The 132810-nt window shown below is 49.5% G+C and overlaps 3 protein-coding genes and 3 long non-coding RNA genes across 10 annotated transcripts; all 6 read left to right on the top strand.

Annotated features, from left to right (window-relative positions):
• The first annotated feature begins 6565 nt into the window (after positions 1 to 6565).
• LOC124504825 (uncharacterized) lies at positions 6566 to 9698 on the top strand. The gene is made up of 2 exons (XR_006960522.1): positions 6566 to 7553; positions 7924 to 9698. It is a non-coding gene; the product is annotated as an uncharacterized LOC124504825 (long non-coding RNA).
• A 120-nt stretch (positions 9699 to 9818) lies between these two features.
• LOC124504826 (uncharacterized) lies at positions 9819 to 11932 on the top strand. The gene is made up of 2 exons (XR_006960523.1): positions 9819 to 11438; positions 11526 to 11932. It is a non-coding gene; the product is annotated as an uncharacterized LOC124504826 (long non-coding RNA).
• A 9215-nt stretch (positions 11933 to 21147) lies between these two features.
• LOC124504824 (uncharacterized) lies at positions 21148 to 25017 on the top strand. Its single transcript, XR_006960521.1, has 3 exons — positions 21148 to 21287; positions 24651 to 24773; positions 24997 to 25017. It is a non-coding gene; the product is annotated as an uncharacterized LOC124504824 (long non-coding RNA).
• Positions 25018 to 25100: 83 nt separating this feature from the next.
• On the top strand, positions 25101 to 39500 carry SPDYC (speedy/RINGO cell cycle regulator family member C). 4 transcript variants are annotated; one of them, XM_047070971.1, is made up of 9 exons: positions 25101 to 25330; positions 26757 to 26888; positions 31605 to 31892; positions 32737 to 32922; positions 33186 to 33244; positions 33713 to 33798; positions 33901 to 34072; positions 34155 to 34497; positions 39219 to 39500. In XM_047070971.1, the coding sequence occupies exons 4-9, from the start codon at positions 32781 to 32783 to the stop codon at positions 39257 to 39259; spliced, it is 843 nt and encodes a 280-aa protein (XP_046926927.1). In that variant the 5' UTR covers positions 25101 to 25330; positions 26757 to 26888; positions 31605 to 31892; positions 32737 to 32780; the 3' UTR covers positions 39260 to 39500. The 4 variants fall into 4 exon arrangements, with proteins under 4 accessions (XP_046926927.1, XP_046926929.1, XP_046926930.1 ...); XM_047070973.1 differs by lacking the exon at positions 39219 to 39500 and adding an exon at positions 34690 to 34928; XM_047070974.1 differs by lacking the exon at positions 39219 to 39500 and adding an exon at positions 34666 to 34747.
• Positions 39501 to 43133: 3633 nt separating this feature from the next.
• Positions 43134 to 70357, top strand: CAPN1 (calpain 1). 2 transcript variants are annotated; one of them, XM_047070359.1, is made up of 22 exons: positions 43134 to 43277; positions 44100 to 44367; positions 44529 to 44598; positions 44873 to 44991; positions 46728 to 46861; positions 46952 to 47120; positions 47975 to 48058; positions 48412 to 48497; positions 48846 to 48920; positions 49058 to 49218; positions 63655 to 63836; positions 64579 to 64590; positions 65394 to 65605; positions 65702 to 65741; positions 66313 to 66378; positions 66470 to 66527; positions 67287 to 67351; positions 67765 to 67833; positions 68072 to 68150; positions 68745 to 68861; positions 69181 to 69239; positions 69572 to 70357. In XM_047070359.1, exons 2-22 carry the CDS (start codon positions 44101 to 44103, stop codon positions 69596 to 69598), a joined length of 2151 nt encoding a protein of 716 aa, XP_046926315.1. In that variant the 5' UTR covers positions 43134 to 43277; position 44100; the 3' UTR covers positions 69599 to 70357. The 2 variants fall into 2 exon arrangements, with proteins under 2 accessions (XP_046926315.1, XP_046926313.1); XM_047070357.1 differs by lacking the exon at positions 43134 to 43277 and adding an exon at positions 43377 to 43478.
• Positions 70358 to 72017: 1660 nt separating this feature from the next.
• LOC124506390 (solute carrier family 22 member 20) lies at positions 72018 to 95073 on the top strand. The gene is made up of 10 exons (XM_047072441.1): positions 72018 to 72456; positions 72532 to 72635; positions 74001 to 74155; positions 76522 to 76690; positions 77193 to 77316; positions 78405 to 78520; positions 85350 to 85564; positions 85752 to 85860; positions 86058 to 86261; positions 94519 to 95073. The coding sequence occupies exons 1-10, from the start codon at positions 72082 to 72084 to the stop codon at positions 94613 to 94615; spliced, it is 1668 nt and encodes a 555-aa protein (XP_046928397.1). The 5' UTR covers positions 72018 to 72081; the 3' UTR covers positions 94616 to 95073.
• Positions 95074 to 132810: the final 37737 nt, after the last annotated feature.

Below are 132810 nucleotides of genomic sequence, written 5' to 3' on the forward strand. Positions count from 1 at the left end.
CCAATAGTTCATTTTTGCTTTTGTTTCCCTTGCCTCCAGAGATGTTTTGAGTAAGAAGTTGCTGCGGCCAAGGTCAAAGAGGGTGTTGCCTGCTTTTTCCTCGAGGATTTTGATGGCTTCCTGTCTTATGTGTAGATCTTTCATCCATTTTGAGTTTTTTGTGTGTGTCTGGTGTAAGAAAGGGGTCCAGGTTCATTTTTCTGCATGTCGCTGTCCAGTTTTCCTAATACCACTTGCTGAAGAGACTGTCTTTATTCCATTGGATATTCTTTCCTTCTTTTCAAAGATTAGTTGGCCATATGTTTGTGGGTCCATTTCTGGGTTCTCTATTCTGTTCTATTGATCTGAGTGTCTGTTTTGTGCCAAGCTCCGGCTGACATCTTGATTGCAAACCTCACGAGAGATGGTGAGTCAGGACTTTTAGCTCTGTTGCTCCTGAAGTCCTAACCCACGGAACAGAGAGGGAGTAAATTGCTTTTTGATCGAAACCACAAAGCTCTGGGATAATTTTTCTACAACAACAGGTAACTAATACACCAAGTGTCTTTGATAGAGGGGCCATCGGAGGGCAGGCTCCCATCTGTTTATACAAGAACCCAGGCTCCTTCCACTTTGTGGCTCTGCCATCCCCTGGGGGCCCACGGAGTGCCCTGGAGACCCTCTGCATTTGGCTGGAAGTCAGGGATATAGAAAGTGAGGGAGATTGTTAGGGAGCTATTTAAATGCCACACCTCGTAGTGAATAATAAAATACAACGAAACATGGGATGAGGAAGTGACATTTAAAATGGAAGCGAAAAGGGGCGCCTGGGTGGCTCAGTCGGTTGAGCGTCCGACTTCGGCTCAGGTCATGATCTCATGGTCCGTGAGTTCCAGTCCCGCGTCGGGCTCTGAGCTGATGGCTCAGAGCCTGGAGCCTGTTTCCGATTCTGTGTCTCCCTCTCTCTCTGCCCCTCCCCCGTTCATGCTCTGTCTCTCTCTGTCTCAAAAATAAATAAACGTTAAAAAAAAATTAAAAAAAAAAAAATGGAAGCGAAAGAGGGGCGCCCAGGTGGCTCAGTCAGTTAAGCCTCCGACTTCGGCTCAGGGCATGATTTCACAGTTTGTAAGTTCGAGCCCCGCGTCAGGCTCTGTCCTGACAGTGCGGAGGCTGGAGCCCAGAGCCGGCTTTGAGTTCTGTGTCTCCCTCTCTCTCTGCCTCTCCCCCGCTCAAGCTCCGTCTCTGTCTCTTTCTCAGAAATAAATCAACATTAAAAAAATTAAAATTGTGAAATACTTGATATGTACAAAATAGTTGTCAAATGTACATAAACCATGGAGTGAGATAATAAACACCAAATTTGAAAAACAAAACATTGGCAACATTTCTGTTTCTCCATTGCCTCCTCCCAACACATCTCCCTGACTTCCACACCCCTACTTTTTATTATTGTATTTTTTATTTTTTTATTATTTATTATTTTTAAAACATTTTTAATGTTTATTTATTTTTGAGAGAGAGAGAGAGAGACAGAGGGTGGGCAGGGGAGGGAGAAGGGCGGAGAGAGAGGGAGACACAGAACTCGAGGAGGGCTCCAGGCTCCGCACTGTCAGCACAGAGCCTGACGTGGGGCTTGAACTCACGAACGTGAGATCATGACCTGAGCCAAAGTTGGACGCTTAACCCACTGAGCCACCCAGGTGCCTCATGTTATTTTATTTTTTAAAGTTTATTTCTTTGAGAGAGACAGAGAGAAAGCGCACACACGTGGCAGGAGAGGGGGCAGAAAGAGAGAGGGAGAGAGAGAATTCCAAGCAGGCTCTGAGCTGTCAGCGCAGAGCCCAACATAGGGCTCGATCCCACCCACTGTGAGATCATTACCTGAGCAGAAAACAAGAGGGGGAGGCTCAACCGACTGAGCCACCCAAGCGCCCCTCCATTTCCCATTTTCAGTGACACATTGAGCAGATTCCACATTTTTTAGTGCCTAGCATGGGACTTGATAAATGATACTTAGTTATAATAAATGGTAACTGTCTCTGACCTTCCTTTGCTTGGACGCATTCTCTCTCTCTCTCTGTCAAAATAAAAAATAAATACTTTTTAAAAAAATAATAAAAAAATAATTATTCTGAATCAATCTTGCCAGAGGTTTGTCGATTTTCTTGGTATTATCAAAGAACCCAATTTTGACTTTAAAATTCCTTTTCTATTTTATTCATTTCTGCTCTTGTATTTGTTAAGTTTATTCCTTCTACTTTCATTAGGAATATTTTTCTCTTCTTTTTTTAAAGCTATTGATTTTGAAATCATTTTAGGCTTGCAAGAAATTGCAAAAACGGTGCAGAGAGTTCCTGTATACCCTTCACCAAACTTTTCTTAATGCTAACATCTTACACAACCACAGGACTGTTATTGAAACCAGGAAATTAACAGAGCCATAATACTATTAGCTAAACTATAGACCTTGTTTTATCTGTGTCAATGGTCCCACTAATGTCTTTTTCCTGGTCCAGGAATTCCAGGATTCCAGGATTCCAAATTGCATATCACTGCTGTATTATTTATTGTTATGTGACAATTACCCTAACACCTAGTAGCTTAAAACAACAAATATATATATATAATATATAATATATATTATATATATATATATATAGCTTAAAACAACAAATATATATATTATATATTATATATATATAAAAATATATATATATATATTTTTTTTTATCTCATAGTTTCTGTGGGTCAGGAATTTGGGAGCTGCTTAGTTGGGTAGTTCTGGGTCAGGGTCTCGGAGAATGTTGCGTTCATGATGTCAGCCTGGACCGTGGTCATCTGACGTCTTGATTAGGACTGGGGGATCCGCTTTCAAGGCGGCCTATTCACGTAACTGCAGGAGGCTCTAGTTCACGACCACGTGGGGCTCTCCAGGGTGCTGCTCGAGTGGCCTCTGGCTTCACCCAGAGAAAGGACAGCTGGAGTTGCAAAGTCCTTGATGACCTAGCTTCAGAAATCACGCTGTGTGGTTTTCACAATATCCTGTTGGTACACAGGTCAGCCGTGTTCCATGAATAGCAGCCTCTCTCAGGCCGTTTTGGAGGCTGGTTACCACCCTTGTCATGCCTCCCTGGTCTCCTCCAATCTGGAACAATGTCTCAGCCTTATCTTTCTTCCATGAACCTGACCCTTTTTTTGTTTTTTTAAAGCGTACTGGCCAGCTATTTTCTAGAATATCCCTCAATTTGGATTTCTCTGATGTTTTGTCATGTGTACTTTGAGATGATTCGCTTTGGGTAAGAATACTCCAGAAGTGAAGTCCTCTTGTAACTCCTGCATCTTAGATGGTCCGTGATGTTGGTACGTCTTATAACTGGACACGTACGCTTTGACCACTTGGTTAAGGTGGTGCCTTCCAGGTTTTTCTCTTCGTGATTAGCAAACATCTCTGGGGAGATACTTTGGATTGATGTAAATATCTTGTTTCTCATCATACTTTACTTACTAATTTTAACATCCATGAGTGATTCATGCAACAGTTATTACTGTGGGGTTTGCCTAATGATGATTTTCTACTTCTTTTCATTTTTTAAATGCTTATTTATTTTGAGACACAGAGAGAGAGAGAGAGAGAGAGAGAGAGAGAGAGCTCGCGCATGTACAAAAGAACAGGGGAAGGGCAGAAAGAGAGGGAGAGAGAGAGTCCCAAGCCTGTTCCTGGCTGTCAGCGCAGAACCTGACGCGGGGCTCGAACTCACAAACCATGAGATGCTGACCTGAACCGAAATCAAGAATCAGACGCTTAACCGACTAGGCCACCCAGGTGCCTCCTGATTTTCTGTTTCTATCATTCCTTCCGCATTTATTTATTAGAATCCTACTTAAAGAAGAGCTGTTTCTTCTACCCCATTTATTTATATGAGTATAGGCTCATGCATATTGATGTTATTTTCCAGTAATAATCGATTACTCTCTGCAATGGTTCCTTTTATGTGTCGACTTGACTGGATCACGAAGTGCCCAGATATTTGGCTAAGTATTTGGGGGTGTGTCTGGAGTGTGTTTCAGGACGGAATGAACGTATGAATCAGTGAATTCAGGGAAGCAGTTAGTCCTTCCCAAGGGGGGTGGGCACCATCCAGTCCAGTGAGGGCCTGAAGAGAACAAAAGGTGGGGGAAGGAAGCATTTGGCCCTTGCTGGACTGCTTGAGCTGGACATCGTCGTCTGCTCTCGATGCTTCTTCTTCCTCTTCTTTTTTTTTTTTTTTATTTTTAAATATTTATTTATTTTTGGGAGAGACAGAGTGCAAGTGGGGAAGGGGCAGAGAGAGAGGGAGACACAGAATCCAAAGCAGGCTCCAGGCCCTGAGCTTGATCAGCACAGAGCCCGACCTGCGGCTCAAACTCACGAACTGCGAGGTCATGACCTGAGCCGAAGTCGGACGCCCAACCGACTGAGCCACCCAGGCGCCCCGATGATAAGTTTATATTAAAAAAAAATTTTTTTAATGTTTTTATTTATTTTTGAAGGAGAGAGAGAGAGAGAGAGAGAGAGAGACAGAGCATGAGCAGGGGAGGAGCAGAGAGAGAGGGAGACACGAAATTCGAAGCAGGCTCCAGGCTCTGAGCTGTCAGCACAGAGCCCAACGCGGGGCTCGAACTCATGAATGGTGAGATCGTGACCTGAGCCGAAGTCGGCCGCTTAACCGACTGAGCCACGCAGGCGCCCCCATAAGTTTATATTTAATGTCTTTGATTCCAATCCAACACTACCCTTTTCCTTATTTGTAACTTCTTTTTTTTTTTTAATTTTTTTTTTTCAATGTTTTTTTTATTTATTTTTGGGACAGAGAGAGACAGAGCATGAACGGGGAAGGGGCAGAGAGAGAGGGAGACACAGAATCGGAAGCAGGCTCCAGGCCCCGAGCCATCAGCCCAGAGCCCGACGCGGGGCTCGAACCCACGGACCGCGAGATCGTGACCTGGCTGAAGTCGGACGCTTAACCGACTGCGCCACCCAGGCGCCCCTTCCTTATTTGTAACTTCTTATTTCAACAGTGACAAATCTGGTTCTCTTCATCCACAATGTATTACTTACCTGCTCAATACAAGTATATACATATTAGATAGTTTCAGAATTTCTAACCCATACCGCTCTGAAAAACAAATATTGTAATTGAAGTGCAACCTTTGTCTTTTGCTTTACTGTATGTAATCAAAATACTGCCAGGCGACCTTCAGTATGGTTATGTTCCTCGTTTTTAATGCAGCTAAGTTCATGTCTTACTGTTTATTTTCCTTATTAGGTACCCCCCCCCCACATTCTGGTTGACTTTATTTATTTCTTGTTTTGGGGAGCAGGAGGACCTAAGAGTCAGCACTATACAAAAATTGTACTCAGATTCTTCCCTTACCCCTTCTATGCCAGTTTCATTCCTGAATTCTTTCTCTTTCTTTTTTTTTTATTTATTTTTTTTTAATTTTTTTATTTTTTTTATTTTTTATTTTTTAAAAAAAATTTTTTTTCAACGTTTATTTATTTTTGGGACAGAGAGAGGCAGAGCATGAACGGGCGAGGGGCAGAGAGAGAGGGAGACACAGAATCGGAAACAGGCTCCAGGCTCTGAGCCATCAGCCCAGAGCCCGACGCGGGGCTCGAACTCACCGACCGCGAGATCGTGACCTGGCTGAAGTCGGACACTTAACCGACTGCGCCACCCAGGCGCCCCTCTCTTTCTTTCTTTTCTTTAATGTTTATTTATTTTGAGAGAGAGAGAGTGAGAGAGAGAGAGTGGGCGAGGGGCAGAGAGGGAGAGGGAGAGAGAGAATCCCAAGCAGGCTCTGCACTGCCAGCACAGAGCCCGACGTGGGGCTCGAACCCACGAACCGTGAGATCATGACCTGAGCTGAAATCAAGGGTCAGAGGCTCAACCAACGGAGCCACCCAGGCGCCCCCTGGATTCTTTCTAACCCGTTTCCCACCTACTCCATAAAAGTAATAAATGTCATTCGTTCTGGTTTATCTCTCTTGTCTTTCTTTTTGCGCAAAGGAACAGATGTATGTCTATTTTCTTAAAATCTCTTCCCTCGTACGGGTAGCACCCTATCTGCTGCTGGAAATTACTCCCTCGTGGTTCATAGAGATTTTTCTCATTTTTTTTTTTTTATAGCTGCATTGTCTGTATGTACCAGATCTATTCACCCACCTCCCACATGTGGTATAGTATGCAAAGTTTGTTTCAATTATTTGCAATGACAGACAAAGCTGCAGTAAATAATCTGCATGTATGGGGCGCCTGGGTGGCGCAGTCGGTTAAGCGTCCGACTTCAGCCAGGTCACGATCTCGCGGTCTGTGAGTTCGAGCCCCGCGTCGGGCTCTGTGCTGACAGCTCAGAGTTTGGAGCCTGTTTCAGATTCTGTGTCTCCCTCTCTCTCTGCCCCTCCCCCGTTCATGCTCTGTCTCTCTCTGTCTCAAAAATAAATAAATGTTAAAAAAAAATTAAAAAAAATAATCTGCATGTATGCTTTCGTATTGTTGGAGATGTATTCTCAGGGGAATTTCCTAGAAGTGGCATTGCTGGGCCAAAAAGTAAGTCCATATGTAGCTTTGCTAGAAGTTGCCAAATTTCCCTGGGGAAGGGTTGTTATACCAGTTCCCGTTTCCCCTGGTGACATATGAGGTCTATTTCCCCACAGCCTCACCAACAAAATATGTTGGTATTGTTTACTTTTTTACCAATCTGATGGTTGTTTCGGTGTTGATTTAATTTGATTTACTTAAGTGAGTTTGAACATGTTTTCGTGCGTTTGAAAAAGATTCTTACTTTTTGTTTTCAAATTTATTTTTATTTTAGAGAGAGAGAGCAATGTTGAAGAATAAAACATAGTTAACATCCCAGTGTCCAAGAATAAACTATATGTGAACCTAAGAGGACCTTAGGACCTGGGATACCTAGCCAATGTTTACGTTGGGCTTCGACAGAAATAAAATATCGTCGCTAAAATGCTGCGTTCCTATTCCCTGAATATTAGTTCTGCTTAAATCCACATTGCTGAGTTACTGACAATTAAAGCTTCCTCTTAACGGCTTGCTTGGCTTCCGTAAACTGCTTGGCGTAATCATACTTCCCCATACTCGGTCACCCCATCCTGCTCTAACTAGATTAAAAACTAACATTACGAACAACATGATTCAGCGTTCAACTAGCTGGAGTCAGCAAGTTATGTTTCAAATAACTCTAAGGCAATGTGACTGGGGCCCGCCTATTTCAACTACCACCTTTCGTAACCTGATTGGTTTGTGCAGCCTTTGTAAGAAATCTTCAAACCTAGTTCGGGGCCAGACTTTTGGGAACTGTTACTCCCCGTCTGGCCCGGCCGTCATAAACGTGGGTTTGTGCGATCGCTCTTGCTGTTTTGGAGTTCGTACGCGACCATAACCTATAACATTTGGAGGTTCCACCAAGATCGTTTTATTTCGCGAACTCCAAAATGTTTCGTCAGCATCTGAACGGAATCGCTAGGGGGGAGCTCCCGAGAGACGGTCCTCGGCCCCGGCTTTCCTTGGCTGCAGGTAGGCTAGGAACCACACTTGGCTTCTCCTTTTGGTTGCTGTTTCTGGACAGATATGTTGCTGGAGAGGAAGGCTGGATGCAGCTCAAGTTCCCCTAGCGGGTGCTTAGAGGAGACGTCCCTAAGTCGCCGCCGGGACTCGCTAATCGTCATCTGATTCTTAATTTGTTTTGACGATTCTTGGGTCACCTGCACCTGGTTCTGGTTCTTGGTGGGGCTGATCACCCCTACACCACTGTCCATCTCTTAGTCATCTTTAGAGTGTCGTTTATCTGTTGTGACCCACTGTTTAACTTCGTTATAGGTCTATCTTCCTCTTCCGAGCCTTGATCCCCCCTCCAATGTACGTTAAATAACTTTTCTGGTTTCAGGAAAAGAGGAAAAAACTATGGCTTTAACCTAAAGCCATCCTGGGTGTGGACATGTCGCCACCTGGACTGGCCGACATTCTCTGGGGTTGACTGGCCCCCAGAGGGCTCCTCTGCTTATGCCGTCTGCAGGATCTGTCGTGATGTTCATCCCAACCGGGAGCCATATGCCATCACCTGGGTAGATCTTCTAGAAGACCCCCCCGTCCTGGTTAAAATATTGTAAAGGCCAAGGGAAGCACCCCGCTGGTCCTCCTTCTGCCCCTGCGCTCCCGACATCCTCTAAAGCCCTTCTACCTGTTACCCAACCGTCAAAGAGGCTCTATCCTGTATTGCAGGAAAACCCAGAGGGAGGGGATTTCACTTCTGGAGAGCAACGGCCGCCCCCTTACCCCTCAGCTCCCCCCTCCGCTGTTAATGCTCAAGATAAGATGGCTAGCCCGCCCCATACCAGGGCAGGGACATCTTATGGGACTAGACCCCAATCCCCCGAACTCCCAGCCCCCATTCTCCCCCTTCGGCAGACCGCCCCAATTCCTGGCCCAGACGGGCCTCAACCTAGGTCTACTCTAGTTTTATACCCCTTTCTCTACCACTGACCTTTACAACTGGAAGACCCCAAATCCCCCTTTGTCTGAAAACCCCCAGGGCCTGATTGACCTCTTGAGCTCCATTTTCACCACTCACTTACCTACTTGGGAAGATTGTCACCAACTCTTGCAGGTCTTACTGGCTTCGGAGGAAAGGGCCCGAATGCTCCGGGAAGCCACGAGAGCAGTCCTCGGCCCAGGTGGAATGCCTACCACAGACCTTCACCCAGTTGAGCACGTTTTCCCTCCCGCGCCGCCCCAGTGCGACCCTAACACGGATAACGGTAGGGAGCGTCTACTCCAGTATCGCCAGATTCTGTTACAGGGGCTTCGCTCAGCGGCACGAAAGCCCACCGATCTGACAAAAATTCATGACACCGTCCAGGGACCGAATGAATGTCCTAGAAAGGCTTTACCAGGCTTACCGCTTATACTCTCCTATTGACCCCGAGGCAACAGAGAACCGGAAAACCATTAACATGGCTTTCGTTTCTCAGTGGGCCCCAGACATCCGTAGAAAGCTCCAAGAATTAGAGGGATTCGAAGGAAAGGTGATCTCTAAGCTGGTAGAGATAGTTCAATGAGTTTTCCAGAGTGGAGATGATCCAGCCGTTATACAAGGAAAGGAAATGGCAAAGGTGCTTGTGGCGGCATGGGGAAGGCCTCCCAACCACAATAAGGGGATGGGGAAACCTCAACCCCAGCAGAAGAGACCCCGCTCGACTTTAGGGAAAAATCAATGTGCATATTGCAAACAAGAGGGACACTGGAAAGATGAGTGCCCCAAGAAAAAGCCAAAACCTCCCAGCCCGCCTACCGTTTTGGTCGCCCAGGAACAATGACGTCCCCACAGCTCCCCTCTTTCCCTGAGTCCCCAGGAGTCAGTGGTTACCCTCAACGTAGAAGGGAAAGAAACCAGATTCCTGGTTGACACTGGGTCTTAAAGAACCCTTGGGACCCGTGACTAAAGAAAAGGTATATATTCAGGAAGCCACAGGACAAACACAAGGCTACCCGCGGACTCATGTCCGAATTACTGACCTAGCTCAAGGGACTATTACTCATTCCTTTGTGCTCATACCTGATTGCCCATATTCCCTTCTGGGGAGAGATCTATTTCACAAGCTTAAGGCCCAAATTTCCTTTTTTTTTTTTTTTTATTTTTTTTTTAACGTTTTATTTATTTTTGAGACAGAGAGAGACAGAGCATGCACGGGGGAGGGGCAGAGAGAGAGGGAGACACAGAATCGGAAACAGGCTCCAGGCTCTGAGCCATCAGCCCAGAGCCCGACGCGGGGCTCGAACTCACGGACCGCGAGATCGTGACCTGAGCTGAAGTCGGACGCTTAACCGACCGAGCCACCCAGGCGCCCCAAGGCCCAAACTTCCTTTACTGGAAATCCTATAGACTTAAGCCTACCGCCACCTGCCACTCTAGTTACCTGTCCTATATCAGAAGAATATCTGCTCCTAGAAAAACCAGAACCGAAGCCCTCTCCATTAATAGAAAAATGGAAGGAGATAATTCCTACAGTTTGGGCTGAAACTAACCCCCCTGGACTAGCCATTCGACAAGCGCCGCTAGTGATGCAGCTAAGCTAGCTGCCACCGCCACCCCAGTCCGGGTGAGACAATATCCCATCAGCCGGCAAGCGAGGGAGGGACTTGCCAAACACATCAATCGCTTACGAGAAGCTGGGATCCTAATGCCCTGTCATTCCCCCCGGAATACTCCCTTGCGTCCTGTCCCCAAACCTGGGACCTCAGAATATAGGCCAGTACAGGACCTCGGAGAAGTTAACAAAAGGGTGGAGACAATTCATCCTACAGTCCCCAACCCTTATACCCTCCTAAGTGAACTCTCACCTAATCACTGTCTATATTCTGCCTTGGACTTAAGAGATGCATTCTTTGCTTTACCGATAGTCAAAGTTAGCCAGCCCATTTTTGCCTTTGAATGGACTAACCCAGATGGAACTTTCAATGGGCAATTAACCTGGACTCCACTGCCCCAGGGATTTAAAAACTCCCCCACTCTTTTTGGTGAGGCTCTCCGAAGGGATTTGGTCCCCTACCGGGAGAGCCACCCAGATGTTACACTGTTACAATACGTAGATGACTTGCTCCTGGCCGCTGACTCCTTAGAAAATTGTACAAAGGCTACAGAGGACCTGCTAAGGGAATTAGATGTCCTGGGATATAAAGTTTCCGCAAAGAAGGCGCAAATTTGCCTGGACTCTGTCATATACTCGGGCCTGCATGCAGGCAAGCGATCGCTGGGGCCGGAGAGAATCCAAGCTATCCTCAACATTCCTAAACCCACAACTAAAAGGGAGATCAGGGAGTTCCTAGGGGCCGCTGGGTATTGCCGCCTCTGGATAGCGGGTTTCGCTGAAATGGCAAAACCCCTGTACTCTGCCACTGGGGGTGAAGGAACTGAGATGGTCCGGGGAGAACAAGAAGATAGGGCTTTTAGCAAATCAAGAGCGCTCTTACCCAGGCTCCAGCCCTAGCCTTACCGGACCTTACCAAGCCTTTCCAACTGTTTGTACACGAGGCCCGGGGAATTGCGAAGGGAGTCCTCACCCAGACTTTGGGCCTCTGAAAACAACCCGTAGCCTGTTTATCTAAGTGGCTAGATTCAGTCGCCACTGGATGGCCCAGCTGCCTTAGAGCGGTTGCTGCAACTGCCATAGTGGTTAAAGAGGCCTCCAAATTGACACTTGGGCAAGACCTCCAGATTATAGGACCTCATGCAGCGGCTGCCTTGGTACACCCCCCGCTGGACGGGTGGATTTCCAACTCACAAATCGTCCAGTATCAGGTGCTGCTCCACAAATCACCTTCCCGAAGACGGAGGCCTTGAACCCAGCTACGTCGTTGCCTGATAGTGAAGCGGGGACCCCGCTCCATGATTGCCTAGAAGCAGTGAGTACCCTTATGGGACTGAGGGCACACTTAAAGGATCTGGTTAGCAGATGTGAAGCTTGTGCTGAAACTAATCCTTCTCCTAAGTTTGATTTGGCAGGACAGAGACTCCGCGGACAGATGCCTGGAGAAACATGGGAACTTGACTTCACTGAGATGAAACACGGACTCTGTGGCTGTCATTATCGCCTTGTACTTGTAGACACTTTCTCTGGGTGGGTAGAGGTTTTCCCCACTAGAACAGAGTCAGGCCAGGTAGCGGCTGAGAAATTACTCGATGAATTGGTTCCCCGATTTGGCATCCCTGTTGGTCTGGGGTCGGATAATGGCCCGGCTTTCATCGCCCAGATATCTAAGATGTTGGCCAAAAGCTGACAAATAAATTGGAAATTGCATTGTGCTCACCACCCCCAGAGTTCAGGGCCGGTAGAAAGAATGAATAGAACTCTAAAAGAAACCTTGACTAAATTAATTACAGAAACTGGCGAAAACTGGGTAGGCCTCCTTCCTTTTGCTCTACTCAGAGTATACGTTGCACTTATGTCAAGGGGGTCACCCCTTTTGAGATTCTGTTCGGGAGACCGCCTCCTTTACTCCCCACATCAGGAGACGAACATTGGGCTGAAATTTCCGTCCACCATCTCCTTAAGCCTTTACAGGCCCTGCAAATTATGCTGCCAGCTATCCATAACCTGATAAAGGAGAGCCGGAAGGAACCCCCCCCCCCCACCAAAACTGAACCATTAGCTATCAGATTGGTTGCTGTCACACCCACGGATTGGACAACCTTTGAAAAAGGGCTATTCGTGTTCGCTTTTTTATCAGGGATAGAATGTTTTATAAGTATCGGATGCTTTTTGTAATTTCTATAACTAGACAGGCACTCTGTAAACACGCCCCAATCCGATGTCAACGGACTGGTCTTAGCCAACTCCACTTCTTATGTCTCCCCTTTGCTCATTTTTTACCCTTGTAGCCATTTCCTAAGTTGGACAAACCCTGTTCTTTTCAAACAAGGAGGAAAACCCATAGTATCACCCACTGGAGCCAAATGGGCTTCATTGGAGCCAGCCCCCATCCCAAGGGACCAGAATGTCAACACCTTAAAAAGGTGCAGCTTTATGCTTGCCCCTCGGATGGGCCTCCAGATTGTCAAGGCCATGGGCAATTCCATTGTGCCTTTTGGGACTGTGAGACAGTTGCAGACCGGACTCATAAAGACCCATTTCTATCCTCTATAACTACATTTTCTAATTCTAAAACCCAACACCTGATATCCCTAAAAATTAAAGATGGATTAGACCCCTGATGGAACTCAGGAAAAACTTGGGGACTCAGACTGTATGTGATTGGAAGTGATCCAGGTGTTAAAATCACCATACAGAGATTCAAGGTCCAGGTTACCCCCAGGGCCCCCATCGGACCAAACCCCATTATTAACCCTCTACCCGATCCTGAAAGATCACCCACCTTGGCTGCCACGAAGGCAACCTTGCTGACAAACACTTCCCCGACAAACAAAGAGACACATGGTGAGGAGACGGACACCTTTAAGGCCTTATGTTATACTTTTAATTTTTTAAAAAATTTTTTTTAACGTTTTATTTATTTTTAAGACAGGGAGAGACAGAGCATGAACAGGGGAGGGTCAGAGAGAGGGAGACACAGAATCTGAAACAGGCTCCAGGCTCTGAGCTGTCAGCACAGAGCCCGACGCGGGGCTCGAACTCACGGACCGTGAGATCATGACCTGAGCCAAAGTCGGCCGCTTAACCGACTGAGCCACCCAGGCGCCCCTATACTTTTAAGTTTTTAAACTCTACTCACCCTAACATCACCCGAGACTGTTGGTTATGCCTGGATCCTAGAACCACCCCCCCCCCACCCTATCATATTGGAATAGGAACACCAGTACCCCTGGGAACAGGAGATAATCATATCCAGTATATGAGCCACAATCAATTACAAAATAAGGGCCAACGGGGACAACACCCCAGTCTTACCTTAGGTGATCTAAAAGGTCAGGGAACCTGTTTCTGTGCAGGAAATTATCAAGTTAATCAATCCCGATATTTAAGCTATTGTAATAGCACCACTCCCATTCCTAAGACCCCTCACCTTGGAGACACCCTCTGCTTCTCAGTACCCCCCACCGGGACTTGGTTTGCATACTCCTCAGGATTAACCCCATGTTTAAACTTACATCACATGAAAAAAACGCTCTGATTTTTGTATCCTAGTTCATCTACTTCCCCAGGTTTTTTATTTCTCCGGGGAAGGTGGCCGGGAACACTCAGGCTTCATTCCACAGTCTAGGTGGGTAAGAAAACCCATCTCTACCATTCTGCTGCCCTTATTGTAGGATTAGGAGTTGCAGGGTCCCTAGGGGTAAGCACTGCTCCTTTCATTACAGGGGGCCAAAATTTCAAACTGCTTAGCAAACAAATTCACCAAGACCTTTCGGATTTAAAAAATATATATGGATAAATGAACAAAATCTATAGACTCACGAGCAGAGGTAATAGTTCAAAATCGCAGAGGCCTAGACCTCCTGTTTTTACAACAAGGAGGGCTCTGTTTAGCCTTAGGGGAACAGTGTCACTTCTCTGTGACCAACTCAGGTATTTTTAAACAAAGCCTGGCCCACATCAGGCAGAGATTAGAAAAAAGGGAAAAACAAAGGCAAGTTAATCAAAATTGGTATGAGTCTCTCTTCTCTTGGTCTCCCTGGTTAACTACCTTACTTTAGTGCCTTGGCCGGGCCACTAATCTTGGTTGTTCTTACTCTCCTTATTGGGCCCTGCCCGGTAAGAGTACTCCTACAATTCATAAATCAAAGACCCGGATCCATTAAACTCATGGTACTCCGAGGGCATTATGTACTCTTGACGCCCCAGGACAGCAACTGATGCCCAAGGAATCGGGTATAAGCCAAAAGAAGTGGGGAATGTTGAAGAATAAAACATAGTTAACATCCCAGCGTCCAAGAATAAACCATATGTGAACCTAAGAGGACCTTAGGACCTGGGATACCTAGCCAATATTTACGTTGGGCTTCGACAGAAATAAGATATCGTCGCTAAAATGCTGCGTTCCTATTCCCTGAATATTAGTTCTGCTTAAATCCACATTGCTGAGTTACTGACAATTAAAGCTTCCTCTTAACGGCTTGTTTGGCTTCCGTAAACTGCTTGGCGTAATCATACTTCCCCATACTCGGTCACCCCATCCTGCTCTAAGTAGATTAAAAACTAACATTACGAACAACATGATTCAGCGTTCAACTAGCTGGAGTCAGCAAGTTATGTTTCAAATAATTCTAAGGCAATGTGATTGGGGCCCGCCTATTTCTTTTTATTTAAAAAAAAATTTTTTTTTAACGTTTATTCATTTTTGAGACAGAGAGAGACAGAGCATGAACAGGGGAGGAACAGAGAGAGAGGGAGACACAGAATCTGGAACAGGCTCCAGGCTCTGAGCTGTCAGCACAGAGCCCGACGTGGGGCTCGAACTCACGGACCGTGAGATCATGACCCGAGCCGAAGTCGGACGCTTAACCGACCAAGCCACCCAGGTGCCCCGGGGCCCGCCTATTTCAACTACCACCTTTCGTAACCTGATTGGTTTGTGCAGCCTTTATAAGAAATCTTCAAACCTAGTTCGGGGCCAGACTTTTGGGAACTGTTACTCCCCGTTTGGCCCGGCCGTCATAAACTTGGGTTTGTGCGATTGCTCTTGCTGTTTTGGAGTTCGTACGCGACCATAACCTGTAACGGCAAGAATGGGGGAGAGGGGCAGGGAGAGAGAGAGAGAGAGAGAGAGAGAGAGAGAGAGAGAGAGAATCTCAAGCAGCCTCCACGCTCAGCACAGAGGCCAGGGCTTGATCCCACGACCCTGGGGTCGTGACCTGAGCCAACATCAAGAGTGAGACACTCAACCGACTGAGTCACCCAGGTGCCCCTGAAAAAGATTTTTATGTCTTTTATTCTGTGAATTTTCCGTTCAGATCTTTTTTCCTTTTTAAAAATCAGGGTTAAAAAAAATTTTTTTTTATAAAAAAATAAAATCAGGGTTTTGGTCTTTTTGTCTCTCAAGTTGTAATAGTTCTTTCTATGTTAAGGATACAGGTCGACAAATTTTGTCTTCATTTGTCCGGTGTCTTTGGAAACTGTGAGAGGCTTTTGTTTTCTGTTGTTTTTTTAAAATTTTTTTTTTCAACGTTTATTTATTTTTTGGGACAGAGAGAGACAGAGCATGAACGGGGGAGGGGCAGAGAGAGAGGGAGACACAGAATCGGAAACAGGCTCCAGGCTCTGAGCCATCAGCCCAGAGCCTGACGCGGGGCTCGAACTCCCGGACCGCGAGATCGTGACCTGGCTGAAGTCGGACGCTTAACCGACTGCGCCACCCAGGCGCCCCTGTTTTCTGTTTTATATACAATGTTTCTATGGCTGGAATGTTTTATGGGGATCAAGTGTTAACACGAGATAATTTCAACAGCAAGTAAAAGGCAAGTAAAAAGGCTTTAAAATAAAGGACATTTATTATTTCATATAACAAGAAGTCCGAGTAGGTGGTACATTCCTCTGATAATTAAGTGGCTCGATGATGTCATCAGAGATCTAGCATTTTCTTATGTTTCTACTCTGACATCCTCAGGGTAATGATTTTTGTCTCCTGATGTGCCCTCTGGTGGTCCTACGATGGCGGTCACAGCTTGTTTATGGCATTTTTAATAATGTTTCATTTATTTTTTAGAGAGAAAGAGCAAGAGCGTGCAAGTGGGGGAGGGGCAGAGAGCAAGGGAGACAGAGGATCTGGTGTGGGCTCTGCGCTGACAGCCCAGAGCCCGACTCGGGGCTCAAACTCACGAACTGTGAGATCATGACCTGAGCTGAAGTCGGAAGCTTAACCGACTGAGCCACCCAGGCGCCCCTTGTTTATGGCATTTTTGCTGTGCAAAGATCTTCGTGTGAGGTAGTCAAACTTATTAATCTTCTCTTTTATTCTCTCTGGATTTTGAATCAGAATTAGAAAGCCCTTTTCTACTCAGAGGTTAAAGAGAAATGCACCCATATTTTCTTCTAGTGCTTTTGTGGTTTTGTGTTTTACGTTCAGATTCCTGAGCCGACGACTCATGTATAGGGTAAGGAATGGGTCTATTTTTTGTCTTTGTCCAAATGGTTAGTCAGTTGCCCCACACCATTTATTATAAAGGCCATCTTTTCTCTAGTGAGTTGAGATGCCTTTGTGCCTCCTTTCCTATACCAAATTTCCACGGTACTCTGTTCCATTGGTTTGTCTATCCATCTAGCACTGCTATGCTGTGTTCATTACAGAGGCTTTATAGTATGTTTTAGAGCCTGTTAGTCCTCTGTATAGCGATCTGTCGTGTGATAGCTCTCGATCTACTGTGTTTTAGCAGCTTCTGGGTGTGCCAGGAATCTGGGAACAGTGTAGGGCTGAGGACTCTGGCTAATCTAGCTGTTAGGCAAGTGCACAGTCAACTCAAGGCTCCACGGAGGCTGAAGCCTGCAGAGTCACCTTCTAAGCTCACCCATGTGGTTGTGGGTTGGCCTCAGTTCCTCCCTATCTGGAGACCTCAGTTCCTTCCGGCATGAGCCTCTCCATGGGACTGCTCACAGCATGGTTTCCCTCAGAATAACTGATCCAAGAGGGAGAAAGGAAGAGAGGCCCAATATGGAAACCTCGGTTTTTATAACCTAGTCTCAGAACTGACATATTATCACCTCTGTTGCATTTTATTGGTTCAACCCAGGAACAGTGTAGGAAGGGATTACAAAAGGAAGTGACGTCACTGGGGGACACCTTGGAGGACGGCTCCCAAATCTTTCTTCCTAGTTGTTGTTGTTCCCAGTATTTTCCTGACTACTTTTTCAGCATGAACTTTAGCATCAAGTTGTCTAAGTTGCTGGCTATTTCTATTGGGGTTGCATTAAAATAATAAATTAACTTGGGGCGCCTGGGTGGCTTAGTCAGTTGAGCGTCTGACTCTTGGTTGTGGCTCAGGTCGAGATCCTGGAGTTGTGGGATCGAGCCCCAAGCTGTACTCTGCGCTGAGTGTGGAGCCTGCTTGGGATTCTCTCTTCCTCTGCCCCTCTCCCCCACTTGCATTTTCTCTCTCTCAAATAAAAAAAAAAATTAACTTAAGAGTAACTGACATCTTTATAAAGTTGATGGGACCCCCATTCCAAGAACAAAGATGTTTTCCCATTTGTTCACACCTACTGTTGTGTCTTCAGCAATATTTTACTTTTATTTTTATTTTTTTTAGCAATATTTTAAAGTTTTCCTCATTTAGGCTTTACAGATCTCTTGTTAAGTTTCTTCCTAGGGAATCAATCTTCTTTGTTGCTGTTGTAAATAAATTTCTCTGCCATTACATCTTCTGATTATTGTTTATTGTATATAAAGACTACTGCTTTCTGTGTGTTAATTTTCTATCCAGTCAACTTATTAGAAATATTTTATAGTCTGAGTTAGTTTTATCATCGATTTCCTTGGGTTTTATAGGTATACTGTCATTATCTCCAAAAAGGCACACTTTTATGTCCTTCTTTATCATTTTTTATGCTTCTAAATTATTTTTCTTATCTCCCACAAATGGCTAATACCTGTAGTAAAATGTTGAGTAGCAGAGAAAGTGGGCATTCCTGTCTTTGTTCCTGAACTTCGTGAAATGTTTCTAGTGTTTTCACTTTTAGTTAGATACTGGCATCAGAATTAAGATATATAATATTAGTGGAGTGCCCGGATGGCTCAGTTAGTTAAGCATCTAACTCTTGATTTTGGCTCGGGTCATTGAGGTTCGTGAGATCGAGCCTCACTTGGACTCCGCACTGACAGCAAGAAGCCTGCTTGGGATTCTCTCCCTCCCTCTCTCTCTGCCCCTACCCTGTTCACACACATGCTCTGTCTCTCTCTGTCTCTCTGTCTCTCTCTCTCTCTCTCAAAATAAATAAATAAATAAGGCATGTAATATTAATATATCATATTTTAGGATTATACAATTGCTGTTATACTTAATATGTGACATTACGTACATATCATACATCTATACATGCATATATTGACGTATACACATATATACTATATATATGCATATATAAAATATCTTTCAATTTCTATGTTCTTCAATGTTTTTGTGAAAACAGGGTGTTGGATTTTGTGGAAGGTTTTTTTTCATCATTAAGAATAAAATCATACGGGGCGTCTGGGTGGCTCAGTCAGTTGGGCGTCCGACTCTGGCTCTCACAGTTGGTGAGTTCGAGCCCCGCGTCGGGCTCTGTGCTGCCAGCTCAGAGCCTGGAGCCGGCTTTGGATTCTGTTTCTCCCTCGCTCTCTGCCCCTCCCCCACTCACACTCTGTCTCTCTCTCTCTCAAAAATAAATAAACATTAACATATTTTTTTAAGAATATAATCATACAAATTTTCCCTTAAATCTATTAATATGCTGTGTAATATTAATGGACCTCTTACCATTGAGCCCATCTTGAATTTCTGGAACAAAGCCCACTTGGTCGTGTGTTGGAGGAGGTCATCCAGAGGACGTGACGGCCAGTCGCCCCGCCAGCTGGACCCAGGCAACTGGGGGCTCCTCACCCTCTCCCCCATCCTCGGAATGTGTGTCCTGCTTGCCTTCCCAGCCCGAGAAGCTGTCCAGGAACACAGCCTGGTGATAGTAAAGTCATTTTAAATCGGTTTGTTTTCTTATTGTTGAGTTTTGAGGGTTCTTTGTATATTTTGGACTACAGTCCCCTACCCGATGTGTCTTGTGTAAATACTTTCTCCCTGTCCTTGGCTTGTCTTCTCATTCTCTTGACATTATCTTTTTTTTTTTTTCTTGACATTATCTTTTGCAGAACAGAAGTTTTTTATTTTAAGGAAGTCCAGCTTATCATTTCTTTCTCTCATGAATCGTGCCTTTGGTGTCGTATCTTAAAAGTCATGATCTTACACCTTCAATGTCATGTTCTATGTCAATTATACCTCAAAAGGACTGGGGGCAGGGGAGTCATGGCCAGACCCAAGGTCGGCTAGATTTTCTCCAATGTTATATTCTAGGAGTTTTATAGTTTTATATTTCACATTGAGGCGTATGATCCGTGTTTAGTGAATTCTTGTGAAGGGTGTAATGTCTGTGTCTAGATTCGTTTTTTTGCGCGTACATATCCAGTTGTTCCGGACCAATGTTGAAAAGACTGTATTTTCTCCACTGTATTGCTTTGTTCCTTTGTCGAAAATCAGTTGTTTATATTTATGTGGCTCTATTCCTGGGCTCTCTATTCTGTTCCATCGATCTATATGTCTACTCCCCCCCCCCCCCCGCCCCCCACACCACACTGTCTTGATAACTGTAACTTTTCAGTAAGTCTTGAAATCAGGTAGTGTAGTCCTTCTGCCCTTCGATATTGAGTTGGCTCTTCCGGTCTTCTGCCTCGCCAGGTAAACTTTAGAATCCGTTTGTTGATATCCACAAAATTACTTGCTGGAATTTTTGTTAGGATTGCACTGGATCTATACATCAAGTTGGGAAGAATCGATATCTTGGCAACGTTGAGCCTTCCTAGCTATGAATATGGAATATCGTTCCATTTATTTAGTCTTTCTTTGATCTCTTTCATCCGAGTTTTACAGTTTTCCTCATATAGATTTTGTATACGTTGTGGTAGATTTATACCTCAGTATTTCATTTTTGGGGGATGCTAATGGAAACAGTTTTGTGTTTTTAATTTCAAATTCGACTTGTCCGTTGCTTGTGTATAGGGAAGAGATGGACTTTTTTTATTTTTAAGATTTTTTTTTTTTAAGTAATCTCTACACCTAACGTGGGGCTCGAACTCACAACCCTGAGATCAACAGTCACATGCTCCAATTGAGCCAGCCAGGCACCCCAGAAAGCAATGGACTTTTGTATATTAGCCTTGTATTCTGCAAACTCGCTATAATCACTTATTCGTTCTAGGAATTTATTGTTGATCCTTTCAGATTTTCTACATCGATGATCATATCGTCTACGAACAAGAATCAGGTTTATTTCTTCCTTCCCAATCTGTACCCCTTTTATTTCCTTTTCTTGTCTGATTGCATTAGCTAATACTTCCAGTGCAATGTTGAAAAACAGTGATGACAGGGCACATCCTTGCCTTGTTCCTGATCTTATTTGCACAGCTTTGAGTTTCTCACCGTTAAGTGTGATGTTATCCGTGGGGTTTTTGTCGATACTCTTTATGAAATTAGGGAAGTTTCTCACTACGCCTAGTTTACTGAGAGTTTTTATCACGAATGGGTGTTGGATGTTGTTGAATGCTTTTTCCGTATCTACATGTGATTTTATTTTATTATCTTTTTAATTTTTAATGTTTATTTTATTTTTTGAGGGAGAGGGAGAGAGAGAGAGAGACAGAGTGGGAGCAGGGGAGGGGCAGGGAGAGGGAGAGGCAGAATCCGAAGCAGGCTCCAGGCTCCGAGCTGTCAGCGCAGAGCCCGACGAGGGGCTCGAACCCATGAACCGTGAGATCATGACCTGAGCTGAAGTCAGACGCTGAACCAACTTAGCCACTCAGGCGTCCCCTATTTTATTTTTTATTTTAGAGAGAGAAATAGCAAATGGAGGAGAGGCACAGAGAGAGAGAGAGAGAGAGAGAGAGAATCTTAAGCAGTCTCCACACTCAGCACAGAGCCCCACCCAGGGCTCGATCCCACGACCTTGAGCCGAAATCAAGAGTCTGAAGCTCAACCAACTGAGCCACCCATGCACCCCTGGAGCTCTTCACCCTCACGGCCTGCCTTTCCGCCTGGGCAGAACCTCTGCCCCACACTGCTAGGTAGTATTTTCATTATCGGTACTTTTTAGAACTTTGTATTCCGGTTTGTTTTCCCCAAATTACTTTTGGTTTTGTGTTTATGAATAATTTCTCATTTTATTGCGTCGTGCTCAGAGAATGCTGTTGGCATTCCTACTTTATCGAACTTACTGATGATTTCTTTGCGACTGAAGCGTGATTAGGGTTTGTTTGTTGTTGTTTTGAGTATTTTGTTTCTTTGGATTCATGGTTGTTTTTTCTTGGGGGGGGGGAGTTTCCTCAGTTGATGTGTTTCATTTTCTGATTTGGGGTTCTTTTAATTAATGAATTAAAAAGTTTATTTATTTTGAGAGAGAGAGAGAGAGAGTGTGAATGAGCGGGGGAGGGGCAGAGAGAGAGGGAGGTGGGTATGGAGGATCAGAAGCGGGCTCTGCGATGACAGCAGCGAGCCCGATGTGGGGCTTGAACTCATGAACAGTGAGATCATGACTGAGCAGAAGTCCACCGCTTAACCAACTGAGCCACCTAGGTGCCCCTATTTAAGTAGGCTCTGCGCCCAATGTGGGGCTTGAACTCGTGACCCTGAGATCAAGAGTCCCGTGCTCTCCCGAGTCGGCCAGGTGCCCCCCACCTTGTTTTGGTTTTTAATAATAGCTCCATACAGATCTGTTAATGATCTTCCTTTTCATTTTTGTGGTATTGTTTTACAAGATTCCTAGTTCAACAGCACTCTCTCCTGCCAATATAGCAAAGTCCACAGTTGAGTGGATTTTCATTTGTTTGGTGGGGGGAGGGGCTTGTGGCCTCCAACTTTTCCCTTTTTGCATTGTAAGACCCTGAATTTTCCCCTTTTGTTTTTTACCCCCTCCACCTCCCAGTTGCTCAAGGACACCCCTTGCTCATTTTCGCCTTTTTTTCCTTCTCCCAGAACCTATTTTATTTTATTTTATTTTATTTTATTTATTTTTGAGAGAGAGACAGAGACAGAGCGTGAGTGGGGGTGGGGCAGAGAAAGAGGGAGACACAGAATCCGAAGCAGGCTCCGGGCTCCAAGCTGTCGGCGCAGACCGGTCGTGGGGCCCGAACTCCCAACGGGGAGATCATGACCTGAGCTGAAGTGGGAGGCTTACCCGACTGAGCCAGCCAGGCGCCCCCTTTTTCATTTTTTTAAGTAAGTTTTATGCTCAACGTGGCGCTTGAGCTGATGACCCACAGATAGGGTCCGGTTCCATCAACTGAGCCAGTGGGGCGCCCCAGAACCTATGCGTTTTAAAGACTGACCGCCCCCCCCCCCAATCCCACCCACTTTTAAATTCCTTCCCGGTAGTGTAAGCTCTGACCTCCCAGGACATTCTCCCAGCATTTTCAGACTGTGGCAGAACATCTTAGCGGCGGAGTTTCTGGATCAACCTTGGGCCCTGTTGCCAACCCCTTGTCCCTGGTTTCTCTGCGCGCGCGAAGCCTGGTGGCCGGCGGGGTGGGGTCCGCGCTGTGATTGGGCGGGCTTTCTTATTATTTACAGTTATTTTCAAGTTTGGACACTCTCTACTTTCAAGTTATGCTGAGGCTGTGGTTTCAGCAGAGTTTTAATCCCCATTCTTGTTATTCTGATTTGTTTGGGGAGGAAACACCGAGAAATGGGGATCCAGGCAGCTGCCGTGGTCCTCAGCTACCCCGAATCCCCCCCCCCTTTTGTTTTGTGACTTTTTAAGACAGAGTTTTGTTCATTAGCTTTCACCTTTTCTTACGTTCCAATATTTGCATTTGAGGTCATAACTTCCTCTCTGAGAATTATTAGCTGTGTCGCCCAACTTTGATATGTGATATTTTCATTATGATTGCAGTCTAGAACAACACAAATCTATTACCTATTTTCTAACTTTTGCTGTGTGTGTGTGTTTTTCCCTTAGCCCGGAAATGTCATGAAACGTTTCTTCGTGTCCAATTTTTTTTTTCTATTTATCTGTTTATTGGTGATGTTTAACTTAATGGCACTGTGGCCAAAAACCACAATGATTTGAGTACTTTGAAATTAGTTGAGGTGCATTCTGGTCTAGAATTTAATCAATTAATTTATTGGAAAATGTTCTGCGTATGCTTTTCTGCATTTAGGTGCACCGCTCCCTATTTGTCCACTAGGTCAAATTCATTAACCACTTTCTTCATATCTCTTATAGCTTTGCTAAATTTTTTGCCTGCACACGCCATCAAATCTACAACTGTGATTTGTCTGTTTTTCCTTGTGGCTCTATCCATTTATATATATATATATATATATATATATATATATATATATATATTATGTGTATATGTTATATATATAAATTTACATACTTTTATTGCTTTATTGCTATTTGTTTTCCCTTGTGGTTCTATCTACTATGTATATACTTACATATCTTTATGGCTTGTGGACTTTATTTTTAAGAGTAAATACACTTAAAATTGCTATATATTTTGAAAATCATGATGCAAGCACCCTCTTTGTGTCAAGTAATGCTTTTAACCTGAAATTTATTTTTTTTCTGATACTAATGTAGCTACTCTAGCTTTCTTTTAGCATTTGCTTGATTTTTCCCCTATCCTTGTGCTTCCAAACCCTTTATATCCTTCTGTTTTATGTGTATCTTGTATAAATAGCATGCAGTGCTGATATACTATTTTATAAATAGTAGATTAGTTAGCATAGTGTAAATTACGCTGTGATAAGTGCGGTAGGCAGAATAATGCCCTCTCAAAGATGTCCACATCCCAATTCCTGGCAACTGTGACCATTTTCCTTACGTGACAAAAGGTACTTTGCAGGGGCGCCTGGGTGGTTAAGCGTCTGACTTTGGCTCAGGTCATGATCTCACAGTTTGAGTTTGAAGCCCAGAGTCAGGCTCTGTGCTAACAGCGTGCAGAGCCTGCTTGGGGTTCTCTCTCCCTCTCTCTCTGCTTCTCCCCTACTTTCTCTCTCTCTCCAAATAAATAAACATTTTATTACTTCTTAAAATTTTTTAAAATTTTTATTTTTGAGAGAGAGAGAGTGCGTGTGCAAGCTGGGGAGGGGCAGAGAGAGAGAGAGAGAGAGAGAGAGGTGGAAGGTCCGAAGCAGGCTCTGTGCTGACAGCAGACAGCTCGATGCAGGGCTTGAACTCACGAACCGCAAGATCATGGCCTGAGCCAAAGTCAGATGCTTAACCCACGGAGCCACCCCGGCGCCCCATAAGTAAAAACTTAGAAAAAAAAAAAAAGGCACTTTGCAGATGGGATTAAGTCTAGGATCTTGAGCTGGAGAGACTATTCTGGATTAACCAGGTGGGCCCGATGTAATCATAAGGGCCCTTCAAAGTGGAAGTGGAGTCAGAGTTAGAGACGTTCTCTCTGCTGCTGTCTTTGAAGGTGGAAGAGGGAGGCTGAGCATCAGGGAACGCCGGCCACCTGCACAAGGCATGGGACCTTCCTGACACCTTGACTTTAGCACAGCGAGACGCACTTTGGACTTCTGACCTCCAGAACTGTAAGGTAATAGATTTGTATTGCTTTAAGCCGCTAAGTTTGTGGCAGTTCGTCACAGCCGCAAAGAGAGATCCAATGCGATAAAAAGCAGCTCCAAAAATCTCGGTGGCTTTCAAAAACAAAAGTTTATCTCTTGCGTAAATTGCATGCCCTTTGTGAGTTTGACTTTGGATCCATTTCGTGTCTTCTTAATTTTTTTTTTTTTAACGTTTATTTATTTTTGAGACAGAGAGAGACAGAGCATGAACGGGGGAGGGTCAGAGAGACGGAGACACAGAATCTGAAACAGGCTCCAGGCTCTGAGATGTCAGCACAGAGCCCGACGTGGGGCTCGAACTCACAGACCGCGAGATCATGACCTGAGCCGAAGTCGGCCGCCCAACCGACTGAGCCACCCAGGCGCCCCTCGTGTCTTCTTTATTCCCGACTCTGGGCTGGAGAGGCTGCCCAGTGCAGATGGAAGAGAGCAAGGGCAGAATCATCCTGGGGCTCTTACAGCTTCTGCTCAGATGTGGCACAAACCATCTCTGCTCAAATTCCATTAGTTGAAGCAAGCAACCTGGGTAAGTATCAGATGGGGTAGGGAGTAGAATTGTCCCAGAGGAAGGACGCCTGTCTTATTGGGAGGGACTAGCATGTATAAAGGCCCTGGGGCAAGCAGTGGAGGGACAGAGTTGACCGAAGAATTGACAGAAGCTGGTCTCCCTGGAGGGCGCTTGGAGGGGCAGGGCCAGGGATTGGTTGGAGAGAGGAGCAAGGCCAGACGTGCAGGGTGGCAGGGCCTGGTAAGCCATCTATTCATCCAGTGAATATGAACAGAGTGCTTACACAGTAGGCTCTGAGTCAGAGCTGGAAGTCTGGGGACAGACGAGGCCGACAGGGTCCCTGATCTGAAGGCACTGACCTAGTGAGAAGTAACAAGGAAGCGAGATGATTGCAGACAGTGATCCTCTAAGTACCACAGTTAAAGAGTTTGTATTTTGTTAAAAGGACTATTTTCTTTTCAATTTTTTAAATGTTTATTTTTGAGAGAGAGAGAGAGAGAGAGAGAGAGAGAGAGAGAGACATAATGTGAGAGGGGGAGGGGCAGAGAGAGAGGGAGACACAGAATCCGAAGCAGGCTCCAGGCTCCGAGCCGTCAGCACAGAGCCCAGTGAGGGGCTCAAACCACAAACTGTGAGATCATGACCTGAGCTGAAGTCAGACGCCTGACTGACTGAGCCACCCCACCCAGGCGCCCCAAAAGGACTATTTTTAAAAGATCATTGCAGCTGTAGAGAGGGTCCAAAGCACAGGACGTCAGAGACTGTCCAGCGGACCACTGGGGTAGTCATGCCGGAGCTGATGCCCAGGGAGGCAGTGGGGAGGAGAGGTGGGCGTGAATTAGGGAGAGATTTTTGAGCTAGAATCCATAAGATACAGTGATGAAGTGGATGTTGGGGGTGAGAAAGAAAGTAGAAGTCCTTCCAAATTCTCACCCGAGAGAACACTGCCCGGCAAGGGGAATGAAGAAGCAGCTTGTGTGGGGGGGTGTCCTTACCCCAAAGTAGACCTACTGTGTGCTTCCCATTTACATAAAGTTAAAAGCAGGCGAGACTAAAAACTAACCTACGAGGATAGACTCCAGAATGGTGATTCGTCCTGGGGGAAACAGAGAGGGAGGCGACACCAGAGACCGAGCAGGGCACGTGGGGCCGCTGGCTACACAGACGTGTTCTGAAAATTCATCCAGCTACTCATTTCTGTTCTGTGCACTTTTCTATGTGGCTGCTGTGCTGCAATAAAATATTACATAAATAAATAGAACAAAGAGAGCATAAAAAAGTGAAAAGCAATGACCTCCAGTTTTTTGCTGTTGCTCTGTTAATTGAATTTAATTTTAAAGTTTATTTATTTATTTTGAGGGAGAGGGAGAGAGAGAGCACGCACAAGCGAGGGAGGGGCGGAGAGAAGGAGAGACAGAATCCCAAGCAGGCTCCTCACCATCAGGGCTGAGCCCAGTGTGGGGCTTGAATTCACAAAGTGTGAAATCACGACGTGAGTGGACAGCAAGAGTCAGGTGCTTTGCCAACGGAGCCACCCCAACGCCCCTGTTGCTATGTTAATTTTAAACAACTATTGGTAAGTAGATGGGGAAACGGAGGAAGGGACAGGTTCATGGGGGCAGATGAGGAGAAAACAAGCAGAGATGTCCGAGAGGCAGCCAGGGGTACAAGTGTGGATTTGGAGGAGTGTCAGGGCCGGGAAGAATCTTTGGAGCCTCTGGAAGGATTTACAGCCGGTGGGAAAAATAAAGCAATTCAGGGAGCAAATCGGGAAGCAGGTGCCAAGGCAAGGGGCCCGGAACCAGGCCTGGAAGTTTGGCTGTCCTCTGCCTCTTGGATCCACGGTAACCCTCTGGGCATGCGCACTCGGGGCTCATGTCCAGCTCCCCCCCTCCTCCTATCCCTGCCCGCCCCTGCCCCCCAGGCCTGTGTCTCCATCCATGCCAGCCCCCTACCTCTGGCTCTTTCTTCTCCAGGGGTCTCCCCTTGGCTGCCTCTCCTCTTTGGCTTTTTTTTTTTGTCTCTCTCTGGGGCTTCTTGAGGCCCTTGAATGGGAGAATCCCTACCTTTGAAATCCCACAATCTATTTTTAAAAAATCGATAACTGAACATCATCACAATGAAAAATTTCCTCTGTGAAAGATAATGTCCAGAGAGGGGAAAAGATGAGCTATAGTTTGGGAGAGAATATTTCCAAATCGTATATCTGACCAAAGCTTGGATCTAGAATATGTAAAGAACTCTCTAAACTCGACAGTAAGAGGGGCGCCTGGGTGGCTCAGTTGGTTAAGCGTCCAGCTCTTGACTTTGGCTCAGGTCACGATCTCATGGGTTCATGAGTTCAAGCCCCGTGTTGGGATCTACGTGACAGCGTGGATCCTGTTTGGGATTCTCTCTCTCCTTCCCTCCCTGCCTCTCCTACACTCGTGCACCCCCCCCATCAATAAATAAACATTAAATAAAAATAAACTCGACAGTAAGAAAACAAACCATCCAATTAACAAACAGGCAACAGACTGGAACAGACACTTCGCCCGAGAAGACGCATGGATGCAAAAGTGTCCCGGGGCTGCCGTGTGACCAAGTACCCACAACCCGGGGGGCTTCGAAGATACATCTCATCTCTCACAGTGCTGGAGGCTAGAAGCCCAAAGTCAAGGTGTTGAGGGGCCATGCTGCCTCTCTGGTGGGTGCAGGCCATCTCTGGTGTTCTCTGGCCTGCCACCACAGCAATCTCGGCCCCTGTTGTGACCTGGCTGTCTGCCCTCTGAGTGTCGGTCTTCACCTGATGTGCTCCCTCTGTGTGCCCGTCTGTGTCTCTTCTCTTCTTCTAAGGACACCAGTCATACTGGACTAGGACATACCCTAATCACCTATGACCTCATCTTAACTTGATTACATCTGCTGAGACCCTATTTCCAAATTACATCCCATTCACAGGAAACGGTGGTGGCGGGGAGGGGGGTGACCTCAACACATCTTTCGGGGTCAGCAGTTCAGTCCACGACAGAAAATAAGCGCACGAAAAGATGTTCAATATCATCAGCCATCAGGGAAATGCGCATCACAACCACGCAACTAAGGAAACCGAATAAGAAAGACGCAGAAGTATGTAACACATTATACAAAGAGTTCCAGTGAAGACTGTTTAATTAAAATTTGTCGCCTCGAAACCCAACGATCAAAAGTTTATATGTGGATGACGTCCGAGTACTAAAAAAAATGGTGAAGAAGGTGCATGTTCATTTACAGGTGGAAATAACTAGAAGGGTAGAAGGGGTGCCAAAAACAACAACAACAACAACAACAACAACAACATAGGACTAAAAAAGAAGATTGGTAATTCCAAAACTGTCTCTGAAAAACGGCCACTCTGAAAAACAGCTTGGCAGTCTCTGATAAAGTTAAACATACATTTAGCACAGGACTCCTCCTAGGTGGTTACCCTACAGAAATAAAAACCTGTGTCCGTGTAAAATCCCATACATAAATCCCTATCGATGTTCATAGCAGCTTCATTTGTAATGGCCCATACTGGAGATCACCCATTCCATACAGTGGAATACTAGATGGTAATAGAAACGTTTGGGAATAAAAAGGAAGGAACCGTTGATACGTGCAACAACCTGGATGGGTCTCAAGCACCAAAAAAATAAATAAATAAAAATAAAAAAGGGAGCGTTTGTACAAACTGATGAAATCCGAATAATATGTAGAGTTTTGTTGTGCCAACGTCAGTTTCCTGGTTCTAACTGCTCTGTGGTTATGCAAGATGTTGTTACCCTTGGGGGAAGCTGGGTGAAGGGGGCACAAACACGAATGAAAGAGGAGAGATCACAACCAACACAGCAGAAATAAAAACAATAATAAGAGAACATTAGGAGCAATAAAATGGGAAATCTGGAAGAAATGGACAGATGCCTAGAAACGTATAAACTACCAAAACTGAAACAGGAAGAGATAGGAAAATTGAACAGACCCATAACCAGTAAAGAAATTGAACCACTAATCAAAAGTCTCCCAACAGGGGCACCTGGGTGGCTCAGTCGGTTGAGCGTCCGACTTCGGCTCAGGTCAGGATCTCACAGTTTGTGAGTTCGAGCCCCGTGTCGGGCTGTGTGCTGACAGCTCAGAGCCTGGAGCCTGTTTCAGATTCTGTGTCTCCCTCTCTCTGCTCCTTCCCCACTCATGCTCTGTCTCTCTCTGTCTCTCAAAAACGAATGAACGTTAAACAAATTAAAAAAAAAAAAAAAAAAGTCTCCCAACAAACAAGAGTCCAGGACCGGATGGCCTTCCAGGGGAAACCTACCAAACATTTGAAGAAGAGTTAACACCCATTCTTTTGAAGCTCTTCCAAAAAATAGAAATGGAAGGAAGACTTCCAAACTCATTGTCTGAGGCCAGCATTACCTTGATTCCAACACCAGACAAAGACGCCACTTTCCTTGCCTCTTAAGCAACATCTGTGCGAGTCTAAATTCTTTCAACATAAAAAGTGAAAAAAAAAAAATTCTCCCCAGTGTGGAGTGTCAGATGCCCAAGGCTGTCACCGAGGGGATGGGCCTGAAGCACACCCGCAAGCTTTTTTCTACCAACCTACCGAGGGGGAGGGGTCAAAACTACAGCTGGCCTGGGGGAGTCATTCATTCATTGATTCATTCATTCATTCTGAACACCTCCTCCATGTCAGGCTCTAGACCAGACAGCCAGGCTCCCTGCCTTATGCTTCAATGTGGGGCCTGAGGCCAAGAGACCCCAAAACATCCAGATACCCAGAAACTCGGAGAGATTGAGAGACAGCAGAGAGATCAAGAGATTAAGCGACTCAGAAACCAACAGAGCCTGGGGGACACAGAGCAGGAGGGGCAGTCCCTAGGAATGAAAATTCACACTGGCAGCCGGGGCCGAAGCCTGAGCCTGGGAGCAAAAGCAGAGACGACTGCTGGGTGTCCAACCAGTGACGAGCAGCTGGGTCACAGGAAGGAGCCTGCATCTGGGGTCCCGGGACCTGAGCTCCAAACCTGGTCCAGTACTCACCACCCATGCGGCCCAGCCACATTCCCTTCATCTTTCATTTAAATGTCAGAGGTCGAGGCCCTGAGCCTCAGTTTACCATCTGAGAAATGGCAACGGGAACCACAAGACCTACTTCCCAGGGGCAGGTGTGTTGGTCCCGTGACTTGAGCCCACTTGGGACTTGGAGCATAAATGATTCAGCTTCTTTCTGGCCTCCGTTTCTGTCAAAATATGTATTTTATTTTTTATTCTATTTTTTTAGGTTTATTTGTTTATTTTGAGAGGGGGAGAAGCAGAGGAGGGGCAGAAAGAGAGGGAGAGAGAGAATCCCAAGTAGGCTACGTGCTGTCAGCACAGAGCTTGAGGCGAGCCTTGATCCATCGATGGATAAAGGGATAAGCAAACTGTGGTCTATACACAGAATGGAATATTATTCAGCCGTAAAAAGGAAGGACATCCTGACACATGGTAGGGCGTGGATGAACCTTGCAGACATGCTAAGTGAAGTAAGGGCATCACAAAAAAAGCCAACCCCTGTGTGATTCCACCTGCATGAGGTCCCTAGAGTAGTTGACTTCACAGACACAGAAGTAAAATGGTGGTTGCCATGGACCATGGAAGGGAAACAGGGAGTTACTGTTTAACAGGTAAAGGCGTCCAGTTTTGCAAACGGATGGTGGTGATGGTTGCACACTAGGAATGTACTTAAAACTACTGAACTTAAGGGGCGCTGGGGCGGCTCAGTCGGTTGAGCGTCCGACTTCCGCTCAGGTCATGATCTCGCAGTTGGTGAGTTTGAGCCCCGCGTCGGGCTCTGTGCTGACAGCTTGGAGCCTGGAGCCTGCTTCGGATTCTGTGTCTCCCTCTCTCTCTGCCCCTCCCCCGCTTGTGCTCTGTCTCTCCCTCTCTCTCAAAAATAAATAAAGATTAAAAAAAATTTTTTTTAACTACTGAACTTAAGCATGGCTAAGGAGGCAATTTTCATTATGTATATTTTACCACAATAAAAAAAAAATTGGGAAACAAAGCGTCATCCGTCAAATGTGGAAAGTAATGCAGGTGCTGACTGTCCCATAGGGTTGGAGAGGGAGTAAATGAAGCGGTGAAGACGAAAATCTTAAGGGCAGCTAGGGGCGAGGAGAGGGCTTGACTGTCTTTGGCAAAGGCCTCCTCTCCAGGCTTGGAGCCACAGGCCCGGCTCCCCCAGCCGCTAAAGGATCTTGGGAAGGGGATGTGGACTCCGGGAATTCTCGTGCCAGGACACTCTCTTCTCTAGCTCCGAGGTTTTTGAGATTCCTGGATCTGAAACAAACACAGACACAGCCAGCGACCCTGCCCCAGCAAGGCGCAATCAGTGAACGGGGCCCAGGCCTCATTTCCGGGCCCTGCACCTTGGCTCCACCTTTGTAAAGAGGTGGGGAGGGGGCCGTGTCGCCATGCAGGCCCTGGGGTCCCGCCGGCCTGCCTTTACCCCTCTTGAAGGTGGTGCAGCTTTGGAGAAGCCCTTACCCGGGGAGCCGCAGCTGGGAGGCGAATGTGGAGACCGAGCTGACTCCAGGCAGAGGTGAGCGGTGATGCCCCGAAGTCCCGCCCCCTCCCCAGGAAGGGGCCTGATTGGCGGAGGGCTGCGAGGGCGGGGCAGCGCCGGGGCTCTATAAATACAGCCGCTCTGCGCCGGGAGTTATGCTGTAGGTAATGCCCTAGCTCAGGTAAGGCTTTTTGGAGGAGGCTGGGCTGCTTGTGGGAGCCTAGGTGGAGGCCCCCAGGTTGGCCACGGGGTGCCGGGCCGCACCTTCTGAACCCCGTAGTTGGCGTCTCTCCCCGTAGCTTGAAACGTTTGAGGTGCCCCCCGCTCAACTTGCTCTAAAGGCACCCCCCCCACCCCCCACTCCCGGGCCTCAGTTTCCTCTCCACGAAGAAAGGGGTTGGTGGTCCTTCCAGGTATGCCACTTTGGTGTGGGGTGAAGGGGTAGTTGGGAGTTGGGGAGCAATTAAACTCTTCGGCTTTGGGGGGGTCAGACAGGCCCCACAGTTAAGTAGCCGCGAGTCTTGCCCGCTTCGGCTCCTGTGTTTGCAAAAGGGGTATTGGGGTGTACCCATCTTCTGGGGTTTAGCGCTCAGCGGCGCCAGAGGTGCCTGTCGCTCCCATTCTTGCTCTCCGGCCTGGCCTGGGGGGTGGGGTGGGGGGGCTGGGACGCGGTGCGAGAGCTGCAGCAAATCGGCTGCGTTTCTGGCCACCCCAGCCCACGCGTACCCCACTTTCTGCCTGCCCCGAGCGCCGCCCCCACCCCCATCTCCACGCCCGACTCTCCATCTTCTGGAGGCCCCCTGTCTGGCCACCCTCGACCCCCTCGACGGGTGGGGGGCAAGGGGGTCGGGGCCGAGTCCCGAGGCTACTTTCTCCACAGGCCATCCTGCCCCACCGCGCCCTACCCGCCCCCACCCCCATGAAATGAGCGACACTCAAGACTTTGCCACTTTCCCCGTGGTTGCCACCCAGGTGAAGCTGGGGGGCTGGAGCCGTCAGGGTGGGGGCAGCGTGTCTCTCCGCCCGCGCCCGCACCAGGAGCTCCAGGCCTTCCTCAGCCTTCTGGGTGAGTTCCCCGGGGTGGGAGTGCCGGGGCGGGGTGCTGGGGGACTTGGGGGTACCCAGTGTGAGCCAGTGTGAGAGGTGGGACCTGCCCAGGGCAGGCATCTGAAATCTCTGTCCCTTCCCTTCCCAGGTGACCCCAGGGAGAAGGTGGGGGGGGGGCATGTCAGCAAGTGGGTTGGGTGGAGGCTTGGGCTCTGGGGTGCCACTCTTGGCTTGTGTGGGGGTGTGGTAACCCCAGTCCATCATTTCTCTTCTCTACTCCAGAGCACAGTTTCCTGCAGGAATTCCTTTCCAGAGATCCCTGTTTCCAGATTTCAGATAAGGTGAGGTGACACGGAGTAGAAGCCCAGTCACAAGAGGCTTGAATGCTGCTATTTCATTGAGTCTCCCGGTCTGATGGAGGGAGCACCTCCTTTTAGATCCTTGTTTTGTTTTGTTTTTTAAATTATTTTTAAGTCTATTTATTTTTGAAAGAGACAGAGACAGCATGAGCAGGGCAGGGGCAGAGAGAGAGAGGGAGAGAGAGAATCCCAAGCAGGCTCCGCACTGTCAGCCCAGAGCCTGACGCGGGGCTTGAACCCAGGAGACCGTGAGATCGTGACCTGAGCTGAAATCAAGAGTCAGATGCTTAACCGGCGGAGCCCCCCGGGCGCCCCTAAATCCTTGTTTTCACCCCACTACTTCCCCTGGGTTCTCTAACCTGCACCACGGCTTCCTTGGGTGCAAATGGCCCCTCACGGCCCCCTCTCCGGGTGCCTAACTGTCACCTCTGCCCCCCTCTGTGTCTGCAGTATCTCCTGGCCATGGTGCTGGTCTACTTCCGGCGTGCCAACCTGAAGCTCAGCGAGTACACGCACAGCAACTTGTTCTTGGCGCTGTGAGTGCCCAGGGCAGGAGGGGGGGGACCCTTGCTAGGAGTTGTGGGAGGGGGCAGGGCAGATGCTTACTTCTGCTTTCCGCCCCCTGCCTCCGAGGCCAGGTTTCTTGCAAATGACATGGAGGAGGATCTGGAGGACCCTAAATGTGTGATTTTTCTGTGGGCCCTGGGAAAAGATTGGCGTCGTCAGGTGGCAGACTTCCTGCACCAGAGGGATAAGCTGTGGGCCCGGATGGGCTTCCGGGCCATGGTGAGCCGCCAGTGCTGTGAGGAGGTGAGGCCCCGCCGCCATCCTGGGGTGGGGGAACAAGGCCGGACTTCCCACCCCCATTGACTACCCGCTCTCCTCATGCCAGGTCATGGCCAAGGAGCCGTCCCATTGGGCCTGGACTCGAGAGCGGCGTCCCCACCACGGTGGAGCTCAGAGGGGCTGCCCAAAGGCCCGGGTGCCCCTGCCTGGAGGCCCCGGCCTCTCGCCTCCTCACTGTTCCCTCTGTGGCTTGCCCCCTGCCCACGGCCTCTGCAGCCACCAGCCCCGCCCCTTGCCTGTCTTATCCAAGTGCCCTTCCCCAAACCCTGAGTGCCATTGCCCTCCCTCCCAAGCTTGTCTCTCAGTGGCCGAAGACCCCTTGGTGGGGGGCTTCCTCATCATCCTGCCCCCCCAACTGCAGCTGGAGCCGGGCACCTACACTCTCCACAGTGAGTTGGGGACAGGAGCGGGGGGCGGGCTTGGGAGCTTGGGAGGCAGATGTGGGGCCCAACAGAATGGGAAGTAGGGGCACAGGGCCTGGGGTCCAGCAGGCCTGGGCGCACGTCCCAGCTCTGCCACCTCCTAACCGTGGGCGCTTGGTGGGTTTCCTCTCTCAGCCTCTCCCTGACCTTTCTCCCCAGTCCTCCCGAAGCCTCCACCGTGCCCTAGGCGCTGATATTTGCAGGGTGAAGAACAGCCCGCCTGCTTGTCTGCTGACCCAAGTCCTACCGGCTGTGGGCCCCCCGCCCCGCCCCGGCCTTCTGTCTTATTGGCCACAGGCTGGCAGTGCTGCCCAGGCCCCCCAGTCCCCTCCTCCCAACTGTACCCACTCTGACCCTGGCCCCTCTAATAAACTCGTGTCTACAGGACACCGACTGTGCTTAGGCCCTGGCCTGGCTCCTTGACCCAGGGTAGGGGTAGGGAGGGAATTGGGGGGGACGTCTGCCAGCTTTAGGTATCAGTGATTGAGACTCACGAGCAGAGGCTCTGTAATAGCAGTTTTCCTTTCCATTGATGACCGGTCATCCTGAGCCTCAGTTTCCCCTCTGTAACATCACCTATGCATGATGAACCGTACACACAGCGTAGCTGGGGTTGAATGAGATGAAAATACACGCAGTCCTTACAAGGCCCTGGAACCTGTAGGACAAAAGAAAGCTTAAATGGAGAAGTACTCTGTGGTTAGCTCAGACAGGGCTGCAGGGCCTGGTCTGTTTAGGAATGACACTTGGTGACTGCCCTGGGCTGCAGTCACATATAAGGTAATTCTTATAATACATCTACCCCCCATCCCCAAAAGTCAACCTGTTAATGAGGGAGCAGAGAAGGCTTTCCAGAGAAGGTGGCGTTTGAACTGGGCCTTGAACAATGTCAAGTGTGCCCATGAAGGGACAGAGATTGGGAGGTAGGATATTCTTGGATAGTCTAGAGTCGAGACGAGCACTTGGTCTCTGATGTCAGACAGCTTAAATCCAAATCCCAGGTTCCTGTGTGACCTTGGCATGTTAGTTTCCATTGCCTCCTCCGCAAAATGGGTATTACTCTGGGATGGGTGTTGTGTGAGGTTTGAATTGCATTAATCCCAGAAGGTTTCAAGCTGTCTCGGGAACAGAGCTCAGGGGTGCCTGGGTGGCTCAGTCCGTTAAGCGGCCAGACTCCATCTTGGCTCAGGTCTTGATCCCAGAGTCTCTCAGGATTGTGAGTTCAAACCTGAGTTGGGCTTCATGCTGGGCCAGAAGCCTACTCAAAAAAAAAAAAAAAAAAAAAAAAAAAAGGAACAGAGCTCAGATGGAAGCCCCAGGTGTTACTAGTAGAGGGAATGCCTAAGGAAAGTCTGGAGGGGAGGGTGTGTTTGGGGAATGGCTGGAAGTGAAGCTGGAAAAGTCCACATGGTCAAACAGGGGAGTCTGGGCACCATTACCTTGCATGCTCTACAAGTGGCTCCCAAAAAGTGTAGAAGTAAGAAAGCCTGGAGGTTGAGCCCATTAGAAGCCAAGATGAGGGCTACAAAGTATTTTTAATTTGGTTTTCAAATAAGTAATATATTCACCTGTACCTTTTAAATTCTTAACCAAGAGTCACCTCCTACCCCTGGCTCCTCTCCCTGGAAGCTATAAAACTTGTCGTTTGTGTCCTTCCACAGAAAGAGTATAAACATACATAACCAAATGTGGTGTAATAAAAATATGTATATATATTTGGTCTTAGTCCCTGGTTCCCGGTACAGAGTTACTAAAACCCTTACAATGTTCTGAGTCATAGGAGTGACTTCTGTTATTCACAGTGAGCCCCTTTGGGCCACACCTGAATTTGTGTTAATGAGGCAACTCAGGGTGGGGCCCCCACTTATCTTCAGAGTGGGGGCTGGTCATCCGAAAGACCAGTCAAGAGTGGGAAATGGAGGAGAGGAGAGGACTGGACATTGGAACATTTCTGGGTTGATGAACAGAGACTGTACCCGGGGGGGGGGGGCATGGGGGGTGGGGAGGTGCCGCCTAGAAAGGCCAAGGAAGCTCTTTCCCCCTCTCCACCATACCTTGCCCTACACACCTCTTCTATCTGGCTGCTTCAGGGTTGTATCCTTTATTTTTTTTAATTTTCTAATGTTTATTTTAGTTTTGAGAGAGACAGACAGACAGACACAGTGTGAACGGGGGAGGGGCAGAGAAAGAGGGAGACAGAATCCGAAGCAGGTTTCCAGGCTCTGAGTTGTCAGCACGGAGCCTGATGCGGGGCTCGAACCCACAAGCTGTGAGATCATGACCTGAGCTGAAGCCGGATGCTTAACTGACTGAGCCACCCAGGCACCCCTAGAGTTGTATCCTTTAAACAACTCGTACACAAAGCATTTTGTTGAGGTCTGTGAGTGTTCTACCAAATCAGCAAAGCTGAGGAGGGGGTGGTGGGCACCCCAGATTTGTAGTAAGCCAGACAGGTGTGTGGGTCACCTGGGCATCCCATTTGTGGCTGGCATCTTGTGGGACTGAACCCTTAACCTACAGGATCTGTACTAACTGGGAATTTATGTCAGAACTGAACTGAACTGTAGGTACCTAGTTGGCATTGGGGAGTTGGAGAATTGGTGTGGAAAAGTCACATGTATTTGGTATCTGGGAAGAAACACATTTGATGTGAGAAGTGGTGTCAGAAGAACGACGCCACACCAAGTGTATATATATATATATATATATATATGCCCCCCTCCCTTTTAAAAACTCAAAGGGAAGAATTCCATGCATCCTGGTGTGTGCTTATCCACATATTTTGAAGACGGTTCCTTATCCGTGTTCCTTTTGACAGCTCTATAGTATTCCTCTTCATGGATGGACCAAAATGTAACTTGTTCCTTATTAATTGACATTTAAGTTGTTTCCAGAGTTCTGCTATTCCCAACAGTACTACAGAGTCACTAAGACTGGGTAAGGATATCATTATTCAAAAGTGAAAAGATATCTGTACTCTGGATTCCTAGAATTGCTCGAAGGCTACATCAAAATAGTCATTACAATTTTTGCCAGAGGTCCCTCTATAGAGGCTGTACCCATATCGATCCCCACTTCCAGCAGTACATGTGAACGCTCTTTTCCAGAATATTCATGAGTCAGTAACCTACCAGATCTTTTTATCTTTGGGAAATGATCTCTTGGTGAAGTTCAAATTTGCATTTATTTTTCTTTTGAGTGAATTCAGAGTCATACCTTTAAGAACTGTTTATCTCCTGGGGCGCCTGGGTGGCTTGGTCGGTTAAGCGGCTGACTTCAGCTCAGGTCATGATCTCACAGTTCGTGAGTTCAAGCCCCGTGTCGGGCTCTGTGCTGATGTCTTGGAGCCTGGATCCTGCTTCGGATTCTGTGTCTCCCTCTCTCTCTGCCCTCACCCACCCCTGCCCTGCTTGTGCTCTGCCTGTCTCTTTCTCAAAAATAAATAAACAGGGGCGCCTGGGTGGCGCAGTCGGTTAAGCGTCCGACTTCAGCCAGGTCACGATCTCGCGGTCCACGAGTTCGAGCCCTGCGTCAGGCTCTGGGCTGATGGCTCAGAGCCTGGAGCCTGTTTCCGATTCTGTGTCTCCCTCTCTCTCTGCCCCTCCCCCGTTCATGCTCTGTCTCTCTCTGTCCCAAAAATAAATAAACGTTGAAAAAAAATAATAAATAAACATAAAAAAATGTTTTTAATTAAAAAATAAAAATTTAAAAATCTTAAAAAAAAGAGCGATTTGTCTTTTTTTCTGTGAACTACCCTGTTCTTTGCCCATTTCTCCTGTTTTCGGTTTCTGATTGACATAAAAGGGTTTGCAGGAAAAATAGCCCTTCAAGATGTAAATTGTAAGTATTTTCTTCAGTTCATTACTGACTTTGCTGTGCAGATTTTTTAATGTAGTAAAATAAGTTTTTGGGGGCTTTTGGGGTTTGTGTCATGGTTGAAAAGACCTTTTCCACACTGACATGACTAAAGAATCTTCTCCCTTAGCTCTTGGCTACATTTTTGTTTTCATTTTTTCCTTTTAAATCTTGGGTTCATCTGGAATTTATCATATACAAAATTCCTTCCTATATTCCTCATGCCTTTTATTAAAAAACTCAACTTTTCTCAACAGATTTGAAATGTTACTTTTATTATATACTAAATTCCTGTGTGCATTTGGATCTATTTCTAGATTTTTCTATCTTCCAATGATCTATGCGTGTCAATACCCCTCTTTAATTATTACATTAAATTATTATGGATTTGTTGTGTTTTAATATCTGGCAGAGTTAGTCTCCCCTGATTTTTCTTTGTTTTCGGAAATCTCCTGGTTATTCTTATTTAATTTCCCTATGAACTTTATTTTTTTAAGGCTTTTAAATTTATTTTTGAGGTGGGGAGGGGCAGAGAGAGAGAGGGAGAGAGAGAATCCCGAGCAGGCTCTGTGCCAGCAGCGCAAAGCCCAACGCAGGGCTCGAACCCGTGAACTAGGAGATCATGACCTGAGCCGAAATCAAGAGTCTGAAGCTTAACCAGCTGAGCCACCTAGGTGCCCCTCCCTGTGACCTTCAAATCAGCTTTTCTAACCACCCCCCAATCAGAATATTAATTGTGATAAATCTGTAGATGACTTTAAGGAGAACTGACATCTTTGTGAAGTATCTTGGTATCCAGAATAAAGCGTCTGTCCCCTGACTTCTGCTTTCAGATGGCACCAGTGGCCAGTGGCTCCCCAATTTGTACTTCTGAGAGCTGTTCCCTCCTCAAGCATCTCTGCTTGGAGGGATTGTTCCCAAAGGTCTTCCACTGTCTCCTCAGCTTGGTGAGTCCCCCTGCCTCATTAATCCACTTAAGTGGTCAAGCCACATCAAAGGTTCAGTGTTATCTTTGATCCCTCCCGGTGTTCCAAGATCTAATCAGTAATTAGGTCCTATTGGTGTGTGTGTGTGTGTGTTTTTAAGACTAATTTTTTTAAAGATTTTTATTTTCTGAGTAATCTCTACACCCAACGTGGGGTTCAAACTTATAACCCCAAGGTCAAGAGTCACATCCACGGGGCGCCGGGGTGGCGCAGTCGGTTAAGCGTCCGACTTCAGCCAGGTCACGATCTCGCGGTCCTGGAGTTCGAGCCCCACGTCGGGCTCTGGGCTGACGGCTCGGAGCCTGGAGCCTGTTTCCGATTCTGTGTCTCCCTCTGCCCCTCCCCTGTTCATGCTCTGTCTCTCTCTGTCCCAAAAATAAATAAAAACGTTGAAAAAAAAAAAATTAAAAAAAAAAAAGAAAAAAAAAAAAGAGTCACATCCTCTACGAACTGAGCCAGCCAGGCACTCCAAGTCCTGGTGGTGTTTTTTTGTTTTTTTTTTTAATTTTTTTTTCAACGTTTATTTATTTTTGGGACAGAGAGAGACAGAGCATGAACGGGGGAGGGGCAGAGAGAGAGGGAGACACAGAATCGAAAACAGGCTCCAGGCTCCGAGCCATCAGCCCAGAGCCCGATGCGGGGCTCGAACTCACGGACCGCGAGATCGTGACCTGGCTGAAGTCGGACGCTTAACCGACTGCGCCACCCAGGTGCCCCAATGGTGGTGTTTTTAACAGCTTATTGAGGTCCAGTTGACATACAATAAACCACGTATACTTAAAATGTACATTTTGTTTTGACATGTATACACCCATATTGCCATAATCGAGATAGTGAACATAACCATCACCCCCAAAAGTTTCCTCGAACCCCTTGTCCATCCTTCCCTCGCACCCTTTCCTACCTGCCGGCCCCCACTCTCGCCTCCAGGTAACCACTGATCTGCTTTCTGGCACTCAATTGGCATCCTTTCTCTGGAATTTTCATATAAGTGGAATTACATAGGATGAACTCCTGCCTGGCTTCTTACATTTCTTGTAATTCTGAGATTCACCTCTTGTTCGTCTTTACTGCTGGGTAGTATCCTGTTGTACACGCATACCACAATTTGCTTATGCATTCACAATGCGTGGATGAACATTTGATTGGTTCTAGTTTGGGCTGCCACAATTACAATTTCTGTGAATAGCTTTCAGCTCTCTTGCTCTGAGGAGGCCCCAGTGCAACTTTTGTCGCCAGTCCCGAAATCATCCGGCACTAGCCACCTCCACCACGCTGCTTACATTCGAGCCCCAGGAGATCAAAACTGTATACCTAAAGTGCACTGGCAGGGAGGCCGGTGCCGTGTCTGCCTGGGCCCCCAAGATGGGCCCCTTAGGGTCTGTCCCTCAAGAAGATTGGTAACGACATCGCCAAAAGAAACTGGTGATGGCAAGGGCTGGGGATGACAGTGAACAGATAGGACGCCATACGGGCGGTGCCTTCTGCCTCTGCCCCGATCATCAACCCCCTCAAGAAACCACCCAGAGACAGAAGCAGGAAAACATGAAGCACGGTGGGAACATCACTTTGGATAATATTGTCAAGTTACTGGACAGATACCGCACCCACCTTTAACTAGAGCACTTGGAACCCACTAAAGAGATCACGGGGATTGCCCCATCTGTGGGATGCAGTGTGGATGGCTGTCACCCTCACGACACCATAGATGTCAGCAGTGGTGCAGTGGGATGCCCAGCTACAAAGGAAAAGATCTCAAGGAAAGATCGTTTGATGACCGTCCCTACCAAAGCTATGAATATTCATACACAAGTCTTTGGACATGCGCTTTTATTTGGGTAAAAGCCTAGGAGTGGAATAATGGGTCATATATGGTAGGTGTATGTTTTAACTTTTTTCTTTTTTTTAAGATGGACTATTTTTTAGAGCCGTTTTTGGTTTACAGAAAAACGGCTCCTTAAATACCGAGCATTGGGCACATACCCCCCTCTTTCTCCCTTACATTGTTTCTCTTGTTGTTAATATCCTACATTTGTGTGGTATAATGTCATGTAACTATCATTGTAGTATCATACAGAAGTTTCAGGCCCTCAAGAAGCCCCCAGTTTCATCTGTTATCCCTCCCCACCTCCACCAAACTCTTGGCAACCACTGATCTTTTTTTAACTATCTCTAGTTCTGTCTTTTACAGAATGTTACATAGTTGGAATCCTACACTACGTAGTTTTTTAATGGCTTCTTTTTTTTACACGTTTATTTATTTTTTAGGGGAGGGCAGAGAGAGAGAATCCCAAGCAGGCTCTGCCCTGTCAGCACAGAGCCCCATGTGGGGCTCAGATTCAGGAACCCATGAGATTAAGAGTCAGACGCTCAGCTGACTAAGCCACCCTGATGCCCTGTTCTTTTACTGAGCAATAGGCATTTCTTTAAAGTTTATTTATTCCTTTTGAGAGAGGGGGAGGGGGAGAGAGAGAGAGAGATGGAAGCAGGTGCATTTGAATGGGGGAGGGGCAGAGAGAGAGAGAGACAGAGAGATGGGAGCAGGTGCACTTGAATGAGGGAGGGAGGGAGAGAGAGAGAGAGAGAGAGAGAGAGAGAGAGAGAGAGAGAGAGAATATCCCCATCAGGCTCTGTGCTATCAGCGCAGAGCCCCAGGTGGGCCTCCTTCCCCCAAACTGTGAGATCATGACCTGAGCAGAGATCAGGGTTGGAGGAGGCAAGAGAGGAAACGGCGCGTGCAGATTAAAACAAAACAAAACAAAACAACAAAACAAAACACACCAGGGGGCCGGTGGCTGGAACTAGGGAATGAATCGTAGGTTCAGGAGAGAAGTAGACGGATCTGATAACTATTTAGGATACATCATATCAAAGTCTAAATCAGCCCGGATTATACACCTAAATATAAACCCTAAAACTATAGATAAGCCTAGTGTGTTGCTTGAGCAGAGCGTTAGGGCAGGGCTAGGTGAACCATGGGCGTTTCCATTACACTCCACTTGGGGTGGAAGACTGCTCAGATCTGTACAAAAGAAGGAGGCTGCAAGGGAGTGGGACGGAGGGGGCAAGAGAGGTCAGTGCGAAGCCCGGGGCTGGGGGAACGCCGCTAGTCCTCCTCCCTCCCTCGGTCTTCTGGCTTCTCCAACTTCTCCCGGCGCAGCTCTGCGGGCGGGAGGCGGGATCTCCCGGCCTTGGGTGGGCCTGGCGACCGGCTCGCAGCCTCTGCCGCCCCCTCCTGGGGGAGGCGGCACAAGGGCGCTCCCAGGTGGGTGGGCCGAGGGCCTGGGGGGCGAGGGCAGGGCCGCCCACCCCTCGCAGGGTCCGGGCTCCAGAGACCCCAGAGCGCGCGAGAGAGACGGGTGCCCGCTGCGGCTCACCTCCGTGCCCTTCGCGGCGCAAACGGGAAACCGAGGCCAAGAGGGGCAAGGACTCGCCCAGGGTCGCGCGGCGGGGGTGGGGTGGGGGCGGGGAGCCGGGGTGGGGGGGGGCCCTGCCGCTGCCGGCCGAGCGTCCCCCCGCAGGCGAGCGCCCTGCCCGGCCCCTCCTTGGAGCGGCTGCTGCCGCCGCCGGGGGTAATCTCGGCTGGGCGCTGGGGGCCGGGGGCCGGGGCGGGGGCGGAGGCGGCCCGGGGAGGCCCGAGGGGCAGGGAATGCCCTCCGGGGGCGCCGCGTGGGGTGGGGCCGCCCGGCCCTGCAACTCGAGCCGCTGCCCCGGGTTAAAAATACCCCCGGCCCTGCCCTCCCCGCACCCCTCCCCCTCCCCCGCAGTGCCCTTCCGTCTGGGCGCCGGCGGCCCCTCCCGGGGGACAACTCCGCCTTTTACTAATTTGTCCTCTCGCGGAGCTGGCCGCCGAGGGAGGGGCGGGGAGACACCGCTAGAGAGATAGTCGCAGAAGGTGGCGGAGAGGTAAGGGAGAGCGGAGAGGAAGCGGGGGTCGGAGCCCGGGAGGGGAGGGAGAAGGAGGAGGAGGGAGGGGGAGAGGAGGGCGGAGGAGCAGCGGGAGGAGGGCGGGGAGGAGCGCTCTTCCTGGTTGGGCCCTGCCCTGAGCCGCCACCCGGGAAGGCAGCCGCGGGGACCGCTGCGATCCCCCAAACACTGCTCCCCCAGGTAAGGAGCTGCATGGCCGGGCCGGGATTCCCCGACCCTTGGCCACTGCGGCCGGCCGAGGGGCTGCCCCTACCCCGGGGCCTTCTGCGTGCCTGGGACAGGGGCGGGGGCTGGGGAAAGCCGCACAGCCCGGGCCACCGGCCCAGCCTGCGCTCATCACTGTCTCCAGGGTCTGAGCTGGGGGAAGGCCAGAGGGGAAGGGGTCCAGCAGCCCTGAGCACCCAGCCTGCCTCAGGGGTCTGAGGACGGGGTCCCTGGCTGCCCGAGGTTCTCAGCCTCCAAGCCAGGGAAAGGGGCCAGCGCCTAGGAGCTTGGCTGTTTGGGGAGGGGGTTACCGTGTTATTATCTCCAGGCTCTGCCCTGCCCCACCTGGCTGGCTGGCCACAGCACTGCAGGCCCAGGACAATGGGAGTCTGGGAAGGGAGAGGTGGTAGCCTTGTGGGGGGGGGGGGGGTAGGGAGGTGGTGGCCAGCACACCTAGGGGCAGAGAAGCCCCTCTCCTGGATGCTGGGAGCATAGAGAGGTGGGGAAACCCCAGGTTTGGAAAGGAAGGGTGGGCAGCGGGCCACAGTTCTAGCCCCGGGAAGGCCTGGGTTCTGAGCAGGGTGGTCTGTCCTGCAGGATGGCCGAGGAAATCATCACCCCGGTGTACTGCACGGGGGTGTCTGCACAAGTGCAGAAGCAGCGGGCCAAGGAGCTGGGCCTTGGCCGCCATGAAAATGCCATCAAGTACATGGGCCAGGATTATGAGCAGCTGCGGGCTCACTGTCTGCAGAGCGGGGTCCTCTTTCGTGATGAGGCCTTCCCCCCGGTGCCCCAGAGCCTGGGCTACAAGGACCTGGGCCCCAACTCCTCCAAAACCTATGGCATCAAGTGGAAGCGTCCCACGGTGAGAGGGACCACCACCCTGGGTGGGACTCAGTTTACCCCCATCCTGGGTGAGGAGTGGGAACAGGACTCCACGTCCTTGGTGGGGAGTGGGGTCTGGGGTGGCTGGGTTCCAGTGTCTAGGAGGGCTGGCCCAGAGACAGGACTCTGGGTCTCTTGCAGGAGCTGCTCTCAAACCCCCAGTTCATTGTGGATGGAGCCACACGCACAGACATCTGCCAGGGAGCACTGGGTAGGCCCTGGGGGGGGGGGTGGGTTCTGGGTGTTTTTTCCATAATAGTTCCCCATGCCCGCTCCTTCCGGCTCTGCCCTAACCCCTCCCTCCTGCAAGCTCAGACAGGCTCTGGCTATCAGTGCTGGGCTGGTTTGCCTAGATTCCTGGGTCTCTTCTGTAAGTCGAGGGACCCGGCACCCAGGGAATCCCAGTTTCTCCCCAGCATGGGCCCTCGTGCATCACTGGGAGCAGATTGGCAGAGCAGGTCTGATGTGGGTCCCTCCCATCCCAGGGGACTGTTGGCTCCTGGCTGCCATTGCCTCCCTCACCCTTAATGACACGCTTCTGCATCGAGTGGTTCCACATGGCCAAAGCTTCCAGAATGGCTATGCCGGCATCTTTCATTTCCAGGTGAGGAGCCCCGAATCCACGGGGGACCAGGGCGTGGGGGAAGGAGGGGTAGCAGGCACCGGAGGAGGTGAGGACCGGTGACGCACAGCAGCCTGCAGTTAGGTGGCTTAAGTCCACACCCTGTGGGGGCCAGTCCTTCCTCTAGAAAGAATTTGACCTCCTGATACTATCTCAGATCTGTCACGTGTGAAACGATTGGGCAGGGCAGGTATTTCAGCTGGCAGTTTCCCTGTGCGTCTCACGGAGAAAGCGCTTGGAGGGATAGAGAGATCTCCGTGTTATATCCTGTGGGACAAATCCTTTTCCTCCACAGGGCCTCAGTTTCCCCATCTGAAAAATAAATAACGTTCCACGGGGAGAAACGGAACAGCACATGGGGCCGTTCCACCCAAGACGTAAATGTCTGCACCCACCCACCCCCACCTCCTCTTGTGACTTTAGCAGTCTCCAGCCTCTGACAGAGCCCTGCAGAAAAGAAAGACAGGATTTAAGTCTGTTTAAACCAGTTATTCCTTTCTTGCACACAGGACCCATTTCTCAAGTGACACTAAGGAATTCTCAGTCAGCTGACGGTGGGAGACACACACCTCCGGGAATCCTGGATGGCCCTAGTGGCCCCAGCCCTGCCCTCAGGACTCCCGGGGGCCCTCTCCTTACACCTAGTCAGGGAGTCCCTTACCCTATTCCGAGCAGACCAGCCTACAGGACCCACGGTGCCATCTACTTAGGCCAAGTGCTGCACCTGCTCCCCGAGCTGGTATGCAGGGGTGTGGCCTCGCTGCCCCTTCCTCCGCCCCCTTCCCTCTCTCCTCTAATCGGCTCCTCCTCAACCTCTTGATTGGCCCGTTCAACACTCCCCCTACAACCCTCACTACTGGGGTCCACCTCCTCCCTTTGTCCCATTGTTCTGCCCTCCTTCCCGCCTCCCTAGCCCTTGGCCGCTTCTGCCCCAGGGTCCTGACTCCTCTGGGCCCTGGGAAACCCGTCTCTCTGGCCATCCCTGAAGCAAACTCATGATTGCGGGGAACGTCACCCATCTTGTGGTCTAGATGCCACATTTTTGATCTACACTTAATTTACACGTTCACCCCCGCCCCCCATACACACACACACACACACACACACACACACACACACACACACACGTCCGGACCTAGCTTGGGGAGAGGAGAGATAGGGGGCTGGTTCCATGGAAGCCAGGTCCCCAGGGCTTTCCAACCTCTCCATACCTGACAAAGCACCTTGGTCTGTTTCGAAAATATCAGTAGTGCTGCCCTAAAAGCTTTACCTTTGTGATCGCGTTAGTGTTCCCTTGAGGACGGCCCTGCTGTTCCCTTTAAAAAAAAATTTTTTTTTTAGTGTTTATTTATTTTTGACAGAGAGAGAGAGACAGAGCATGAGCGGGGAGGGGCAAAGAGAGAGGGAGACACAGAATCCAAAGCAGGCTCCAGGCTCCCAGCTGTCAGCACAGAGCCCGACGCGGGGTCGAACTCACAGACCGGGAGATCATGACCAGAGCCCAAGTCGGACCCTCAATGCTCAACCGACGGAGCCACCCAGGCGCCCCCCTGCTGTTCCCTTTTATGGATAGGGAAACTGAGGCTCAGAGAGGATAACTTGTTCAGGATCCTGTATCTAGAGGCAGTCACGTCTCTAGTAAATGGCAGAGTTGAGACTTGAGCCGCGGCCTGGGAGATCCCAAAGCAGGTGTTCACTGTGCTCTCCCCCCCCTCCAGCTGTGGCAGTTTGGGGAATGGGTAGATGTGGTCGTGGATGACCTGCTGCCCATCAAGGACGGGAAGCTGGTGTTTGTGCACTCCGCCCAAGGCAATGAGTTCTGGAGCGCCCTGCTCGAGAAGGCCTATGCCAAGTGAGTGGGGGCCCGGGGCAGGGCTCCAGGCACCCCTGGGGTCTAGGGTCTCGTTTGATGTCAGAGTGCTGACCTGGGGCTGCCCTGCAGGGTGAATGGCAGCTATGAGGCCCTCTCCGGGGGCAGCACTTCGGAGGGCTTTGAGGACTTCACAGGCGGAGTCACCGAGTGGTATGAGCTGCGCAAGGCACCCAGCGACCTCTACCAGATCATCCTCAAGGCGCTCGAGCGAGGTTCCCTCCTGGGCTGCTCCATCGACGTGAGTGCACCCAGCCCTGCCCCCCGCGCCCCGACCTGTGACCAGTCTCCTCTTGCAGCCTGGCCTCATCCCTTGTCCCGGGCTTGGCTCCAGACCCTGTCCTTCACCCCACACCGTCTCTGGACGCTCCCCCGGCCTTATCCGTCCCTCCGGTCCCATCTGCCTCCGTTGTGTCTGGCGTCATCCCTGCCCCCCAAACCTCAGACCTCAGCTTGCCTTCCCGCCCTCCCGCCGCTTGTTCCTGTCATCTAGTGCTGTGCCCATCCGCCGTCCAGCTCACCAGCCTCCGACTTCAGCTCTTTCCTAGCCTCCGCTCCCGCCCGGCCTCCTTCACCCTCTTTGCTGCTGTTCTGTTCCCACGACTCACCCTTGATCTCAGCCTCCTCCCCCTACATCACTGCATCCTCGACTCTAACCCCGTTCCCACCTTCCACCTTTCCCCAGTCCTGGCCACCTCTAGCCTGTCCTCACCCCCTCCTCCACCTCACTGCATCCCTCCTGCAAGGGCCTTGGGGCTCTGGGGGAGCTACATGCGACTGTACGTGTGTGGACGTGCGTGTTTGCACGGAGTCCGGTCAGCTCTGGTCAAAGCAGTGTCAGTGGGCTGCCCAGGTCCCCTACCGGCGGTAATGTGGACGGAGTGCCCAGATGGCCCCTCTTCTAGGGGCACCGTGTGAGGGGCTATTAGGCGGAGTCAGGGTCCCTGCCTGCCACTCCCAATAGCTGTCGTATGTGCGTGGGGAACGTTCAAGACCCGTGAGTGTTTGGCACTCACCTCCTGACTGGGGATGGGGACGCCAGCCTGGTCCCCGGAACCTGGACCCTGACCACACACAGCACGTGTGTCTCTACAGATCTCCAGTGTCCTGGACATGGAGGCCATCACCTTCAAGAAGCTGGTGAAGGGCCACGCCTACTCTGTGACGGGGGCCAAGCAGGTACCACCGCACGTGGGAGCTGTCCCTGCAGGGTGGTTCCTGCCCCCTTGCTTGCCTTTGCCTGTCTGGCCTGTGACCAGGGCTGTGGGAGGGGCTAGCACTTCCTCTGACCTCCTGCAGCATCTTATTTGTCTCTTGGGGCCACTGGTCCCGAGATGTTTATCTTACCCTGCCCTGATTTTCTGTAGTCTTGTGCGTAGCTGCCTCCCTCCATGGTAAGTTCCTAGAGAAAGGGCTGTACTTCCCCTGGCGTGGTGCTGGGTACCGAGCGGGGCTCCTGAGGGTGAGGTGGCGGGCAGGGGTGTTTAAGGTGCGTGCCAGAAGCAGGCGCTGACGGGAGCTCTGGGGCACAGGTGAACTACCAGGGCCAGATGGTGAGCCTGATCCGGATGCGGAATCCCTGGGGCGAGGTGGAGTGGACGGGAGCCTGGAGCGACGGGTGAGGGGCAGAGGACGCTGGCCGGGGAGGCTGGGGAAGGCTGGTCAGTGCCACTGGCATTTCTGCTGGGGCTCTGCTCAAGATTGAACGGGGGTGGGGGGGGGGAGGGGTGGCATCTCCATGTTACCGGGTCTGGGGGGCTGTCCCGACAAAGCTCAGGCCCAACCGGCCTCCGCACCCAGCCTGTGAGCATCCTCAGAGCTGGCCATGACGAGGCAACCCCTGGGATGGAATCTCGGGCTTGACCATGGGGAGGTCTTCTGACCTGGGCTGAGAGCACAGGCCCCAGGAACAGAGGCCGGCGGGTCAGTTCCCACCAGCCCCCGGCAGCACCCTTCTCCCCGCCAGCTCCTCGGAGTGGAACAACGTGGACCCTTACGAGCGGGAGCAGCTCCGGATCAAGATGGAGGATGGAGAGTTCTGGTGAGCGCCCCCCCTCCTTAGTCAGGTCCCTCTCGGGGCCTGGCGCCCCAGCTCCCAAGCTGCACAAAGCCCGCATGTGCCTCCTCCCTGGGTGCCCTGGCTGGGGACCATGGCTCATCCCTGCACCGTGACCCCAGGATGTCCTTCCGAGACTTCTTGCGTGAGTTCTCCCGCCTGGAGATCTGCAACCTGACGCCCGACGCGCTCAAGAGCCGGTCCATCCGCAAATGGAACACCACGCTCTACGAGGGCACCTGGCGGCGGGGGAGCACCGCGGGGGGCTGCCGGAACTACCCAGGTGATCTGACCTCGCGGCCAGCAGGGCGCACAGGGGCAGGGAGCACGGGGTGGCAGTCGGGCCCTGCTGCCTCCCGGCTCGAGGGCCTCGCCCACCGCAGGTCCCCTGGCTGGGCCTCAGTTTCCTCGTTTGTAAGATAGCATGAGATAGATTGCGCTGAGCTCTGGGATTTGCTTTGAGACCCACAGTGTTGAATGTACTTGTAAATTCTGAAGAGCCATGCTGGATTCACCATCCTAGGGCCTGAGCCCAGGGAGTTAACAAGTGGAGAAGCCTCTGTTGCCATCCAGCCACTTTTCTGTCACTCCTCATTCTGGAACCTTCTCTCCTGGCCCACTGTCTTCCTCCCTGGGCCTCCATCACCTTTGCCTGGGCTTCTGAATCTATGTGGGTGACTTGGTCCACGGCCTGGCCTCTCTATTCTTCCCCGTCTTGAGCTGCAGTGGCCTTTTTTTCTTCCACCTTAGTTCAGCCACCCCCTGAGACACCCGGGAGCCCAGCCACACCTTCCGGTCTGACCTCTGCCTTCACCCGTTCAGCTCCCTTATCCTGCAGCCCTCAGCGGCGTTTCGTTATCTGGTCCGTTAAAGCCACTGTTGTGGTGTCCTTTGTCTCCCGTCTTGTCTTCTCATCAGGTTAGCGTCGTCGTTGTAATCTTGTCCCTGCAAACACTCTGCCTCCTGCCTTGTGGCTCCCTCTGCTCCTCCCCCGCCTCCCCCGGCACAACCAGAGTCCTAACTGAGCCCCCTTCATCAGCTTCAGGACCACCGAGTGTGGCTGCAGAGAAAATCACACACCCGGGGCTGCACCTGCCCTGTGAATTCACGGCCACAAATCCCAGATGACCACCTTTCGTGGTCCCCAACAAGTCCACTGCTGATGAGTAACGTTCCCATGCCCTCACACTGGCCTCCGTGGTTCCTCCCATCTGTGGACTCGGCCTTGTGCTTCACTGGAAGATAGCTGTCTTCACGCAGGGCACCTCCTGGATTCGCCCCGCCTGTCTCAGCCTGTCATTACTGCCTTCCCGACTGTGACAGTGGCAGAACTGTCCGTGCTCATGGGGACCACGCCCAGCCCTGCTCTTGCTCGTGTTCTCCCATGTGTCTGGAAGCCTTTGGTTCCTTCATCCTTCACTTCTTGCTCCTGGGTCATTATGGAGAATCTCCTGGCTTAGAGCAATCCTCTTTTTGACCCCACGTTCCTACCCATTTCTGGGCTCCCCTTCGAGGCAACAATGTCCAGCTTGCCACCCTCCTGCGTTTCCTTTCCCACTCCCAGCTCACGTTGTAACCCACGCCCGTCCAGCTTCCGTCCTCACCACGCTACTGTCACTGCTGGTTTGAAGGCCACACCGGAGCCTTTGTCTTTGCCAAACCCACCTCCGCTCTGTTCTCACGTCCTGCGTTCTCCACCTTCCCAGCATGGCTCACAGCCCCGTTTTGGTCTTCTTCTCCCTCATGGGGATCCAATTTGAGCTTTTCCTCAACTAGAAGACCACTGTTCCCTGCATCATTTAGTGCGAAATCTGTCCTTTCCTCGCTGTCCTGGAGTGACAGCTGTGTCCTGTAGCTCCCGTGTATGTGTGGCTCTGTTTCCGGGCTCACCATTCCATCCCTCGGTCTGTCCCTCCAGCTGATAGCACGTTGGTTTCATTGCTACAGATTTATAGCTTTTGGGCAGGGTGAATGCCTTCAAGAGTCTCTTAGCTATCCTCGCCCTTTGTTTCCCTGCGTGAATTTTAGAATCAGCTACCAGGTCGTACAAAGAATCCTTTTTGAGGCTTTAATTTGAATTGCACTGAATCTATAGATCGATTTGGGGAGAAAGGACATCTTTTTGGTTTTGAGTCTTCTTACCTAAGAATGTGGTATATCTCTTTCTTTATTTTGGTCTTCAGTGTCTCTCAATAACGTTTTATAATTTCTATTTAAAGGTTTTGAGATTTATTACTAGATACTGTATCATTTTGTTGCTATTATATTAAGAACATTAAAAAATGTAATGTTTATTTTTTGAGAGAGAGAGAGAGAGTGGAGGAGGGGCAGAGAAAGCGGGAGACACAGAATCCGAAGCAGGCTCCAGGCTCCCACCTGTCAGCACAGAGTTTGACACGGGGCTTGAACCCACGAACCGTGAGATCATGAACTGAAGTCAGACACTTAACCAGCTGAGCCACCCAGGCACCCCAGTGTTTATTTATTTTTGAGAGAGAGAGAGAGAGAGCACAAGCAGGTGAGGGGCAGAGCGAGAGGGAGACACAGAATCCAAAGCAGGCTCCAGGCTCTGAGCTGTCAGCACAGAGCCCAACGTGGGGCTCGAACCTATGAGCTGTGAGATCATGACCTGAGCTGAAGTTGGATGCTTAACCTTAAGACTGAGTCACCTAGGCGCCCCAGTATCTCTTTTTAAAATTACATCTCCCATGTAATAGTGGCTGATAAACAGTAACATGCAGTTGACCTTTTAAATGTATTTTATATCCAGCAAACTTGTTACACTATAATTAATTTTACTGATTTATCTATAGATCCTTTTTGATTTTCTAATTGCAAATAATGGTAAATTTGTTCGTTTCCAATTCTTATAACTCGCACACTCCACCCATTTTACTGAGCCAGCCAGGCGCCCCCTCCCCCCACCCCCACCCCCACCCCTTAGCCCTTTCATAAAGGACAACTTTTTACTACTGGATGTTTACTACAGATTTTATCCCTAAAGTTTCTTCTGTTCTAGTTTTTTTGTAGATGCCTTTATCATATTAATGAGGTTTAATGTCATTAAATGCTTTTAGGTGTATTTATTACTATAATATGCTGCTTATCTCTTAAAACGGTAAATTACGTTAATCACTTTTCTAATATTAAATCAACCTTACATTCCCGAGTGAAAAAACAACAACACGGTCATGACATAGTTTTTTCAACTGTAGTTTTACATCCAAGTTCACAAATGAGATTTGCCCGTAATTTTCCTTTCTCATACTGACCTTGTCTAGTTTTGGTACGGGTACTATATTTGGCTCAGAAGGTGAACTGGGAAGTGTTCTTCTTCTATTTTCTGGAAGAGTTGCATAAGATGGGATGATTTGTTGCTTAAATGTTTGGTAGACTTGATCTTTAAAGCTATTAGCCCTGCTCTGTTCTTGGTGTGAAAATTAACATTTTGATACTGATCTTTAATGGTTATAGGATTATTCAGGGTCCTTTATTTCTTCTTGAACCTATTTTGACCAAGTTGTGTTTTCTAGGAGTTTATTTATCCTTTGCCTCTGTTTTCAAAATTATTAGCAGAAAGGTATTAATATATTCCGATACCTCTTCTGTAATGATGTCCTCTCTTATTTATTGTATTATTTATTTGCCCTTCCCTTTTTTTTTTAATATATTTTTTTAACGTTTATTTTTGAGAGAGGCAGAGAGACAGAATGCAAGCAGGGTAGGGGACAGAGAGAGAAGGAGAGACAGAATCTGAAGCAGGCACCAGGCTCTGAGCTGTCAGCACAGAGTCTGATGGGGGGCTTGAACTCACGGACTGCGAGATCATGACCTGAGCCTAAGTCGGTTGCTTAACCGACTGAGCCACCCAGGCGCCCCTGCACTTTCTTTCATCTTTATTAATTCTGTGAGAGGTTTGTTGGTATTATGCTTAAAGAAATGACTTTTGACTGTTGGTCTTTGTATAGTATTATTTTCTTTTTTTTATGTTTGTTTATTTTGGTGGGGGGTGATTGCGATCAGGGAAGGGGCAGAGAGCGAGGGAGAGAGAGAATCCCAAGCAGGCTCTGCCCTGTCAGCATAGAGCCTGATGCGCGGCTAGAACTCAGGAACCTGTGAGATCAGGACCTGAGCTGAAATCAAGAGTCAAACACTTAATGGGCTGAGCTACCCAGGTGCCCCTATAGTATTATTTTCATATGACTGATCTTTGCTTTTCTATTCACTATTTCATTCCTTTGCTTTCTTTAGATTTATTTTTAGACCTTATTTTATGACTTCTTAAATTAGTGGCTTATTTCACTAATTTCGATTATTTTTTTCTTTGTAAACACCTGAGGTGATACATTTCCTTTCCAAGTGCATCTTTGAGTTACACAATTTTGATAATGTTTTGAATAACTGGTATAATATGCTATAAAACTCCCACTTTTAATGTATACAATTCAGTGGTTTTTGGTATACTGGTAGTGTTGTGCAATTATCATCGCTAAGGCCAGAACATTCTCACTACTCCCAAGAGAAACCCTGTATCCATGAGCAGTCACTCCCTGTCTTCCAATCTCCCCCTAAACCCCTGGCAAACACGAATCTGCATTTTTTTTTTTATCTCTAGATTTGCCTCTTCTAGACTTTTCTTATAAATGGGATCACACAACATGTGTGGCCTTTTGTGCTTCTTTGTTTATTGTGATGTTTTCAAAATCTGTCCATCTTGTAATGTGTGTCAGGACTTGATTTCAATTTTAGGGCTGAATAATATTCCACGAGTTGGAGATACCACATTTTGCTTATTCATTCATCAGTTGACGGACATTTAGATTGTTTCTAGTTTTGGGGTATTATGAGTAGGAATGCTATGAACATTCATATACTTGTATTTGTGTGAGCAAAAGTTCTCTTGGGTCTCTAAGTAGGAGCAAAATTGTTGGGATCCATGGTAACTCCCGTGTTTAACTTTCTGAGGAACTGCCAGCTGTTTTCCAAAGTGACAGCACCATTTTACGTTCCCGCTAGCAATGTGTGAGTTCCAACTTCTCCGCATCCTTGTCAACACTTGCTGTTGTCCATGGTTTTTCGCCATCCTGGTGGGTATGAAATGGTATCTCATTGATGATGTGCATTTCCCTAATGACGAATGATGTTGATAAGAATATCTTTTTATGTAATTATTGGGCACTTACATATATATTTCAGAGTTTCTATTCCAGTAGTTTGCCCATTTTTAGATTGGGTTGTCTTTTTTTTTTTTTTTTTTTTTTTAATTCATTTTGAGAGAGAAAAAGAGAGCAAGAAAGAGAGATTACGGGGTAGGGGCAGAGAGACAGGGAGAGAGAGAGGATCCCAAGCAGGCTCTGTGCTGTCAAGGCAGAAGTCTACATGGGGTTCCATCCCACGAACTTAGAGATCGTGACCTGAGCTGAAACGAAGAATTGGACACTTAACCGACTGAGCCACCAGGCACACCGAGTTGTGTTTTTTTATACATTCTGGATATGACTTTGAGATTGATGATTTGCATATAATTTCTTCCATTCTGTGGATGTCTTCATTTTCTTGATAATGTCCTTTGAAGCATGGAAATTTTTAATGGTGATGATGCCCAATTTTCAATTTTTTCTTTTGTTGCTCATGGTTTTGGTGTCATATCTGAGAATCTATTGTCAAACCCAAGACCATGAAGATTTATCCTTGTGTTTTCTTCTGAGAGTGTTACAGTGTTAACTCTCATATTTAGATTGTTCATCCATTTCAAGTTAATTTTTGTATAGGCATACCTCAGAGATAAATACTGTGGGTTCATTTCCTGACCACCACAGTAAAGTAAATACCACAATAAAGTGAGTTAAGTGAATATTTTGGTTTCCCAGTGCCTATATTATGTGTATGCTATACTGTATTCTATTAAGTGTGCAATAGCATTATAACGTCTTAAAAAAATTGTGTACATCCTTGATTTAAAAATACTTTATTGGTGGGGTGCCGATGCAGAGCTCAAACCCACAAAGCCATGAGATCATGATCTGAGCTGAAACTAAGAGTTGGACGCTTAACTGACTGAGCCACCCAGGCACCCCTAAATCACAAATGTTCTTAATGGCATCTAGAATGGCGAATCCTTTCCAGAAGGTTTTCAATTAATTTTGCCAGGATCCATTGGAGGAATCATCTTCCTCACAAGATGTATTTGTTTTTTTCTTTTTTCTTTTTAAAATTTTTTTTAATGTTTATTATTGAGAGACAGAGAGACACAGAGCGTGAGCAGGGGAGGGGTAGAGAGAGGGGGAGACATAGAATCTGAAGTAGGCTCCAGGCTCTGAGCTGTCAGCACAGAGCCTGACGCGGGGCTCGAACTCACAAACTGCGAGGTCATGACCTGGGCTGAAGTCGGTCACTTAACCAACTGAGCCATCCAGGCGCCCCAAGATGTATTTCTTAAGTGGTAAGACTTGAAAGTTGCAAGTACTCCTTGATCCAGGGGATGCAGGGCGGGTGCTATGTTAACAGGCATGAAAACAACATTAATCTTGTTCTGTCTCTATTGGAGCTCTTGGGTTACCAGGTGCATTGTCAGCGAGCAGGTCATATTTTGAAAGGAATCTTTTTCTAAGCAGTGGGTCTCAACAGTGGTCTTAAAATGCCCAGTAAACCATGTGGTAAACAGGTGTGCTGTCGTGTAGGCTTTGTTGTTCCCTAAAGAGCACAGGCAGAGTAGATATGGCAAAATTCTAAATAGCCCTAGGATTTTTGGAATGGTAAATGAGCATCGCCTTCAACCTAAAGTTACCAGCTACACTAGCCCCTGATTAGAGAGAGTCAGCCTGTCCTTTGAAGCTTTGAAACCAGGCATTGGGTTCTCTCTAGCGATGAAAGTTCTGGACGGCATCTTCTGATACAAGGCTGCTTTGTCTACATTGAAACTCTGTTGTTTAGGGCAGCCGCCTTCGCTAATTACCTTAGCGAGCTCTTTTGGTAATTTGCTGCAGCTTCTGCACGGCACTTGCTGCTTCCCCCTGCACTTTCATGTTACGGAGTTGGCTTCTTTCCTTAAACTTCACAAACCGGCCTCTGCTACCTTCACACATTAATTCTGCAGCTTCCTCACCTCACGCGGCCTTCATGGAATTGGAGACAATGAGGGCTTTGCACTGGATTAGGCTTTTGCTTCGGGAACGTTGGGGCTGGTGTGATCTTTCATCCAGACCACTAAAACTTTTCCGTATCAGCAGTAAAGCTATCTCACTTTCTTACCATGTGTGTTCACTGGAGTAACGTTTTTAGTTTCCTTCAAGATTTTTTTCCCCTGCACTCACAGCTTGCAGTTTGATGCGAGAGGCCTAGGCTTCTGCTTGACTTTTGATAAGCCTCATCATTTCTAGCTTTTGATTTGAAAGTGAAAGACAGGACTCTTTCATTGGAACACTCAGAGACCTTTGTAGGGTTATTAATTGGCCTCGTTCCAAGATTTTTGTATCTCCAGGAATAGGGAGGCTCCAGAAGAAGGAGGAAGATGGGGGAATGGCTGGCTGGTGGGTGGAACAGTCAGAATGCACACAGCAGTTTTCTAAGTTCGCTGTCTTACGTGGGTGTGATTTTTGGTGCCCCCAGACAAGCACAGTAGCGATGTAAAAGATCACTGGTGTGAGATAGGTGCCCAACTTCATTCTTTTGCATGTGGAAATTCATTGTTTCAGTATCATCAGTTGCAAAGACTATTCTTTCCCCATCGAATGGTCTTGGCACCCATGTCAAAAATCAGTTGGCCATTGATGTCTGGGTTTATTTTTGGACTCTCAGTTCTTTTAGTCTGTATGTCTATTTTTATGCGAGTACCACACTGTTGTAATTACTGTAGCTTTGCAGTAAGGTTTGAAATCAGAAAGTGCGAGTCTTCCAACTTTTGGGTTTTTTGCATAATCTTTTGGCTTCCGGGACCCTTATAATTCCATATGAATCTGAAGATATGCTTTCCACCTCTGTGAAAAGGCTGCTGGAATTTTAAGAAAGATGGCATTGAATCTGCAGATCACTTCAGGTAATGTTGACCTCATAATACTACTAAGTTTTCCGATCCATGAACATGGGATGTCTTTTTATTTTTTCATGTCTTTAATTTCTTTCAGCAACGTTTTGCAGTTTTCAGTGTTCAGTCTTTCAACTCCTTTATTAAATTTATACCTAGATATTTTATTTTTTTGGATACTATTGTAAAGGAATTGTTTCCGTAATTTACTTTTTCAGTTGTTCATTGCTGGTATATGGAAAAACAACTGATTTTTGTGTCTTGGTCTTGTAACCTGCAACATTGCTGTATTTGTTATTAGTTCTAGCAACTTTTTTGTGGACTCTATGTTTTTCTACCTACAGGATCATGTCGTTTGCAGTTAGAGATAGTTTTCTTTTTCCTTTCCAACTTGAATACCTTTTTTCTTTTCCTTGACTAATTCATCTAGCTAGAACTTCCCATACAGTGGTTGTGTAGCAACGATGTAAGCAAGCATCTTGTTCCTGATCTTAGGGTGAAAGCTTCAGTCTTTCGCCACTGAGTATGATGTTAGCTGGTTTTTCCGTAAACACTCTTTGTCATATTGAGGACATTCCCTTTTATTCTTAGTTTCCTGAATGTTTTTATCATGAACATGTGTTGGACTTTGTGAAATGCCTTTCTGCATCAGTTAAGATGATCATGGGGTACCTGAGTGGCTTAGTTGGTTAAGCTCTTGATTTAGGCTCAGGTCATGATCTCACAATTCGTGGGTTCAAGCCCTGCTTTGGGTTTGGTGTGGACAGTGAGGAACCTGCTTGGGATTCTCTTAATCCCTCTCTCTGCCTCACCCCTGTGCGTGCTCTCTCTCTCTCTCTCTCTCTCTCTCAAAATAAATAAACTTTAAAATATATTAAAAAAAAAAACCATGATCATATAGGTTTTTCCCCTTTGTTCTATTAATGTGGCTTATTACATTGATTGACTTTGTGTTGAACTATCCTTCGTTCCTGGGATAAATCCTATTTTGTTGCATCTCGTCCTTTTAATGTACTGTTGGACTTGATTTGCTAGTATTTTGTTGAGGATTTTTATGTTGATATTTATAAGTGATATCATCCTGTAATTTTCTCGTGATGTCTTTATTTGGTGGGCTTTGGTATCAAGATAGTGTTGGCTTCATAGAATGAGTTAGTTTGTCAAAAAGAAATGATAATGTAAATGAGAAAACAGGGGTGCCTGGGTGGCTCAGTCGGTTGGGTGGCCGACTTTGGCTCATGCTTTGTGGGTTTGAGCCCCGCATCGGGCTCTGTGCTGACAGCTCGGAGCCTGGGGCCTGCTTCAGATTCTGTGCCTCCCTCTCTCCCTGCCCCTCCCCTGCTCATGCTCTCTCTCTCTCTCTCTCTCTCTCTCAAAAACTAAATAAACATTTAAAAAATGCAAAAATATGAGAAATCACACAGAATGGTAATTAAAACAGTACGTACCTATGTTAGAAAAGAAAGATCTCAAATCAACAACCTGATCGTCTACCTTAAGAATGTAATAAAGGGTCAAATGAAACCCAAAGCAAACAAAAGAATGGAAATAATAAAGATTAAAGTACACATAAATGAAACAGAAAATGGAGAAACAATGGAGAAAATCAACGAGACCAACAGTCAGTCCTTAGAAGAGCTCAGCAAAATTGTAAAATCTTTAACCAAAGTAAACAAGAAAAAAAGAAGACTCAGATTACTAACATCAGGACTTAAAGAGAGACCATCATGATCAAACCAACAAAAATAAATGGATTATAAGGAAGTACTGTGAACCATTGTGTGCCAACCAATGAGCTAACCTAGGTGAAACGGACAAATTCCTGGAAAGAAACAAGCTACTGAGACCAACTTAAGAAAAAGAAAAAATCTGGATAGACCTGTAACAATTAAGAGTGAATTAATAACCAAACGTCCCAGTTATAACCTGCTAGTTACCGTTTTATTGTTGGTTTCTAACTTGATTTCCTTGTAGTCAGAAAACACGGTCTTATGAGATCGCAGCTTTGAAATAAACAGAAGCTGGTGCTACGGCCCAGCGCGTGTTCACATGTTCTCAGAAGACTGGTTCACGCTTTTATGTGTGTGTCTTATATGCCAAGCACTCCCCTAAATATTTTAAGTATGATAACTTGTTTAACTTTCACACTGACCCTGTGAGGCTGGCACTATTATGATACCTGCTTTACAGGTAAAGAAAGTGAGGCACTGATAAGTGACGGAGCTGGGATTCGAACAGAGGCATCGCAGCCCTACAGTCTGTTCTCTCCAACGATCCGAGTGTCTCACAATTCTGAGTGTTAAGGGGAATGTTTTATAATTGTCCGTCAGATCACACTTAATATTTGGTCGGCTTAATTACTGGAAGAGGGAAGATAAAGTCACACACCATGCTGATGTTTTTGCTAGTTTCTCCCTTTATATCTGTCATTTTGCTTTACAGATTTTGCGTTATGATATTAGCTGCATCAAGCTTAGACTTGTTATAAGTTCCTAGTGAGTCAGACCTGTTTTGTTGTTGTTATTTAATGGCTGCCTTCTCCGGGTGTAATTCTTTAACTTTCTAGTCCCTCTCAGTCGCGGTCACTATAGCTGTTCCAATGTTCTTTCCGCTAGTATTTTTGTGGTATATTTTGTTATACTTTTTGATGTCTAATCTTTCTATAGCTCAGTGTTTTGGTGGTTATCTCTTGTAAACAGCACGCCACTGGCTTTTTGATCATCCGGTTTGAAACATTTTGCCCTTGGATTGGAAAGTTTAGTCCATTGACATTCATGGTGATTGCTGATGACTTTGTATTTATTTCAGCAGACTTCCTGTGCGTTTTCTGTTTGTCCCTCCTGCTATGCCTTATTTTGGATTGAGTTCTCTTGCTTTTCTCTCTACTAGTTTTCCCGTCTCTGGGTTTGGAGGACCGAGGTGTTTGCTCCGTTTCATTATTTGATACAGCCCATACTCACTGGCTCACCCATAGAAGAACAGTCTTTATTGCTCACCAATTCCACAACTTTTATCTGAGCTCATTTTCCATCTGCCTAAAACATAAGCCTTCGTATTCCTCCTTCTCCTTCCCCTCCACCTCCTTCCCCCTCTTCTCCTTCTATAAACTCTCTCCACTCTTCTGAAAATACCTCTGCAGTGTGCTCGTTCTTGACAATTCTCTGAACACAAAATTCTGGATTGCATTCCTTTTAGTCCATTGGAAGTACCGTTACTCTTCTCTCTGCTTCTCTGGTTGCTCTGTGAGCCGAGACTCTGTCTCCCACGCCTTCTGTGATGCTTTGTCTTTTCTGTTTTAAGATTGTTCATCTTTTTTTTTTTTTTTAACGTTTATTTATTTTTGAGACAGAGAGAGACAGAGCATGAACAGGGGAGGGGCAGAGAGAGAGGGAGACACAGAATCTGAAACAGGCTCCAGGCTCTGAGCTGTCAGCACAGAGCCTGATGCGGGGCTCGAACCCATGGACCGTGAGATCGTGACCTGAGCCGAAGTCGGACGCTTAACCGACCAAGCCACCCAGGCGTCCCAAGATTGTTCATCTTTGAGGGGCACCTGGGTGGCTCGGTCGGTTAAGCGTCCGACTTCAGCTCAGGTCACGATCTCACGGTTCTTGGGTTCGAGCCCCGCGTCGGGCTCCGTGCTGACAGCTCAGAGCCTGAAGTCTGCTTTGGATTCTGTGTCTCCTTCTCTCTCTGCCCCTCCCCTGCACACGTTCTGTCTGACTCTGTCTCTCAAAAATAAATGAATGTAAAAAAAAAAATTTTTTTTTTTTAAAAAAGATTGTTCATCTTTGATATTCCGTAATTTCACCAAGATGTATTGAGGTGTGGATTTCTTTTTATTCTGCTTTGGATTCACTGGGCTCCCTGGGCCTGCAGGTTGATGTATTTCAACAATTCTAGAAAATTCTTAGCCATGGTCTTTTAGAATAACAGCTCCTTCTTATACTCTTCATTTTTTCCTTTTAGAATTCTAATCAAACGTAAGCTGGAACTCCTCACTCAATCATCTAGTCTCTTATCATTGCTCAAATTTGCCGTCTCCTAATTTCCTTGCATTGCCTTCTGCTTCTGGGTAGTTCCTTCCGATCCATTCTCATTTCACGAGTTGTCTTTTTTGCTGTGTCAAATCTGGTGGTTAATCCTTCTAACAAGTACTTAGTTTTATTAAAAAAATTAATGTGTAGAAGTTCCAGTGGCTCGTTTTCAAATCTGTTTATTCTTGCTCATATTCCCAAGCTTCTCATTTGTTTCTTTAAATATAATAAACCCAGTCTTTTATATTCTGGCATCTAATTATTTCAATATTTTTAGTCTCAGAGGGTTGGTGTTTTGGTCCATTGTGGCTGCTGGTTCTCACTTACTCATGCCTTCTTTCCTTGTGAGATTTTTGTCTCCTTTGGCCTAGAAGTTCATCTGTGGGAGTTCTTTGAGTCCTTGGGTGAAGTTAGGTTCTTCCGGTGTTTCCATCAGTCACCTGGGATGACTCTTTGAATCCCAGGACACTTTTAAAAATAAATTATCTCCTGAAGGTTTCCTTGACTTCATAGGCAGAACGAGTTGAAACTGGGGGCGTGTGGGTGGCTCAGTCGGTTAAGCGTCCAACTTCAGCTCAGGTCATGATGTTCTGGCTCGCGAGTTCAAGCCCCACGTTGGGCTGTGTGCTGACGACTTGAAACCTGGAGACTGCTTTGGATTCTGTGTCTCCCTCTCTCTCTGCTCCTCCCCCACTCACGCTCTGTGTCTCTCTCCTTCAAAACTAAATAAACATTTTTGAAAGATTTAAAAAAGGGGCGCCTGGGTGGCTCAGTCGGTTAAGCATCCGACTTGAGCTCAGGTCATGATCCCACAGTTCGTGGGTTCGAGCCCCGCATCGGGCTCTGTGATGATAACTCAGAGCCTGGAAGCCTGCTTTGGATTCTGTGTGTCTCTCTCTGCCCCTCTCCCGCTTGTGCTCTGTCTCTCTCTCTCTCAAAAATAAACATTAAAAAATTTTTTTTAATTAAAGAAAAGAAGGAACAAATTGGAACTGCAAGATCACGTGAAGGCTTGTGGTTATAAATTCTTGGGGAGAATTTTTTTTTTCCTTCCTCCCAGTGGGGTTTATTTTTCTTTCCTACGTATGCTGTTGGCATTCCTCATAGGGGTCCCAGTTTTATTGCAAAGATCTCCTGCTAGATTTTGTCTCCTGTCCCTGTACCCAGGGCTCAGGGTCTCCAGGAGTCTGCAGGAGTCCTTCGGCATTATTTACCTCACAGGGCTCCTAGTGGCCATGTTTTTAAAAAGGCTTTATTGAGCTATCACTCACATACGGTCCAGTTCACCAACTTAAAGTGGAAAATTCAGTGTGGTTTGCATATATTCACAAAGTTGTGCGTCTATCAGCACATCAATTCTAGAGCATTTTTATTACCCCAAAAAGAAACCATCCACCCTACAGCTGTCACTCCTGACCCCTCCTCCTCACTCCCAGGTAACCGCCAGCCTCCTCTCTGCGTCTGTGGATCTGCCCGTTCATAGGCTTATCTGTGTTAGAGCCCATATCGGTACTCTCTTTTTGTTGCCGAATAATATTCCATTGTTTGGTTATACCACGTTTTTAAAAATCCATTTCTCCGCTGATGGACGGTTTGGGTCACTTCTACCATTCGGGTATTACAAATAATGCCACTGTGAACACTTACATCCACGTTTTTGTGTGGATGTACGTTTTCGTACATTGCAGTTATTGAGTATCATTGCAGGGTCGTAGGATAATTCTGTGTGTAACCATTTAAGGAAGCACCAGACTGTTTTCCGAAGTGGCGGCCCCGTGTTACATTCCCACCAGCAGTGTGTGAACTTCTGATTTCTCCACATTCCCGGCTAACACTTGATATCTGTCATTTTGGTTAATGTCAACTTGGGGGGGGGGAGGGGGAGGGGAATGCTGTGGCTTATTAGTGCCTCTAAAAAGCCGCTTTGCTTACTGTGTCCAGCACCTGGTTGTTTTAGGGGGTCGTGGGCAACTGAGTCACCAGACTGCCAGAGACGCAAGTCTCTGTCACCCTTTGCAGCCGAGTGGCCTCCTATCAGACCCTGCCTTGTCTTTTTCTCTCCTGAGTCATCGTCCACACAGCAGCTCCAGCTACCTTTGCAAATCCGAATCCATTCATGCCGCTCCTGGTGCAAGCCTGTTGGGGCGTGGGGAGGGCCTTTTGCCCTTTGATTCAAACCACCCTCCTCACTGCCCACCCGGCTCCCGCCGACCTTTGCCACTGTCCACATTTCCCGTGCTTGCCGGAGCTGGGTGCTGCATTGGACACCGGCCGTCTCCTCGTGTGGGTCCTTGTTTCTCCCTCCTGCTTCCCAGTGTCTTCCCAGGGCTTCTCCTTCAGATCTCACTCAAATGTCACCTCCTCAAAGACGCCTTCCCTGACCGGCTCCCAGCTCCAGCTTGCTTACTCTTTGTAATTGTTCTGATAAGTGCCCCGACTTGCTCAGACTTGGCCTCCCCTCCTGGAATGTGAGCTCATGAGGGCAGGGACCGCGTGTGCCCCCCACTGCCCGTCTGTCACATGGCACACGGCGGACACTTAGTAATAATACCTGTTGGACGAATGAACGAAGGGACACGTGGGGGAAGGGAAGCCTGGAGGCGGGGACCACTCTGCTCTGCGCCTCCCCTGACCCGTCCCGCCAACCCACCTCCTACAGCCACCTTCTGGGTCAATCCCCAGTTCAAGATCCGACTGGAGGAGACGGATGACGCGGACGACGACTACTACGGGGGTCGAGAATCAGGCTGCAGCTTCGTGCTAGCCCTCATGCAGAAGCACCGCCGCCGCGAGCGCCGCTTTGGCCGCGACATGGAGACCATCGGCTTCGCGGTCTACGAGGTGAGCCGACCACACGATCACGCCGAAACGATCACGCCGAACCGGCGTCGAAAGCCGGCCTCCCGGCGCACCGTGGGCGAGCCCCACCAGGGGGCGCCAGAGGACACTGCCGCCACAGTCCTGAGGCAGGTGGCCCTGGCCACTGTCCCCCCGGAGGCGCCTGCCGTGGCCGCTCTTGGGCCGAGGGTTCTGGCTTAGCTGATGACTGTGAGGTAACTTCTGGGGGACAGACTTTGGCTCGGCCTCAGAGAGAAGTGGGCAAGTGGGCGGCCCTGGAGGAGTAGTGAGCTCCCTGTCTTAGTATATAAGCAGAGACGGGCCTGGGAGGGCCCTGCTTCACTCGCTGTGTTCAACACAGAAACTTCTGGACCTTCCTGGCAGGGAAAGAGAACCGCTACAGTCTCGGCCCAGGCCCGGAGCTCCCGACAGCAAACTGGTGGGGACTCTGATGACCCTGGGCTGTAGGACATTGCAGTTGGCCGCTCTGGGGGCTGTGCTGGGTCCGACTCAGAGCCAAGGCCCAGGGTGTTCCAGGGGTGAAGAGGACCTTGCCCGGGGCCTTTTCCTGAGGTCCTGAGGTGCCTCTCTGGCGTGACGACAGGTCTGGGCGGCCAGTGGTCCCGAGCCCTGCCTCCCGGTCTCCTCAGATCCCGTGATTCTTAAGAACTCAGGGCCTCTGTCCAGCACACGCTGCGCCTGTAGGCCAAGCACACATCTCTAACTTCTTCCATCTCTCTGGCAGGTTCCTCCGGAGGTAGGTGACATCTGACACCTGGATTCACATACCCCTGAACACACAAGGCCTGTTGGTGCCCAGAGGGGAGCAAGATGGCAGCAAGCCCACACGTAGAGAGTTAAGAAGTCACCTTGTTTTACTGTTCGCGAACCGTCTTCCCACCCCCACCCGGAGGGGGCAGATGTTGCTGTCCCAGGGGGTCAGGACAGGTAGTAAGTGAGAGAGCTGGGTCTGAACCCCGGCCCTCAGAGTCCCGCCCAACACGCACACACGAGGCTCTTCCCGCCTTACTGTTTCCGCTGAGTTAGTGCCGGCTGAGGATGCCTCGGGCATCGGTTAGGAGCAGGGCTGTGGACAGGCTGAATATTCTGCACCCTCGAGCGAGTGGCTTAAGCTTAGGCCTCGGTGTCAGTATCTGTAAAATGGGCACAGGGCGCCGCCTCACGGGGCTGTCGTGAGCTTTGAATGAGGCGCCCCGTGGAGGGTACCCCGCGGTGTCTGACTCGGGGGACGCTCTGGGTAACGATAGCGGGAATGTTATTTCGCCGGAGTCCTAGCGTTCACGTTCACCTCCAGAGTATGTCCTCACCTCCGCCCTGTGCGGTAGGCAGCGTTGTCCCCTCCATCTTGCGGACGGGGAAACTGAGACAAGATGATCTGCCGGGGCCATGCAGCCCGAGGGCGACCGGGCCGGGACCAGCCTGCCTGCCGCTCGGCTGGGGCCCGGGGCCTGCGGCCCGGGTGTGCGGTGTGCGGGCAGCTCCCCGAGGGCGGGCTGAGCGGCCGGCTGCAGCCCTCACCCCCTCCTCCCCTCCCACCAGCTGGTGGGCCAGCCGGCCGTGCACCTGAAGCGGGACTTCTTCCTGGCCAACTCGTCGCGGGCGCGCTCGGAGCAGTTCATCAACCTGCGGGAGGTCAGCACCCGCTTCCGCTTGCCGCCCGGGGAGTACGTGGTGGTGCCCTCCACCTTCGAGCCCAACAAGGAGGGCGACTTCGTGCTACGCTTCTTCTCGGAGAAGAAGGCCGGGACCGAGTGAGTAGAAGGCCCCTCCCCGGTGCCCACTCCCCGCCCCCCGGGCCCCCCTGCACCCCCACCCTGACTGGCCCCTGTGTCCTTCCACCTCTGCAGGGAGCTGGACGACCAGATCCAGGCCAATCTCCCTGATGAGGTACGTGCCCTGCCCGCCGCCCCCCCACCGCCCAGGTACCTTCCTCCTCTGCCTCACCCCTTCACCCTGGGCGTATCACGGGGACCTGGGTGTCCTGGCTCCTGGGAGCCCCCCCGGCAGAAACCTTAGGGGTAATACCAATCCCTCATCTGCCCAGCACTTTACGGTTTTGCAGAGGGCTTGGTGATAATAGTGACGCGAGGTCCCTGAGCTCTCGCTGGTCTCTGCCGGCTCTGTGCTGAGCTCCTTACCTGGTCACCCCTTTGCCTCCACAACAACCCTGTCCGGGTGAGGCCACCGTCTCCCCTTTCAGTGAGAAAGTCAAGTTCGGGGAGGTTAAGGAACTTGCCCAAAGCCTCCCCCACCATCACGGAGCTGAACTGCACTCTCCTCAGACCGCAGAGCCCCAGGCAGGGGGAGAGTGATTCCCACTTTACTGGTGACAAGAGGGAGGCTCAGAGACACGAGGAGGCAGGCGTGTGGTGATGAGTGGTCCCGGCCTCGCCCCAGCTGCTGCCCATGCGGGGGCCTGGCCGGAGCGCCCCTCACCTTCTCCCCCTTCTCTATCTAGCAAGTGCTCTCAGAAGAGGAGATTGATGAGAACTTCAAGGCCCTCTTCAGGCAGCTGGCAGGGGAGGTAGGCAGGGTGTGGTGGAGCGGAGGGCGGGGAGGGGGGCGCAGGGGCGCAGCGTTTCTCCAGGGTGGGTGCCTCCTCCCTCTTCCCCCAGGACATGGAGATCAGCGTCAAGGAACTGCGGACCATCCTCAACAGGATTATCAGCAAACGTGAGTGTCCCAGGACAGCAGCTCTCCAACCTGTATTCGGCGCCCCCCCCCCCCCCCGCCAGACTCCAGAATCGAGGCTTCTGCTCTCACACTGAGCCCAACCCAAGCCCTTGGTCTTCATGGGCAGGGGAAGCCCCCACTGCCTTTCTGAGCCCTGCTCACCCCCATTTTCCTCCCAAACTCCTTGCACCATCTTGCTGGACCCTGTTCTCCATGCCCAAGTGCCGTGACCTGGTGTCGTTAGAAGCCGAGCTGGTGACAGCACCGTAGGAGCAAGGAACAGGCCTCCCCTTCCTCTGGAAGATACGCCCCAGGGCCAGGCCGAGGGGCTGCCTGCAGACTCCCCCGCGTGCGCAGCTCTAGGCAGCCCCGCCCCCCAACCTTCCCTTTGCCCCTGCCTCTGACCTCCTTCCATGCTGTTCCCTCAGCCCAGACCCCTCTCCTCTTGTCCCCCTTCGGGGCCTGCGGCCAACCTCACCCCCGCCCTGGCCGCCTTGGCCTCACGTTTCTACTGCGTTTCTCCCACTTTGGTGTAGCACTGATCTCCTTTCATTCTTGGTTCTTCGTGGTGTAGACACCGGCTCGGTTGCTAAAGTACTTGACACTGTGCCGATAAAAGTGACCTGACGCACCCACTCTGCTAGGCTTTGCACACCAGGTGCCAGGAATCGAACTTCCCTGGTCCCCATCCCGCCCAGTGCCCCGGGGGCAGGCCCCGGAAGCCTGCTGCTTGAGGTGTTGGAACCGATTTTCTTGCAGACAAGGACCTGCGGACAAAGGGCTTCAGCCTGGAGTCGTGCCGCAGCATGGTGAACCTCATGGACGTATCTTTTGCTTTCGTTTCGTGAGGCTGCTTTGGTGTGGGGGACGTGGTGGGGAAGGACGCCCTGTGACCTTTCCCGGAACAGTGCAGAGAAAGGGACAAAGCTCTGTGGAGTGTAGAGGGACCAGTCCTTTTCCCAGGCCATTTCCCCATGATTGGGGGGGGGGGGGGGGGTGTGGGGACAGGGGGGAGGGGCAACTGAGGCACAGGCTTTGTGTTGAGTGAGAGGTAGAGCAGGGCCTGGGTCCTTGAGTCACCTTAAGGCTGGTGCTGTTGGCACCCCTCCTTGTCCAACCCCCCTGGCCCTGTGGGCGCCTGCCCTTCCCCCTCCCCTCGTCTTGCTGTCAGTCTCCCCTTCTCCCCATTGGTCCCTCACCCTGTGCGGGTTTAAGCTTCCTAACGGTAGCCCTCCAGCGGGACGGCAACGGGAAGCTGGGCCTGGTGGAGTTCAACATCCTGTGGAACCGCATCCGGAATTACCTGGTAGGTGGTCCCTCCCTCCTGTGCGGCCTCAGTGCCAGGAGGGGTCTGCTGCGGGCTCCCAGACGGGCTGCGTGGTCCAGGCCCTCCGCCCTGGGTCTGCCGCTCCAGACCCCAGCCCCCGGCCCACCTTTCGGGTCTTTGCCCTCCACCCGCAGCAGCCCCCCCCCGACCCTGGGGTGGGCCGGAAGGGCTGGGTGCCTCCCTCGGCCTGGCCCTCACCCTCTGTTCCCCACTCTAGTCCATCTTCCGGAAGTTTGACTTGGACAAGTCGGGCAGCATGAGTGCCTACGAGATGCGGATGGCCATCGAGTCTGCGGGTAAGGCCTGTCCCCAGGCAGACGGCCCAAGGCTGATTGCCTGTCGGCGGCTACCCAGAGTGGCGGCCCGCGGCCCCGGCCCTGTCCCCGGGGTGGAGATGGTGATGGTGTGGCGGTAACGGCCATCTCCTGTCTTCTTACTGAACTACTGAGCCAAGTGCTTTATCAGCGCTTCCTTGTGTCCTCACTGTGGCCTAACGGGGATAAGGTCTTTTACTGTCTCCGTCGCGCCCGGAGAAAAGCACGATTGGGGACAGAGACTGGCCTGCGGCCACACAGCCAGGGAGAGAGAGGTGGAGCTGGGCTCCAGAGCTTCCAGTGAGAGAGGTGCGGGCCTCCTCTTCACAGTCCCGTGTCAGGATGAGGCGAGGGCACTCGGCACAAACAAAACTGGACCCCCGGGCCCTCCTTGGCCGCCGATTCCCTGGGGCGGTCTGGGCTCCCGCTCCCTCGGGCTGGCACTTGCTTGCCCAGCACCCACCCCGCCCCCCGCACCCAGCTCCTGGCCCTACTCAGGTGGGGCTCACCCTGCCCAGGCCCCAGCCCCCCTCCCTGGCCCCGCTTCCCTGGCCTTCACGCACTCTCCTGGGCCAGGCTTCAAGCTCAACAAGAAGCTGTACGAACTCATCATCACCCGCTACTCGGAGCCCGACCTGGCCGTGGACTTTGACAACTTCGTGTGCTGCCTGGTGCGGCTGGAGACCATGTTCCGTGAGTGTCTTCATCTGGCTGCTGCCTCTGGTTCTGTGTCCCATAAGCTGATGGGAATGACAGCTACAGATGGGACCTCTGTGCCATGGCGTGTCCCAGAGAGGCGAAGTACCTGGGAACCTGAAGGCCGAGTCGGGAGACTGGGGGAGGGGGGAAGGCAGTAGGGGAGGGGGAGGACAGCAGAGAGAGCTGCTTCCCAGCGTGACAGGTGAGGGCTTGGGGTGCCGTGGGGATGTGGGGGGGAGGGGCGGGCGGCAGGGTGGTCCTGCATGAATGTCCCACTGATTTCCAATGCCAAAACGTCTTCTTTTGAACGTAGGGTTTTTCAAAACTCTGGACACAGATCTCGACGGGGTGGTGACCTTTGACTTGTTTAAGGTGGGAGCTTCCCTTGGCCGTGGCGGGGGAGGGTATTCGGGTGGTGATGCTTTCTACCCACCCGGGGCAGGAACTTGTGGCCTCAGAACCAGACCCAAAGGGCGGGCCTCTGGAAGGATGGAAGGATGGGATGGGGGTGTCTGGGTCTTGGGAAGGGAGGTGGGGGGCATGCTCCTGGAGGTCTTCGTGGGTGCCTGCGCCCTGGTCTCCCAGGGGTAGAGGAGGTAAGAAAGTGCCCCTCCCCAGAGACGGTGGCCCCTGGGCTAGGAGGCTGGACCGGGCGTTTCTGCTGTCCCTGGCTGACCTCTCTCTCTGCCCTCCTCTGCCGGCAGTGGTTACAGCTGACCATGTTTGCATGAGGCAGGGGCTCCGGTCCCCTTGCCGTGCTCCTCTCCCTCGTCTGCCAAGCCATGCCTTCCCGCCATGCCGCACCGGGCCACACCAGCTGCAAGTGCCTTCCTTGGAGCAGGAGGCGGCCTTGTCCTCCTGTCCCCTCACCTCCCAGCTGCCACGGTTCCTCTGCTCTGCGTAGAGCCGTGTGGCCCTCCCTGCCTTCTCCAGTCATGGGCTCAGATGGACTCCCCCCGCTCCTCCCGTCGCCAAACGAGGAAGGCCACTTTCGCTTGTTCCTGCCTCAGGATGAGGCTGCCAGGGGAGCTGACGGCCCCGGGCCTCCGAGCATCCTGACGTGTCCTCTCCCCTCGCTGCAGCCAGAGGGCACCCACCCAGCCTACCCAGCGGCCTCACCTGCAGACTTTACACCATAACCACTAACTCTGCACAGTCTGCCGTCTAGATGTGCGGAAGCCCTTCCCAGCCGAGGCCTCTTCCTGGGGCTGGGAATGCCTGTTCTCCCCCGTGCAGAAGCCAGTGCCCCTCACCTCCGTGGCCTGCCCCCCAGCCCTGCCCCACCTGCCGACCAGGAGTCACCTGGACTGAGGGGTGGTCAGGCGCTCCCTCCCTCGCTCCCTCCTTTTTTATATCGGTGATTTTAAAGGGGACTCTTCAGGGACCGGTGTACCAGTAACGGGGGTGCCAGAGGCACCTGGGTGTGGGGTGGGGGTGGGGTCTCGGGTTTCCATGCAGAGAGACCCCAAACAATAAAGGAAAAGGCCCCACATCTGTCTCTGGAGTGTGCTTCTGTCCAAACCTGCGGCCCAGGAAGGCATCAGCAAGCCTTGACCTTCAGGGACAGCCCGGGACCTCACACCACCCCTGCCCGCCCGCTGTCTCCTTCCCCAGTACCCTGGGGGCTCGCACCCCTGCCCGAGTACTGGGTATCTCGGACGTTGGGGGGGATGGGGCCCCAGCTGCAGGGACGGGGCCAGACTGCTGAGGTCCCATGTGACTCTGCTGATCCTCTGTGCCCTCCTCACAGCCCGGTCCCTGCCCTCCCTGTATACTCCAGCCTGTGAGGCTCTGGCTGACACCCAGACTCCCGCTGAGCACAAACCTGACCTCCCAGGAAGCTCCCAGCGCACAAGAGCCTCCTTCACCTAGACACCTGCAGCTTATGTAAGCCGCCCCAGCCCCTCTGGGGTCCTGGCTTTTCTTCCCATAGATAAGGGTGGGTTGCAGTGAGGGTGGAAGAGACAGAGTGGGAAGGGGGGGGGGGACCTGGGGTAAGCCACAAACTAGGATAGCATCTGCAGGGCAGAGGCTGACAGAGCCTGGGTCGGAGGTGGGAGCTGCCCTCAGAGCCCCAGGTGGAGCCCCAAGTGCAGACTTTTGGGACACTGCTCGCCACAGGCTGGCACAGGGCCCGGACCCACTGTCCTGAGCCTGTGTGTTGTCCTTGGGAGTCCTAGACCAGGTCCTGGGCCTTGGCGTCCTGTCTGTAAGGGGAGTGGCCATCACTTCCCGGGAGCCCGGGCTGGTTTGGGAGAGGGCCAGGTCGAGGGCTGGGAGGGCAGGTGCACTGGGCCCCGCCCTCTTAGTTCTCTGTATTGGGTTTTGTCTGATGAGATGGTTGGAATGCTAAGGGTCTGGATGATCTGGCCGCCCTAACCCCTCACGAACCCCCACCCTGGGGCTGAGTGCCTGGGGCGGAGGCAGGGAGATCAGGGCTTCCCCTTGGCTGGCTTGTTTGAGCATTTTCAAACTTTTTTTTCTTTTTTCAATTTTTATTTATTTTTGAGAGAGAGAGAGAGAGAGAGAGCATGAGCTGGGGAGGGGCAGAGAGAGGTGGGGACAAAGGATCTGAAGCGGGCTCTGTGCTTCCATGCTCAATCGGATGCGGGGCTCGAACTCACCAACCACGAGATCATGACCTGAGCCGAAGTTGGACACTTAACCAACTGAGCCACGCAGGCGCCCCTGCCCTGTATGAGCATTTTTAAAGGACTTCTCCCCCGGCCCCCCACCTCAGGCTCTCCTGTGCAGCCAGCCCCTGACTTCTTGAGGGTTGGGGGACAGGGACTGGATCCCATGTGCCGAGGCTGGAATCGGGTTCTTGAGGATGCCTCACAAAGGCCTCCAGAATAAAGGGGAGCGTGGTGATGGTGCCACATTTACTGCTGGGGTCCTCCTGGCGAAGGCAGGGGACCGGTGGCTGGGCCTGCAGACCTGAGCGGTGGGCAGTGCGCTGTGAGGTGGCGCCCTGGGACCCCTGGTCTTCGAACTGGGAAGTGAGATTAAGAGAAACGAGGACAAAGGGCTGGGGGGCGGGGGGCCTGCAGACCTGGGGACACTCGAGGCCTCCTGTGAGGTGTAATTGGATCCCTCCGACCTGCCAGGCACGGGGCATCTGCGGTCCTGACCCCGGGCCTGTTCCTCCACCTCCCAGGGCCCCGTCCTTTACATAAGGCCCCGGCAGGCTGGGCCGTAGGCCAGGCCCGCGGCCATGGCCTTCACAGACCTGCTGGACCGCCTAGGCGGAGTGGGTCGCTTCCAGCTCGTCTACACGGGTCTGCTGCTGCTGCCCTGCAGCCTGCTGGCCTGTCACAACTTCCTGCAGAACTTCACGGCTGCCGTGCCTCGCCACCATTGCCAAGGCCCCGCCAATCACACCGCGGCCGCCACCAACGACTCGGGGGCCTGGCTCAGGGCCGTCGTACCCCTGGACCGCCTGGGGGACCCCGAGCCATGCCGGCGCTTCAAGGAGCCTCAGTGGGCCCTCCTGAGCCCCAACACGTCTGTCCGCGGGGCGGCCACGGAGGGCTGCAGGGACGGCTGGGTCTATGACCGCAGCGTTTTCCCGTCCACTATCGTGATGGAGGTCAGCGGGGGCCGGGGGCGGGGTGGGGGGCTGCTGCCCGAGGCGGAGGCTGGAGCGTCCCTCTCTCCCCTGCAGTGGGATCTGGTGTGTGAGGCCCGCCCCCTCCGCGACCTCGCTCAGTCCATCTACATGGCCGGCATGCTGGTGGGCGCCATCGTGTTTGGTGGCCTCGCGGACAGGTGAGCCTTTAGGGAGGAGGGTCCCAGCCACCTGAGCCTCTTCATTAATTTTTCTTATTTCTGTATTTTTAAAAAATAGTTCTTAATGTTTATTTATTTTTGAGTGAGAGGCCGGCACGAGTGGAGGAGGGGCAGAGAGAGACACAGAGTCCGAAGCAGGCTCCAGGCTCCCAGCTGTCAGCACGGAGCCCGACGTGGGGCTTGAACCCACGAACCGTGAGACCTTGACCTGGAGCTGAAGTCGGATGCTTAACTGACTGAGCCACCCAGGCGCCCCTAACGTTCCTTTATTGAGGCTTATTTGTATATACATAACACATTCACACGGTTCAAAATTCCAGAAGGTAGGAGAGAGCATGCAGGGACGTGTCCCTTTCCCACTCCTGCCCCGCCGTCCAGTAATTTCTAGAGGGCAGTCTGGTTTCTGTGCATCCTACCAGCGATAGTTTATGACTTTGTGCGGTCCAAGCCAACACGGACACGTGGGCACCTGCTGTGTCCCACCTTCATTATACAAATGCTGGCCCACCCCACGCATTCTTCTGTGACCGGCTTTTTCTTCACTTCGAGGCCTCTGCGTATTCCATTAGAGAGAGCCCTCCCCGGGGCGCGTTCGTGGCTCAGTCGGTTAAGCGTCTGACTTCAGCTCGGGTCATGATCTCGCGGTCTGTGGGTTCAAGCCCCGCGTCGGGCTCTGTGCTGACGGCTCGGAGCCTGGAGCCTGCTTCGGGAGTCTGTGTCTTCCTCTCGCTCTGCCCCTCCCCCCCCCCCCCCGCCCTCTCTCTCTCCCCCTCCCCCACAAAAAGAATGAATGACTGAATGAGTGAGTGTATCATGGGGTGTGTGGAGAAGAAATGTTGCCCGCCCCCTTGATGGCCTGCGGCCCTCCCAGCCCAGCTAGAAAACTCTGGCCCTGGACGCTCACTGAACAAACGGGGCAGTGTCAGAACCAGACTGGGATAACCCTGCTACCCTGAACCCTGACCTTTGACCCCTTTGTGGTGTGACAAGGCCCCAACCCACCCTGGCCTCCCCAACATGACCAGTTTCCATGAAGAGTTGACCCCGGGGGGTCCTGCTCCCAGTGGCCCGTGAGTTCCGGGGTGAGGCCTCCAGCCAGCCAGAAGTTCGCACAGGGGACAGGCAGAGATACTCCTCGAATGAAGGGGCCAAAGAGGAAATACATCTCTGCGTCTCCAGTTTTCTTCCACACCACGCTTCTCCCTCCCTGACCAACCTCTGCCTCCAGGGCCTGGGGCCCAGCGGATGTTCTGTTATGAGGGAGGGGCCTGGGGGGGCACTTCCTCTTGCCGTCCCTGCTGCTGCCACCTCCGACCCTAACCTCGTGCCCGGCGCCTGGCTCAGGCTGGGCCGCAAGGGCCCCCTGGTCTGGTCCTACCTGCAGCTGGCAGTTTCGGGGGCCGCCACGGCATACTTCGGTTCCTTCGGTGCCTACTGTGTCTTCCGGTTCCTGATGGGCATGACCTTCTCCGGCATCATCCTCAACTCCCTCTCCCTGGGTGAGTCCGGCCGAGGAGGGGCCTGGCGGGGAGGGGGGCTCGTGGAAGGGGGGATGGCCGCCCTCTTAGTGCAGTCTTTCCTGTTGTGTTGTGTTGGGAGTCTCACCCAGTAACCTCCACTCAGAACCCCCAGCCCGGGGTTCTTGGGTGACCTGGGCTCTCAACCATGGCCCTGTCAGCAGTGAGCTGTGGACCCTGGGTTTCGATTTGCCCACCTGTATGCTGAGAGGGTTGAATTATTTCCTGTGTGAACAAGTCAACAATAACCACTTAGTAAGCGCCTACTGTATGCCAGACTCGTTGTGGGCTCAGGGCGGGGACCCAGAAGGGAGGTGAGATACAGTGGCCCCCAAGGCTGCGGGGCTTATGTGGCTCCAAAAGGGGCAGGATTCACCCAGGCCGCAAAGGTGGTGACTCCACAGCGCCATGGTGGAGACCTTACGCCCTGGAAGCCAAGTGGGAACGTCCCCCCGCCCAGGCCGAAGTAACAGGGTCCGTCCTCACTCCAGGCTGGTTTCAGGCAGCTCCCGGTGACTCTGGCCCAGCACACTGTCAGGCAGCAGGAAACCCACGGTGGATGCAGGCTAGCCACCCGCGTTTGCTGATGACTTAGTTTGCTCCCGGGACAGGCTCAGGGAGGGTCTGAGGGATCCAGACGGCTGCCAAAGACGGAATGGATCTTTCGTTTCAGGGGTGGGGGAGATCTTGGGGCTGGAGAACCGGGAGGGGCCAGGCCGGCGCGCCTGACAGCCCCCCTCCCTGAATCAGGACATCGAAGGTTGCACGAGCTCACTCAGGATCCCAGCAAATCCCAGCCCACTCGCCTCAGCCTTCGGGATGGGGTGTCAAGCCACAGCCCGTGGGATCTGAAGGCAGGAATGGACATGCATGGCCCATCTCATGCTAGAATCGCCTCTATGACACACACACACCCCTACATACACATGCACCCCTATACACGCACCCCTCCCCACACACATACATGCACCGCCGTATACCTGATGCTCCTCTAAGCACCAGAGACGAGCAACGAACAAGGCAGATCTCTGCTCCCGTGGAGCCCGTGCTCTTGTGCAGGAAGAAAGATAGAAACACAAATAAGTAGATTATATGGTATGTTGGAAAGTGATAAGTGCTACAGGAGAAAATTAAAGCCCACAAAGGAAATAAGCTTGGGGTGGGGGGCAGAGGGAGGGGGCAGTGGCCCGGGGAAGTCCTCACTGAGAGGGGTCACTGAGTAAAGCTCGCAGGAGGGAGGGAGGGCATCTGCCGCTATCTGGGGGGAAGGACATTCCAGGCAAAGACCCCGAGGGGTGTGTGTTTCTAGTGGGCTCCAGAGGAGGGGGTCCTTGTGGCCGGAGCAGAGCACGGGGTGGGGAGGGGGCAGGGGAGTGGTGATGGATGAGGTCAGGGAGTTGGGGGGCAGACCCTTAGGCCCTGTGGCCATTTACAAGACTTTGGCTTTGACTCTGAGCAAGACGGGGGGCCACTCGAGGATCCCGAGCTGCGGAGAGGATCTGGCTTAGCATTTGCCAGGATCCCCGTGGGGGCCGGTTCCGGGGCTCCCGTGCCGGTCAGCAGGCTGCAGACGGGCTTGGGCCAGGGGGTAGCAGGAGGAAGCAGGAGGGGTTCTGCTAGATTCTGCCCGTGGAAGCAACAGGATTTGCTGATGGCCTGGACACACGATGGACACAGGAGCTGGCTCCTCACGGGGAAGACGTGTCCTCGTTAATCTGTTGTGGTTGCCTCCTACGAGCGTGCATGATTCAACCAGTCCCCCATAGATGGGCTTGTAGGTTGTTCCCAAGTTTTGCTGTTTACAAAACAATCATGTAATTAAGAGCCATTCTATTTCCTTTCCTACCAACCATCTACATCTTTTGCCTGTTTTTTGTTCGTTTGTTTTGCCTTTTCTTCCGTTTCCTATTGATCTGTAGGAACCGGTCCAATGTTAGGGAAATTCACCCTCTATCTGTAATTTGAGTTGCAAATTTTTTGTTCCTTTGCTTGTGTTTGCTGATCTTGTGACCTGGCTTATGGTGTTTGTTTGTGTTTGTTTATATTCAGACGTTCCTGTGTTTATAGAGTCAAGTTTTGTTGATGTTCCCTTTGGTTGCTTCTGGGTTTTGTGACTTTCTTAGAAAAGCTTTTCCTGACTCTAGGATTGAAAAAAAAAAATCTGCCGTGATTTTTCCTAACATCCTTGTGGTTTTCTTGGTTATGTCTGATTCTTTGGTGCTCCCTGTGTCTCAGCAGATCTCGGGAAAAATTTCAGGTGTCCACAGAGTCCCTATAAAGGGCACAGGCGAATGAGACAACCCCATGGGCTATGAGTCCCACTGATCCTGTCCTGCTTTTCTCTGCAGTCGTGGAGTGGATGCCCACCCGGGGCCGGACCGTGGCGGGGGTCTTGCTGGGGTACTCCTTTACCTTGGGTCAGCTCATCCTGGCCGGAGTGGCATACGTGATCCGCCCCTGGCGGTGGCTACAGTTTGCTGTCTCTGTTCCTTTCCTCATCTTCTTCCTCTATTCTTGGTATGTCCTGACAGAGAGGGGCGTGGGGCGTGGGGCGGATGACAAGTTTGGGGTATGCAGTGACCCACGAAAGAGGGTCGATGCCTGTGGAGGCCATGGGCTCACAGGTACGGCCCGTGGCTCATCGGGAAGCTCCAATAAAATCCCTTACACTAGCGTGGGGCTCCAGAATATTACAGCGGTTTTGCCTCATCAGTTCCTTTGCAACTCACAACCAGTGGGGAACCGAGGCACAGCCCAGGGAGGGCCCGTGCCTCATTTAAGCTACACACCAGCGTCAGAACCAGATTCAAAACTGGATGTGTGGAAGTTACTAGATGCCCTTCAGGGATTCCCTGTCTGGTGCGCGCTGAAAAAGGCAAGCTGGCATGATTCAGCAGCAGGAGAGGCAGCAGGAGAGGTCACCTTTCAGGGTCCGAAGGAAGGGGAACGGAGGTGTACTTGGGTCTGGAGACTGGGTTCCGCTCAACGCTGCCATTCTTCGTCCTTCTTTCGGTCACAGGTGGCTGCCAGAGTCATCCCGATGGCTCCTGCTCCGTGGCAAGTCCCAGCTAGCTATGGAGAACCTTCGGAAGGTGGCTGTTATGAATGGGAGAATGGAGGAAGGGGAAAGGCTGACCAAAGAGGTGGGCAGCAAGGGTGCAAGGAAGAGTAGGAACCATTTCTAATCTTGCTGGTGGCCGGCCTCAAGATGTACCAGGATTTAGTGGCTTCCCAGGACTCGTCCACCATCCAGGTGGAGAGGCGGCGGAATAAGCAGAGTAGGATCAGTTCCAGTCTGGCCAAAACGTTCGCCATCGAACGGCTGTGTGATCTGAGATAAATAATTTGACTGCTTTGTTGATCAGGCCATCCATCTATGCAATGGAGGGGCGGGGGGGACCCCATTCCCATCGACGCCTGGCTGAAACTTAAATACAATAACAAAATAAAATGAAAACGTTAACATAGAAATCATAAAATGAAATTATCGAAGAATCAATAATAAAAGTACCATGTATTACAAATACCCTCATGAGATAATTACCATTTATAAGACAGTCACCAGTTATTATAAATTAAGTACCATTTATCGAGCCCCGTGCTAGGCACCATGCTAAGGCACATAATTTCATTTATTTACTTATCTATTTAATCTGAGAGAGAGAGAGAGCACACAAGTGGGGGAAAGAGGCAGAGGGAGAGAGAGAGAATCTTAAGCAGGCTTGATCCACCCTCCTTTGACCGTGACCTGATCAAGAGTCCGACACTCAACCCACTGAGCCACCCAGATGCCCCCATAATCTCATTTAATTGTCACTGTAGCAGATAAGGAAACTGAAGTTTGAATGCCTCACGTCATTTGCCTAAGAACACACGGTGGCGAGTGGCAGAACCACGTGAAACCCCTACCCCTGACCACTGGCCAAGCCAATCTCAGATCCTCTACCAGAAGTGAGGCATGAGGGTCTCTCTTGAACCACAGGTGGCTATTTCAGCCTAAGCAGCAGGCAGCTCAGGAGTCTTGGAACTCGCATGAGAGCCTCTGTTTCATTCTAAAGCTCTGGACACAATCTGTGGAGGGCCATTGGTCTCAGGACAGAGAGGAGACTAGAAACAGCCATCTTGCCAGAGAACTCAACCTTGACCTTCCTCTCCACAGATGAAGGGACTCCTGGCAGGAAGATAGGATCCCAGATCCTTCCCTTCTGCTGATCAACCTTTCCTTGCCCAGGTGGTGAGCTCCTACATCCAGAGTGAAATAGCAAGTGTCTGCCCCTCCAACTCAGTCTTGGACCTCTTCCGAACCCCGGCCATCCGAAAGATCACGTGCTGTCTCATGGTGGTCTGGTAGGTGATGTGCTCAAGCCCAAGTCTTTGACCTGGGGCCGGGACATGCCTTTTATTCCCACTTCCAAAGTCTGTTCTTAAATACTCTTAACGTAACAGGCAGGTGACCCTTGTGAATTCAATCTTGTTTCATACTCTTTCTCTAGGGTCCTCTGACCCTCTGCTGGGCGCTGACATGTGGTCATAGATGAGACATCTGGGCTGACCTAGGGACCCCAAATCTGGGCAGTGGGTCTCACCTTGGTGGAGGGCCACCTGTTGAAATCACCCACACAGCTTTTCCCAAATGCGCCTTGTCCCATCCTGATATGCCCTTGGGGCTCTCCAGGAGATTCTGGGAAGTGTCCCACTCTAGAAAAACACTTGTGGGTCCAGAAGGGGACAGACAGGGAAACAATAATGTCTATGAGGTATGACAAGCGTCCTTATGGCAGTTCTCTTGGCTGGGGATGCCGAGTGCTTCATGCAGGAAATGGCATTTAGGGGGATTTTACAAAATGGCTGTGGAGTTTGCCACGTGAGCAGGAAGAAATTCACAGCAGCTGTGTAGATGGGCCTGAAGATGTAAAAAGGATAAAAATACAGGGACGCCTGGGTGGCTCAGTCGGTTAAGCGTCTGACTTTGGCTCAGGTCATGATCTCACGGTTGACGAGTTCAAGCCCCACATTGGGCTCTGTGCTGCCAGCTCAGAGCCTGGAGCCAGCCTCAGACTCTGTGTCTCCCTTTCTCTCTTCCTCTCCCCTGCTCGTGCTTTGTCTCTCTCTCTCTCTCTCTCTCTCTCTCTCAAAAATGAATTAACATTAAAAAAAAGTTTCTTTTAATGGGTAAAAATACAAAAGCGATCCGTTGCACAGACTGGAAGCTGGCAAATCCTCAGATAAGGAGCTGATTTAAAAAATGGGAGGGGACCATTGTCATTTCACTTGACAGAATAATAGTAAGTGTGAAGTAGGGATATTTGTGAAGTAGGGAACACAGTCTATGAATGACCTGTTCTCTGGAGCAGAGCCAGCCCTTGGGTTTAGTGGGAACCAGCCAGGCAGTGATAGAAGACAGACTCCCTGGGTGACCTTGAACAAGCCAGCCAGCCTCCTGGTGCCGCAATTTTCTACTTAGATACCTACCCCTAAGGTCCTTTTGAGCACTAAACGTTTGGGGGCGCCTGGGTGGTTCAGTCGGCTGAGCGTCTGACTTCAGCTCAGGTCACGATCTCGCGGTTCGTGAGTTCGAGCCCCGCATCAGGTTCGCTGCCGTCAGCCTGTCGGCACAGAGCCCGCTTTGGATCCTCCGTCCCCCTCTCTCTGCCCCTTTTCTGCTTGCGCTCTCCCAAAACTAAATAAGTGTTTAAAAAAAAAGAGAGAGAGTGAGAGAGAGAACACAACTTTTGGACACGTAACCCCACACCTGGCTGGGGTTTAAGCGCTCAGGTAGATTCTATTCTCTGATTTAAGTCTGGAACTGTATCTGCTGTGCATTGGAAATGTGGAATGGTCCACCACTCTGGACCTTGAGAGGGCTTCTGCCCCAACAGTGTTGCCCGTGGGGCAGTTCTGGCTCTGGGCAGCCAGAGAACTCCTCGGAACCCAAGTCAGGGAAGGGACGCCCTACCGCGGTCACCCAGCTGACCCAGGCTTTCCCCTGGCCTGCGAGCTTCCAACTTTCCTGTCTTCTTCCCACTGGAAAGAAACATCATAAATTAAATATTCCAGGGTGGGCGTGCCTGGGTGGCTCAGTCAGTTAAGCGTCCAGCTCTTGATCTCAGGTCTTGATCTCAGGGTCGTGAGTTCAAGTCCCACGTGGGGCTCCACTCTGGGTGTGAAGCCTACTTAAAAAACCAAAAAGCAAAGAAACAAAAAAGTTCCAGGGTTGAAAGTCCCCTCTTGGATCCCTCTGGGAAGAATAAGCCAAGGCCCATTTCTGTTAAAAGGGAGGAACTTGGACAGCTAGTGACTGGGCCGCCCAGACGGTTTTTCTGTTAGTGGGTGGGGAGGTTCAGGAGGAAGGTTAAGCGCTGGGAACTGGTGGACTTTCACAAACTTCTGTTGTAAATGCTTTCTGTTAACTTGCATTTCTCTTTCTTCGCTGGCTTTTTTCCTAGATAAAAAGTACGGCGTACTCATTGAGAAAAATATTTTCTTTTCAAACAGCTCAGAAACATACAGGCAGTACAGTGTGTTGGTAAAGAGGCAGGACTCAACTGTACTTCAATTTAAAAAATAAAACAAAAACAAAAGAGGCGGGACTTGGAACCCGATCGCTTGGATTAGAATTTCAACTCTTGCCACTTACTGTCTCTGTGATCTTGGGTGAGTTACTTAACCTCTCTGTGCCTCAGTCTCCCCATATGTAACATTGATGTCATAAAAGTACCTACCACATAGGTTGCTTGTGAAGATTAGAATTTAAAAAAAATTTTTAAGATGTTTTATTTACTTGAGAGAGAGAGAGAGCATGAGAGGGGGAGGGGGCAGAGAGAGAGAGGGAGACACAGAATCAGAAGCAGGCTCCAGGCTCCGAGCCGTCAGCACAGAGCCCGACGCGGGGCTTGAACCCACTAAATGTGAGATCGTGACCTGAGCTGAAGTCGGATGCTTAACCGACTGAGCCACCCAGGCACCCGTGCTGCTTACTTTTAATAACTTAATCACATATGTAAATATCTGTACAGTGTTGTATGAATCCAGCTCATGGCACATAGCAGCTTTGCAATACTTTTTGTAAATTTTTACTTAAATTCTAGTTAGTTCACATACAGCGCAATATTGGTTTCCGAGGTAGAATTTGGTGATTCATTACTTACATACAATACCCAGTGCTCATCATAACAAGTGGCCTCCTTAATGCCCATCACCCCTCTAGCCCATCCCCCACCCACCTCCCTCCATCAACCCTCAGTTTGTTCTCTATTGTTAAGAGTCTCTTTTGGTCTCTCTCTCTCTTTAAATGTTGATTTCTTTATTTTTGAGAGAGCGTGTGCACAAGCAGGGGAGGGGTAGAGAGAGGGAGACACAGAATCCGAAGCAGACTCCAGGCTCCGAGCTGTCAGCACACAGCCCCACGCAGGGCTTGAACTCACAAACTGTGAGATCATGACCCGAGTCAAAGTCAGATGCGTAACCGACTGAGCCACCCAGACGCCCCAGCGTGTACTCTTTTGCAACGAGTTTCTCTTGTTCAAGATCATGTTTGTGAGGTACCTCCAGGTCGCAGGATATAACTTAGTTATTTTCCTTGTGTAACATTCCACTGTATGAATATACTACTTGTGGGGGGCTGAATAACGACCCCCCCCAAAGGCGTCTAATCTAACTTTTCAAAGTTTCTGTGAACATAAACTTTTTCCAAAATGTAAAAAAAAAAAAACCAACATCCGACAAAAACTCTACCCAGAATATAAATATGTATTTATATTTATTTCATCATATGTTCTCTCTGTATATAGTTAACTGATGAGTAGTATCGTTCCCTGTCCTAATCCCAGGAGACTGTGACTGTTACCTTCCTTGATACGAGATAAGAGAAAGTGTATAAATTGGTTTCTGCCCCCAGCTCCTCCCACAGAACTCCTAAACCCCTCATCATTTCTTAAGTGATAAGATGACTAGGAGGCAAGTAAGAATTTTGCCTTTGTTTTGGACCCCTCCTCTTCCTGTTGATGTCATAGCTTCATGTGACCCAGTCAAGAGTTTTCTAGGTTCACCATCTTTGATGACACAGGATGTGGTGGTGGCAGGGGCCACGAGGAGAAAAATATCATTTGGGGTTGTCAGACTCTAGACTGGTTTCACATAGGGGAGCAGGGATGAGGCCTTTGTCTTCCCCACCCTTGGAAAGTCATTCTTACCCCAAGATGAAAATAGGGCACATGATAAAGAGCAAACTGTTTTGGTTGGAGGGGGACAGAGATACTGAGCTGCTAGATCGGGGCTCCTGGGCGACTCAGCTGGTTATGCGTCCGACTCTTGATTTCAGTTCAGATCGTGATCTCACAGTGTGTGAGTTCATGCCCCGCATCGGGCTCTGCACTGACAGCGCGGAGCCTGCTTGGGATTCTCTCTCTCTCTCTACCCCTCTCCCGCTCTCTCTCTCCAAATAAATAAACTTAAAAAAAAAAAAAATAAAAGCTGCTAGACAGCCAGGTTCCATCCATGACCCCTCCCGGAAATACGAGAGCCTTTCCGAAATGCCATGGGGGAGGGGTATGGCCTTGCAGCAGACCCCTGGGCAGAGGAGGGGAGATGAGGAGAGGGGTGGAAAGTGAGAGTCCAGGGCTTTTTCCATGAGAGTCTTTGCCCTTATCTGAGCCCTACCCTGCTGTCCTTGGGGTCCAAGTTGCCCCACATTCCTGCCAAAACCATGCCAGAAAGGAGGCCAGGGGCTCTGGAGGCCTTACTAGGAAGGGAGCCCCAGTGTCTGCTCAGGAGACGGCAAGGCAGGGAAACACGAAGGATAATTGTGTTGTGTTTGGATAACGTGACAAAGCTGTTTCCACGATGGGGAGAGGAGCGCGGTTTCCTTCCCAGAATGCCTGTCTCCCCACCAGACCAGAAAGTCCCGGGAGGGCAGGCCGCGTCCATCTTGTTCACAACCGTGTGCCCGGACGTGGTGGAACATTTATTTCCATGCTGTGAAGGAAGAAAGGCGGGAACATGTACACCGGAGAGAACGAGGAAGGGGGAAGAAGACAGAGAAATACCAGACAGAGGGGGAGGGAGAGCATGAGGGCTCAGCGTCCGGGAAGCCGAGGCAAGAGGAGCCCACCAGAAGGGAAGGGTCGGGGAGGACGGGGTGGGGACAGAAGGACATCGAGAGGGGGTCCGAGCAATGCCCCTGAGGTCCAGACAGGTAAGGAGACTGATGAGGCAGAATTGGTCTTTCCAAGGTCAAAGTATCTATGCTAAAGCAAACAGGGACGCCTGGGTGGCCCAGTCGGTTAAGTGTCCGACTTCGGCTCAGGTCATGATCTCGTGGTCAGTGAGTTCGAGCCCCGCTTCGGGCTCTGTGCTGACAGCTCAGAGCCCAGAGCCTGCTTTGGATTCTGTCTCCCTCTCTCTCTGTCCCTCCCCCGCTCACGCTCTGTTCTCTCAAAAATGAATAAACGTTAAAAAAATAAATAAACAAATAAATAAATCATAAAGCGTAGCAAACAAAGCCTACATCACGCTGCCTTCCCCTCAGTATTAAGAGCCACAGGGTGTTTTATCCTGGGTTTGTTTGCTTCCCAGAGTGTTCAAAATAATATGTTGGCGGCCTTGCCTCTCAGCTCCACCTGGGAGGAGAAATCAGACCCGGATTTCCCGTGGACTCCCTCAGACCTGCCCAACAAGAATTACCGTGTCACCTTTCCAGAAGCGTCTTTGCTTTTTCTCCATCTCCCCTGACTCCTGTGGCCGGGGTGGGTGGGAGGGATGGTAGGTGTTTCTCCGTCGGGGGAAGGGGGCAGATGCCAGGCCCGCTTGGGGAGAGCCCACCGCCGGATTCTGTTTTCCCACCTGCCCTCCCCATACGCTCCTGAGGCCGCGTCAGCATGTGGTCCGCCAGAAGCAAAACCAGGCCGACCCACAGGGCTTCATGAGGGTCGTCAACCCCAAGCCCCCTTCCTCTGGACCTTGTTTTGTTTCGCTTTTCGTAAGTGTGGTAAAATACACGTAACAAAATTTAGCATGTTGGCCGTTTGTGGGTGTGCAGTTCAGCATTGCTGTGTTCCAGAGCCCTCCTCACCTTGCAACACTGAAACTCTGTTTTAACCCATTAAACAAGCCCTCATTCTCCCTCCACCCGGCCCTTGGCAACCGCCGTTCTCCTTTCTGTCTCTACTTTTGTCTGCTGTGGGGACCTCGGGGAAGCGGAAACATACAGTATTTATCTTTTTCTGACTGTTTTATTTCACCTCAAGCTTCATCCATGTTGGAGCACGTGTCAGAATTTACTCCCTTTTTATTTTTTGTGAGAGAGAGAGTGCGCAAGTGGGGGAGAGAGGCACAGTGGGTGGGGGGGAGAGAGAGATGAGAGAGAGAGAGAGAGAGAAAGGGAGAGAATCTGAAGCAGGGTCCATGTTCAGTGTAGAGCCTGATGCGGGGCGCGATCCCACGACCCTGGGGTCATGACCTGAGCCCAAAGCAAGAGTCAGACGCTTCACGAAGCAGCCACCCAGGGCGTGCGAGAATTTCTGCCTTTTTAAGGCTGAGTAACATACACCACACGCTGGTGTCTCAACTCATCTGTCGATGGACAGTTGGGTTGCTTCTGCCTTTCGGCTGTTGTGAATAACGCGGCTATGCACATGTATGTACAAATGTCTCTTTGAGACACTGCCTCAGGGATGTCGTAAATTTCCGCGGAGACCCCCCCCCCCGACCCCCCCACCGGGTGTGGGAACTCTACCCCCCTTTGCTGTCAGATTGGCCGTAAACCCCCTTGCCGGAAGCAGCCCATCTTCAGGTGCCGATTTCTCAGTAAACGCTGGGAGACGCGGTGGGGGTCCCGTGGAGTCTTTGCCTTGTTGGAAGGCTCTCGTTTTCTCCCTCCAGCTCTTAGACGTGAAGCTCAGATCAGCCACTGAGGGCTGGAGGTGGAGGGGACAGGGGAGAACACTCACATTCCAGAACCCACGGGCTTGGGGGAGCAGGTGGCTGGGCAGGCAAGCGGGGGGAGGGACCGGGGCTCTAAGACTCAAGTCAGAGACTTGGATTTGGTGGCGGGGAATGGGAAGTCGGGTGATATTCCCCCGAGAGAGGAGTCCTGTGTCTTTCATCCCGTGTGCTGTCCCCCTGGGTCCAGAACAGTGAACCCCGGGCTGGCGCAGGACCATTCTGCTGCCTCTTCCAGGTTCTCCAACTCCCTGGCTTACTACGGGCTGGCCATAGACCTGCAGAAGTTTGGACTCAGCGTATACCTGGTCCAGGTCCTGTTTGGGGTCATAGACATCCCGGCCATGCTGGTAGCCACCACCACCATGATTTACGTGGGCCGCCGGGCCACAGTGGCTTCCTTCCTCCTCCTGGCGGGGCTCATGGTGATCGCGAACATGTTTGTGCCAGAAGGTGAGCCATCCCTCACCTTCCCGGCCTCCCTCCCCCCTTTCCAGGCTCCAAGCCTCACCCTCTGCCTCCTCTCCGTGCCCCAGCCCCTCCTGAGCACCCTGCTCCCACCACTACCCCCTCTGCCTCCCTGATCCCCTCTGGGGCTCCGAGCACCCCCGACCCTCTGCTCTGCCTCCCCCCTCTACAGACATGCAGGCCTTGCGCGTGGCCCAGGCGGCACTCGGCAAAGGCTGCCTGGCCAGTTCCTTCATCTGTGTGTACCTGTTCACGGGCGAGCTGTACCCCACAGAGATCAGGTGGGTGCGTGGGGAGAAGCCGAGCGGCACCTGCCCCAACCTGGAAGGCCCGGGAGCTCCAGGTCGACACCTGCTGGGCTTGCTGAAGCAGGACCCCCTCTCCTCTCTGCTCTGCCCCCTTGGCACCCAGGCCCTGGCACTCCCAGCCCCCTCTGGGAGGTCTGGGCCATGGCCACTGACCGGTCCACACTTTCTAGGCAGATGGGGATGGGCTTTGCTTCGGTCAGTGCCCGCTTTGGGGGTCTGACTGCACCCCTGGTCACCACGCTTGGGGAGTTCAGCACCAGCCTGCCGCCCTTGGGCTTCGGGGCCACCTCGATCCTGGCCGGCCTGGCTGTCTGCTTCCTGGCTGAGACCCGCAACGCGCCCCTGGTGGAGACCATCGAGGCCATGGAGAGGAGGTGAGGAGCCTCTGGGCACGGTGGGGTGGGGGTGGCCAGACAGGCCCAGGTCCCCCGTGACACAACCCGGGGCAATGAGTGTCCTCCTGCGGCTGCTACGGTGTCATGGCGAGCGGGGCCGTACTGGGAGACTCGTGTAGGCCGCGCCCCCGCTTGTGTCTGGGATCTCGGCTTAGCATCCAACAAGGACAGAGCCGGCAACCAGTGTCAAAACAGAGCCCGGAATAAACCGTGGACCAGGCAAAGCAGGAACGTGAGCTGAAGTAAAGCGGGGCAGAGAAGCAGGGATGGCACTTTGTGGGGAGGGGAGGTATCACATCCTGACTCAAAGACAGGCCCGTGTGGCTGCCGTGGTGGCCTTCAGATTTGGCTCAGAGATTCCTGGCAACAGAAAGGGAGAGCCCGTTAATGACTTTTGTCCTACTGTCAGAGAGACAAAGTGATACCAGTTCTCTGGGGAAAGTGAAACTTTTCTCAACAGTTGGCACCAGATGAAATGTCTCTAATGATCTCCTTAGAGAGGTCACCGAGTAAGGTGACAACGTCTCTGACGATGTTTCTAAAAGTGCCAGGGTGGGGGCACCTGGGTGGCTCAGTCGGTTAAGCCTCCGACTTCGGCTCAGGTCATGATCTCGCGGTCTGTGAGTTTGAGCCCCACATCAGGCTCTGTACTGACAGCTCAGAGCCTGGAGGCTGCTTCGGGTTCTGTGTCTCCGTCTCTCTCTGACCTTCTCCCGCTCCCACTCTGTGTCTCTCATTCTCAAAAATAAATAAACATTAAAAAAATAAAATAAAAATAATCCCCCGTGAGCATCCTACATCTAACCTGAGCCATGGCCTAGGCCTGGACTCACATAGATCAAGGACAAGGACATATGCTTTCGCAAGTCCTGCCAATTCTGCCTCCAAAATGTCTTTAGAACCTGTCCATCTCTGTCACCCCTGTGACCATCCCCCTCCTGGTCTAGATAACTATACAAGCCTCATAGCCTCCCCTGTCCCTTCCACTTTCTTCTTTTTTTTTTAAGCTTATTTTGAGAGAGACGGAGACAGCATGAGCAAGGGAGAGAGGGGGAGAGAGAGAGAGAATCCCAAGCAGGCTCTGTGCTGTCAGTGCAGGGCCCCACGAGGGGCTCAAATCTACGAAACCGTGAGATCATGACCTGAGCCGAAACCAAGAGTCAGATGCTTAACCAACTGCGCCACCCAGGCGCCCCTCCACTTTATTCTTTATACGGCAACTAGCGCAAAAGGCTTGCCATGTAAAGAAACACACCATTCCTCCTTGGAACCCTTCACTGGCACCTTTTTACATTAAAGGTAAAATCTGAAATCTCGGGGTACCTGGGTGGCCCGGTTGCTTGAGGGTCCGACTTTGGCTCAGGTCATGATCTCATGCTTTGTGGGTTCAAGCCCCATATCAGGCTGGCTGCTGTTAGCACGGAGCCCGCTTTGGATCCTCTGTCCCCCCCTCTCTCTGCCCCTCTCCCACTGGAGCTCTCTCGCTCTCAAAAATAAATAATAAAAACATTTTTTAAAAATCCGAAATCTTAAAAAAAAAAAAAATCTAACCTCTTACAAGGCTCCCAGGATCTGGCCCCTGACGCCACCGAGGCTGTTCTCTCTGTCTGGAACGTTCCTCCCCATGCTCTCTACCTGTTTAATTCCCACCCACACTACAGATATAGGTCCAGACGCCCCAGATGCTGGGTAAATATTTGTTGGGAACCCAAGCCAGAGCCTGTTTGCGGGTATTCTGAGATGTTGCCTGAGGGACCCAAGTACATGAAAATGCAGCCGGAGAAGTGCCCTCCCCTGATGTTACTGCGATGGTTCTGATCCCGGCCATGTTTAAGATCACATTTTGCTTTCCCTGGCTATAGAGAAATCCCACCAATGCCAAATGAAATTCTAGCTGGGGTAACACCGCTTCCTTTGATCCTGCCAGGAACATTTATTCTTTTTTTTTTTTTTTAACGTTTATTTTATTTTTGAGACAGAGAGAGACAGAGCATGAACGGGGGAGGGTCAGAGAGAGGGAGACACAGAATCTGAAACAGGCTCCAGGCTCTGAGCTGTCAGCACAGAGCCCGACGCGGGACTCGAACTCAAGGACCGCGAGATCGTGACCTGAGCCCAAGTCGGCCGCTTAACCGACTGAGCCACCCAGGCGCCCCAGGAACATTTATTCTAAAACTACCATAGGTTGTTACGGATATGAACCAACAACTAAAAAATAATGGAGGCCATCTACTAAAAATAATTTTAATTTTTATAAAAGTTGATAACAAGGCCATTTTTCCCACAACAATTTGCTGACTGGATCCGACCTAGCTGGTCCTGCCAGGAGTGTGGAAAACTAAGTGACCTCCAAAAAGGCAGGGAGCTCTCTTAAGCTCAACCAATGTTGCTGTGCTAGACAAGGAACTTTTTGTCCGAATCACAGGAGAGAAAGTCATTGAGACATCTCTCCCAAAGACTTGCGTGTGTATTTCCTTAGAACAAGAATGTTCTCGGGGCACCTGGGTGGCTCAGTCAGTTAAGTGTCCAACTCTGGACTTCTTTTTTTTTTTTTTTTAACATTTATTTATTTTTGAGAGAGAGAGAAAGAGACAAAGCTGAGGTGGGGGACGGACAGAGAGGGAGACAGAATCTGAAGCAGGCTCCAGTCTCTGAGCTGTCAGCACAGAACCCAATGTGGGGCTCGAACCCACGAACGGCGAGATCATGACCTGAGCCGAAGTCGGATGCTTAACCGACTGAGCCAGCCAGGGGCCCCTATACCCTGTTTGCTCAATTTGTTCCAAATTTGACCAGTAGGACCCCTTTGACTTCTGTGTTCCCTTAAAATTCTTTAAGCACGTCCCTGTTTTCTGGCACAACCAGATATTCTAGGCTCATCACTTCCCTGTAGCTGTCCTGGGAGCGGCCATTTCTCTGAGCACCTTGGTTCATTTAATAGAGAATGGTATTTAGAAGCCAAGATCCAGGTGAGAGGGGCTCACCGTTATTGGGGGTTTTCTACTCTCAAGCCCTCTCAGGGACCAGAAGTGGCGAATATATGAATATACATATAGATCACACACCTGTATATCTGTTTTTCTATATCCAGAGATCATACTGAAAACGATGAGCTCACACCATTACCTCCAACCTCAATCTGACACCCCCCACTGCCAGTTTCTCCCTTCTCATATTTAACTCCCTTCCCACATAATGGCTTGAAGACTGAATTGTTGAGGAGGGGAAGGGAAAAAAGTTTTCCATATATTCTCGATGGCACAGGTTGTTGTTCTCCTAAATAGATAAAGGACAATCCCCTCGGCCTCCCCACTCCTCCAACCTCACATCCCTCTATCCTTCCCCTTGAGCCAGTGTAACCATGCCAAAAGGCAGCCTAGCGGCACTCAAAGTCTATTTGCATTTCATATAAACTTTTGCACACAAGGGGCGCCTGGGTGGCTCAGTCGGTTGAGCGTCCAACTTCAGCCCAGGTCATGATCTCGCGGTCCGTGGGTTGGAGCCCCGCATCGGGCTCTGTGCTGACAGCTCGGAGCCCGGAGCCTGTTTCAGATTCTGTGTCTCCCTCTCTCTCTGACCCTCCCCCGTTCATGCTCTGTCTCTCTCTGTCTCAAAAATAAATAAACATTAAAAAAAAAAATTTAAACTTTTGCACACAAAATTGAAGCCTGTGACTTATTAAGGAGGAAACAGCCAGATCTGGGGCAACAAAGCCTGCTTTCGAGTAGGCACCAAGCAAGGGCACGTCCAGATGGAGCCCTGCCATAAGTAAGCCAAGAAGAGTGGAGGACACAGGGAGATTTGGAGAGTTCTGGAAGTCAAAGATTTGAGCTGGTGTTTAATTTAGGCTTTTTGACATCTGATCTATGTATTAAATTATTATTCACTGAGTTCCTACTATGTGCCAGACACAGTGCTCAGTGTCGGTGTAGAGCGAACAAAAAAGATGTGATCCCTGACCTCTTGGAGGTTACAGAGTTAAGAGAGGCACATAGAGAACAAATACACAAAAATAAATGTGTAATTAAGAGAGAATAATCGAGGGGCGCCTGGGTGGTGGCTCAGTCGGTCAAGTGTCGATTTCGGCCCAGGTCATGATCAGTTTGTGGGTTCAAGCGCCGCGTCGGGCTCTGTGCTGACAGCTCAGAGCCTGGAGTCTGCTTCAGATTCTGTGTCTCCCTCTCTCTCTGCCCCTCCCCTGCTCACACTCTGTCTCTCTGTCTCAAAAATAACATAAATGTTAAAAAAATTTTTTTTTTTTAAAGAGAAAATAATTGAGTGGTTGGGGATGCCCCTAGACTTGAGAGAGATGGAATGAGCCAGGCTGAGAAGGGAAGGCGTGTGTTCCTGGAAAAGGGAACACCCAGTGAAAGCCCCTTGAAGTCCCAGAGAGCTGGGAGGAGCTGAGTGATGAACCTGAAAGGCCAGCCTGGAGAGGGGCAGGGGCAGCCCTAGAGATGACTGAGAATTTAGGCTTTTAAATCAGTAGAGAAACGACCGCAGGACTTGGAGGAAGGGATTGATGTGATCTGATTTTTAAAAACCCTTTCTGTCTCCTTTGCATTAGTAAATCTCAGCCTAAATGGGGCCTTGGGTTTAGGAATTTAGACCTTTCTACATTATCACCCCCACCCCCACTGCAGAGACCTTTTTGTATATACATTTTTTTCCCTAATCACACCCCCTCCCTCCCAATAACATTTTAATGCCACAGATATACTGTGTATCTATTCACGAACCGTGACCCTTTGGAAGACCACAAGCCATTGTAATATCTCAGATTTTTTGTCCCCTTCCCTGTACCAAGAACCACTTGTTGCCCCCTGGGGGCAATATCTCCCCCTCGAAGATTCATAGACAATGATAGCCTGTTCCGTCAGCCGTAGGACTCCTTGTAGTTAAGATTTTTAGAACCTCTGAGGGGCTTATAATTAGATCCACATTCAGTATGTCTCTGCAAGGTTCCCAAGTGTTCTGGTCCATGGGCTTCTTCAGGAACCTGTAAGGAGCTCTTCTTGGCAATTCCCTTCCAACCAAATATGAGACAGAAACGACTCACCTTGTTCTGGTTTGGTAGGAAATAGTGATGCTGGGGAACCAGAGACAAGACATAGCCTCTCTCATGAGTCAGTCGAGTGGAGTTTTTGATATTTGAGACAATAAGAATTCAAGAACTCCTCAGCCAATTTCGTTTTCCTCAATTTCTAATCTCATCAACTAATTACGAGTGCTGGTCACAGGCCTTGGGTGTCGAGGATTAAGAGAAGAAAATGGCTTGTCCAAGGTTCAAGTTACCCATCTCCAAGATGGCCGCAAGCTGAGAGGGATTCCCTGTAACATACCTTCTAATGCTGGTTCCCGGAGTAACGATGGAAGGGAACTTCCTCCACTTCACAGGCTGACGAAAACCCATTTGTAAATAAATTATTTCTATGTAAGTTGCCAGATCCTTCATGAATCACAAGACTAGATAGATAGTGTTTCTTCAGAATGGCCTAAATGCCTGGTGTGGGGTTGGGTCAACCTCTGTGACCCAGTTGGACTTATGCCCCAGATTTTTGAGGCGACATAGCAAGGGAACAGTTGACTCATAACCCTGTTCAAAAAACCCTTTTAAGTAAGACTATCACATTCACAAAGAAGGAAATGCTGATTGAAAATAAACAGAAGAGAGGTATTGAGGTCAGTCATAATGAAAGAAATGCAAATTAAAACAGGGGAGAGGTCATTTTAAAATACCCAATAAGGAAAAAAAAAAAAAAAGGAAACATAGTAGTAGTCAATTAAGATGTAGGGACAGGAAGGAGGAAAGTCCTGCAACTTTTCTGGAAGTTTCTTGGGCCTTGCTGTTCATGAGATGGAAAATTTTTCATATTCTTCTAAGCAGCAATGACATTTCCAGGATTCTGCCCTAAGGAAATAAGCTGAAATGTGGCCATTGTATGTGACTTAAATGTTTATTTACAAGGCTATTCATCACCATGCTTGATGTATCAGGAAAAACATGTCAACTCTCCAGATCTCCAACAATTTAAATAGATTATGATATGTTGTGCAATAATTAAAAGTTATGTTGGTGAAGAGTTTTTAAGGGCATGGGAATATTTACAATATACGGTTAAATAGTATATTAAAATAACTATGATAGTTTCTTAATTATGTCCGGAAATAGAGACTCGAGGGGTGCCTGGCTGGCTCAGTCGGTGAGCATGTGACTCTTGATCTCAAGGTCATGAGTTTGAGCCCCACGCTGGGTGTGGAGATGACTTAAATAAATAAACAAAACTAAACAACAAAAAAGAAACAAAACAACAACAAAAAAGAAATAGGGGCTCAAAAGAGAGAAAGAAATAGGTTGAAATGGTGACAGTGGTTGCCTCAAAGTATGAGCGACGTTTAATTTTTTTTCCTAGCTGGTTTACATTTTAAAAATTATCTCCAGGTGTCTGGTTGGCTCAGTCAGAAAAGCATGCGACTCAGTCTCGGGGGACTGAGTTGAGCCCCAAGTTGAGTGCAGAGACTACTTAAATAAATAAAACTTCAACAAATTTTTTCAACATAAAAATGATCTTCAAATTGTCTATATTGAACAGGTTTTCTTTGGTAATTAAGGGGGAGAGGCACACAAGGAAAGCATTTATAAGCATTCAGTTAAGTCGTTTCCCAGATACAGGGTAGCCCCTCTGGGGGCCTAGAAGCTAGGGAAGGGTCTGACGCTCCTTAAAGCCTGCCATGATCTTGGAAAGACCCAGATGAGAGGCAGCAGGGCCCGGACAAAGTACCAAGGATCCAATCAGTGACCTTCCGTGGAGCTTCTCCCACTGGTACTGGGAGCTTAGAGAGGGGAGGGGTGGGGGATGGGCTCTCAGCCTTGCAGCAAGAGGTCTGGCGCTCCACCAAGGCCAAAGCCCAGGCCATTGGTTAGCTGGGACCTCCTGCCGCCCTCTCCTCCATGGTGAACACCAGTTGCATGGCTGACCCCGGCATGTTTTTAACGCTGACTGTATTGTATTTCAGACATTAAAAAAAGAAAGAAGACCATGGACTTCAGGTCACACAACAGGCTGCCTCTGGTCATCTTTGCTCATAAGATGACTTTTAAAAGTGATATTGAGCAGGCCTAACCATTGTAGCAGTTGGATCTGGAGAATGTGTGCCTCTGGGTTTTTCGGAATTATCTTTGAAAGGGATGGGGAATCTGTCGCCAGAACTGGGGAGAAACTGGCAGGTGGGACGTAAGGGCCGTCCATCAGCCCCCGCAGGCACACAACAGATACAACAGATAAGCTGGATGGACCGAAGGGGCAGAGTCAGGAAAGGCTTCAAGTGCAGAAAAGACACATGGAGGACAGCAAAGCGAGAAGAAAAGTGTTTCTTTGTGATTATCGAAGCAATAATCACACACAAAAATGGCTTAAACGATTGAACTAAGAGATTAGAAATAAAAGAGTTACAAGGTAAGGATAAAAACACTGATAAAACATTTTTTTTTCATGTTTATTTCTTTTGAGAGAGAGAGAGAGAGAGAGCATGAGCAGGGGAGGGGCAGAGAGAGAGGGAGACAGAGAATCCAGAGTGGGCTCCAGGCTCCCAGCTGTCAGCCCAGAGCCAGACACGGGGCTCGAACTCACGAGCCGTGAGATCATGACCTGAACCAAAGTCGGACATGTAACCGACGGAGCCACCCAGGCGCCCCAGACACAGATCCTTTCAAAGAAACACGGATAAAAGAGAAAAGGGCAAAACTTCAGCCGGTCAAGCAGAAAGCCCCAAGGGGCAGCTCTCAGACTTGGAGGCTTTCCTGGTGACCTCCCTGCCATCTCCCCTCCCCTCACTCTCCCCCCTGCCTCCAGGGCTGGCTGACTCTCTACCTGGGTTGGGGTAGAAGGGCCTTGGTAGTGCCCACTCCCCCAGGGTCTCTGCCGGAGCGCCTGGTCCGCAGGGAGCCAAGCCCGGCACCTGCAAGTTCGTTGAGCCTCGTGCCCCATTCACCAGTTGGGTGACCTTGGCATGTCCTCACTGGAAAACTCTTTGACCTTGCGCTCTTTCCCTGAGGTGCCCCGTGAGAACTAGAGGGAGGGCTGCTGCGGCCCCCACCTTCCTGGGGACAGCAGCGACGCATGCCTTGCACGTAGCACAAACACACCCATGAATGCTGTGCTCACACCGTCTGCTTTTCACCCCTTCTTTTCTGCCTCTCCGTCTCATTTTTCCGTTTGCCTTTTCATTTCAACAGAGTCCGACAAGGTCTTCGCAAGGAGGATGCAGAAGAGAAGACGGAAGAAATTTCTCTCCGGCAGCTGGGAGCTTCTCCCCTCAAAGAAACCATCTAAGCTGCCAAGAGCCTGGAGCTTGCTGGCCGCACCTTCTTTGGTGTTTAGACACCACTGGGGCTTTTCCTGACAATGATCAGGGATGAGGTTGGCCAAGGACCGTGGTGGCCCGGCGAGTCCGTGCCAAAGAGCTGCCTACAAACCAGAGCTGTGGCGACTGGAAGAAAACCGACCAGCAGCAGCCAACTGGCGTCCCAAACATGCAGAAAGTCAAGAGAAATAGGCCCAGGCACCAAAGGAGGAACTGTGTTCCCTTCCGTCCTTGAATCCGCCCCTTTAAGACCTCTGTTCATTCTTATCCCGCCTCAAAACACCGTCTTGGCAGCGTTAGGGTGGCTGACATTTCTGCCCCTGGTTGTCCCTGGAACAGCCCCACCCAGCTTGTTCTTGAGAACCCATTCTGCCCCACTCACGGGGCCTTTCCTCTTTCTGGCCGCATATGCAATTAAAGCTCTCTTCCCCTGTGTCTGTGACTTACCTTCTCAACTAGCAAATGTGGGACTTGCACGTGGTACGTGCTTTACGTGCTTAATCAGCAGTTGGTGAATAAGCGGTGAAACCAGACTTAGGAGACGGAGAGACCTCTAGCCCTCAGCTGCATTCCTCGAAGCACCACCTTGCAGAAATGGGATGTGGTTTGCTTCTCCACAAGTCTTGCAGAGAGACAAATCCCTGGTGTGGGACGGCATCCCTCTGACCTTGTGCCTGCCTCCCTGACCTTGACCTTCACTGGAATTCAGATTAGATTTACACCAGGGATTCAAGTCCTGGCTCATTTCCTAGTCTTAGGCAAACTTCCTTGTCTAATCCCTTCTTCCTGGAGCGGCCAGGGAATCGACGAGATCAGTGTCCTATCCCCTTAAGCCCAGGGAAAAGCACAATCTGGGGGGAAAAGTAAGAATATCACAGTGTGGGCAGGAACCACTGCAACCTGCCATTTTGCCAAGGTCATCTTTCAGCAGCTTAGCCCTTGGAAGGGAGCTTGAATGAGAATCCAAAAAGCTGTCCCAAGGTATCAGCCTCGAGGTACCGACTCCTCAGTCCCTCCCATAGAGTGAACCTCTCATTCAACGATCCTCCACGTGGGTTTTCCTATTTGAGTTCTTCTCAACCCACAGCCCTCAACAGCTCAGTAAATTTGAAAGGTGGGAGGTTTCTGTGCCTGATCATACTTTAAGATTCACCTTGGGAGTCATCTCCTCCAGGCAGCACTCCATGACCTCCCCTGCCTGCCTCTGGGCTCCCATGATTCCCTCCTCACATTCCCCCTACTGTGTTGTAATGGATCCATTCCGTACTTAGTGGCTCCTTGAAGACAGAGTTAGGTCATCTTTTTTTTTCTTTAATTGTTTTAACATTTATTTATTTTTGAGAGACAGTACGAGCAGGGGAGGGGCAGAGAGAGAGAGAGGGAGACACAGAATCTGAAGCAGGGTCCAGGCTCTGAGCTGTCAGCACAGAGCCCAATGCGGGGATCGAACCCACGAATGGTGAGATCATGATCTGGGCTGAAGTCGGACGCTTAACGGGCCAAGGCCCCCAGGCGGCTCAGTCGGTTAAGCGTCCAAAAATTATTTCAGGCAAGGCCACCTTCCTTTGGGGGAAGGACAAGGGGTCTATCAAGCAGATGACCTCACTAGTGTTGATCAGGAAATTCTAGACTGATTGGTTTAAAATTCCACTCCTGGGAAAGGCTAAAACTGCAATTAGGTTAAGTCTTGGCTTGTTGGTGTAAGGCTTAGCACAAATGACTCTATTTTGGCCTGTTTGTTTGTTTTTTTTAACGATTCTCCCCACCCACCCACCCCCATTTTTTTGTTAGAGAAAAGCAGGGTTTGAGCTCGCCTGATGTGGGACTTGAACTCACCAACCGTGAGATCATGGCCTGAGCCAAAGTCAGATGCTTAAGAACTGAGCCACCCAAGCGCCCCACGATTCCCCTCTTTTGATTAGACTGTCACCCTGAGAGATGTGATCAAAATTCTAGGCATGAGCGCCATTTTCAGCTACGACTCTGTAGTTCTCCAGCCTTTACTGATCCTCTGGGTGACACAGAGGTCACAGGTCATGACGGTTCTTTTGCTGAACCTCTCTGGTATTCACAGGTCATCACTTCAGGTTTACAATTTTTTAGTCTTTGTTCCTTCTCTAATGCTCCAGTCTTAGGGAGATCATTTACTTGATGGTTAGCCGTTGCCAACACGCATTTAAACCTCTTGAGAGAATACAGCATGCCAGGCAGATTCCCATGGTCATTATAAACCGGATAATTCCCAAAGTCTGGAGCACACTTCAGAGCCACGGTCCCCAGTACCTAATCCAGTCAAAATCAAATGAGTCAAAGACCCTTTGGAAGGAGTCACCTTTTTAAGCCTAGCAGCTTGCTCAGTGTAATTATGTAATTGTACATAATGGGGTATAGCTGAGTTATGTAATTGGGTTTCAACTACACCCCTGCAGGTGTAGCAGGTTGGCCACAGCACAGACACCTTGCTCAGCGAAAAGATCATAAAGGGTTATCCTATCATCAAGAACAAACTTTGGCCAGAGAGTCTAAGGATTTTTGTTGGGCAGCTATTTATTTATTTATTTAAAAAAAAATTTTTTTTAACGTTTATTTATTTTTGAGACAGAGAGAGACAAAGCATGAACGGGGGAGGGTCAGAGAGCGGGAGACACAGAATCTGAAACAAGCTCCAGGCTCTGAGCTGTCAGCACAGAGCCCGACGCGGGGCTCGAACTCAAGGACCGCGAGATCGTGACCTGAGCCCAAGTCGGCCGCTTAACTGACTGAGCCACCCAGGCGCCCCGAGCAGCTATTTTTTTAATGTTTATTTTTGAGAGAGAGCAAGACAGAGAGACAGAGCACGAGCCCAGGATGGCAGGGACCAGGCGCCCCTATATAAGCTCTTTTCAAGACTGTTTTGCTGGAAATTTTTATAAGAAATCTCAGATTAAACTCTTAAAAGCCTGAGGCCAGGAAGCAAAGCCAAGGTTAAAGCAGTTCCTTAAAGCTGTCTCGTCATGTCTGAGTTTTACATATCTCTCTCAAATATGATATTCCAAAGTTTTGGTAATACAGCCAGTGTCTTTAAATGTGTCCTGTTACAAGGAGAGAACCGAGTCTTATCGAACTTACGCACATAACTATATGGCCATGACAAGAATACCCAAGAGTTTCTGGAGGGATCGGGTAGGGAGAGAAAATTAACGTTTCCTCTTTGTTTACAAAGGTATACCTTACCAAACTGCTATAAGCCATAGTAAGAGAAAAGAGAAAAAAGTTTTCTTAAATCTGGAAAGGCAAAAAGTTAAGGAGCCAGCAACGTTTCAAACAAAAAGTCCTAAAAACTATAATCATCCCTGATGAGTTCATTCTTTCCCATGTTATGAATTCTTGTTCTGCTGGAATCCAATGTTTCCATTAGTTCTGGAAGTTCTTACCCAGTTCAGTTTTATGACCTTAAAGATTAAAAGAAGACAACAACCAAAAACCCTGTATTCTGGAGCACTTTCCGTGAATTTCCTTGAAATGGAAGCAGTTTGCGGAGACTTTCGTAAAAGCATCAGAGTAATATAATAATTCTGTAAGTGACAAAGACGTTTAAATATCCATTCTTAAAGATATGATGAGAGTTCATTAAAATGGAATTGGCAAGAAAGTGGTTATTTCTGTGACACTCAATATTTTATTTTATTTTATTTTTTAACGTTTATTTATTTTTGAGGCAGAGAGAGACAGAGCATGAACGGGGGGAGGGTCAGAGAGAGGAGGGAGACACAGAATCCGAAACACGCTCCAGGCTCTGAGCTCTCAGCACAGAGCCCGACGCGGGGCTCGAACTCACGGACCGTGAGATCATGACCTGAGCCAAAGTCGGCCGCTTAACCGACTGAGCCACCCAGGTGCCCCTCAATATTTTAAATAATAACTAGAGTTATGATGTTAACATTATACCAGGACATACCACTTTAAGAGTTTCACACAATTTCTGGGACACTTACCACATGGACCTGTAAAATACAACTTGGAGAATTAGTATTACATCTTATTTGACAGTGTTTCCCATGTAATTTAACATATCCAGTTAGCCTAATTAGTTTCACATCTCCCTTCTTATGAAGAGAGAACAAACCTTTTGAGACGTTCCAAGGACCTCTGAAAAATCCCAAAGTGAGTTCAAGGTCAGACTTCATTTAAGAATTTGGTTTTTGGGGCGCCTGGGTGGCTCAGTCAGTTAAGCATCCGACTTCAGCTCAGGTCACGATCTCACAGTTCTTGAGTTCGAGCCCCGCGTCGGGCTCTGGGCCGACAGCTCAGAGCCTGGAGCCTGCTTCCGACTCTGTGTCTCCCCCTCTCACTTCCCCTCCCCTGCCGGAGCTCTGTCTCTCTCTGTCTCCCAAAAATGAAAAAAAAAAAACATTAGGGGCACCTGGGTGGGTCAGTCCATTGGCGGCCGACTTCAGCTCAAGTCATGGTCTCCCGGTTCTTGAGTTCGAGCCCCGCATCGGGCTCGCTGATGTCAGAGCAGAGCCTGCTTTAGATCCTCTGTCTCCCTCTCTCTGTCTCTGCCCCTGCCCCGGTTGTGCTCTCTCTCTCTTGAAAATAAATAAACAGTTTTTAACAAGTTAACCGTTTAACCGTCCCTCCATAGTGGAAAAGGCATTTCAGGCAGGATTGGTGCAGTCTCTTGTCTTAGGTACCTTTTATATCTTTGACCTTTCATTAGCTTTTTGCCATGAATCTTCCAATGAAGCTATTTTGTAGTTTTGGAAACTTTTGGAGGCCCCTGCATGCCACCTAAAATAGGTATGCCCGTTCTTTGTGTTTAATTTGAAAACCTCTACTTTCAGATGCACTTTTTATTTATTTTATTTATTATTTATTTATTTATATATATATATTTTTTTTTTGGAGAGAGAGAGAGCGAAGGAGGGACAGAGTGGGAGGCAGACTCTGAAGCAGGCACCACACCCACACATCCAGCTCGGAGCCCAACACAGGGTGCGATCTCACCCCCCGTGAGGCGGTGACCTGACCGGAGCTCAAGAGTCGGATGCTTAACCAACTGAGCCACCCAGGGGTCCCTCGGTTGTGTTCTTTAAATGAATAGTCTGACCACACGTTGCTTTTATTTATTTTTGTTTTATTTTTCTGTACTTATTTTGAGAGAGAGCGAGCACGCGCGTGCGCGCGCAAGTGGGGGAGGGGCAGAGAGTGACGGAGAAAGAGAATCCCGAGCAGCCTCTCCACTGTCAGCGCAGAGCCCGACGTGGGGCTTGAACCCACGAACCGCGAGACCGTGACCTGAGTCGAAATCAAGAGTCAGGTGCTTAACCACCTGAGCCACCTGGGGTTGTTTTTAGTAAGGTTTTGTAATGTTGTGTCGCTGTCTGAAGTTTCAGGGACCACAGTTCTTAGATATTAAATTGCCAGAAAGGGGGTATGCTCAACTCTATGGAATTCAAAGATCCAATTTTATTATTATTACTTTTTTTTTTTTTTTTTTTTTTAACTAAGGCTTAGGGTATCTTGGAGCCAAACTAACACCCAAGAAGGATGTGCCACTGGGTTGGGAATTGTGTGATGTTTTACAGCGTACCTTATTGCACAGTTTTCTTGAGGTTGGTAGGTGATCTAATATCAATCTGACCTGTTCCATGACCAACGTGCCCTAATACAGACTCTTTGGGTTAGGTGGCTGGTGTTCTAACAGCTTTTAAATGCTTTACTTAAAAAGAAAAAAATTTTTTTAATGTTTATTATTTTTGAGAGAGCGAGAGAGACACAGTGTAGGCAAGGGAGGGGCAGAGAGAGAGGGAGACACAGAATCTGAAACAGGCTCCGGCCTCTGAGCTGTCGGCACAGAGCACAACACGGGGCTCGGACTCCTGAGCCATGAGGTCACAATCTGAGCTGAAGTCCGATTGCTTAAAGGACTGAGCCACCCAGGCGCCGCAGCTCTTAATTGCTTTAAATGCCCACCAATTTTTGTGGACTTTTTTGATTTCTGGAGTTCTCATTAGCAACTAGCCTTTATCTCTGTGGGACAAGACAAACCAACAGTAACCGAGAGATGTCAAGCGAATGACCCTGGCCAAGCGAATGGCCCGTGGGCACCACCACCAAATGCCCTTGAACTCTGGACTGGGGAAAGAATTGAGCCAGCAGATCTCAACAGGTGGGGACTGGGGACTGCCACTAAAGGTTCCCACGTGGATCCTCAGAAAGAATTAAGGGCTGGGTGTGGTCCGCTCAAAATTCAGGGAAGTGCAGTGCAGTGGAAGAGGCCAGACGCTTGGCTTGGGCAGAACCACCTGCCAACTCAGATGGGCTCTGGGCAGAGTTGTCCGCAGGTTCAAGCTGACCTGCCGTGTAGCAGAGGCCAGTGAGACCAGGAGCTGGACGCAAAGGAAGCAGAGCTCAGAACTGAGAGGCACTTGCCCGTGGCTTCAGACACAGCAAGAAAGACGGAGAACTCAAAAGCTTCAGGGTGCCACAACCTATGTTTCTCGTGGTCCCCAAGTGCCCTCGAAAATTGGGCTTTGGATCCTATTCCTGCTGCCAAATTTGTTAAAAACAAAAACAAAAACAAAAACAAAAAACAAACAAAGTTGAAAGAGTGAATTTGAAGATCTAAGTGGCTGTATTCCATGATTCATGAAGCGGGCAGCGTCCCGCCTAGCGAACAGAAAGGAGGTCTGAGGAGCTGTACCGACTAAAAAGCTTTGTTATAGGCAAAAGGGGGCAGCAGCATGGAATTCACAGACCAAAGAAATGATTATTTTAGTCACTTTCCTTTTGGCGGGGAAGGGCAGAGGTCTATCGAGCGGGTAGTGTTACCAGGAAATCACTAGTGTTATCAGGAGGTACTCCATTGATTGGTTTAAAATTCCACTCGTATGAGAGGCTAAACCTGCAATTAGGTTGGCTCTTAAGTCTTGGTTTCCTGGTTTTCTTTAGCTTTTATTTTTGAAGAAAATTTAAAATAGTGACTCCCAATCCTGGAATCACTTGCAAACTTTTGAAAAATACCAGTGCTAGGAAGGGCCCACTCCCAGGGACCCTCGCGTCATTATTTGGGGTTGAGAAACATTGATCTGGACATAGTTTTCCTAACCAGCAAGAAAACGCACACAGCTTAACCTAGTTGATACGGTTATTATGGCAATACTCTCCGAATACCTGGTTAGTGGATTAGTGGCCGTGAGGTTATGTGATTTGTCAGGACAAAGGGTATACGTCTCTCTAAGTGAACAAACCTGATTGTCTCCAACAGACATCCTGACAAGGAAGTTTCCACTGAAAAACGAGGATAATCTGGAGGTTATAGGTCACAGTCTACGGGATAAAACCACGCACCAAAAATGCTGGCCGGAAACTAAGGGAAGACAAATTCTTGATCACGATACGAGCGCGAACTGTTTCAACAGAACTCCCCGTGCCTGCTGTCCCCTAGAATCATTTTCATGGTGACTGGCAAACGGCCTCCAGACTTTTTTTTTTTATCTTTTACCCCCCCAGGCACTAACCAGCCGGGGCCCTCGTTTCTAGGAGCCCTTGACAACAATGTTCTGGACATCTCCCGCCGTGGCTCCGGAGAGATGGCTCTCCGAGGTGCCCAGGGTCCGAAGATCAAGGAATGCCTGCAGCAGGCAAGACCGGGAAAGGTCAGCTGAGACAAGGGCTGGTGGTATCCCGGCTGCTGAGAACTGTACTTGGAAGAGGAGACTCGGCTCACTGGGCAGATTTGGGGGCTGTGGTGCTCACCCCGGAAAGCGGCCCCCACAATGCACCTGCTTACATCTTCGCTGACCCACAGGCAGTGTGGCCTGGTGCCTGGCAGCGGGAGGACGGGAAGATGTCACCAGGCCCACGACCCCCTCTCCGTGACCCAGACGCAACATGAACGGGATCTACATGCGGATCCAGCCTGCGCTGCTGGATGGCAGGAGCCACCAAAGGGTAGACTTTATGTATCTATTTATTTATTTAAGTTTTTTAGTGTTTATTTATTTTTGAGAGGAAGAGACAGACAGACAGAGACAGAGAGACAGAGCAGGAGCTGGGGAGGGCAGAGAGAGAGGGAGACCGAGAATCCGAAGCAGGCTCCAGGCTCCGAGCTGTCAGCACAGAGCCGGATGTGGGGCTCGAACCCACAAGCCGTGAGACCGTGACCTGAGCTGAAGTCGGATGCTCAACCGACTGAGCCACCCTTATATTTTTTAATTTTTAAAAAATGTGTATTTATCTTGAGAGAGAGAGAGAGAACACACGTGCACACAAGAAGGGGAGGGGCAGAGATACAGGGAGCGAGGGAATCCCAAGCAGGCTCCTTGCTATCATATCAGCACAGAGCCCGATGTGGGGCTCGAACTCACGAACCGTGGGATCACGACTTGAGTCGAAATCAAGAGGGGCGCCTGGGTGGCTCAGTCGGTTAAGCGGCCGACTTCGGCTCAGGTCATGATCTCGCGGTCCGTGAGTTCGAGCCCCGCATCGGGCTCTGTGCTGACAGCTCAGAGCCTGGAGCCTGTTTCAGATTCTGTGTCTCCCTCTCTCTCTGACCCTCCCCCGTTCATGCTCTGTCTCTCTCTGTCTCAAAAATAAATAAACGTTAAAAAAAAAATTAAAAAAAAAAAAAAAGAAATCAAGAGCCGGGCGCCTAACCGAGCCGCCCAGGAGCCCCTAAAAGGCGAAACTGAAAAAGTCAACTGGACGTCCAGGGCTCAGCACACACACTGGCAATCCAAGCCCTAAATTCCGTAAAGAATTTTACGGAAAGAATTCCGTAAAATTCCAAGCCCTAAAGGGTTCCGTAGCTTTAATAGAGTGCTTGATTATGAAGCTAGGGAGGGGTGAGGAGGTCCAGACTGGCTCTAAGAGGCCCAACCACATAACTAACCCGTCACCCTCTCTTTTTCCCTTCCCATGCCTACCCCTGGACAACCAGGTCACTAGAATTTGCAAGTAGCAAAAAAAGAGGGTGGGGGTGGGGGACTCGAACCTGGTGCTTCTTTTGCAGCCACTATGGGCGCTGGTTTGGGCGATCAGTAGTGTTGATATTGATGCTAATGATCAAGAACAAAGGTGATGACTCCCGAGGTGTCCTGGCGTGGCCCCCAAGGCAGGCGGTGGGAGATGACTTAGGGGGCTACAAGGGACATACAGAAGAAACTGCTGAGCCCCCGGGGGACCAGCCTGGGCAAATGGTGTGGGTAAAGACTGGAAAAGGATGTGATCGTCGCAGGGACCAGGCATGGGGGTCGTAGGGCTGTGGAAGGAAGGGACCAGCTTCGAGTCGGGAGGTCAAGGCACGGACGGGGACACCAATCTCTTTCTCCAGCTCTTGTGCACAGGACGTCTGGCCCGTTTCACCCAGGCGTCCACGGCCACCCTCAACTTGACCACTAACGAATAAAGAGTCTTAATCCCACGCCTGCCAGCAGCTACCGAATCCAGGAGGAAGCAGCCTCCACTCGGTTGCGAAAGTCATAAATGCTGTCGTTTCGAGAAGAAGGGAAGCCACAAAGCGACGACCACGAACGAGAAGTGCAGTTATGTGGTGCAAAGTTTGCAAACCATACCAAGCCATGTAGTATTTAAAGTGACAGGAGGCATTCAATATGGGGGTCGCCGAACAATCGTCGGTGTCTTTACATTTGTTAAGGGGGAGATACAATTTGAAAGATTACAGCGGGTACAGGATACATGATATTTGTTAGCATACCTAGAGGTATTTGAGGAATTATAATCTCTTGAGGTTAAACATGCATATGGAGGTTGCAAGCAAGCTCGTACCTGATATCTGCCCTGATTTTCCGGCCTGGGCAGCGTTACCGGTTTTCGACAGCAATTGCACACCATATTTCAGATCGAAAATACCCTGCCTTTTTTGTAGAGAAAGCCAAGATGCTTGGCACCCATGCATTAATATGCCATCTATTAACTGGCATGGGGTGGAGATATATTCATTTTTCCAAGAGTATCTAACATGAGCTGATCCTAAGACAAGTCTATAATCTACAGAAGGATCTGCACACCTTTTATCAGTTAAGGTCAAATTTGTTCCAGGAATAGCAATATGAATCTCATTTTTATAAGCACAGTGCCTCCACTTTGGGAAGCCTAGCTTGGGGCTCACAAAGACCCATTCATTCCTCAGTAGCGTCATCCCTCTCTGGAGGAGATGTGGCACAAACAGGAAAGGCTTTAGAGTGATCTTCAGGAGCAGACATTCTAGGAGAAGAGTCTCCAGGTAGAAGCAAGACTAGAGACCATTGGAGTCTTTTGTTTACCTCTGCATCATTAGGAGAACCTGTCAACAACCCTTTATAAGAAGTTGGAGCACAACCATCAATGGAGGGAGCCTCATCCTCCGTAGAATTGGGGATAAGAAAGCAGACAGGAACAGAACTTGAGACTCCATAAAAGGAGAAGTTCTTTGTATTAACAGCCTGTCCCAATTGAACAGGAGACTGAGTTCCCCCCATCCAAAGAGGAATGTTCGTGTAAACTGGGACAACCTCATTTTCCCAAGTTGCCGGTTGAAAAGAAGGAGGGTTAGGTAAATAAGCCCAATGCGAAGTAACCGGTTCAACACCATTTACCTGACGCGCCAAGATAGCAAGCATAGCAACAAAGAGAGTAGAAGGAGAAACTGAACTCCTTGGTTGAGAACCACACCTTCGGCTTCTTCTTCAGTTGGCCCCAAGTTGGTGGACTGCTTTCTCGAGTCGTCTGGGTCGGTCCCCGCCGCGGCGCCGGTGTCGGTCTCAGCGGCTGCCAGTTGTCCTGAAGGCGAAGCTTTCTCATGTGATGTGTCAGGGGTTCTCTTAGGTGCTCCTCCGGAAGATGTCTCTTGTTTGAGTCAGCAAGTGGTAAGGCGGAGGAGGCGGTGGGTTGGACAAGTCCGATGAGTCTGTCTGGAATCCACAAAGGTAGATCTGAATCCTGTGGAAGAACACAAGCGTATCCTCTCCCACAGGTCAATAAGACATCAGGCCCTTTCCACGTTCCTGTAGGAAGATCCTTCCATTGTACCAATGGTTTAGGAGCCTCAAGATCAGGGTTCCGGTGACGCTGCATGGCAGACATGCCCGCGGTATCCATATTGAGATTATTAATAACAAACATGGCGTGGCTTAAAATATGATGAGGGGAACTATATTTGAGCTCTCTTTCTTGCAGTTTGGTAATTTGATGTTTTAAGGTCTGATGTGCTCTCTCTACAATAGCTTGTCCCTGAGGATTATAAGGAATTCCTGTCGTATGTTTAATGTTGAAGGTGTTACACAATTGCTTTTTAAAAGCTTTTGAGGGGCGCCTGGGTGGCTTGGTCGGTTAAGCGTCCGACTTCGGCTCAGGTCATGATCTCGCGGTCCGTGAGTTCGAGCCCCGCGTCGGGCTCTGTGCTGACGGCTCAGAGCCTGGAGCCTGTTTCAGATTCTGTGTCTCCCTCTCTCTCTGCCCCTCCCCTGTTCATGCTCTGTCTCTCTCTGTCTCAAAAATAAATAAATGCTAAAAAAAAAATTTTTTTTAATAAAAAAAAATAAAAGCTTTTGAAGGGTAGGCAGGTATTGGCTGGGTCCTCACCTGTTATGACTCTTCACTGCCACCATGAGGCGAGAGACAAAATCCTCAAAAGGCTCGTCTGCCTTTTGTCTCACACTTCCTAGTGCTGTTGCTTTTCCAGTGGTGACCGGCAAGGACTTCCAAACATTGCACAGGAATTTACTTCTGCAAGGACATCCTTGTCTAAATTACATCTGACTCCGGGCAGTATCATAGTCTCCTTTCCCTAACAACATTTCTATAGTCATAGGAGCATCGTTAGGCTTTCTTTTTATGGAAGCCTGCTTTTTGGCCAATTCTTCATATTCCGCCTTTCACGGTAGATGATCGCCACCAGACAAGCAGGCCTTGGCCACTTGCACCCAATCATAAGGTGTCATCCATCGGTTAAGCAGTGTGTCCGAAAGAGTCAATGTATAGGGAGCAACAGGACCATAGTCCTGACGTGCAGCCTTTAGTTCCTTGAGTATTTTATATGGCGGAGGTTCCCAAGTGACCTCCCCATCAAATTCTCCTCCATACGTGACAGGAAAACAGTGAGCAAACTCAACATCCCTGCAAGTTCTTCCTGTCTTAACGCAGCTGAAAAACCTGAGGATCCATGGACCTTTTGTGGGGCCAAGGTCATTGGAGGAGGGGGACGAGCTGGCAGACGTCTAAACAATTTATCACGGTGTAAAGGACCAGGGGGAGCCCGAAAAGGCTTCGCAGGCTCTTTATTGTTCAGCTGAGCTGCACAAACCCCTATAGGGCTTCCCTCATCATGATACTTGGCTGCAGCATCTTCCAAATTCTGTTCCTCCTCGGGTGTAAGCTTATCGTCATCAGGCGGGGCCGAAGCCAGCATCGCCTGAGACTTAGCAGGAGAAAGCCAAGGAGGGCCTTCTCCTAAAGAAAAATTCTCCCGCTGGGGGAAGTTTCTCCACCTCTTGTTGGGGTTCTAAAGCATCTTTGATTAAATTCCAAAAAAGAGCAAAGGCATCGACAGGTACCTTTTCTGGTCCACGGAGAGTATAATATTCTCTAAGCTGATCGCCCGCTCTATTCCATGTCTGCAAATTTACCGTACCTTCCTCGGGAAACCACGGACAACATTCCTGAACAAAATGCAGGAATCTAGCCAACCGGCTGTTGGTGACTTTAATCCCTCTTTTTCCTAGCATGCGCAATGGCACTTCAATAAAGAGTCTTCTCTCTTTAGACTCAATAGGGCCCGTGACTTCTCAGCTTCTGTTCTGAACTGTCCACCCTTCGCTTACCTGCTTATCCTCTGCAGGGGGGTCTGCAGCACCCCAGGGGGAGTCCTAGCCTTCCCGAATACTCTCAATCGCTTACTTTCTTAGTTGCTTACCTTCGAGTCCCTGTTCGGGCGCCACTTGCCGAGGTCCAGCCCCAGCAGGTCCAGGGGTTCCCGAAGGATGAACGGCGTCGGCGAAGATGACAGACGGACACAGACAACAGCAGAGTGTTAGACTGGCCGTTTTATTGCGGCGAGCGTGGCGTTATATTTGTTAGCAAATTCCTTGTAGTGGGCGTTCTCTGTGTTTCTCGGCATTACCTGATTCTAAAAATGTTCCTTTGTGTGATCACCCATAAAGGAACAACAGAGTTATTTTCTTAGAACATTCCCTCCTGCCCTTTCAAGGTCATCAAGCTCTCAACACCTCAAGTGGAATGTTTACAAGGACATGACTTCTTAATTGTTCCTTTGTGCCATTGGCGGTACCGGGAACAAAAGTATTCGCTTTGGTCTGGGGTGCCGGGAGGGAGCCAAGAGGGCCCTGGGGACCCACGCCTTATGTGCTCCCAGAGAGACAATGTATACTTAGGAACTAATGAACCATTCTGTACCTTAACCCACCAGGTCCGGTTATCATCTGGAATGCCTCCTGGGGGCCAAGGGGGGCTAGGGGTTGGAGTAACTTGTATCCATAGATACATTCCTTTGTTGCCGGAGTGGGGATTTCGAACCCGTTTGTCTCCCCTCCTTGGCTGGGAAATATATGGAGCTGCCCTTCCTTTAGGTAGAGGAGTCTTTATAGGGGGTGGCAAGGGCTGGATGTAGGGCCACACAATTTCCCTGCGGCATCTTATTTCTTTCCCCAGTGGTTCTTTTCCCGGGGGCGCCTGTCGTGGGCAATTCTCCAACCGGCAAATCCCCAGGTACTTTCACTGGTAGGGGGGCCGCCCCGACCAACGCTAAGGCCAAATTACATGACAGCAGGAGTACAAGAAGCTTCACTGTCGGTGGGCCACCATGTGGTCCCGATCCGTTCCCCGCCTGGGCCCGGACATCAGGCTGGTTGGATAGCTTGGCTTCCGGCATGGCGGCTCCTCTGAAAAACCAAAATAGAATTACCTAATGATCCCACGATTCCACTTTGGGGTATGTACCCCCAAAGCGCTGAAAGCAGGAAATCCAAGAGATACGTGTACATCTGTGTTTATTGGCAACATTATCCAGAAGAGCTAAAACGTGGAAGGAAACCACGTGTCCGTTGATTGATGACTGGATAAACAAAATGTGGTATATACATCCAATGGCATATTATTCAACCTTAAAAGGAAGGAAATTCTGAATGGGCTACAGCACGGGCGAACCACAAGGACGTTATGCTAAGTGAAATAAGCCTGACACAATAAAATAAAAAATAAGCCTGTATTCCTCCATTTATATGAGGTGCTTAGAGCAGTCAAAGTCATAGAGACAAGGGGCGGCTGGCTGGCTCCGTTGGTTAAGCATTCGACTTTGGCTTAGGTCATGATCTCGCGGTTCGTGGGTTCAAGCCCCGGGTTGGGCTCTGTGCTGACAGCTCAGAGCCCGGAGCCTGCTTCGGATTCTGTGTCTCCCCCACCCGCTCACTGCCTCTCCCCTGCTCGCACTCTCTCTCTGTCTCTCTCTCAAAAATAAATAAACACTAAAAAAATTTTTTTTAATTAAAGAAAATTTTACCACAATTTTTTTGAAATCACAATTTTAAACATTGAAAGAATACTTAGTTCAAGCCCCTCCCTATCCGTACGATTAATGTCGGTATCTGATGGGGCGGCCTTAGCTGCAGGTGAAAGATCGGGGGCAGAGTTTTAGGGGAAGGTGTTCCCCCATGGCGCCCTGGTGACACTGCACATGTCCCCACAGGCCACGCAGGCGGAGGCTTGAACCACAGCTCCTCCAAGTCTGGGCAGGAAGCTGTGGTCCCCCGAGCCACCAGAGGGTGGGAGGACTGTGGGAGCTTCAATGAGGTCATCTGTCATTCGCTCACTTACCGACCCTGAGGCACCATGAGACTTTCTTGTCACTTTCATGCTCTGATGTGGCCCAAGGCCTGCAACCTGCCTCCTCAGGAGAGCTGCTGGATATAAAACACTCAGCCAGGGGCTGGCGTGGGCTTCTCGCCTGTCAGGCAGCCCTCAACTCGCCTTGCGGCCCATTGGCCCCTTTGGTTTCGAGGTCGTCCTTTTTGGTACGTGCGACCGGGACCCCAGGAAACTGGTACCTTTCACTGATTCCCCTTCTCACTGTCTATGTGAGTAATCACTCTTACATCTAAGGGGCTCGTTGTGTCTGTAGCAGCTACATCAGTCAGGCTTGACCTTGGCCTGGCACTGTCTCCTGGGCGAGTTTGACCATGGCCTATGGTTTCACCTCTCACTTTAACCAAGGCTGTCTCAGAGAATTCATCACTTTTTGTCATCCCACACACAGCGGAAATGAAACCCCTGAGCCCGGAGGGGTGACGGGTCTGCAGGTCTTTGATAGATATCGACAACTGACTTACACAATTAAGATTCAGGGAACTTAGGGGCGCCTGGGTGGCTCAGTCGGTTAAGCGTCTGACTTCAGCTCAGGTCAAGATCTCTCGGCTTGTGAGTTTGAGCCCCGCGTCAGGCTCTGTGCTGACAGCTCGGAGCCTGGAGCCTGCTTCGGAGTCTGTGTCTCCCTCTCTCTCTGCTCCTCCCCTGTTCACACTCTCTCTCTTTCTCTCAAAAATGAATAAACATTAAAAAAAAAAAAGATTCAGGGAACTTATCGGGAAGGCTTCCATTTAAATGGTCACATGAAAAGTTTATTCCCTGAAGAAATACTCTTATGTAGAAACACCTTATTTCCTGATGGAGAGCAAATAAGATGTGATTGTATCATGGCGCTGGACAAATGCCCGGAAGCTCTTCCCCGAGAACCCACTAGAAGAAGGAGTAAAGAGAGTGTATAAAACAGGCCATGAGTGTGTGTTCTGTGAACACCTGCAGCGGAGAGAGACGCGATGGGTTTCCCGGAACTTCTCCACGCTGCTGGGGCCATGGGGAAATTCCAAGTCGTCCGAACCATGCTTATACTCTTCCCTGCCATCCTGGCCTCCTGTAACAACCTCCCGAAGACCTTCACAGCCATGACCCCAGAGTATCACTGCTGGCCAGCCAACTGGACCAATGGGTCCCCTGTCCCGGATGGGACAGCTTTGTGTTGACACTGTAGCTTGAAAAATAACAGCTTTGTTCTGACACTGAAGGTCAAGAGATAACAGTCTTGCTTTACTCTTGTACATTACGCTTCATACTCTTGTAAACCAGGCTTCACCAACTAAAGAAACAAAAGTTCAAAGGGGATGGGGACCGGCTGAGAGTCTTCATCCCGCTGGACAAGGACCAGAAGCCTGAGCGATGCCTGAGGTCCTCCGAGCCCCCCTGGCAGATCGTAAACCTCAGTGACTCCTCCTTCTTGAGTCCGGACACCGAGCCCTGCCTGGATGGGTGGGTGTACGAGTAGAGTGTTGACTCGTCGATCGTTTCTGAGGGGAGGCAAAGCCAGAGCCAAGTGCTGAGCCTTCTGGTGATTTTTTTGGTTGGTTTGTTTTACTTTAATCAAGATATAACTTAACTCCATTAAATGCTCAAAATTTAAGTGCGCAGCTGAGTAAGTTTTACACACGTAAACACCAGATCCAGATACAGATGATCTCCGGGACCCCAGCAGTCTCCCTCGCAGCCCTCTACGTCATTACTGGATCCCCGCTATAACTGCCATTCAGACCTCTATCATCATCAGTTGGTTCTACTTATGTTTGAATTTCACGCCAGTGGAATCGTACAGTATGCGCTCTTCCGTGTGTTGGGATTTTTTTTGCACTCATTACAGGTTTTTAGGAGTCATCCATGGTGATATAGGCTTTGGGAGTTGGCTCTTTCTCAGTGCTGCAAAGCATTCCATTGTACGAATGTACCACAGTGTATATATCCATTCTCCTCCTGAAATACATCTGTGCTGTCTCCAGGTTGGGGCTATTATGAACATCATGGTCATGAACATTCTTGTACAAGTATTTGGGTGGACACAGCCACTCATTTGTGCTGGGTGTATGCCCAGGGGTGGGCGTGTAGGATCACAGAGTGGCCCCAGATTCTGCCAAACAGTTTTCTAAGTGTGTAAGACGTTCAGACGTGTCTGATTGCCTCATCTCCTTTCCCACACCTGGTCCAACTGTAAGGGTTAAATTGTAGTGTAGGGCTAATGTGTAGCTTGAGAGATAACAGCTTTGTGTTGACACTGTAGCTTGAAAAATAACAGCTCTGTTCTGACACTGAAGGTCAGGAGATAACAGTCTTGCTTTACTCTTGTACATTACGCTTCATACTCTTGTAAATCAGGCTTCACCAACTAAGGAAACAAAAGTTCAAAGAAAAGAGCATCAGAGGCAAGGTCAAGGAGATCCACTGGTTGCAACTTAGCGGCAGAAAGTCTAAAATAATCACCTCATTCAGCAACTGTTTCTAACTCATCTGGGAACTGTTTCTCTGTTCTGTTCCTGGGTGATGATAAAACGATGTGATCGGCCATAAAAACTCTGTACCCTGGCTGTTCGAGGCCACACTCTGATCAAGAGTGTTGGTCCCGATCGGTCGGCCTTGCCTCTCATTGCAATAAACTTTGTTGTGACTGTCACTGGTGCCCGTAGCATTCTGTTTCAGGAGTCGTGTGGATGCAACATTCGGTGCATTGGCCGGGAAAGTGAAAGGTCTGAAACAGGGCCCTTTCCTCGGACTGCTCCGCTGACCCCTGGGAGGAGGCTTGGGATTGGGAGAGGTAAGGAATTCTTGGAGCGCGCCATTTGAATGACTCAGGAGGGTCTGTTGGACGCGGCTATAGACCCAGAGTCAGGGATCCTACTGGGACGCCGGTGGACCCCATTTGGTTTGGTTTTTGTCCAGAAGGATCCTATTTTCAGGTGGCTGCCACAGCCTACTGGCCTTGAGATCTCGAACTTGTGTTTTCTTCGTGTCTTAATTGTCTTCTTCCTGTTGACTGTCTGGGCGACCTTGTCAGTTCTGCCTATCTTTGTCATGGGTCAAAATCAGAGTACCCCCACCCCTCTGAGTCTCATACTAACCCATTTCCAGGACTATAAAAAAGCTGCCTCAGTGTTTGGCCTCCACGTTAAGAAGCCAGTCCTTCGAACTCTCTGCGAGGTGGAATGGACCAGCTTTCAGGTCGAATGGCCTCCACAGGGGACCTTTGAACCTTACTTTGGTATATAAGGTTCATGGCCTCCACAGGGGACCTTTGACCTTACTTTGGTATATAAGGTTCATGATACTGTCTTTTCTAGGCACAAAGACCAAATCCCATACATTGGAGCGTGGAGAACCCTCATTGAAAACCCTCCAGATTGGTTAAAACTTCTTCTTCCCCTTCCCCCTCGCCTCCCTAAAGTACAGGCTTTGCTGCTCAAAGGCAGCCCATTTGGAGCTCAGAATAAGAATCTTGACAGGACTAGGTGGCCACCCCCTCTATCACCTGCACCGGAGGAAGAAAAAGAAACTTACCACCCGCCGCCCTATAGTTCTCGCCCAAAGAATATGGGTCAAGATGCTTCAGATCAGGAGGCAAGCCCGAGTCGGGACACTCCCCTGAGCCCATCTCACACCTGGTCAGGGACTCCCTTCCATCCCCCTCCCGCTGCCTGACCCCTTCGTCCAAGGCCACCCTTGCAGGGTGATGTCCGACCCTTTATGACTTATGTACCCTTCTCCACTAGCGACCTTTACAATTGGAAGCTTCGAAACCTCTCGTTCTCAGAGAAACCCCAAGCATTAATTTCTCTCCTTGAAACTATATTTGTGACCCATCAGCCAACCTGGGATGACTGCCAGCAGCGGTTGCAAGTTCTCTTCACCACTGAGGAGCGAGATAAGATCCGTCGCGAGGCTCAGAAATTAGTGATGGGACCAAACGGGCAACCCACCGAGGATCCCACTGTAGTCGAGGAAGTCTTTTCCTGAAAATTGGGACCCAAACACTCCTCACGGTAGGCGATCATTGACCCTATTTCACCAGACTCTACTGGGAGGTCTCCGAGCGGCCGCCCGCTGGCCCACAAACATGTCTAAGGTAACAGAAGTCATTCAGGGGACCGAGGAAAGCCCCTCGGCCTTCTTAGAAAGGCTCATGGAGGCGTACCGCACCATTACCCCTGTAGGCCCTGAGGCACCTGAAAACAGAAGGGCATTAAATCTGGCCTTTGTCTCACAGGCAGCCCCAGACATTCGGAAAAAGTTACAAAACTTAGATGGGTTGAAAGGAAAAAATGTATCTGAGTTAGTTGAAATAGCCCAAAAAGTTTTTAACAATAGGGATTCTCAGGAAGAAAGACAGACACAAAAATTGACTAGGGTGGTAACGCCCGTCCTGGATGCCCGCGAGGGAAGAGGACCCCAAACGCCCAAAGAATTCTGGTCTGGGCAAAAGAAAAAAGACAGACAAAGGGTTAGAGCGCCACTAGGAAAAAACCAAGGTGCATATTGCAAACAAGAGGGACACTGGAAGAAGGATTGCCCCAACTTAGCCCAACGCAAAACTCGGCCACCCCAGGCGTCGATAATGAAAGTTGATTCCGACTGACGGGACCACGGCTCGGTGGCCCCTTCTGAGCCTTTGGTTACTGTTAATATAGGGGGCCAGCCTAAGACTTTCTTGGTGGACATTGGGGCAACCTTTTCAGTTCTAAAACAAGATCCTGGCCCCACCAGGCGAGGAGCAACCCTGGTGCAAGGAGCAACTGGGTCCCAGACTTGTAAATGGACCACTGAACGACAAGTAGATTTTGGCCGTAAAACTGTCACACATTCTTTCCCAATCATGCCTGAATGCCCCTGCCCTGGATTACTAGGTAGAGATCTACTACATTAACTAACGGCTTCTTTGAAATTCACTAAAGGGGGTATGCATATTAAAGTCAGCCAGGATGGCCCAACAACCATAATGGTGACTGTGCCACTTGGGGAAGAGGACCTGCTCACTCCGGTGCCTAATGAAAGTGTCCATGCAGTCGATCCCCTCCTCAAAAGCCTCCAGGCGGGCTTCCCCCAGGTATGAGCTGAGACCAATCCACCGGGGCTGGCGATTCATCAAGCTCCGATAATAGTGGAACTTAAGGCATCCGCGCTTCGGGTAAGACTAATATCCCACGTCCCGGGAGGCTAGGCGGGGAATCGCCGTTCACATCAAGTGTTTGCACGACTCCGGCATTTTGATCCCATGCAAGTCGCCATGGAACATTCCGCTTCTCCTTATCCGGAAGCCTAACTCATCCGATTTCCGGCCAGTTCAGGACCTAAGAGCAGTAAACGCCAGGGTAATGGACATTCATCCCACTGTACCCAACCCTCATACTCTCCTTAGTTTGCCTCCCCCTTCTCAAGTGTATTATATACAGTTCTGAACTTAAAAGATGCCCTCTTTGCCATCCCGCTGGCCCCACAAAGCCAGCCACTATTTGCATTTGGATGGACTGATCCTGAAGAGGGAAAAGCCGGACAGCTCACCTGGACGCGACTCCCCCAGGGATTTAAAAATTCTCCTACTCTTTTTAATGAGGCCCTGCACCAGGATTTAGAGCCATTTCGAATCTCCAACCCGCAGGTAACTCTATTGCAATATGTTGATGAGATCTTGTTGGCGGCCCCCTCTCATTTAAGATGCCTGAAGTACCACCAAAGGACTCTTGAGTCTTCTGCGAAAACTGGGGTACCGAAAAGTGCAGATCTGTCGTGCTGCGGTGACCTATTTAGGTGACAACCTTAAACGAGGTAAGCGCTATCTCGGTCAACAAAGAATTCGGGCTATACTCGATATTCCTCAGCCTAGAACTCGCAAACAAGTCTGGGAGTTCCTTGGGGCGGCAGGCCACTGCAGACTACGGATACCTGGCTTTGCTGAACAGGCAGCCCCTTTGTATGCCGCTCTCAAGGGGTCTCCGGAGTCCTTCACATGGGGGGAGACTCAAACTAAAGCCTTCCAGGCCTTACGAGATGCTCTCATGACCCCACCGGCCTGGGCCCTGCCAGATCCCACCAAGCCATTCCATTTGTTTGTAGCCGAAAAAGGGGGGTGGGGGGTAGCCAAAGGAGTTCTGACTCAGCGCCTGGGAACTTGGCACCAACCGGTGGCCTATTTATCCAAACGACTGGACCCAGTTGCTTCTGGGTGGCCCCCACGCGTTCGAAAAATTGCCGCCACCGCGCTCCTAGTTAAAGCCGCAGACAAACTAACCTTCGGGCAGGCATTGTCTGTCACGGGACCCCATGAAGTGGAGGCTTTGCTGCGGGCTCCCCCAGAGCGATGGCTGTCAAATGCTCGGATTACCCAATATCAAGCATTGCTCCTCGACCGGCCCCAAATACGTCTTTGTGCCCCCGCGGCCTTAAACCCAGCCACTTTGCTGCCCGAAGGACAAGGTCCCCCTCTGCACTCTTGCCCAGAAACCTTGGCGATGATCTCGTCCCTCCGCTCCGATCTTACAGACGTTCCCTTACAGGACCCTGATATCAGCATGTTTTCAGGCGGCAGTGGTTGTGTGTTTCAAGGGCAAAGGCGTGCCTGCGCTGCAGCGATGACAGACCGCGAGGTTCTATGGCAACAGACCCTTCCCCCCCCCCCCCGGAACTTCAGCCCAGCGCGCAGAGCTCATCGAGCTAACAAAAGCCCTAAAACTCGAAAGAAACAAGGCAGTTAATATTTATACGGACCGCCGCTATGCTTTTGCCCCCGCCCATGTGCACGGATCCATTTATCAAGAGCGCAGCCTCCTCACGACGGAAGGCAAGGCCGTCAAAAACAAAGCTAAAATTTTAGGCCTTCTGGCAGCCGTCTGGGAACCTGCAAAACTGGCGATCATTCACTGCCGGGGACATCAGAAAGGCGACTCCCTAGAGGCAGTCGGAAACCCGCCTGGCTGATGCCGCAGCGCAGCCCGAGAAGCTGCCCTAACTAAAAGTGAAAGTGCCTTGCAGCTACCGATCTAGCCCAGTTGCACTCCTAAAGATTTGGAGTGGGTTTCCAGAAAAGGGGGGAAGATGCCGGGACAAAAGTGGTTTCAGGATCCTGAAGGTAAGATACTCCTACCCGCGGCACTCGGGCGGTGCATGGTGGGTCAGCTCCACCAAGGGACTCATCTGGGGAAAACGAGGATGGCGCTTAGTGTGGAAAAAGTTCAGGGCGCAAGGGCTGGGAGAAGAGATTGAAGAGGTGGTTGAAAGATGTGTAAATTGCGCCCAAGTAAATCAGGCGGGTTGGGGGAAGTAGATTTCACTGAAATTAAACCAGGGGAATACGGATACAAATCCCTGCTTGTTTTTGTAGACACCTTCTCCGGGTGGGTCGAGCCTTTCGTCACTAAATCAGAAACGGCTCAGGCGACAGTTAAGAGATTATTAAATGAGATAATTCCTGGATTCGGGCTGCCTCTGAGCATAGGATCGGACAATGGCCCGGCCTTCACGGCGCAGGTGTCCCGGGGTCTAGCCCGGGCATTGGGAGTAGATTGGAAATTACATTGTGCATATAGACCCCAGAGCTCGGGTCAGGTGGAAAGGATGAATCGGACCCTAAAAGAGACCTGAACCAAATTGTCCCTTGAGACGGGCGAAAATTGGGTCGATGTCCTGCCTGTTGCCCTTTTGCGAGCGTGCTTTACTCCATTTGTCAAGGGATTTTCCCCTTATGAAATTTTATTTGGCAGACCTCCACCTATCCTGCCGAGGCTAGGAGACGACATAATGGAACAGTTGGAACAGGACCAGTTGCTGGCTTCACTCGTGGCCCTGCAACATGTACAGAAGGAAATAACCAGGGCCTTGAGAGAAGCCTTCGCTCATCCTCCTGTTTTTCCCCACCCCTTTCAACCAGGAGACTTAGTCTGGGTCAAGAGGCACGAGCCTAAAACCCTGGAACCACGCCGGAAAGGACCGCACGCCGTGATCCTGACTACACCCGCGGCCGTGAAGATAGACGGTGTCCAAACCTGGATTCATCACTCTCAGGTCAAGAAAAACTGCGTGAAGGCGGGAACACCCCAGACTGATACGGAACCGGATAATGAACACAATGGAAGGTCCGAAGGCACCCAGAGGATCCTTTAAAGCTAAGACTGATGTGGGCGTAATAATAATAACTGTCTGGGTTTGTATAATGGTAAGCGTGGGGGACTGTACGGAATTGCATCCCCTATCTTTGTGGCCATACCAATGGGAACTCAGGGACACTGTCACAGGGTAGGTGATAGCATCTAATACCTCTTCCCTGTGCCTTGTTTTTTGTTTGATTTATGCGACTTGGTGGGGGACTCATGGGGGACTTTAATTACTAATTACAAACAGCCAACGGGCTTTGCTCCTCCGGTCCCCAAAAACCCCTATATGGTTACGTATGGATGTGGACACAGGGATCAAGAACAAAAATTGGCTGACATACCAGGGTTATACAGTTGCCCTGCAAATAGAAACGTCAAACGCGAAGGAAAAGGCCAATACCATTGTGCAAAATGGGGTTATGAAACGCTGGCTCCCTGGCTGGCGGGACAGGGCCATGACCCCTTAACCACCCTCCTTAGAACTCCAGATCCCAAATGTAAGACCCAAGGAAAAGGCAACCCAACAAAAATATGTTTAAAAAAGGTTTCTAGTTCCCGTACCTTTTCCTCTTCCTGGGACACTGGATACGCTCGGGGTCTCAGGATGTCCGCTCCAAGAGTTGACAAAGGCATTTCCTTTACTATACAAAGGGTTAAAAAAAAAAAAAAAACTCCACCCGATCCGGTAGAGCCAAACAAGGACATGATTTTACACCACCCCCCTCCCCGCTCTTTCCGACTGTCCCTTCCCAACCTACCTTGCGATCGGATGCCCCCACAAAGTCAGAATTACCAACTACAGGTCATATCCAGAACCCATTCTCCCCTGAGACGCATTGGCTAAATGTAGTAGATTCTCTGTATGCTTGGCTAAATTCATCTCACACCGAGATTGTACAAGATTGTTGGCTGTGTTTAAACCCTAACCCCCCATATTATGTGGGAATGGCTACAAATGCCAGCATTAGACAAGACATAGAAAAGCATGTCATAAAATTGCTAAATCCAAGCATGTCATTGTCCCCTTGGGGTTCACAACCAATTTTAACCGTAGGAGACCTCCAAGGACAGGGTTGGTGCATAGTGTCCTGAGAATATAATTCCACTCCTAGTGGGACTGGGAATTGCGGGACCCACAGCTATTGGAACTGCTGGACTCATTGTGGGGGACGAAAATTTCAAAACTGTAAGCGAGCGAGTAGACTGAGACCTTGGCTACTTGGAAACTTCAATTTCTCGGCCGGAACACCAACTAGACTCTTTAGCCTAGCCGAGGTTGTATTACAAAACAGAAGAGGACTTGATTTCCTCTTCATGAAGGAAGGGGGCCTCTGCGTGGCCCTTGGGGAAATGTGCTGTTTTCATGCCAACAATTCTGGAATAATCCAAGACACTCTCAGTTTGGTCAGGGATAATCTTAGGACCAGGGAACGTGCCTTGGAGGCCAGTGATAATTGGTATCAGAGTTTATTCTCTTGGTCCCCCTGGCTCACATCACTGCTCACCGCCGTAGCTGGGCCACTGCTATTGTTACTTCTCGGGTTAACTATAGGCCCGCGCATTATCAATTGGTTAGAACAGTAGGTCAAGAGGCGAGTTGGTGAAACAAAAATAATGATTAGGTCCAACTATGTCCCCTTAGTTCCTAACGAAGAATCAAGGGATTGATTCACTGACAAGAAAAGGGGGAGATGTAAGGGTTAAATTGTAGTGTAGGGCTAATTGTAGCTTGAAAAATAACAGCTTTGTTCCGACACTGAAGGTCAAGAGATAACAGCCTTGCTTTACTCTTGTAAATTACGCTTCATACTCTTGTAAATCAGGCTTCACCAATGAAGGAAACAAATGCTCAAAGAAAAGAGCATCAGAGGCAAGGTCAAGGAGATCCACTGGTTGCAACTTAGCGGCAGAAAGTCTACAATAATCACCTCATTCAGCAACTGTTTCTAACTCATCTGGGAACTGTTTCTCTGTTCTGTTCCCAGGTAATGATAAAACGATGTGATCGGCTTTAAAAACTCTGTACCCCGGCTGTTCCGGGCCGCACTCTGATCAAGAGTGTTGGTCCCCATCGGTCGGCCTTGCTTCTCATTGCAATAAACTTTGTTGTGACTGTCACTGGTGCCCGTAGCATTCTGTTTCAGGAGTCGTGTGGATGCAACAAAGTGTTTTGTTTTTTTTTAATCGGTAGCTTTACGTGGTTGTTTTTCATAACACCTTTTTTGAGATGTAGTGCACATACCATAAAATGTAACCGTCTAATGTTCACAATTCTGTGGACTTTGGTATATTCACAGCCTTGTGCCACCATCCCCGCTGTGTAATTGAAGAACATATTCATCACCCCAAAAAGAAGCTCAGTAGCCATCAGCAGTCCTTCTCCTTTCCTCCCTTCCCCCCAACACGTGGCATTCACAGGTCTACTCTCTGCCTCCATAGAGTGGCCCATTTCGGATATTTCACGGAAAGGAAATCACGTAGTACGTGGTCTTCTGCGTCTGGCTTCCTTCACTTCGCGTCATGCTTCCAAGAGTCGCCCACACTGTAGCATTATCCGTGCTTCATTCCTTTTTTACGCCCAAATAATACTCCATAGTGTAGATCTACCACCCTGTGTCTCCATTCATCACCTCTCGGGTCGTTTGAGTTGGTTCCACTTCGGGGCTATTGTGAGTTGGTTGCTATGAACGTTGGTGTACAAGTATTGGTCTGAATACCTGCTTTCAATTCCTTTCGTTGTACGGCCGCTAGGGCAATTATTGGGGCATAGGGTAACTTCGTGAGGACTCGCCAGGCTGTTTTCCAGAGAGATGGCACCTTTTTACATTCCCGCCGGCAAGGTGATGGATGAGCCTTCTGATTTCTCCACGTCCTTGTCAATACCTGTTATTATTATTATTTTTTTGATTATAGTCAACCCAGTGGGTGTAACGTGGCATCTCACTGTGGTTTCGATTTGCATTTCCCAAATGACTAATCTGTTGAACCTCTCTTGCAAGCCTCTGATTAATTGTGATTAATTTTCAGAGTTCTGAAAAAGGTGATTTTTATATCTCCTCGTAAGTACTCACATTGTTTTTCGGTGAGGGGGGAGATTCGTGGAGGTCCCCACTTTGCCATTTCAAAAGGGCCACTGTCCTTGCTGACCTCTTGGTGGATAACACGGGCCACGGTACCGTCATCACCCTGTCTTAGGGTTGTTTCTACAACACAGCCTAACAGCATAATCAGGAAAGGATGAGGGGCTCCTGGGTGGCTCAGTCAGTTAAGCGGCTGACTCTTGGTCTCCACTCAGGTCATGATCTCCCCGGTTTCGTGAGTTCAAGTCCCGGGTTGGGCTCTGCGCTGGCAGCATGGAGCCTGCTTGGGATTCTCTATCTCCCTCTCTCTCTGCCCCTCCCCCACTCTCCCTATGCCTCTATCTCTCTCAAAAATAACCATTAAAAACATTATTTAGGGGCACCTGGGTGGCTTAGTCGGCTAAGCGTCCAACTTCGGCTCGGGTCGTGATCTCGCAGTCCGTGAGTTCGAGCCCCGCGTCGGGCTCTGTGCTGACAGCTCAGAGCCTGGAGCCTGTTTCGGATTCTGTGTCTCCCTCTCTCTGACCCTCCCCCGTTCACGCTCTGTCTCTGTCTGTCTCAAAAATAAATAAAGGGTAAAAAAAGCTTTTTAATTCTTTAAAAAATAAAAACAAATAAATAAATAAACTTTAAAAATAAATAAATAAGACAAAATTCAGTCCCTTGGTTTCACTAGCCACAATCCAAGTGCTTAGTAGCCATATGTGCCTACTGTATGGGAGAGCACAGATCTAGAACATTTCTGCCATTGCACTCTTCCAGATACATCCTCTCCAGCTGTCTTCAAGCATGCGATGGGTTTTGGAGTCCAATGGCTCAAGAAACCCAGGGCATCAAGTCTCCTTCATCTGCAAGGGGGCACCTTTCCTAATGGGTGCTGATTACTTTTAATGAACAAGGTAATGAATGTTTGAAGAATATGACTTTTCTGGGTCATTTCCTACTCCTTCTAGATGGAAATTTCCAGAGCAGTTCTGCGCAAGAGAAGATAACAAAAGAAAATACCCTTGAAAATACCTTAAATAGTGCTACCGTTGTTATTGGCTCCCAGGTCCCAGGACCATTTCTCTCTTTAGCAAGCCCTCGCTCAAGGGCAACTCGAGGTCCGTTGTCATATAATCCTAGACGGGTCTCCTGGTTCCCCAGGCAGGGCTGTTGCCAGCATAACCACCTGCCTCTCATAGACCAGCAGCTGGTCTCAGAAGGATTTAGTAAGGGTTACAATGATGAAGTTTTTTGGGGGGTGGTCGGTTCATGGGGTCCAGAGCTGATGTCCAAGAAAGAATTCTTGAAGATGTCTTTGGTACCAAAAGGTGGTTTTATTCAAGCACGGGGACAGGACCCATGGGCAGGAAAAGCTGACAGGTAACTAATTATATACCCTCAGGTTGGGAGGTGGTCAGGGATAAAGTAAGTCTCCAAGGTATTTTGGAAGCAAGGTTTAGGGGCTAGCTGTTGCTAGGGAAACACCACTTATTACTGGTTAATAAAACCCCAGTCATGAGACTCTTCAGATGTATATCAGGGGCCATAACCTCGGGGGTATGATTACCTGCACGTATCTTGGGGCAGTGGAGATAAAGGAAGTAAACTTACAGGGTCCTTGAGGTTGGGATAATGTTGAGCTAAGGTTCTCTTTTGCCCCCAGCAAAGTGTCATCCTTGCGGCAGCTGAGCTCCTAGAGGGAGGTCACTCTGCCGGTTTCAAGGACTTGTCAGGGGGCTGCCGGCAGTAAGGGAATTTAGTTTTTCATTTGCCTTAGTTTCCCATATTACCGTGGTAAGCACGTAAACACCTCCCCTTTGTTCTTGGGTAGCCAGGAGTGTCCAAGGAATATCACCCATATTCCGCCTGGGGGTTGGGTGGGGGGCTGCTAGCTTGTGCTTTGCCCCTTAGCTTGCCCCACGCTCCCTCATCAATAATGTAGATCCATTCAGATGGGGCTCCTGGATGGCTCCGTCCATTAAGTGTCCGACTTCGGCTCAGGTCAGGTTCTTGGCGGTTCGTGAGTTCGAGCCCCATGTGGCACTCTGTGCTGACAGCTCAGAGCCTGGAGCCTGCTTCAGATTGTGTGTGTGTGTGTGTGTGTGTGTGTGTGTGTGTGTGTCTGACCTTCTCCTGCTCACACTCTGCCTCAAAAATAAATAAATAAATAAACATAAAAAATTACAAAATCGTACTATAGATCCATTGAGGAGAAATGCAGCAGCTGAGAGGCCCAAGTCAAGAGAAGGGCGACCAACAGCATGGTCCTGGCCCAGCGCTGGCTTCAAGCAAAGGGACGCTATGACTTTAGCTGCGAATGACTGAACACAGCCACCCTGAAGGATGTGCAACCTGTCCCCACGCTCGGGAGGGTCCCACATTGGGTTTAATGCTCTGCTGCCACATCTGGGAATTCTCCTTTTTTTTTTTTTTAAGTTTATTTATTTATTTTGAGAGAGAAAGCGCACGAGTGAGCCAGGGAGGGGCAGAGAGAGAAGGGGAGAGAGAATCTTCACCAGGCTCTGTACTGTCAGCGCAGAGCCGGACGCAGGGCTCAAACTCACGCACCGCGAGATCATGACCTGAGCTGAAACCAAGAGTTGGACGCTCAACCGACTGAGCCACCCAGGCGCCCCGCCATCTTGAAATTCTTAATCATTTTGGAACAAGGAGCCCTGGGCCCTTCAACTCATGCGGCTGGTCCCATCCGCAGAAAGTCGAGTCTTTTCCACGGGAGGCGTTAATCTGTGAGCAAGAGCCGGAACTGGCAAGAGAAGAGACATGGGGAGGGACTGGATGGGGCGCTGAGGGAAGAGCTGGCCCACAGGCTCTGTCTCTCTCTCTCCTTCAAAAATAAACATTGGAAAAAACGTTTTTTTCATTAAAAAAAAGAGAACAAAGAGAAGAGATGGGGTACAGGGGGGCTTCCAGCCACAGAGAAGACAAGGAACAGGGGCTGACTGCCCATATGGGGCCCACGGCGAAGGCATGATGAGTGGGAATGGGCCCAACCCCCGGCCACAGGAAGGGCACGCTCTGCTCCAGGCACGTGGGCAACATTTCTCTCCTCTGCTGGCCTCAGCTTCGCCGGTTAAGGGGATTTGCTTTCTCTCACCCTCCCAACCCCAGTCAATATGCCTGTGGTGGGATGAACTTTTATGTGTCACCTTCCTACGCCCACTGCTGCAGCTACGACCGTCCTGCTACTCAGCCTCTCCTACCACATACGCTCTCCACGCCGGCAGATGTGACATCACTAAGATGAGTAAAGACAGGGAGACTTGGTCTGCATGTTAACACATCCTGATCAGTGTCCTCCCCGACACAAGAAAGAAAGAAAGAAAGAAAGAAAGAAAGAAAGAAAGAAAGAAAAAGAAAGGAAGGAAGGAAGGAAGGAAGGAAGGAAGGAAGGAAGGAAAAAGAAAAAGGCTGATTTGTCTTAGAACTGCTTAACACAAAGTATCTGAAGGACCTACGAATTCCTCCACTTAAGGTACAAGCTGTCAAGGGGGCGCCTGGGTGGCCCAGTCAGTTAAGCGTTCCACTTCGGCTCTGGTCATGGTCTCACAGTTCGTGGGTTCGAGCCCCGCGTCGGGCTGTGTGCCGACAGCTCGCAGCCTGGAGCCTGCTTCGGATTCTGTCTCTCTCTCTCAAAAATAAATAAACGTTAAAAAAAGAAAGATACAAGCTGTCAAGAATCTGTTATTGCCCTTCCAAGACAGGGGCAGTGGCAGAGACGTAAACAAAGCGAAAGAGAATTGAAGGTGAGGGGGAGAGAGAACTTGCAAAGGTCTCCAAAGTAGCCACTGGAGGAACTTCTTGGAAGGACGGGACTCCAGTGGAAGTGTGCATGGTCTGGGGACCCGCAGAGCCGCCTCAGGGGCCCCCGGGGGTTCAGGCGTTTAAGGGGTAAAAGCTTGCTTGCCGCAGAAATGTAATGTGACTCCTCAGAGAAACTCTGATAACATATAACAAAGGTTTCTGTGTTGTAAGTTGGTTTTACCAGAACGTGGACAGTTTATTCTCTTCCCCAGCTTTTGCTTAACTTCATGTAAACCGGTAAAAACTAAGAACTGACACGACTCCTTTAATGTCCATTTGAAGCAAAATTTTTTTTGTTTTAATATTTAAAAAAAATTATTTTAATGTTTATTTTTGAGACAGAGAGAGCCAGAGCGTGGGGGGGGGAGGGGCCGCGAGAGAGAGGGGGAGACACAGAATCCGAAGCAGGCTCCGGGCTCCGAGCTGTTGGCACACAGCCCGACGCGGGGCTCGAACTCACAAACCTCGAGATCAGTGACCGTGACCCGAACCGAAGTCGGACGCTTAACCGACTGAGCCAGCCAGGCGGCCCTGAAGCAAAATTTTCAATGTTTGAAAGTAAATTCAATCAGCAAACTTGCAATGATCATTCTTCATTCAGCGCGCCAAACAGGATAACCATTACTTCTCGGCAAGCCAGGCAACATATTTTTGATGTTTAAAAAGTGACCGAGTGACATCAGAACATAAAGAGAGACTTAAATCTTACACACAGAAGTGGAAATAGCTAAATGTCAGCTTTTATCTGAAAAGGGCTCCAAATTCTTTTTTTTTTTTTTTTTTTGCCTGATTAGGAGAGGAGATATAACTATTGAAATATATTAGACAAGAAAACAAGGTACGGAATCGTGAAAGAACAGATCGTCAGAGTCAGTCTGATAATTACGAAAAATACGATGTCAGAGTAAGCTCATTCTGACTGTGAGGACGAGTTGAAAACTGCTGTCTACCAAAAGTAGGACAAGGTATAAAAACCGTAGCTTTAATTCCACGTAAATGGAGCTGAAAATGCACCATAGCTGCGTGGCCACTCGCTAGCTACGTGTGTACATTCAGGGTATTTGCTTTGTTCAGTAATAAAAAATCAGCTACTTCTAAAAAAGGAAACAGAAAAAATTTGCGTCCTTGAGAGCTCCGTCTCCCGGGTCCACCTTGTGCACTGTCTTGTCTTCCTGAAAATTTATTCTTTTCCCAGGATGAGCCAGAAGAATATTTGAATTTTTTTTTGAAACGTTTTAACTTTTTTTAAGTTTATGTTTTGAGAGACAGAGTGAGTGGGGGAGGGACAGAGAGAGAGAGAGAGAGGGACAGAGAGCATCCCAAGTAGGCTCCATACCACCAGCACGGAGTCCGACGCGGGGCTCCAACTCACTAACTGTGAGATCATGACCTGAGCAGAAACCACGAGTCAGACGCTGAACCGACTGAACCACTGGGGCGCCCCAAATATTTGAATTTCTTAAACTTGTCAGACTGTCCATCCTGAAAAAACTAGAGCGTCTGGGCCAACAGCCCTCCTGTTGGGGTGAGCACTTAGGCTCAGTCTAGCCCTGGTTCTAGAAGGACAGTTAACACGACGCCCTAAAGAAGAATGTCCAGCCGGTGAGAGCCACCCACCCTGAAGGCTGGACTGGGAAAGTGAGAACAACTGATGTCCTTTCCATCTTTTCCCGTTCATACATGATACTCCCCAAATACACAAGGACCCTTTTCTTCCGAAATTGCTACAGCAGAGCATGCTTCATTCAGTTAAAACACGCAGGTGGGCTAAACATAAATCCAGGGCCATCTAGACCACACGCCACCCTTGAGTGACCTTGGGAAAGACACTCCCCTCTGGGCAGAGGCAGCTCCCTGAGCAACCAGCTTGGTGAGTGAAGGGTGCCTTTGCACAAGCTGGAAAGAGTCCCAATCCCCACCCCACCCTGGGGTGATACAGCTTCACGGCAAGATGCACAGCTTGGCCAGCAGAACCCAGGCTTAATTTCACCACCTCATTCCCACCCATTTGGCCAGGTGCGCTTGCTCAGTGAACCGCCTGCACAACTGTACTCAGTGGTTCTGCTTAATCACTAAACAGGAAGCTGTTCTACAGTAGGAGGAAAACAGTTCACCTAGCCTGATTCTGATCATGTGCAATGTACTGACACTTCTTAAAATGTCACAGCAATAATTACTTGAGGCTGGTTGACTCAAGAGAATCCCAGGAAAATGTCAGGTTATATAAAAGGAAGTAAAAAAAACGTAGACAAACTCAGAAAGACATTTGGGCCTTTGCCAAATAACAGGGATAGATGATGCGTCTGTATAGTCAGCTGGAGGTGAGTTCAGTTTCTGGCTATATGACCTTAGGTAAGTCATTTAGCCTCAGTTTCCTCATCTGGAAAATGAAAATAAAAGTGTGTATCTCACAGGGCTATTCTGAAGATTACAGGAAGTAACATTCATTCAACTAATACTTACTGAAATACTGAACACTTCTCACATTCCATGCACTGAAACACAACTGTGAATACATAGGCAGGGTTCCCACCATTTAGCATGGGGTCAAAAATAATATAAAATTTCCTGGGGCACCTGGGTGGCTCAGTTGGTTGAGCATCTGACTCTTGATTTCAGCTCCGGTCATGATCCCAAGGTCATGGGATTGAGCCCTGCATCGGGCTCTGCCCTAAGCACGGAGCCTGAGATTCTCTCTCTCTCTCTCTCTCCCTCTGCACCTCTCCCCTGCTCAAGCTCTCTCTGTAAAGTAAATAGATAAATAAATAAAACAAAAATAATATAAAATTTCCATTAGGATAAGAGTGATGCGAGGGTATAATGGAGGGAAATTTACTTGGTCAGGTGGATTGGGGATAGTTTCCAGTTCGTCTGTGATCTGAAAAAAGAATGGAGGCTACCAAGCAATGAGAGGGGGAAAGAGACACCCAACCAACGGGAAGGGAATGTGCAAGAGTCCTGTGGCAGGAGGAAGCTTGGCTTGGTCGTGGAAGCAAGGCCATTGGGGCTGGAGCACAGAAATCAAGGAGAAGAGTAATATCATTGTTGTATCGCTTTGTATGCTGGCTTTTATTTTATTTTTTTTTAAGTTTATTTATTTTGAGGGGAGGAGGGGCAGAGAGAGAAGGCGAGAGAGAATCCCAAGCGGGCTCTGTGCTGTCAGCCTGCTCGACTGACACGGGGCTCAGCCTCACAAACTGTGAGATCATGACCTGAGCCAAAATCAAGAGTCGGTCGCTTAACCAACTGAGCCACCCAGGTTCCCCTATAAAACATTATTAATGAGATCATTTACGTTCTTTGATGGGTCTCTAGCCAACACTCCAGGGCCTAGAGGCTTCACCCGCATCAACTCATTTCATTTCACAGCTGCCCTGGAGCCCAACAGCCCTTCCCTGTGGTTTTATACTCATTTGACAAACTAGGAAGCTGCAGTGCAGAGATCAAGCAACCTGCCCAAGGTCACCAAGGGCTCAAAGCCAACCTGAATGGATAGAGTGCAAATCTGCATCCACTCTAGGTTGGGATCTCTACTAGCTGCGGGACCCCAAGCAAATGCCTGCAACTTCCAGCTTCTTGTTTCCCTGGTTCGGGCAACCAAGAATTGGAGTTAGCTCTGCAAAGGCGGGCGCCACCCGGGGGGATGAAAGTCCTGTGGCAGACAGACCTGTAGGCTGGAGAAGGAAGAGCAAAGGGTGAGTAAAGGTGGGGGGTGGGGGGGCTTACTGTCTTTGTAACCCATCTCCCTCTCCACCACAGATCAAATCCAATGCCTCAGACAGGATAGGAACTCGGGAAACAGTAGTTCGTTGGTTCAAGGCTCGGGCCCTGAAAGCCCTAGCTTCACATAGCTACGGAAGGGGAAATCTGGGCAGGACGGTTTGAATAGCGATCCCGGATCGCGTCACGCTGCTGCCACCTGGTGGCGCCGTGCCTAAGGTGTAGAGCAATGCCTCCCGGCAACATTCGTGTCCGAAGTAAAGAGAACGCTGATGAACGGTAGGCTTAAAAATGGTTAAGATGGTAAGTTGTACGTTATATGCCTTTACTGTGATAAAAAAAAATAAATAAATGGAAAAAATGAAGGTGTAAAATGAATTAAATTTAAAGAGTGAAATAAGTCCTTTCTCACTCGACTCAGGAGGTAACATTGCTTCTCCTGAGATTAGGTTGTAGCATATCATTATCACGTGACAGTTCGAAGTGTTTCTGTCCTGTCTCTGCGCTTCCCTCAAGCCCTTTAAAATTTCCCTTTGGCATCCTTGGAGCAGGGGTGTGATGATCTATTACTGATCATACATACATAGATGTATGATCTAACACACATATATGCTATTAATTATGTTATATTATAAATATTATTTATTTATATATACTGCCGCTCTTTGACTCGATTCTCTCGAAGCCTTTATTCAGTTTGCAGTTTCCAAAGATGAAATCTCGACCCTAATGTTCCATCTGATTCCTACTTTGCATCCGCCCTTGCTAAGGTACAAATATATGTGACATGGGAATGCAAGCTGGTGCAGCCACTCTGGAAAAAAGTATGGAGGTTCCTCAAAAAAACTAAAAGTAAAACTACCCTATGACCCGGCAATGGCACTACTAGGTATTTATCCACGGGATACCTGTGTGCTGTTTCGAAGGGACACATGTACCCCCATGTTTATAGCAGCACTATCGACAATGGCCAAAGTATGGAAAGAGGCCAAACGTCCATCGATGGATGAATGGATAAAGATGTGGTATATCTATACAATGGAGTATTACTTGGCAATCAAAGAGAATGAAATCTTGCCATTTGCAACTACGTGGATGGAACTGGAGGGTATTATGCTAAGGGAAATTAGTCAGAGAAAGACAAATATCATATGACTTCACTCATATGATGACTTTAAGAGACAAAACAGATGAACATAAGGGATTGATGATATAGGATCTCATATTAAAGAAAATAATGAGCATTTATACTAGACTGTGTTGCTTATAACACACATAACCCTGTTAAAAATAAAAGTTTTCTTGAGATAATTCACCCTTTAAAATTGTACAATTCTGGGGCGCCTGGGTGGCGCAGTCGGTTGAGCGTCCGACTTCAGCCAGGTCACGATCTCGCGGTTGGTGAGTTCGAGCCCCGCGTCGGGCTCTGGGCTGATGGCTCAGAGCCTGGAGCCTGTTTCCGATTCTGTGTCTCCCTCTCTCTCTGCCTCTCCCCCGTTCATGCTCTGTCTCTCTCTGTCCCAAAAATAAATAAACGTTGAAAAAAAAAATTAAAAAAAATAAAATAAAATAAAATTGTACAATTCAGGGGCGCCTAGGTGGCTCAGTCGATTCATCGTCTGGCTTCCGCTCAGGTCACGAACTCGTGGTTCGTGAGTTCAAGCCCCGTGTCCGGCTCTGTGCTGACAGCTCAGAGCCTGGAGCCTGCTTCGGATTCTGTGTCTCCCTCTCTCTCCGTTCCTCCCCTACTTGCATTCTGTGTCTCTCGTTCCCTCTCTAAAATAAATAAAGATTTAAAAAGTTTTCTAATTGTACAATTCGGTGGTTTTTAACACATCCACAGTGTTACATATTCACACTGTTGTGCAGCCATCACCACCATCAAATTGTAGAACATTTTCACCACCCTAAAAGGAAAGAAACCCTATACCCGTTACCAGTCACTCAGCATTCTTCCCTCCCCCAGCTCCTGGCAACCACTAATCTGTTCTCTGTTTCCACACTTTTGCCTCTTCTGGGCGTTTTACGTAAACAGAATCATATACTATGTGGCCTTTTGTTTGTATCTTCTTCCACTTAACATAATGCTTTCAGGGGTCACCTATGTTGTGGCACGTGTCAGTAACTTTATTCCCTTTTATGACTGAATAATACCCCATTGTACGATATACCATATTTTATTTATCCATTAACAGTTGATGGGTATTTGGGTTGTTCCTATTTTGGGTATTATAAACAGTGTCACTGTAAACATTCTTGTAAACGTTCTTATATGTTTCAATGCCTCCAATTCTCTTGGATATATACCTAGGAGTGGAATTGCTGAATCCTATGGTAATTCTGTGTTTACCTGTGTGAGGGGCCGCCAGACTATTTTTTTCACAGTGGCTGCACCATTTTGCATTCTCACCAGCGTGTTTGAGGGTTCTAATTTCTTCATGTCCTCAACGGTATTTTCTTATTGCTTATCTCTTTTATTATAGTCTTCCTAGTGGGTGTGAAGAGATAGGATTTGCATCTTCCAAATAACTGATGAGGTTAAGCATGTTTTCACGTGCTTATTGGCTATTTGTATATCGTCTTTGGGGAAATGTCTATTCAAGTCCTTCGTCACCTCTAAATTGGATTGTCTTTTTTTTTCTTAACATTTATTTTTGAGAGACAGACAGAGACAGAGTGTGAATGGGGAAGGAACAGAGAGAGAGGGAGACACAGAATCGGAAGCAGACTCCAGGCTTTGAGCCGTCAGCACAGAGCCTGATGTGGGGCTTGAACCCACAAACCGTGAAATCACGACCTGAGCTGAAGTCAGACGCTTAATGGACTGAGCCACCCAGGCGCCCCAGGTTGTCTTTTTGTTGTTGAGTTGTAAGAATTCTTTATAATTCCAGATTCTAGACCCTTATCACATATATGATTTGCAAGTATTTTCTCTTATCTTGTGAATTATCTTTTCACTTTCTTGATAGTGCTCTTTGGTGCACAAATATTTTTAATACATGATCTTTTAAAGTGCATTTTTTACAATGTTTATTTATTTTGAGAGAGAGAGCAAGTGCACATGTGTGCACACATGAGCGGGAGAGGGGCAGAGAGAGGGAGAGAGAGAACCCCAAGCAGGCTCTGAGCCATCAGTGTAGAGCCTGATGTGGGTTCAATCTCACAAACGTAAAATCTTGGCCTGAGCCAAAATCAAGAGTTAGACGTTTAACTAACTGAGCTACGCAGGCACCCCAAACATTTGTTTTATTATCAGAAAAGTGATAAGTGACACACTTCATGACATCCATGAGTTAAAAGAGGAAACTGTTCTCTTGCGGTGTTGGGTACAATTTAGCAGCCATTCCTAATAAACTCTAAGTAAAACAGAACTGGAAGAAAATAACTAAACACTGATAATGTATTCTTAACAAAACCAGTAACAGCCATTCAACCACATGAGGCCATGCCGAACCCACTGCCCTCAGAAACAGGAAAAAGGCTAGATGTCCATTGTGATTCAACCGTGATTTCAAGGTTTGGATTGATGCACTGAGATGGGAAAAGTATTGGCACCAATATTTGAAAAGAAGGGGAGGGGCACCTGGGTGGCTCAGTCAGTTGAGACTCTGACTTCCGTTCGGAACCAGTGACTGACTTCCGATCTGGAACCAGTGCACCTTGCAAAGGATGCAAGATGGCGAAAAGGAAATCCAAATGGCCACTGAGCATTTATAATAGGATGTGGAATGAGATTCTTCCTGTTATCTGAGCACAATAGACGACAAATACCCCCACATTCTAGAGAGAGTATTGACATGCTCTTGAAAGTTTTCTATATTGGTGCGCCTGGGTGGTGCAGTCCGTTAAGCGTCCGACTTCAGCCAGGTCACGATCTCGCGGTCCGTGAGTTCGAGCCCCGCGTCGGACTCTGGGCTGATGGCTCAGAGCCTGGAGCCTGTTTCCGATTCTGTGTCTCCCTCTCTCTCTGCCCCTCCCCCGTTCATGCTCTGTCTCTCTCTGTCCCGAAAATAAATAAACGTTGAAAAAAAAATTAATAAAAAAAAAAAGAAAGTTTTCTACAAAACACCAGAGCCAGTCTTTTGACAATCAGCCCCATCCTCCGCCTCCAGATAATAACAAGCAATTAATAATTCAGGAAAGGACTGAAAGAAGGGAGGAGAGCCGGTGTCATACCTAGTCTATTTTTTAACACCCATAGCAGATGATCTAACTCCTCCTCTTTCATACTACATTATTTTTAGCATTTATTTTTATCACAAAATGAAACTATACCCAACATCAAAGGCCTTACATATTTCAAAATAGATACAAACATTCAATAACTTCCTCCTTTGCTTTTTATTTTTCTTTCTTGGGCTCTACGGAGTCAATATCTTTTCATGTAAGGACAGCACCCTCTTCACACTAACCTAGGCACTACTGTAAAGTTATTTTGTAGATGTAATTACAGTCCCAAGTCATTTGGCCTTAAGAGAGGGAAATTCTCTGGGTGGACTTGACTTAATAAGCCCTTTAAAAACAGAGTTTCTCTGACTGGTGAAGAAACCCCTAGAAAGGAACCCAGCTTGGCCAACACCTTGATTTCAGCCTCACAGAGCAGAGAAC

This window comes from Lynx rufus, unplaced genomic scaffold, assembly GCF_022079265.1.
Source record: "Lynx rufus isolate CCGP_SWC_20201006 ecotype Redwood Valley unplaced genomic scaffold, mLynRuf1.p SCAF_9, whole genome shotgun sequence".
Taxonomy (NCBI): Eukaryota; Metazoa; Chordata; class Mammalia; order Carnivora; family Felidae; genus Lynx; species Lynx rufus.

Excerpts from the sequence above, each read along its gene's own strand:
- SPDYC (XM_047070971.1), top strand. The coding sequence starts at position 32,781 with ATGAGCGACACTCAAGACTTTGCCACTTTCCCCGTGGTTGCCACCCAG. Across the intron at positions 33,245-33,712 it reads GTTTCCAGATTTCAGATAAG|TATCTCCTGGCCATGGTGCT; the intron begins GTGAGGTGACAC and ends CTGTGTCTGCAG. Across the intron at positions 33,799-33,900 it reads AGCAACTTGTTCTTGGCGCT|GTTTCTTGCAAATGACATGG; the intron begins GTGAGTGCCCAG and ends CTCCGAGGCCAG.
- LOC124506390 (XM_047072441.1), top strand. The coding sequence starts at position 72,082 with ATGGCCTTCACAGACCTGCTGGACCGCCTAGGCGGAGTGGGTCGCTTC. Across the intron at positions 74,156-76,521 it reads CCTCAACTCCCTCTCCCTGG|TCGTGGAGTGGATGCCCACC; the intron begins GTGAGTCCGGCC and ends TTTTCTCTGCAG. Across the intron at positions 76,691-77,192 it reads ATCTTCTTCCTCTATTCTTG|GTGGCTGCCAGAGTCATCCC; the intron begins GTATGTCCTGAC and ends TTTCGGTCACAG.
- CAPN1 (XM_047070359.1), top strand. The coding sequence starts at position 44,101 with ATGGCCGAGGAAATCATCACCCCGGTGTACTGCACGGGGGTGTCTGCA. Across the intron at positions 44,992-46,727 it reads CCGGCATCTTTCATTTCCAG|CTGTGGCAGTTTGGGGAATG; the intron begins GTGAGGAGCCCC and ends CCCCCCCTCCAG. Across the intron at positions 65,742-66,312 it reads AGGCCAATCTCCCTGATGAG|CAAGTGCTCTCAGAAGAGGA; the intron begins GTACGTGCCCTG and ends TTCTCTATCTAG.